The sequence below is a fragment of the Lytechinus pictus genome, chromosome 15, assembly GCF_037042905.1.
Source record: "Lytechinus pictus isolate F3 Inbred chromosome 15, Lp3.0, whole genome shotgun sequence".
NCBI lineage: Eukaryota > Metazoa > Echinodermata > Echinoidea > Temnopleuroida > Toxopneustidae > Lytechinus > Lytechinus pictus.
The window spans coordinates 2,238,469-2,345,391 of record NC_087259.1 but is presented as its reverse complement, the minus strand read 5'-3'; the positions used below and the strand labels follow the sequence as shown (position 1 = coordinate 2,345,391).

General features: G+C 36.8%; 3 protein-coding genes across 3 annotated transcripts; 2 read left to right on the top strand and 1 right to left on the bottom strand.

Moving 5' to 3' along the window:
• Positions 1-9,902: 9,902 nt before the first annotated feature.
• LOC129278152 (pappalysin-1-like) lies at positions 9,903-38,974 on the top strand. Its single transcript, XM_064110100.1, has 19 exons — positions 9,903-10,702; positions 18,960-19,842; positions 20,861-21,037; positions 22,282-22,427; positions 22,977-23,282; positions 23,870-24,163; positions 24,827-25,021; positions 25,503-25,770; positions 26,693-26,821; positions 27,390-27,487; positions 28,140-28,339; positions 29,178-29,261; positions 29,753-30,250; positions 31,740-31,905; positions 32,537-32,738; positions 33,774-33,945; positions 34,487-34,622; positions 35,290-35,462; positions 36,128-38,974. Exons 1-19 carry the CDS (start codon positions 10,240-10,242, stop codon positions 36,341-36,343), a joined length of 4,806 nt encoding a protein of 1,601 aa, XP_063966170.1. The 5' UTR covers positions 9,903-10,239; the 3' UTR covers positions 36,344-38,974.
• Positions 38,975-39,968: 994 nt separating this feature from the next.
• On the bottom strand, positions 39,969-58,238 carry LOC129278151 (anaphase-promoting complex subunit 2-like). Its single transcript, XM_064110101.1, has 13 exons — positions 58,150-58,238; positions 53,533-54,116; positions 52,857-52,989; positions 51,889-52,044; positions 51,371-51,512; positions 50,470-50,587; positions 49,925-50,100; positions 48,423-48,660; positions 47,113-47,383; positions 44,248-44,364; positions 43,283-43,421; positions 42,428-42,666; positions 39,969-41,887 (listed from the first exon to the last, which is right to left on the bottom strand). The coding sequence occupies exons 1-13, from the start codon at positions 58,222-58,224 to the stop codon at positions 41,678-41,680; spliced, it is 2,598 nt and encodes an 865-aa protein (XP_063966171.1). The 5' UTR covers positions 58,225-58,238; the 3' UTR covers positions 39,969-41,677.
• Positions 58,239-58,392: 154 nt separating this feature from the next.
• LOC135156827 (endoplasmic reticulum transmembrane helix translocase-like) lies at positions 58,393-92,966 on the top strand. The gene is made up of 27 exons (XM_064110437.1): positions 58,393-58,692; positions 63,145-63,234; positions 64,081-64,274; positions 64,596-64,715; positions 65,498-65,606; positions 66,229-66,405; positions 67,495-67,624; positions 68,385-68,440; positions 68,989-69,115; positions 70,875-71,012; positions 73,764-73,884; positions 74,172-74,326; positions 75,020-75,195; positions 75,801-75,911; positions 76,878-77,003; positions 77,619-77,727; positions 78,420-78,532; positions 79,288-79,380; positions 79,593-79,689; positions 80,169-80,233; positions 81,221-81,382; positions 81,949-82,066; positions 83,295-83,491; positions 84,923-85,065; positions 86,024-86,135; positions 87,157-87,300; positions 92,193-92,966. Exons 1-27 carry the CDS (start codon positions 58,438-58,440, stop codon positions 92,301-92,303), a joined length of 3,549 nt encoding a protein of 1,182 aa, XP_063966507.1. The 5' UTR covers positions 58,393-58,437; the 3' UTR covers positions 92,304-92,966.
• The last annotated feature ends 13,957 nt before the right edge of the window (positions 92,967-106,923 follow it).

The following is a 106,923-nucleotide window of genomic DNA, read 5'->3' as shown; positions in this document are numbered from 1 at the left end:
ACACTTTTGGTTTGAAATTTCAAATTAAAAAGATACACAGTCATGGAGCTGGCAATCATGACAAGAGAATGATGGCAAAAAAAACTTTTTGAAAGTTCAATTATATCATAACTAAGGGGGATCCCCGGTAAGATCATCGATAGATGATAGAAAAAATAAGAAACCTCATCTATTTCCCACCTGTCTATATGATAATCCTGACTATAGATTTTTGTACGTTTATCTAGAAATACATTTATAGATTATACCATGCAAGATGTACAAAACAAATTGTAAAATTTGGAAATGGAAATAAACGAAACGAAACGAAATGAAATAAACAGCCTGAATGGCATGAATTTGTTTTAGAGTGAAATTTCATTATACATGATTTAAGTAGATTAAACAATATATAAGAGAAGAGTACAGCACACACAACTCAAGACCGTGAGCATGGTAAGTGCATGGGGCGTGAACCGAAAAGCAACATTGCTGCACGTTTGCCAAGGGATCAAAATAGGAATCGACCATTCATTAACAAACATTTAAAATATGTAAATTGGTCACATAACCTTTGAGAAGCCTAAATTTCCCCCTGCGATTTCCACATGAATAATCACAAGCTATTGTGCTTAATTCAGCCAACTTGGAAAGAAAGAAAGATACTTTCAAACGTCAGAGAACACTCCCCTAGAAAACAAAGAAAGATAAATATAACAACAAATTAAACTTTGGAAATGAGTTATAGTGAGTGGCAACGATTTTGATACAGGCGACTAAACTGAAACCCCTGCAGGGAATATTTGCGAAGAGTATCGTTTTGTTACCAATACTTGTTAAGGGTAGGGTTTCACACGCCAATACTTGTTAAGGGGCGCATTTTCAGAATATGGAAATTACGTGTTTAGGGTGCTTTTCGAGACCCCATGGTCGCGCATGGTATCCACTCGTGAATGGAAGTGGCCCCCCCGGGAGGAGTGGAGATTGTCAAGGTCGCGCATATTTTTTCAGATGACACTAACTTATTTTTTTCACACAGAGATCCAAATGTTCTTGTTGATGTCGTCAATGTAGAGTTGCGAAATGTTTTAGAATGGATAAGAACCAATAAACCATAGAGCTATAGCTCCATGAATAAGCTGTCCTTAAATCTTTTGAAGACGAATTACATATTATTTAGTAACTCCTTAGCTTCAAATTATGTTTGCCAATAGGCCTACCCCACTTAAGCAGGTTTCTCATAAAATTTTTAGGTGTTTTGTTTGATAGCAAGCTCTCCTGGAAATTACATATCGAAAATATATGCAAAACAAACTCTCGAAATATTGGTATCATTAACAGACTAAAATCACATCTTCCACAACCATCTTTGCTTATTCTTTATTATTCTCTTGTTTTACCCTACCTAAATTACGGACTTTTGCTTTGGGGAAACACTCATCAAACTCTGTTAGAAAAAATTATCTTGTTACAAAAAAAAAGTAATTCGTATAATCTGCAATGCTCCGTTTCGTGCCCACTCGGATCCACTTTTCCATGAACATAATATTCCCAAAGTAAACGATCTCTACTTGTTTCATCTTGGAGAATTTATGTATAAATTCAATTCTGGTGCCCTTCCCTTAGTGTTTCATGACACGTTTATAAAGAATCAAACTATTCATAAATATCCCACTAGTATTTATGATGGATTTTGTCTACAGTTTTGTTGGAAATGAGAAAAAATAAAAATGAAACTGAAACTAAAGAGATTCCCTCAAATTGTTGGTTATTATTCCAGTTTATCTTCGGCATACAGATAGGGGCGTATAATCATGGACTCCCAGCTTGTAACGACTAAGAAAAAAAGAAGAGTAAAGAAAAAGGAAAGTTATTTAAACATGATTATTGTCTGAATTTTACGTCAAAATAAAATGATTAGATTTTTGCATTAAAAAGGTCAAAAAGGTTTCTCGCTCAATCGCTTCGCTCACTAACAGCGCATTAAACATTTCCCCTCACTTTTTTTCTTTTAGTTATTACTCCACTATATTATGTGAATGTAAATATGCTATGATATGGAATATGCATGCTGAAGTGAAATTACGTTTCATAATAATTATGATATATATGGTGAAAATTCATTTTGGGTGGGATCCCGAACAAAATGTGTTTTAATGCGTTATTTTTTTCCCTTTTAGTATGTACTTGCTCCTCAACCATTAAGTGGGCTGAACTTAAATTCCTAAATAATATCAAAATTTCATTGCAACTTAAAAAAATCAATCTCAAATCCTAATACGCTTTCTGATTGGTTGAACATCAATTCTTGATCCCACATGAGAAAAACAACCATACTTTATACATTTAAATTACGGGGCAGGTCTCTTTCAAGATACCTTTTCGATAATGTCCAGTTGTAACTGTGTTAAATAGATTAGAAAATATGTACTTTGCTATATTGAATAAAGCGCTCCTAAAAAGATGAAAATAATAACTTTTTACGATGTACTATTTGAGAATGGTCTGTCATTCCAATAAGTCATTGCCATTGAATCTTATCCAGGGTACAAGGCTGTATTCAGAGGCCGCGGAACCGGGGGGGGGGGGGTGGGAGGCTCATCCCCCACTATTTTCCAAAGACTGTATAAAAACGTAAAATTTACCGATCTCCTTGTGATTTTTTCATGGTCAGCCCCCCCCCCCCCCCAACTTTCAAAATCGTTCCGCGGTCTCTGGACTATTCCGTCATTAATGAAAAATGAATTGACAGTACTATGGTTTGAAAGGTCACTTCACCAAAGAGGGTCAGTTCCATGGTATTTTGATGGGGGGGGGGGGAACAAGTCGACATTACGGCCCTCTGTGATTTTATTCTCTGTTCAATTATATAGGGGTATTATATAGTTATACATCCTAAAGTTCTCCTTTTTAAAATAATTTCTTCGTTTTTTTATACCCTTTTCTCCCTCTTTTTTTTTCTTCACTGCTTAAAAATAAACCAAAGGGGAAGTCACCCTGTGACGCCTTTTGACTATAAATTTGGTGTCCTATTATAGATTCGTAAGCACTGGCTTACTGATAGGGGGAAATGCTTTGGGGCAATGGAGGCGCAACAATGTTTACGACCCTAAGAAAAAAAAAGGAAAGGAAAGGAAAAGGGAGAAATGTTAAATTATTTCTTAGTATTGTGTTAAAATATGTAGCAAAAGTTTTTGTTTTATAAGTTTTGCATTAAAGTGTTTGAAAAAGTCACAATAGCTTACTCACTTCGCTCGCTCGAGTTTTCCACCTATACGCCATGTCTGGCCCCCTCAAACTTTTTGGCTCACTACGCCACTGGTCCAGGGCCCTGGGAACGATCTTTTTTTACTGGGGGTGCTGATGTAAATTTGACAAGCAAAAAAAAAAAAAAAGAGGGGGGTTCACTACAAAACAGGTCATTTTCGTTACATTTCTCCATTTTTAACACCTACCAGAATTCCAGGGGGTGCTGCCTATATTGAGGATAATACATGCAGCATCCCAAAGGAAGATCTTGGGGGGGGGGGTTGTTGCAGGCGCGTAGCCAGGGGGGGGGCGGTGGGGGCGGTCGCCCCCCAAAAACGTCCCCAAAAAAGAAAAAAAAGAAGGGAAAAAAAGAGAGGAGAAAAGGAAAAGCGAAGGGAAGAAAGGGAAGAAAGGTAGCTTTGTGGGTTTTTCCTTTTATTCTTTTTTTTTTTTTTTCAAAAAGAGAAACTCCTTCACTCTTGCTCTAAATTTATATATATGAATTTTGCTTCCGCGCTGCGCGCGGATAAATGACAATATTGCAGTTCTCCTCTGTTTCCCCCACCCTTTCTCTAACCCTGTTTTTCCACCTCAGCTATACGTGTTTCTTGCCAGTTCAAGTTCAAATGTATACATGAGGGCATGGAATTAGAGTAAGGTTAGGCCGAAGTGTATGAAGTCTTTTTTTTTTCAAATTGATCGCGAAACTTCTGGTCGGGTCGACTCCAGGCGGGTCAAATCTTTATATCAATTTCTGCCGTCACCTCCACTAGGGCAACTTCTCCCGCTTTTCAGCTCATTATTTAACAACCATAATTTTGGGGCAAACGGGATTCTAATTTAAAAAAAAGAAGGTATAAAATTCGTGTCGTATCAAATAAAAAAGTACAATATTTTTTAAATCAAATTCTAGTAAATTTCATGTCATTTCCCTGCCCTGTCCTATTTTGCGCCCTCAGTTTGAAATTTTGAATGACACTTAAGTTTCTTTATCGTTCAAAATGAAGCGCTTCAAGATTAGTCAAAGACATTATACATCATCCTTTTTATATAATTTTAATAAATCACAGAAGTTTCAACTTTTTGAGCGGTATTTTCCTTGTAATGAAGTTGAATAATCTTAGAAAATCAATTGAATTAGAGCCGATGGGTATAGAGATATCTGCATGTAATGAAACGTCCGACCTTTAAAATTTCAGAGTTTCATTGCTCTGCGCGGGGAAGAATATCTTCCTCCCGGCATATCTTCTCCTCTGTTTTGCGAGTTAAAGATATGCACTGTGGCTAAATTGTAATCAAATCTGATCTTTCCGAGGGAAGCATTCAATATGACTTAGAGAATACCATTATTTCGGGACCCTTTTCTTTGCCAAAAAATTATAAAATGCATGAGCTTCCGCGCTTCGCGCGGGGTAATTATTATTATAATTTCCTTCATTTTATCCCTTTTTGTGCGTTCACAATCACTTTTGAAAACAAAATTCAAAATCACAATAGAGTCAACTGAATTGGAGCTGATACAGGTACTAGAGACAAGATAGACGGCTCCTTTTCATTTTAATTTATGAAACACCGAAAGCTTCGCGCTTCGCAAGGGAGGGGGAAACTCCCCCTCCCTGCACCCACCCCCTAGGGAGCGCGCTTCGCGCGCTCTGTAAGTGTTGGCACGCTTCGCGTGCATTTACCGCCCCCTCCAAAATGAAATCCTGGCTACGCGGTTGGGTTGTTGCACCCACAAAATAATGTAATAACGCCCACAAATGTAATAACACTTTACCCACAAAATTAATGTAATAACGCCCACAAATGTAATAACACTTTACCCACAAAATTAATGTAATAACGCCCACAAATGTAATAACACTTTACCCACAAAAGTAATAATTTCACCCACAAATGTAATAATGCACTTTACCCACAGATGTAATAATTTTTGATCGTTATTACATTTGTGGGTAAAGTGTTATTACATTTGTGGGCGTTATTACATTTGTGGGCGATTATTACATTTGTGGGTGTAACAGGGGTGTTGAAGCACCCCCAGCACCCCCGCTTCCCTGGGCCATGCACTGTGCGTATAAGCGAGAATATAATAGGTCCACGTCTAACATCGGTGTAAACAAACTTTGAAAGTACAACAGTCGTACTCGGAAATTTGCCATTGATAAAATTTGAGTATTTCCCACGGGTGACATTTATCAAGAGGTGAGTTCGTGCGGATCACATCGTCTCGAGTATCGATAGGGAGTGGGCGTTTTATTTGCGTTTCATTGAAACAGGTGTGAAAAAGTGAATGAAAACTCAGCTGAATAATGACGTGAAGTAGTATCTTCTTTCTTTTCCATGCGTAGCTTGTATTTGCTCTGTCGTACAAAGATTTTGGAGTATTTGGCAAAAGGATTCAGTAGTATTTGTTATGTCCTAACACCACTTCACATGAGTCCAGTTACTGAAAGGTTCTTTTAAAAACAAATAAATGCAAAATCTGTATTTATATATTTTGAATATTATAAGGCGTATCAGAACGTGATTTATATAGTGATAATGGGATGACATCGGATAAATATATTATTTAAAAGAGAAAATGGGAAATTCTTTATTATTTTTTGTGTATGTGTGTTTTTTATAACAGTTATTCATTTGTTAATCTGATACCAAAGACACACCTTTGTATTTCATGGATTCCTCGGTGAAAATAAATGAGGTTACTATAAGAAATAATTGTAATGACCTTTTAATACCATAATTTGCATCGCACTCTTGTTGACGGATCCTTATGAAAATTAAGGGTTTGAAAGGACGGGGCTAGATTTATCGGCAATGAGGAAACTTGATAATAATATTTAATAATATTTTCAAAATACAAAGGGTTCCATTGAATTTGCTCCTGCGACAACTGCCCCGCTATAAACTCCACACAATAATCGAATAACTAACATCAACGTTGGATTTAAGACTTCCCTACCCTATATAAACCAGCTTATTCTAATCCTACATAGACGAAATAAAGCTCGGAGTAATTGTCACAGGAGCAAATGTCGTGTCACCCCCGTCAAAGACTGCCATTCAAGAGAAATTTCATAGACAGTGAGTTGGTAACTTTGTCAAAGATTTTAATAAAAATCATCCTTTCAGTTATTGCTGTAGTCATAATTGCAAACTTTTATGACAGCCAAGAATGACCTAAAACCTTCGCAGACCAAGTGGAAGGTCGTACAAACTTAAAGGGATGGTCCGGGCTAAAAATATTGATACATAGAGTAGAATTCACTGAGCAAAATGCCGAAAATTTCATCAAAATCGGATAACAAATAATAAAGTTATTGAAGTTTAAAGTTTAGCAATATTTTGTGAAAACAGTCGTCATGAATATTCATTAGGTGGGCTGATGATGTCACATCTCTACTTTCCGTTTTTTTTATGTTATTACATAAAATCATAATTTTTTCATTATTCATACTTGTGTGAATAATATGTCTCCCTTATAATGAAATAAGTTGCAGCAGTAAATATCTAATGCACTAAATCAGTTGTCAATCCAATTTTTCTAGTTCTTGGAGGAAAAAATTTGAATAAACCTAATTTCATATAATAAAATACAAAAGAACAAGTGGGGATGTGACATCATCAGCCCACCTAATGAATATTCATGACGACTGTTTCCACAAAATATTGCTAAACTTTAAAATTCAATAACTTTGTTATTTGTTATCCGATTTTGATGAACTTTTCGGCATTTTGCTCAGTGAATTCTACTCGTTTTATTAAGCTATAAATACTTTCAGCCCGGACCATCCCTTTAAGCGTACCATCATACCATTAACAAATTGTCCCATTTACATGCACATGTATGTATATGGCGAGGGAACTCGCGTGCGGGCTAACACCGGCACCTGCTAAGCGCACTGTAACAGCGAACTTAACCCTTACAAAAACTTTATTGTAAAAACAGCAGATAAAAATACTAAAAAATAAAAAAAGAACATTGGTGATAGTTAGAGACAAATCCACCAAAGAATAAAAAAGTTATCGGAACTGTTTTTTTTTTATTTGTTGCGTCGAATGCGAGCAGCTTTCCCATCCTATGGTAAAAAAAATCTATGAACTGTAATTTTCTCATAAAATTGAAAATGTTTTTTATTGTACCTTTAGTACATGTATATAACTGAAAAAATGATTTCACACCAGCTCCTGAAAGAAAAAAGTCATCACAAACCATTAAAAATGTGAAATATATACATTTCATACAATGGGGCATCTGCTCGTATATGACGGCACAAATCAAAAACTTAAGATTCTAATAACTTTCTTCATATTTGATGGATTTTCCTGAAGCCTTCACCAATATTTATTTATTATTTTTTTATGCTATTCTCACAACAAATGTTTTGTCAGATTGAACTTCTCTTTGATGATTTCCATTTTGGCTAAAATTTTCAGATATTGTCGACTTTTAATTAACACTTCTCATTACGATAAGATAAAATCTTTCTTCTTCTGATTGAATACCCAGGCCTTTATACCACGATATATATGTATTTCCCAGTGCATATAGACATTGGCCTACTACCATGATTACTACAAAGAGCTTTTTTTTAAACCAAAACTAGCCATGTTTATTAGTGACTGAGAGTAAAATAATGATAATAATATAGTGATTTATCAAATTTCGTAGTAAATTAATTATAAGTAGGGTAATTTACGATTCTGTATTGATGATTATACCTATACAGGCAAAGTGTAATAGCGATCGTGTAGTGGTTATAAGGGATCTTATATGACCGCCTTCATATTCACCTTCTTAAAACTTTTGTCACATTTGCATTCGAGATTTAAAAAAAAAGCAACGAAAAACAGTAATGTGAAAATCAGGCAACTCAAGTCACATACGTTCATTCGCTCAATTTAGCATCTGCTCGCTGCGCCGAAGGTCGGAAAGTGCGTTCACCTCTTCATAAACAAAAACAAGTTTTAAAGAGAGAGAGAGAGAGAACATTGCAAGACTGGAACTCATGCATGCCCCACCCACTTAACGTTTCTATGAAATATACAATCGCTCTGACTTGTACATTTCTTATCAATCTTTAAATAATTGTTGTGATACTATTTCGTTGATTTATGAGTGCGGCAGTTGGTTAGCAGTTTGTGATTGAATACTTTTGAATATTATTTGGGAATCGTGCCAGAGAATGTATGCAATAACCTTGACGGAGAAGGATGATTGGTTGTGGTTTACGATAATCGTACCCCCCCCATCTTTCTGAATTGATTCACATCCATCATCTCTTTCTTTTTTTCCCCTTTTTTTTTTGTTTCTTTGAATAAAACAAAAGCTTCTGTCTTTATGTATCTCATATCTTCATCCATTATCATACAAAAAAATCATATTAGTTGATATGAAAAATCGGCAGATTTTCATGTTAATCTGAATTCATATATTCCTCAAAATTAAATCTGAAATCATGTATTTGTGCGATGTAACTATACTTGCTCAAGGTATCGTTCGTATGTTTCCATTAAGAAAAGTGTGCTATTTTACTGGTTTCATACAGAAACGGGGAATATTAGATAAGCGCACATAAAAGAATTCTAATAATTTTGTAAATTAGCAAACTATAAAATCGTGGTTTGCTTTTATACAACCCTGCCAATATAGAAGACCTTTAAGATTGTCATTACTTTTGATTGTAAAAGTCACGACAAACGCGAACAGTATTAGTAGATCAAGAACACATGCGTGTTGCGGTTTAGAAGACAACAAAAGAAAAGAAAGCAAACCAAAAACCAATAAAAAATAAAATCAATAACAGCAAAGGTTTCCGACTTGTTTTCGAGTTCTATATATAGTAAGATAAAAATATTCAGCTCGTGTTAATGTATATCTTGAAATCTAAAATATTGAGGCCCCATAGCCAGGGATTTCAATTAGAGGGTTCGTGGGGCGATAATGTGGCTGAAAATTTTGACAAGCACAAAAAAGGTCATCAGTCAAAACTTGTTTTCACATCTTCTCCGAATATGATAAGGGAAAAAAGTAATAAGCAAAATATGGTTATATGCAGCCAATGTAAAATGTTTTTCCCATATTTTTTCTTGTTTTTGAAAATTTAGGGGGGGGGGTGATCGAACGCCCCCTCCCCCCGGCTATGGGCTTGTATTGTCTTTTGAAAATCTGTTAATAAACATTATGATGTGAACTCATGTCTGCGCTTTTCATTTAAGGTTTCAAGAAAACCTCTATAGGTAGGCCTACTCCTATTTCCAAGGTAACCAATGAAATCTAGTGTTTCATTGAGACGATTTAAACGAGACTGATGAATTTGCCAGGGAACTGTCAGTCAATTCCCTGGATGGACAATTAAGTTGTCTCGTCACACTACCTGTAATCTGGACAATTCCACTTTCACCCCTTAAGACCCAGACTGCGCCATCTGAGAGGCTTTTTGGTTTGATAAACAAGTGGATTCAATAGGATACCTCATGGCTCCCTGTGGTTTAGGGGTGCACGATTGTACCCCTCCAAGGTAAGATGCAGGGGTGCGCGATTGCACCCCTCCAATATGTGATGGAGGGGTGCACATTATTGTACCCCTGGAAGGTGTGATGGAGTGTTGACCACGAAGTCTCCCCGCAGGAGGTTGGGCCATGTACTCACTTAAGTGTGAGTCGCATGCGCAGTGGTTTGTGACGCCACTTAAAGCGGTGTTCATCCAGAAAGACATAACGTGAGAGATCGTCTAACGTATTCTTTAGAAACAGTGCAAACAAAACGGAAGTTGGGGTATTAACTCAAATCCAAGAGCTATTGACTGGCCTTTTGTTTCCTAACTAGAGCCTTTGTTACTAATCGTTAGGGTCTTGTAACCGCATGATTTGATACAGCAGTGCGCTGTTGGTGGGTGTAGACGGCGGGGTTGCCGAGAGGGAGACAGGTAGAAAAAGTAGAGAAAGAAAAGGAGAGAGAAAGGTTATAAACAAAGATAACCAGTCGGTCACGAGCAGAGGTGAACCATGGTTGCAGGCAGTCGGGTTACCCCCGTGCATTCCATAGCAATGTTTCATCTATTAATGTTTTCCGCTGTGTTGATTTGCAATGTCAACGCATCTCCGGCGGATAGAGGTGGTCGTCAACCCAACGGGATCTTGACTGATGTTGAGGATGCTGTCAGTTCCTTAGGTGGTGTTTCCAAGAGGAGAGTCAGGGATGTCTTGAATCGATGTCATAGCAGTGAAAAGCTTAAACGAGAGGACCACTCTCGATTCCCGCGCAACACCCGAGGATTGGACACCATCACCTCCACGCAAGAACAAGACGCTGGTGGTTTGGGTAGAGCCCTTTATTTCACCACAGACTCGGACCTGCTCCTCTATAAGAGGATAAGTGATGCGGGCTTCTCGTTTCCAAGGCAACGCTTCACCATGGAGATGTGGGTAAAACCGGAAGGAGGCCAGTCCAGCCCCGCTGTTATAGCAGGTATGTTTTAATCGTCATCCTTTGCTGCTCTACCTGCCTATTCCCCATCCCCCAGTTTGTTTGTTTGTTTGTATTTATTTCCATAAAAAGATAAAATATATACATGCTCAATTTAACATAACATAAAGATCATATGGAGGATGGCCCATTTCAGCGGTATTAATAAAATACCGCTGTTCTTCCATGGGGTCCTTTAAAACATAAATACATGCATATAAAGCAAATATACAAAAATATACAAAAATTGATAGGCCTAATCTTCATCACCATTATCACTTTCCTCATCATCATCACTGACGTCGTCGCTGTCATCAGCAATCTTATCATCACCATATACTATCATATTTATCTGTCATATAATCATCAATATAATCACACCATGGACGGTTTTTGCAAATGAAAATGGCGCCAAATGCAGTATGCTTTGTAGTTTGTACATTCCCCATTCTCTATATACCAAATCATCATTTAACATCCTCCAGGATTTTCTGGGGGGAGGGCCCATTTCTTTCAGAAAAAATATATAAAAAGCCCCCCAAAATCATCATCTGTCCCGATTGATGGTGATTTATGTCAGGAAAAATTAAACAAACAAAACGAAAGAAAGAAAGAATCAAAGAAAGAAAGAACAAGGTCTAAAATGTTTACTCTTGTATGCACGACATTTCCTACTAACAAATAGTTTTTTGGCTCTCAAAAGGGGATGGAGCACGGGCCGGATGTGGATCCGCCTCTGTTCAATCTTGAAACTGAAGAGTTGATTCATCTATGATATAAGGATAGGTTTTGTTCCAAGTGATACGAAAGGATATGTAATCAGCCATCATTGCATTTTCGATATAGGAAAGAACAAAATTTAAAAAGTCGGTCACTAACCGAACCGTTGATAAGAAAACCAAAGAGAATATAAACATGGTACAGAAATGAAGTGGTTAAATTAAACAAAGCCAGGGATTCAAATGTGGCAAAATAAAATGAATAATTGTAGTCTAATTCAGATTCGTTTATTATCATTATGCCGTTTGTTTGATGTATTGTAATATATTTTTTTTGAATGAGTTGCTTTATTTTCTTCAACGCGATCGTCTCTTCACTTGAATTTTTTTTTGAAGAAAGTGTCAATAAAGGACAAGTCCACCCCAAGAAATTGGGTTTGAAAAAAAAGAGAAAAATAATACTAGCATAACACTGAATTTCATCAAAATCGATTGGAAAATAAGAAAGTTATGACATTTTTTGGTTTCGCTTACTTTCAAAAACAGTTATATTCACATCCTGGTCAGTATGCAAATGAGGAGACGATGACATCATCCACTTACTATTCATTTTGTATTTCATTACATGAAATATGAATTATTCTAATTTTCTCCTCGTTGTCATGTGAAACAACGATTAATTCCTCCCTGAACATGTAGAACTACCAATGTTTTAAAATTCTGTTGTTCAAAAAAAGAGGGTCCTTGTTGTCAAATCAGTATAAAAATTGATTTATTGTATAATTCAAAAAAAAAAGAAATAGTGAAGGATATCGTCGATTCTCTCATTTGCATATCACTGATTAAACTGTTTTGTGGAAAAAAAAAGCGAAACTTCAAAATGTCATAACTTTCTTATTTTCATCCGATTTTGATGAAATTTTCAGCGTTATGCTTGTTTGATGTTTCTCTATTTATTCAAATCAACTTTCTTCTGGGGTGAACTTGACCTTTAAAAATACAACTCACTCGAGACTATGTAATCACCCCTGCACACCCAGCCTTTTTGCGAAAGATGCATTTGTGAAAAGTGGAAAAACTAAGAAAGGGGCCCCTTCCCCCAATTTTGTTTATTTTGCCTAAGGGCAAAATCATCCATATTTTTAATTGAATAGGCCTATCGTGGAGGGTATTACAGGCTTTTATACTGATTTTACACCTTGTAACTGCCGGCGCACGTAGCTTCATAAAGGCCCGCGGCCCGATGCCAAGAAAAACAAATTGTATGAAATATGCCGCAATATTCTGCCTTGATTTCCTCCCGTGCACCGGCTATGACTCTTTATATAACACCGGAGCGCCGCGGCGAACAAAATGACGCGCTTGTTCGAGGAAAATCGGTGCAAAACTCAAGGTCTATCGGAGGCGACAGCACGCAAAACTGGGTATGAATGGCATTGTACATGGTCAACTCTGGTTCAAGGTACAGTCAAGCTTTATGAAAAACCTACGATATGGAAGAAAACGTTTGTTTATAACCTATATAGGCATATAGACCTGTCTGCGCGATTGAAATGATGCGTAATTAAAAAGTCCGAGTTTCACCCGACTACGTGACCGATTGCATTTACTCCTGGTCGATTTGTTAACCAGAGTGAATTTCTCACTTTTTGTGATGGAAAATGGCGGGGGACTCGCGCACAGAATTCCTCTGCCCCTTTTTCTGAAGCTCAGTATGTGCCCTTCCCGAACTTATACATGTATAGCCACACAACCACGACCACACTCATCTTGGGAACGTTTCGTCAATATTTTTGTCTGACAAGTAGTCGTAGTACCTGACAACTTTTCTTAATTTGTGACTTGCTGAGAAGCACTGTTACTATGGTAACTGTCAGAAAAAAATGCGAATTGACGGATAAAACGTCCTATACAAGTTATTCCCCTTCCCCTCCCCTAACCAAGTCGCATACTAGAGAGAAAGATTGGTGAAAAACCATAGATATGATATTTAAAAATATATATATTTCGTACGCGTTGTGTGCATGCGTACTTTCTCATCAAGAGATTCATTATAATTTTTTTTTATCCATAAGCAATAAGAAACATGACGCGTCCTCGATAATTATGTAACGACAACATTTCACATTTTTCATGCGACACGTATAGCGACCTGGCAGATTTGAGCACCCCTCCCAAAGTTCAGCGATAAATTGCCAATTGGTCTATAACCTCTTCGTATACTTATCATTTGGTCTCATCCCTTATGGTCTAATCCTAGCACGTATACAACCACTTGGTCTAATTGTCATTTACACTTTCGTCTAATTCCAATTAGGCTGTGCACATAAATATCCACTTTGTAAAACACAAACAACTTAGTCTAGATGCTTGAATTAATTGTTTATAAAACAAGTTTTCATTTGACGAACTAAAAAGAAATTGAGAAAAAGACGGAGAAATGAGACAAACTGTGCTAACAGTAAGATTTTAGAGTTAATGTGTTTTCATCAAAGTGGAGTATATAGACAAACTGGGTCTGAGAAATTGAAAACTGCTTGTAGGCCAAGCGTTTAACCCGTTTAGCAGTAATTGGTAATTCCATCATCGTAGAAATTAAGTCACACAAGCCTATAACCACGCTATTTTTATTTTGGGTCATAGAAATTTGCAAACAGTGATAGTCTTTCCTTGTCATGACATGCACACTTGGTATTTCATCTCACTTGTCTGTATGCATCATGATCATGAAATAAAAAAATAGAATGGTAAACAAAGCTGAGGCGCATGCATGCTCTTATTTCAAGACTGATGACAACATTACTGATGACAGGAACATAGAGAATGAGGAAGTGCGTTGACCTTGAGGTCTCAAGAAGATAGAGATTTTGAACTTTCACGAGAGACCTCTGAGGTAAATGCCTTCCGTCACACCAACGATACCGACCCAATTCGATCGTTGGTATGCCATCGGTCTATCGGTCTGGATTCGTTTTCACTGGTGTGACATGCCAGATGGGCGTTTCCTGAATGTTGTCTGCATTGACTAAATGGTCAGCTCGACAGCTCCGACAATTTTCAGTGAAATCCTTGGTTTTGATTGGTTTAAAATTGTCTGACAATTACTATGGTAACTGTCGGAGCAGTCAGTTTATTCAGTGCTTGCATTTTTTTTCATGAGACACCCGAGATAACCAGTGGAGGGGCTACAAAAAATAGGATAATAATAAATGAAGATGAAGTGCGTAAGAGGGTGAAGAAAAAGAACAACAACAATAAGAAAGCAAGAAGATGAAGAAGAACAATTACAACAAAAACAATAAAAAGATGTAAAATAATGAATAAAGAAGCCTTTTCTGTCACATAAAATATGTCACCTCAGTTGATTTCTATAAACAATTTACAATGCGTACTATAGTGACTGGTTCATCTCGTGACATATTTCAGGATCTCGGCACCATCTGCGCTTTTCTATCAACAACATATGCGAGAAAGTCACCTTCATGTTGTTGAGGGGGGGGGGGGTGCTGTTTGGCTTTGCCATTTTTCTTCTTCGGTAAGCAAACTACAAATATAATATATCTGAATGATAAATTACAAGGCTCATTAAGCCTCACTGTGAACCAGCGATTGAACTTTATGGGAACGGGCGGTGAAATGAGGTGGGAAATATTAACCATTTTGTTAAAAAAAGAAACGTTCTACAATTTGTTCTTTTATATATTTTGTATATACGTGTATAATCCTTTTATAAGAGAGTTTTACTTTCGTTGACCAAAAAAATTAATGTAGATCTATAGACCTACATGGCATAGGCTTGTTACAGTAATGGGGAAATTCTCCTTTTTTTGTTTAACTCATTGAAATTTAATGTTTTTTTTAAATTAATATTGTTGGTTGAATCCAACAGACACTGACGTACTTATTGCGACGTTTTAAAAGCGTGGGCCCCCATAAACGTAAAAAGGGGTTTAATTTTTAATCAACTTATTAATCAACTTATTTATATTCACAGAGGATATTGCATATGAATCCATTCATAAAACTGATTTACTTGAAAATATGAATTCCATCAATATATGAAGCTCGATCAAATTCTTTAACTTCCAGTCCCCTAACTAAATTCACCAATGTATGCCTGCCACGAGTCTAATATTCCCGGGCCTCGTCTCATAAAGAGTTACGATTGATCCGATCAACCTCAAGTATATGAAAATCCATCAATGTCATATTTTACTTAAGGAAATTTTCTCATTGTTCTTTGTAAGCGAAGAGAAGCACACTGAATTTTCAGGAAAATATGAACATACATTATATCTAGAAAATATATATTAAACAAGCATGTATTTTAGATGTTCACGTTGCTGGCTTTCATGGTTGTAGTCAATTGGATCAATCGTAACTCTTTGTAAGTCGGGGCCCGGACTGACAAATTACAATTACCCCTGGTCTTGACCATACACAACTCTCCCCCCCCCCCCAAAAAAAAAAAAAAAAAAAAAAAAAAAAAATCACTGAGAATGAAAGCAAAAAAAAAAAGATAAAAGGGAGGAAAAACAAAAATAAAAGGAAATCAAACAGTGTACCATGTAGCATTATTTTTTTTAAAGATATTTTGTTTAAAAAAATAAGATTTCCATTCTAATATTATGAAAAGGGTCCACTCTCTCGCGACAATTTACCCCCTCCTCCGTGCGCTATATGTTCTGCCCCTCATTTTGTCACTCATTACGCTTCTCTTTACACACTGTAACATTTCCTTAAAATTGTATTATTTCATCCAAGTAATCATTGAATCCTAAACTGAATATCCTTCGAAGCCTATTAATCACGCATGACTTTTTCTTTTATAGATTTAACACAGTCTAGTTGGCTCATGCTCAAAGTGCGACAAAGATTGTGGTTTAAGCTTTAATCAGTTCAGCAACAATTAAACCCTTTTCTCTCATTTTTTCACATTCGTCACACTAGAGTAAAATATTTGAAGCCTCAAATTGGTCGTATAAAAAGCTTTAAGGTCCTTGCAAGGCTTGATGATTTTTCCCCCACAAAAAGAGAACTAATCACCTAACAATACACACTTTAACTATCATTGAATATTCGAGATAGAGATTACTTAAGCCAATGATGATGAACAATAAATCAATCAAGCAATTAGAATCGGACAGTCATCCCAGGAAATATATTGGTATGGTCATTTTAAAGTGATTGGTTAACATTGGTTTGACTTTTAAAAAATCTGAGCTAGAAGGTCACACTTGTCACCTGTGTCTGTGATATGTTACAAAAATGAAGCCCAGAAAAAATTGCGTTCGAAAATAATTATTTAGTACTTCAAAAATTGAAATATAAAGTGACCAAAAACACCATCTTAATTTCATCCCATACACTTATGTGTACTATTTAGGCGTCTATAAGACGCCTATTTACAAAATCGGGGTTTGCCTTGTAGTTTTAGCTTTTCATTCTCAATAATGGTTGTTTTCAGGGTTTATTAGTTCTAATACATGCACTTGTACACATGTTTCATCTTGGTTTGAGAATTTTTTAAATCGGCTGCTCACAAAGTTAAACAATACCTTTAAGGTAAGAGGTCGGTTACATGCCTAATCTGTTTGTTTTAGGCTCAATGACGAAGATGGAAAGAAATTAATCATAACAACTAGAAGAAATATTTTTCATTCCAATAGATCTTGAATCCTCATGAGACTTAAAGTTATTAAAAGGGGGCTCTCACAAAAATTAGGCCCTACGTCCTGAGGTCATTTAGCCACGCTAGGAAAAGGAGAAAAATATCTTGCTGAATTTGGCGCGAAAATTCCAATGTATCAGGAATGTCGTGACTGGACAAGGAGGTTGACAAACTTTTTGTTCTACAGGCAGGAGAGTTGCGCCCTTATTCACCCCTGCATTCACATGATGGGAGTAAATGGGAAAATGAAATGAATAGAGGAAAAAAGTCTTTCATTTATGACTACATCGATTTAGACACCGTAAATTTAATAAAACTTTACAGACCAAATTCATAGACCAATTCAAAGTATAGACAAGAGGGACGGGTTCATGATAAACACCTCTATAATGAGGTTCGGAATTGATAGGTTTGTGGTTAATCATGTTCGATATTACAATTTACAAAATAAATGAGAGAGCATGTCGTTATGCTAAAATGAATTTATTAAATGACGCATGCAGTACTTCACAGTCTCAATTTAACAGAAGTTATGTTCAAAGATCATTAGTTTCTTGGCGTTCACTATGTAAAATTAAGCCGGAAAACTGCATGTGGATAACCACCTGTACTCAAGGGGAAAAAATATCTACCCAAACTCCTATTAAAGGCACATAATTTACCCATAGAAATGGGAAGATATAAACGACCTGAAAAAAATACAACCTGAAATACGATTCTATGAAGAATGTAATGTGAATATGGTAGGGGAGTAATTCCACAAGGCATTTTGGGTTCTTCTCTGTTATCTCTCTAAAAAAATGCAATTTACGGGGTATGCCCACACCTTCCGCCCCTGGATTCACGCATGTATTCACATGTGAGTGTTGCACGAGTTGGTTTCACATCAATCTCAGTAGTTGCACGACCAATTGCATAGTCGTGAGATGCGACTTGAGGCAATGCAATCGCTCGTAAGATTGATTGAAACCGGTGCGAGTGTACGTGCTAGTGATATGAGCTATAAAACCCCCTTTAACAATTGACTGATAGATAGTGTCAAGTTTGATATTGTTAAGTCAAGATGCGGAAGAATAAAGGCAAAGAAGAGGGAAATAGGACTCTGAGAATGTTCTGAATAACTCTCACAACTCTCCTATACCTCGAGGAAATGTCGCATAAATGCGCACGCAGTCGAGCAACGGCAGTGCAACGTTGTAAGCCGCGTTGTTATCGGTCGTTCGAACAGTCTCATCGTCTATATCGCACCCAGTCGCAAGACTGGAATCTATAGGTCGCTTGTACAAGTGTAAGTGCCGTTAAAAACGAGTCATCAGCAGTGCTAACTCTCGCATCAAGTCATGAAATGTAACTCGTTCATAATTGCCGTGCATCCTTTACGGACACCACGATTGGCCTTTCGTAACTGATCGCGAGCATTTTTGAACCGTTCAAAATTTATCTACGAGCAATACGATTAACATGACTGATCTGATACGAACTGATGCGATCCTTACGATCACTCCACGATAAAGACTACCGTTTAAATCGTGAAAGTGGAAACTGGGTAAAACACTCGCACGACAATTGCCCGGTACGATCTGCTTCGAGTGAATGGATCGCATTCGATTCGACAGTCACGACTACTTCGGGTTCGTACGATCACCTACAACGGCTGCGAGTGCTCGCAAAACACCAAGCGATCGATCGTGCAACGCCACGAAAGAACTGTTGCAGGCGGCTGCAAACTGATCGGGGATCAATTGTGAAGGGGCTTTAGTAGCGGCATTTTCCATTTAAAAAAAGAGAAAATCTCTGAAAAGTTCTCCTTATTGATGAAAAGAATTCGTTTTTAATTAATCTTTATTCTTTTTTCTTTTCATATCCTTAGAACTTTCGGATAAATGCAAAGCATCCAATATCGTCTGGGGATGGTCTGTATACATTGATGTCCCTTCCCCTTGGAGCATGGGAGGTGCCGAGTTCAAATTTAGCCTTCAGACTGACCGTTCAATCGAGAACACAACCGTCAGATCGCATCAACCATATCAGCCTAACACGTGGTTGCACGTCGCCGTTTCTTACGACGGCTGGATGATGAGGCTATACCTGGACGGCGCTATGGTTGGGGCTGCAATTGGGCAGAGGGGTGACGTGTTTAGCATGGTGTCCCAAAGATGCAAAGAGTTCAGCCTAGGGGGAAGCCGAGTGCACTGGGCACCGTTTCGGGGCGCGATCGGAAATCTTCGGATTTCGGATGAAGTACTATCACACGCAACAATCAAAGCATCTGCATCGGCGCCCGGAAGAGTGTCGGGAACAGAGTTCGTCATCTCTGAAGACTTTGATTCTGAACTCGTCAACTGGAGTCCAAGCGAGATGAGGGAGCCAGAGAAAGTGGTCTTTGATGCACAGAGACACCCATCTTACCCTCATGTGACTACTCCGAAGTGTGGACTAACTGTTTGTGATAACCCTGAAGTGGCTCGGAGCTACATTAACAACCCACACCTTCGAAGTCCAGTTGTCCTCCGATTCCGTCCGATTGTGTTAGCAGAAGACGATGGCTCCAATCCGACAGTCAGTTCGGCTGATCTTCGGATGCAACATCGGTTTTTGTCGGAGGCATATGGCGGGTATAACATTACATGGCGTGACGTCGGGGTTACGGTGGTGAGAAATTCGTCGCTAAGACGACGGTTTGTTATAGCAGGATGTGACCATCAGATTGGTAACAGAAGATGTGACTTGGAATGCAAATATGAGATAACAGGGTAAATACATCATGGCATCTGAGCTTTTGAAGCTCTTAGATTTATATATACTAAAAATAACGAAAATCTAGTACACGCGCCTATCCCTTATTATAGAGTATAAATCCATTGCTCAGCGATGTCTTTCAGACAATGATTACCTTAATGGGAAGGAAATGTCTAGAAAGTGCAGGAGACTAAACCCAACGATTAAAATACCTCCCCCCTGCAAAATATCTTGGTTGATGAAAGGCATTGACTATGGTGCCATACAAAAAAACTGACTCGGTCCAAGAGCAAAATCTAAGAAAGCCCGAAATCAAACAAGTGCAAATTTCAAACATTATACCGACAATCCTTAAGTTTTTCAGAGACAATTTCACTCCCAGTTATATTACGTTGGGGGACTGTGACAAATCGATCGCTGACTACTTTGATAATCATAAAATGATCGAAATTGTAAACACCGGGGTCTCAAATCAACATCAATAATCAGAAGCAATTGGTATCCATATCCAGACTGACTGAATAAATTTCTGTAACCTACCAATGACTAGAAGCACTTTAAAGAAGTGAAAACAGAATCTCCTAGTGATCTTAAAGGGACGTCAAAGTAAACACTAGAGTATTCGATAAGCATCTGCCGTACGGTTTCTAAACACCGAGAGTCTTAACCTTAGGCTACCAAATGTCGTTAAGTCGAGAAACAATTTTTTTTACAAAATAACAATGTTACTTCCAGTTAGGACAGGAGAAAATCTTAAATGGGCGTCATTGTAACACTAATGTAGATAAGCCCATACCAACTGATTTGTCTACACCGAAAGTCCAAAATCATTATCGGCTTTATCCTTGAGGAAGCGGAGCCCCCCGAAAAACTGAGAGATGATAAATTACACAATACAACAATACACTGTAGAGTCAATTTTACCTATTGACTCGTTTCCTACATATGCCAATATGTCCACGGCCCTTTCAAGACCGATTGCTAAATGTTGTTGACACTCACATTTTTACAAAGTAACAATGTTATTTACAGTTATGACGGCGGGGACTGTGATGAAGTGAGAGCAGATTGCCCTGACGATCTTAAAGGTGATGGTGTATGTCAACCTGAATGCAACAAGGCATACCATGATTGGGATGATGGAGATTGCTGTATACCTACAAACACTACCTATCCCATGTCTTGTGCGGATCCATCATCGCTCTCCAGGTAATGGTGATATGTCGGGCAATTCATTAGAATTCTCATAAACCCACCATTGAAAGGACTTTTGGGATGTTTTATCCGATAATAAATCCCAGACGTCTCGGTTTCTCCGCCAATCAGAATCGAGGAAAGTTGTCAGATGGCATGTTGATGAAACACTCTCCATACGGTTACTTTGTGTTTTAAAAAGAGCTAAAAGCCCTCTCACACCTAACCGAATGTGACGAATGGGAAAAATGAACGAAATGCACGCGAATTAAACGAATTCAAATAAAATTTCAGTCAAATCATGCGATCAGTAACTCTTGTCAAATGTTATCAACGAACGGTAAGCGAATGATAAATATTACATGCAAAGGATATCAATTTTTCGGCTCACCTCTTTGAGAAAATTGAGAAGGGTTGATATAACCCAATTAGACGAACGAAAAGTGAGCAATGGTTTGATATGGCGTGCGATTAGAAACGAAGACGAGGGAATAGATCGGGCAATCTTGTTCGTTGTGTCATCGTGTTGCTTCGTTACAGGTTCTTTCGAGATCGGTCCACTTTGGCAAAGCGCGAAGAGGGACTATGCGCGACAAAAAACACACGAACGATAAACTAAACGCAGACTAAATAAGAGATGCGAATTCAAACAGATGACCAACGATTTTTCAATTCGTCGGGAAATTTTAAACATGTTCAAAATTTCCGCGCGAATTTGAATAATCGCAGTTGTTAGTTCAGAAGATGTACGAACCCAAACACGAAGGGTAAATATGATTTACTATCAGTTACCATTGAAAACGATTTTTTTTTTAAATGCCTTTCGCCAGCCATCGCAAGGCATATTTCAGGCAATTCGGTTAGGTGTGAGGGGGCCTTAACTCTGTTGCTTATGATAGACGAAGCTAAAAGTCCACCGACATGTTTGTATTTATGAATTTATGAATTTATCAATATACTGACATCTATAATCTGTCATCGTTCATAAGTCGAGCTCTGTAATTTAACAGTTTCGTTTAATTCTATTATTATTTTTCAGTAATTTGATTAGGTTCCCCATGGATCGATTGCATGAAGGACACAGCAAATCAAAGTATTTGTATCAATGATTTACATGTATTTGTTAAGAGATCAAGCGTTCTGCAATCAGGCACAACTCGAAAAATCAATCACGACTTAAAAAACACTCCCCTGGCAATTTTACCAATAAAAACTTTCAACTTAAAATCCACTTTGTTTCCTTTGCTATCGTGTCTCAGGTCCTATATTTCCGCAGAAGAACTCAAAGCGGCTGTCAATCTCACTAACTCTGACGCGCTGAACGTCTTCTTTGTCGACTTTGTGGACGTCGATATCGAAGGATTTGCGACGATGCCGTGGGAGGTCACCTCTCATTCGGTTCAAGGTGAGAACAGTAGAGGGCATGCTTGTCTCGATTGCAGTCATTAATATGGACTCATTTTGGGGTTGCCTTTGAATATGATGGAACCTAGACGCGTTACGTAAAGATTAACGATTTTTGTAACTTTGCCGGGAATAGTACTACCATGGAAACATTGATAATGATCGGCTGCTGAGACCTGTTACCATGGTAGTTATCAGAATGGTAAAGTTATCATAATCGTTTTTTCTTTGTAAAAGAACTCGTGTTATAAGAGATTATTTCCTTGTGCCATGCAAAAATTTGAGTCAGTAGACAATTAGTAATATTCTTAAAGGCAGACGGTCACAGAAATATCAGTTTGTTTTAATATACATATATGCATTATCATTCTGTGGAGTTTCTAAAATGAAATTGTAAATCATTGAAAATGTGACAATTTGCAAGATTGTTACGTATGTGGCAATGATCAAACTTCTACTAAACAGTTGATGCAACCACCGTTCTGTCAAAAGAACCATTCCCTATCACGAATTCTAAAAGAAGTATCAATCTCTTATCTAATCTCACAAGGAGGGGTAGTTATTCAGGGCGGTGCCCGTCTTACCAACAACTCACTCATTCACGAGATGGGCCACGCCCTAGGCTTGCTTCACGTCCATCACGGCGTCTCCGAGATGAGCTGCACCGACGACTGTTACGAGCACGACGCATCATTGGAGAGCGGCGATCTCGTCGAAGATACCAATCCGACGCCAACTAATCATCATTGTCGAGATCCTACGCCGGCAGAGAGTCGCGACGGGACGATTTGCGGAAGCGAAGAACAGTGGCGGATGTTTATTGACACGCCTTTCAGGAACTTCATGAGCTATTCAGGTTTAAACATATTTATCAAGCCTTAGTTATTTTATGCATTTTATTTTTGTATTGGGAAAAACGATGAGGGGATTTTTTTTAATTTGCTATAGAGGAAATGATTCTATCATTTTGGATAAATACTGATTTCCTTTTGGTCTTTAAGATGATGTGTCCGATATTGTATATATCTTTTCATAACTTGTACATGTTAAATAAAAGAGAAAACACAAGTGACATTAAAAGAAAAAAGTGACAAAACAGTGAAAACCCGGCTCAGTACTGAAGGAAGGCCAATAGAGTCCGGATGTATTGTTTGCAAATTTATTAAATATTAAATCAAATATCACACAAAGTAGATGAAAACACCACTAATCTAATTAACATATTATCCTTGATATTTTTTTCAGAATCTTTCGAACATTATACAATTATCGGCCAAAATACCAAGTTAATACGATAATGCTTAAAGTAACCAGCCTATTCATCTATGAAATTTGAATCTTCTTGAGAGCTTCTACCAGTATTACCCGTTAACATAGGTCTATGTATTCATGGTATCAATCGTTATATTTTTCTTCCTCATATTTTTCTGCTCTCCTTTCCAGATTCCTCGTGCACGAGCCACTTCACCCCTCATCAGGCTGCCCGCATGCACTGTTATATCGTCCTTATGTACCCCTCCTGGGACCCCTCCCCCACCCCTGGGACCATCTCCCTCCCTCCTCGGATCATGGAGGAAAGCCCGGAGGGTGGGTTGACGATTGCCTGGTTGCCGCCTTTGAGCGGAAATCATGACGAAAATGAGTCCCGTTGCGCCGAGTGCACGCCGGAAAACGCGTTCGTTCAGTACGCGTCCGGGGCGACATCTCCAAAAAGGGGAAGGTTGGCGCAAGTAACTGGTAATTAATCATTTTAATACTTCTGGTTTTTCCACTTTTCTTACCGCTGTCATATCAAATAATCCCCTTTTTAGTTTACCTCCCTCGTTTTATTCTGTCGCGTTTTCCTTTCTTTTGTCTTCGGTTGAATTGTATTTATTTAGTTTGCGTTCACAAAATACAAATTAAGTTACGTAACATAACAAAGTCAAATATATATCCCAAAGCATGTCAATCATAATAATTCATAATATCAAATTAAATAAAGGATAAACTAAGTTAGACATAAACGACTTTGTCAAAAACAAGTTTTAAAAACCCACGGATTATGATGCCAAGACTTTTCTTTCAAGTGTTTAATGAGGAGGTATAATGGTCGTTTCAGAAGTATATACATCAGACTATATAACTCCCGCCGCTAAAGTCTCTATCAACCCCTTAAATAAGGGAAACCTAGCGCATTTTGAGGGGGTTCAGGAGGGGGGGGGGGTAAAAAGAGTTTTCTTTTTCCTTAAAAATATAAGATACATGGAAAAAGTGGTGTGATATCATTTCACCTCGGTCCTTTTTCGATACCTCTATTTCTTTTCCCTCCTTTTACCATTCTTATATCTTTTTCCCTATTTTTTTTCTTCATTTGGTCGACCGCCCGTGCCCTCTATCTAAAATCAACCACCACCCTAGGCTCACCGGATGCCAAACAATGTAGTGTCAACCAACAAGGATGGATGGCCTTCGCTTCGGGTAGCGCCACGTGCAACGATTGCCTCCTCAATCTCGAGTTCGAACACTATGTCGTCCCTGCTCGACTCTCCATCTGGGTCAGTTATATTCATCGCTCACGTGACGTAATCCGTGACATCATCCTTTGGTATGACGGTGAGTAAAATATCGATATTGGTAGTAAGAGTACTTGGCAGGGCTTGCATAAGCTCCAGGGGGCTTATCATTTTGGAAATATTCCAAAAGTTCCAAAAGTAACTCTTTTATCATCCAAGGGCCTCTTTACTCATATAATCGAACAGATAATAATATAATTTCCTTTAAAGTAATATTTGAATAGTAATAAGGTTTGAAGCACATACCTATTATAGATATCAACAATATTCCTGAATTTTATACGCATTTGTATCCTAGCTATAAAAAAAAGGTCTAATTACATTCTTAATAAAACCTCGATTTTTTCCATTTGTTAAATATGCCCATTATGTATGTTTCTAAAGTTTTTCATGTTGAAGAATAGATTCCAAACATGACGTGCTTTGATGTTCGTTTTCGAGACCAGGATATGTCCACAGAAGTATACTGTGATTGCTCTACAATGTCAATTTCGATATTTATTTCATTTTCTTATAAAAAGACAACACAAAAGAATCACTTGGTCCTGTATCAGTTGACTGCGACATCCCATTCACCACTCGCCTCTTCACTGACAAACCCCTAGTCAGTATCACACTCGACGTCAGCGGCCTCTACACCATCATCGACGCCGTACAGGTTGTCTCGAGACCTCAAGCACCCGCCTGCCAAGCCTGCACGCCACAACGATATCGCGTGCTTAGGGATCCGCCATTCGAAAGCGACGATGAAGTCGACGATGTTGTGGATAACACTTGGTTCGAAGACAGGTTCGTGTTCGTCTACATGATGTTGTACCTAGCTCCTATTTTATGTGGCAATTTGCGCTGCTGTCGCTCTGTCCTACTTCCATTTATTTTGTGAATACATGTCTAATTAGACTACGGGGAAACATTTTATTAAATGACTTCGCCGACGTTTTATCCGACAAAATCTGACAGTTGCCATAGTAACTGTGCTTTTCAGCCAATCAAAATAAAGGAAAGATGTTAGGTCTGTCAACTTGTCAGCCAATATATATTAATGAAATGTTCTCCAGATGCTGGTATTTATAAAAACAAAATAACACTGATTTTCTTCTGTTTTCTTCCATCAGTAAATGTCTAAAATTGAAAATTTGTAAAATTGTTGATAACCCTATAACAATTCGTTGTCACTTAGTACCAGGTTTCACAAAACTTGTCGTTTATCAGACATGTCAAATTCGTTTTGACTAATATTTCTGTCAGCCAATCAAGAGACGCAATTTCAATAGTTGTAACATATGTCGTAAATGTGTTATTGATAACAAGATACAGACCCATCGTTAATATGTACGATAAAATCTGTACAGTACATAATTTATCTCTTTATATAGATAATCTAATCAAAATATATGTAATATCTTGTTCATACTCCATCGTGAATCGCGTTATTACACACGATATATATTGTGAATCCTCGACGAAACGGAGATCGGTTATCTTGAAATTTTTTAAAGAACATAGTGAACCGTAATTGTGAAATTGTGCGGGTTCCTAATGAAAAAAAATCGTAAGTTTTTGTTTATCATTAGATAATAGTACACTTGTAGCGCTGATATATAAACATGTTTGCTTTATCATAATTCTGTAAAACGAATTGAATTGTTTTCGTATTTCATTTTGCATAAAATCTTTCTGTGAAAGAAGAATTTTCTTTTTCTTTATTCAGATGGATTGAGGAGGAAGTTCAGTATTCATACCGCATTAAAGCGATATCAGGAGAGCTAAGCGGCCTTCCCTCACCAGTGGCTAAGTACCAGAGAGGAGATGCGTTCTGTGGCAATAGAAGGGTAGAGAGGTGAAGAAAGAAAGTCAATACTTATTTATATAAAATATCCTAAAACTAACATTGCGGGATTTAATCTCTACCAGCCATGAGTTCCGCGGGTAGTTCTGAATCGAACTTGCCTCAAGAACGGGACGTGATGTCGTCGGTCCCTAGCGGGGTCATATAAAAACTGTAATGATGGGACCTTCTCTGTCCTTGACACCTCTGTATGTCAAATGGGGGAAGGTATACACTTTGAAAAGAGGTCGAACTTACACCCTTTACATGGAGCAAATCAATACCACATTGGGATCATCTTCATAAGGTGCGACTTTGCTTCTTCTTTTTTTTTTTTGGGGGGGGGGGGGTGGAAGCACCTTTGAAGGTGCAACTTTGAACCTGTAAAATGTGCTTCCAGTGTGCATTGATTAAGGTACTAAGATGAACCTTTTCTAGCGCGGCATAAGGCTATGTGTGTTTCTTGAAGAAAAGAGTGGTCAATATCTTGAAGCATAAGGGGGAGGGGTATGGAAATGTGATAAAGTTAATTAAAAAATATTGAGACAATGATTGCTACATGTATAGTATTCCTTTCCAGATTTGCGGACATGAGCGAAGAGTGTGATGATGGTAATCATATTGATGGTGATGGTTGTGACAAACTCTGTCACCTGGAAAGACATTTCGTCTGTGAAGGTAAAAACGGGTAATATGAATATTTAAATAAACTAATTCCATCAACATCTATCGACCTTTATTCTAATTTGATATTGAAACGTAATCGACGTTATGCTTAGCTCAAATCATTAGAATATGAAATTGCTGGATCCCGTACAATTGCTGCGTGATCATAGTTATATCAGAACCGCATATTGAGATAACTGCAAAATGTCACTGAATAAATTACATGCTCAAAATGTTCATCCTACACAGTCAAACACAATCGTTAGAATAAACAAGAAAGCAAAATAAAATAAAGTAAAACGAAACTAAGATATAGGAATGGTGCAAAGATTGTCAACCCTGATTGAATGGATGATAAAATAACGTTTCTCCAGTCCACTGCTTGAATACACTTGCCATTAACCTGATACACTGACTTTGGAAGCAATATTTTTCGGTCTTGTGATATTTCATGCCCGTTTTATTTTCATTTGTCTAATAACGGTGGCAGCGGTGGGATACCCTCTACTGATGAAATATTGAATGGAGTTAGGTAGTTTTTTTTTCTAAATACGAAAATGCTCTACGGGCCTACACTTCTTCTCATTTTGAGATTGTTTTTTTTAATGAAATTGAGCAAAGACGTTAATGTTGAATCTCATGAGAATCCTCTTTTATTTTCAAGGCGAACCTAGCCGTTGTCGTCGTTTTATCGGTGACGGTGTGTGTGAAGAGTTTGAGCGGACGAACAGTGAACTGGATTGTGGTTTCTATACGCCACCTGGATACACTGATCAGTGGGCTTCTAGTGCCAGCGCGAACCCGATCTACCAGGCTCCTGATTGCCCTGTTACACCAGTTATCGGGAAACCAAGACAAGGCAGGGTTAGTTGAAACAATACGGCCCTCTATCATAAAAGAAACAATCAATAATTGGTAAATCGTGTACAAAAAGTTACACTCAATTACCACAGAGGGTACAATCCATGGTCCTTTGCGAGTTTAGGCCTTGGTGCATTGCTTTATTTAAATCAGATAGCATCTTAACAGTTGACTCGTCACATAGGACCAGGTTTCGCAAAACTTATTATTGATTAGAAGCGCGAGATTGCTTTTTCTAATTTAATATCATCCAATCAAGAGACACAATTTCAGAAACTTAACAGTTATCGATTTTTTTTTATTGATAAGAAGATTTATGAAACAGGGTCCGTTTCCTTTGTGATGAAAATCAGCAGTAGATATGAATACATTTGAAAATAAACTAACATTTCCTAGGTATGGCTGCTGCTATTTTTATGCCTTCTGGTACTACTACTACTACTTCTTCTACTACTACTTCTACTACTTCTACTACTACTACTACTACTACTACTTCTACTACTACTTCTTCTACTACTACTACTACTATTACTACTACTACTTCTACTTCTACTATTAATACTACTACTACTGCTGCTGCTGCTGCTGCTACTACTACTATACCATACTACTACTACTACTACAACTACTACTACTACTTCTACTACCATGCTAGTACTGTTGCTGCTACTATTATACTACTGATGCTACTCCTCCTCAGACTTCTATTCTTATTGTTATTATACTACTTCCTCTATACGAGTAACAACTATACTAATCCTCATTAGGAGTAGCAGCAGTAAATTTTATCATGTAATCTTGATGATTTATTTGATAAAATGGCAAAATCTTCTTTTTTCAGGAATGCATCCAAGAGATAACAGCAGACGATGCTTGGTATCCCTGTGGGGAAGGGCGCGAAAATTCAACAGATTATTGGCTAAAGGTAATGAATGCAGATCATTACCTTATTACGAAGGAATAATTGGAACACAATCGAAGAAGGCGACTGAATCTTTGATTTATCTTCTATAGTTATCCGTCTTTTATGTGAGAGATAGTACACTTAAAATTGCTTAGGTTATTATCATATCATTATTATCATTGTTATAAAGATTATTACGGTAGTACTTGAGATCTCGGCTACACTATTTTAATCTTATACAGCTAATGCCTCGTACAATAATATATTGTAACAAACTTCTTTCTTTTGTAATGACGCAAAAACTGTAGTGCCCAAAAAGTGGAGCGCTTTGTGAAGAATATTGTAGCAAACATACATTTTTAAAATATTTTTTAAAGAAACTCTAGGGATCTTTTTTGGTTATAAACAGATTCCAGAAATTGTTTGAAATTAATAATTTGGGCCTACACCATCGAGAAAGTTCTCTTTACATCGCAACTGCCTTAAACAACATTTTGTCTCCAAACATCTAGCTCGGATTTCAGAAGCCGGTTATTGCAACATCCGTTGTAGTCCACATAGCAGGTATCAGCTTTTTCGATTTTGACGAGTCTCATCCTCGGATATCTATAGAACTTCTCGATCCGACAGGACTATCTCGCATTCATCAAACCGACTTCATCCCGGTTTCATGTGATCCGAACCAGATTTCCTTTGATATAAAACATGACCTGAGCATGCCGTTTGTATATACTCAATTTATCAAAATAAGACTATCCACACCGCAAATTGCCATTTCGGGTATTAGGCTTCGGTCGTATGATTATTTAAAACCTGTCGCATTGTCAATGTGTGGTGGAAACCAAGTTTTCAATCCGAAATTGGGGCAGTGCATGAACTACGAGTGCATCAGACCGGTTGCGGAGAAACCGAGTATTCGAAATGCAAATGTGACTTGTACTGGTCTTGAGGATGGAGACACGTGTGAGGTGCAGTGCATGCCGGGATATAGACCGACTAAACCAATTATGGTAAGATTATATTGCTAACATATATACTGATATATTTTTGAAAATTAAATCACTCAATGGGAATATTTTGTTTAAAAAATCAGGGGTTAAGCCTAGATGAATATATCATATTTTGATAGCAATTTTAATTAAAATTTTATTGATGCTTACATAACTTCAGTGTCCGTGATAACATAAGTTTCTTTAAAGTTTAAGTAACATTCCGAAATAATAATAATAATACTCAACATTTATAACGCGCTTTTCCCACATGGCCCAAAACAAAGCGCTCACAATTTCAGTTAACTTATTTATACAAACAAAAAATTAGAATGACATATTAAATGAAGGCAGTTGCCTAGAACAAAAGGGGCCCGAGTCACCGGAAAACGATCGCAAAAAAGTGGTTATCTTCATGATTGTATATCTCATTGTTCTGTAATCCATCTGCAATACACGCGCGAAAGTGATGATATTTCAGAAAAAGGAACACCGCATGCTGAAGGAATATACATACTGCAAAAGTTATCAAATTTTGCTACAAGGGGTACATTATAAGTTAAAATATTATCATGAACATTTATGTTATAGAAAAGAATGAATAATAACAAGCAGAACTCCATATTCACATTCTAATTGGGTGTTGCAAAAAATAAGTTTCTTGCACCGCCCTATGCGACTAATAGGCCTTGAATAGTAGCCGTCGAAACTGATATTTTTTCACTACATTTAACCAGGAAATCATTCATTATTATATGGGAGATATTTTTAAAGCGTTTGTATGAAAATGAGTGATTATATCGATACTCCTCCTGTTTTAAACTCATTATATTTGCCGTTTAATATCTTCTTGAGTAGCGTACTTTTGAAATCACTACGCAGTCGCTTCCTTTTACAACGCACCAATTCCTTTGAAAATGCAAGTCAAATCACAATTAATGGACAGCTGAGATATTGGTAGACCGGTAGAGCAGATCGTCCGAAGATTCGGACAGGACGAAAAATAGTAAATATGTCGTTTGTCTAGAGTCCAGGACGACACTGCGGTTTGATTCACCGATTTTCTACAAAGGCTGTTTTGACATTGCAAAGCTTTTGACAAAAGATTCCCTGCGTTATAGAAAGCGTTGGCGTAGTAATTGCGAAAGTGTCATCTTAGTACGTTAAAAACCATTAAGTTATTATGAAAAAGAGACCGATAGCTTTTATGTCCTTTCCGATGAAATTCATGGAGATAGATGTGGTATAAAAGACAGGGCGAAAGAGGATGGTATTGTAAGCAGGAGTTACAAGACAACTTAAAGATGACGTCCCTTTTCACTTGGGGCATTACAGAATTACATGGCATCCGGCATGGCATAGATCCCTCTTTTCAGTATTCTACTCGTTTCTGCCCCTTCTCCATGATATAATGACTAATATTTTACTTCTGATATGTCTCGTATTTTAATCATACTATAAGCAAGGTACTAAGTTTTCACATTTTGTCTTGTTCTTTGGCAAAATAAAGTTACAGAATATTGCCGGAAGTTGGGAGGGACCTTCGATAATGTGTAAGGCTGTAGACTGTGGGATGCCTCCACTCGACTCGAGTCTGGCGATAGCTTCCTGTCCGACCGGGACTCGGTTTGGTAGCGAGTGCAGCTTCAAATGCATACCACCAGCAAAATTACAAGGTAATCCCGATATGATCATCCCTCAGTCATAGACTCTCGATTGACCGTACAGTATGAGAAGGGTGCTTGTGATGGTGTGAAATTGGTTGGTGAGGATGAATGGTGCTGGTGTTGATGATGGTGGTTGTAATCATGGTAGTGGTGTTTATGTTGATGATTGTAGGCCTAATCGTGTTGATGGTGGTGTGGTGATGCTGGTAGTGATAGTGATGATCGCCACAGTCGTGTTAGTGGTGGTTGTGTTGGCGGTGTTGATGGTGACAATCGCGTTGTTGTTGGTGGTGGTGATGGTAGTGGTGATGGGTATGATGATCGTAATTGTCATGGTGTTGGGGATGGTGATCATCATGACGGTGGCGGTGATTAGGATAATAGTGATTATGGAAATGATGGTAACCTAATAATAATAGTGATGGTAAAGATATCTTTTATGATGGTAATGACAATTAAAATAGGTATGATATAATCATGATAAGGCGATGTTGATGATAGCGGCGGTGACGGTGGTGTTGTTGATAATGGAGTTGGTATTTATGATAATGATGGTGCTGATGGAATTGACTCTTTTTAAAATCAATCATGGGTTAGTTTTCCCCTGCCACTCATATAATATTGCGATCTTTTGCGACAGGCACGGATAACACCCTTAGATGCGAGGAAGATGGTTTATTCTCGCTCGCCCAGTCGTTTTGTCAGGTGTTGTGTGATGCTCCTCCTACCCCACCCAATTCCATGTTGCAGAGTCAAGACTGCCGAAGTGATGGCCATAATGTCGGCAGTACCTGTAAATTCAGGTGCAAGGCTGGGTTCACGTCCGCCTACAAAAAGGGAAGGTAAGTGCGAGTGGCATACAGTATGTCAGATAATATATTGTTTAAGTCCACGGTCAGATGATGATCACTGGCGTACCTAAGATTTTCCAGAAGGGGGAACAATTTTTGGAGGATATTTCAACCACAAATAAAGGATTTCTTACCACAAAAAAAATTGACAAGCAAGCAAAAAAAAAAAAGGTCTTCAGGTTCAAAAGAGGGGGTACACGTCTGTTTTATTGCATTTTTACATTACAAATTATTAATTTGTTTGGCTTCTCAAAAGGGGAGGGCACGTCCCCTGTATCAGTTGTGACTCATCAGGGGGCAGAGAAACGTCTCCTGCATGAGTTGTGACTCGTCAGGGGGGGCAGGTACGCTAGTGATGATGATGTCATAGGTTGGTCCACGGAAATAGTATTTGTAAAGTAAATTAAATCAATACACCACACCCACTCGTCCTCCATATTTCACATGTACGCATATTGTTTTTTTTTTAATATATGATAGTTTGCTCCTAGAAATGATACACAACATTGAGACTAAAATAATTATGTGGCATAATGATTATTATTATTGAGTAATGGTCGTGTTTTTGTTGATGATGATGGTGATGATGATGATGCTGATGGCAATGATGATGATGGTGGTGGTGGCAATAATTATGATGACGATTGATGATGATTGATGATGATGGTAGTGATGATGATGATGGCAATGATGAGGATGATGATGATGATGGTGATGATGATGATGGCAATGATGATGATGATGAAGATGATGATGATGGATCTTGGTTTTAAGAAGCCTCTGGCTACCTGACACAGACTATTTCAAGTTCAGTAGTTTTAAGATGTCTAGATATATAAATTTTATGCAATATATGATATGCTAACAATTTTCAACTATGCTTGCTTATGATTATAACGCAAGTGACATCCGGAGTGATGTACATAATTATGAAGTGTAATTTCCACTTGTAAATAATAAGAAAGTAAATCTGAAAGTCTCTTCCTGTTTGGTTCTTTAAAAAAAAAATTCCCATTTTCTCCTTAGACCATCTCGAGTGGCTCGCTACCAATGCAGCGAGAATGCTACATGGATAGGGTATGGTTGTGAACAGGTTACTTGTCCAGCTCCTAGTCTGCTTTTCCATGGTCTATATAACTGTTCCAATGCTTTCAACTATAAGAGCCAATGTACACTCTACTGCCCGGGTCAAAATGCGGTAAATAAAACCATTAAAGCTACTATTATGCAAACCTCGAACTAATGTCATCTAGACTGTTGCAATACACTCATAATAGTTGTGAAACCAATATGATTACATAACTTTTGTATGAAGTGCTATATAAATGTCGCATATTATGATTATTGTTATATTAACAAACGCAGCAACATAGACTGACAAAGTGAGATAATGTTTCTGAAAACAGTATAAAGGGAATTTAGACTATGGACCAGCTCTTCCAAGACCAAAAAAATGCAATAACTAAAGAAATGAACAAAATTGTTGTTAGAAATATAGAAATGGCTCTCTAATATTTCACAAATTATTTTCACCATTCCATCTTTTCTGTTTGCTTGATTGATCATTTACGTTATTATCAATGTATCTGTTTTTCACTATGACACTTTCTAAAAGTAATTTATTAACAAAGATATTCAAATACTAACATCATTAATTGGTTAGCAAAATGCAGCAGAAGAGAGCAAAGGAAGAGCTTAATGCATCGATTATATTATTTTTTAAATGCTTGAAAAACCAGGTTCCAAGTACAATTACCTGCACGAAAGACGGTGAGTGGGACCAAGAGTTTACACCATGTGATCCTTCAATCTCCTGTCCCGAACCAGTTCCACCACCGGATGTCATCATAGACTGTCCTCAAGGCCAGCTGGCAGGTACTTGTTGATCCACTTGTCAAGAAATTTCTTCTTTACCTTTATTTCTCGAAGTCTAAATTTGGTTATTAATTACCGTCTACACTGTATGCATGATTTTCCTGCCTAGCTCTGCCTAGCATGATGTTCTCTAATTGTGTTTTCTTAATTTATTCAACTGTCAAAATTCAGGATTTACCACAAACGGAACATCCCTGTTTTATTTTGCATCTCTCCAGTAGATGGGAATCCATCACATGTAAAAATGAAATATTTGCAAAATACATACATGATGTTATCATGAATCACAAGGTCTGGGTTCGAATCGTACCACAGTACTACTCAGGCCTGGCCCTGCAGTCCTTTGGCAAGGGGATACAGCATATATTTTTCCTGTTTTTTGAAGTAATTTTTAAGGAAAATCTCGAACGCCCTACCCTTGAAATTAATTTGGTCATCAAGTTCAGGACTTACTACGAACATACAAACATCCCTGTTTATTCTTGCACCTCTTCATTAGATATGAACTTGTTAAATGAAATATAAAATATCACATTGTAAATACATGCAAACCATGTATAAACTGTGATGCTTATGCTCTGTTTTTTCCAGTCTTTCTTTCTCTTTCTGCACCGGACTCTTCTCCTCATCATTAAATTAATCCCATTGTCTTCTCAAATTTACACAGGTGCAATGTGCAAGGCAAAATGTCGTTTGGGTCGAACCTACCAGATAGCCATGGAGGGCGCCACCTATAGAGAACGGGGCCTGCTGGGAAGACATGACGTTATCCTGTGTACCGCTGGGGGTGTTTGGTACCCTAACCTAGATCTGACAGTTTGTCATGAGAAATGTTTGGAGGTAAGATGACTGTACGTTTATTGTGCTTTCCCCCTCCAAAATCAGTAAATCCACATTGTGTATCAGTGTTCTCTATTAATTTCATAATGGATCTAGAGGTGCAATTATGCAAGTAGTATACCTTGATGGTTGATTTGATGTGACCCTCCTCTCTTGTGGACTGTATACACCCAATAGGTCTGCATAGATATCACTGGGAAAGGTCTTTATCTTAATGGTGGCAGCGGTGGGATAATTAATGTAGTCAATACTGATGCCCGTTTGTACATCTCTTGTAAACTAATTTACTTGAATTAAAGACCACATAAACGTGAAGTAAAAGAAATTAATTCACCCATCTGAAGTGGTGGATCCGTGGACCCTTTTCTTTTTCATTCGGTTGTCTTAAAATTTTGGTGCCTGACCTCACCCTCTCTCCTTTTCAAAAATTATCTTCATTTGCTACTGGTTAACATTCTGTTATCACATGCATTCATTTGAAAGGTCATAATGTGCTTGTGTATGAAATTTTCTAGAATTAATGACACCCCAAGTGTACCTTGCACAGGTAGACTTTGTGTCATCAGCAAATTGATAATCTAACTTTCAGTAAACTTTAACTGAGAGTCTACAATACTTTGATGCTGATGTCGGTAACTTATGTTGCCTTTTCTTAATCTCCCTAGTATTTCATTGGTGATAACGAATGTGAGAGGAGGAACAACAGAGCCTACTGCCTCTGGGACGGAGGGGCTTGCTGCCCCTCTACGGCCCCAACAGGTGAAGTCATTACCTTCCCTGAAAACTGTGGGGAGGGATGTGAATGCCGTGACCCTGATGCCATTGAGAACATCCGCCGTAGCAATGGTTCAGTACGACAGCATAATCGACCGCCAGCCTAGCAGATCCCAATCCAACTCGTCGACTCAGTGGAAGGATGATAAGACAGTCAAAATAACTTTCAATGAGCAGGAATTTTTGTTCATAAAATGTTTTCAAAATGCACAAGAATATTCAGCAATAATTAAAACCATTAATTATAGAATTTAATATTATGATCACCATAACAATAAATAATTAATTAGGGCCTATAATTATTTGAATTAAAATTGAGCTTTTAGATAATAAAAGGGTATCAATTATTTATCAAGATCTTTAATTTGACAACAGGAAGATTATCATTATATGTGAGTGTAATTTTATTTGCATTATACTTTGGTACAATTATTACACAGATGAACTGGTAAACTATGTATTATTAACCCTAAATAGACTGCGATCGTGACAAAAATTGGCAAGCGCGTTACCCATGGCATAATCTATAAAACTATAAGATCAAATTCTGCTAAAAATCTCTTTGCTAATTAATTATGCTAATTTATGCATAAAATTAAAATTTGGCTCTAATTAACTAAATAATGCCCCTAAAATGCTAATTATTGGTTCACAGACTCTTTATAAGAATCTGATCAAATTTATTTCAAAAATTTCAATATCATAATTATTTTCTTGGTGGTCAAAAAAATTTGAACGTTGGATTTATTGCGAAAAATGTCAAGGGGGGGCTGAACCAGACCCCCCCCCCCCCCCCCCGTCTTGTTAAGGTTAAGATTCTTGGAGATAAGTCTACTGTAAACTAGTACTATAATGGTATAAACAGTTGAATAAAATTGGCATCTTGACTCGCAGAAATGATAATTTTTCACTAAATTAAAAAAAATTAAATAAATTGAAATATCAATCTTGCCACAGAATGTTTTAACAATGCATGTCATATAAAACAAAATTCCATTTATTTTTTAAGAACGCTGCTAATGCACAAAAAATACAAGGTCAGTTTTAAGTACACCTATTGCGTACATTTGTATATATTTTTAGAAGATAATTTCATGTATTCTATTTTCTCTGGGAAGTTAATTTTCAACACAAACCCCTAAAACCAACTTGACAGGGGTTTTAACTTGAGATGATTCAAGATAATACTATTAGTATTGTCTCTGAAAAATGAGAGATCACTTGTAAATGTTTATTTCCATATTGAGTTGTTTTATAAGATAGTCCAGAGTTTCTTGAAGTCTTTCATATTCATTTTAATAATATCTTAATTGTAAATACAACTGGAATTATTTTGAGGGCTGTACAAGTTCATTTGGGTGTATAGAGCAGTGGTATGTAGCTAATAGTTGTTATGGGAATGACTTTGAAATATAAACTGTATTTTAATTTTAGTACATGTATTATCATTTTTTATCAAAGAATGTCTTTAGGTTTTACATCACGCTACAGTTTAAAACATAAATATACATTGGATAAGTTTCATAAAATCTTGGTATGTACTAGAATTATTTCACAATGCTCTTGGCTTGCCCAATCGAGATTGTACTCCGTCTCTATGGTACTATTTACCCTATTGAAAATTATTTATAAAAAACTATTCAGTATCTCAGGCTACAGAGGTTCAAAAGCTTTCCATGGGCAATATACTTTCATATTTAAAGATATTTTTTTCTTGGAGATTATTGAGGTAGTTCTATTAACAATTCATTTTCCCCTAATTCATTCTTTCATGCATACTATACATTTATTCATCCATCTATCAAGTCATTCATTCATTCCTTTATTCATCTATCCACAAATCCAACCATTCATATGTTCAACTATTACGTATTCGTTCATTCATTGTTTCATTCATTCATTCATTTGTTCGTTCATTCATTCATTCATTCATCCATCCAACTATCTATTCATTTATCCATTCACACATTCATGAAATACAATACTTTTAGTCCAATCTGCATACTTTACTACATGTATGTCTGAAAAGCCTCAGAAAAATTTCATATCTTTAGAAACAATATGTATCATCAAAAGTAAACCAAAACTTGAACTACTAAAAAAAAAAACAATTCTAATCCATGGTAATTCCATTGAAAAAGAAAATGGTCTTATTGACCATATTTGAGATGTTAGCGAACTTGAGCCTCTTAGGGGATGTCGCAAGAATATATTTGCGATCAATTGCAAATATTCTGTTGCAATGTTACAACAACTGATAGATCAACGTTAGCTGCAGCAAATCAGATGAAACTTCTTGTTTCAAGGTGCAGATTAGCAATCAATTACTAATTTGCAATTAACTACAAGACATGTGATTGATTTAGGGACCAAAAATAAACTTGCAATTGATCGCAAGTTTCTTGCAACAGCCCATTAGTGGCCAGAACCACCAGGAAATAACTAAAGATGCCAGAATATTTTGATTAGACAAAGAGTTGCGGGAGGAGTTATTATACACAAACCATGGTTTGTACCTCTCAACCGTTGCCTATCAGTAAAGAGTTTTTAAATCCAATCATTCATTTGAATAACAACATTCTCGCTCGAGGTAAAATCTACTTTCGTATTGATTTTGTTTTTTATCATTAATATTTTGGAAATTATGTTGAATAGTTATATTTCTAATTCAGTTCATATATCTTCTCAATCTTCTTATTAAACAATAAATTGTGTTCAAAACTGTGGAAGAACTGTTAGCCATGTTTTGTCTTGTGTCACATTTTAGTAGATAATACAGTAGTTGGACATCAGAGTGTGTCTAAAGCCTGTAGTAAAAGTTGAACGCGAATAGATACTAAAATTCAAATCGCATGAATGAATTTTCTCTTTATCAATGACAGCTTATAATTTATTATATTTTTCATAGCTCAGTCATCAAGCCATTGCCTACTGAAACTAGGCGATTTCTGCACAAAGCCTATATACATAATTCAGTAGTCATCATGTCAAATAGTTTTCTTTAAGAATATTTTATCTTGGTGAATTCTAAAGGCAAAAAGAAATCTGCAGTCAATGGCCTGAATTCTTAAGTCTGGTTTAACATATGCCATGGTATATCTCTTTGTTAAAATTATGGGATGCCAAAAATGTCAAATAGCATTTACATTATGTTTCCTATCTTTACCTGGCTCTTTCTTCATGTTTTATGATGAACAGAACTATTTCAGTAATTATTCCCAGTGAGTTATGAATGATTTGAGAGTCAAATGAACTGATAACTTGAAGATGTAGTGTTAGTGATACCTGTCACAATTGGCTATTCATAATAAAACCATGACAATAGACCAGGGGGGCGTTTCATGAAAGGACTTGTCGGACGTTTTATCCGACAAGTCCCATTTTGTCCGACAGTTACCATAGTAACAGTACCTCTCAGCCAATCAACATCAGAGAAAGATGTCAGATCTGACAACTTGTCGGATGAAAATGTTGATGAAACACTCCCCAGGGGAGCATTCCATCAACATTTTTGACCGACAAGTTGTCAAATCTGACAACTTTCCTCAAATTTGATTGGCTGAGAAGCACTGTTACTATGGTAACTGTCAGATAAATTGTAGGATAAAACGTCCAATAACTCCTTTCATGAAACACTCCCCAGAGTTTAAGTTAAACTCGAGTTTGGAATACGGGCCATCATCAAAATGAAGTTTAGTCCACAGAGAAAGAAGAGTTACCAAAGCTAATCTATTAAGTTCATATGCATGATTTTATTCAATATATACAGATTGTTATAACAAAAGCACCACTGGTGCTGCAAAGTGGGTAACAAGTAATGTGACATTCTTTAAATTAGTCATTCAGCTCAAAGAAGCACATTGTATGGCTTGCAGGATAGAATTTACTTCCTACCCTACACTCAAAACTCACAGGGAAAGGTTAATCTGGAATTAGCCAAAAAAGTAATTTTGTCTTTAATAATCAAAATTATAAAAATGAGCTAATCAGAAAGAATACCTCTTTTTCTCCTTAATCAGAAGTCTCTTAGCGCTCTACAGTAATGCAATATAATTACTCTGCTTTAGCAGAGCGGCTATTACGTGCACTGCGTTTCAAGGAATCCTACCAGGTACCCATCCGCCTCACCTGGGTTGAGTGCAGCACAATGTGGAAAACACGCCATGGTGTAGTTGTAAAGATTGACAATAAGTGAGATACAAGGGTTTTTCTGATACCTTTTTTCTTTCTGACTGCTGGAAAATTGCACAATGTGCACATGTCATGCTAGATTAAACCCAAACTTCAAAACATCTTTCTGGATTCTTTAAATCTCTTAACTGAAATTCTTCTTCAGTAAATCAAATAGTTTTACGGGTTACTATCCATTATCTATGAAAATATAAGCCTTAAGCTTAGGATCTGCTTTTTTGATTTTACTCAAACTCTCAAAATTAATTTTGATGACTTATTGTGGGTTTTGGGGTGCAGGTCACATAGAGGTGTATGATCTCCACCAGTGGAAGTAACCGAGAAAAATGACATCTTCAGAAACTAGTTATGCCTTTGTTGTGGAGATCAGTATGTCCAAGGAAGAGAAATAATTTCTGCTACAGTGTACGCTGGTCCTGGGTCACGTAACACAAAGGTTAGTGACTAATTGCTAATCTGAAAGAAAAATTCTGAATGGTTCCCAGTCAGTTTGCTGAGCAAAATGCGCATGCAACGATGATCTTGATAGGCCATTTCATTTTGCGATTTCATAATCATTCTGTTACAGGTCCCTGGTCTCCTTATCTAGAGGCTTTAGAAGCTAATTTCTGTGAACTCTAGATCATAAACATGGTGTAAAACAATTGATTCTACATTTGTTAAAGAAGCCATAAGTCCCATAATTCACTGATAATGGTCTCTACAAGATCTTGGAGAGCTTTTAATAATAATAATAATATGTCCATTTATATAGCGCAGTTATGATGTGCATATACTCAACTGCGCTTAATTACTTGGTATCATATTATTACCACGGCTGTAGCTAAGCCGCCATATTAATAGGCGCTAAAGCGTTCAAGGAATAAATCCTACCGGTACACATTCACCTCACCTGGGTCGAGTGCAGCACAATGTGGATAAATTTCTTGCCGAAGGAAATTACGCCATGGTTGGGATTCGAACCCACGACCCTCTGTTTCAAAGTCAGCAGACTAATCCACTGGACCACAACGCTCCAGTGATCACTGTTGTCATGGAAAGGAACCTGGATGTGCAAAATATCTTCAAAATCATGAAGAAACTAGTTCTAGATTTGCTGAGGGAGGTAACAGGTCCTTAAAGAGCAAACATGATGCGGTTCCAAGACCTTGGAGTCAAGCAGTTGCCAGTGCTTGTTTTTTGTGAACTCCAATGCCACTGCAAAAGGTCTCTGGATTGCAAACATATTAAAAGTCTTTCAGAAGTTAGTACTATCTTTGTTGAGGAAGTCGATAGGTCCCTGCAGAATAAACAAGCTGTTGTTCTCTGACCTTGGTCTCTAGGAGATGTCGAAGCTCGTTTTCTGTGAATTCAGCCGCAGAAGGTCCCTGGATTGCAAACATCTTCAGCATGGAATGGATTCGCTCCAACGGTAAGCTCTCCAGATTCATCAACATACCAGTAATGAAAGACCAGTACATCTGCAATAGGAATGAGAATAGCAATAACAGGCATTACAAGCATACCGTCGATTTTCGCTTCACACTTACGAAATTACACTTAAAAGATGAACAGAAAACTATAATTCAATTAATTCAAGCTTTTAGTACCCCAGCAGAGTAATTAGGAATTGCAAACAAATCAAAATCAAATTAGAAACTTCATAAATCCTGCTCAAGTATCTTAATTTCATAATCCAAATTGGTTGACTAAAGGTTTAAAAGTGAAATACCATGTGATGGTTTTAGTATATAATAGATAAGAATTTAGTTCTTTTAAGGATTTTAGTTTTGTTTGGTTAATTTTCAAAGTATTTGGTGATACCAAATTTTTTAAACATGCCCTTAGTCCCCACTGAAAAATCATTAAGGTAAGCACTGGTCAAAATAAAAACACTAATGACTCAAACTAAATCAATAACGTTATCAGTATTATTATCACTACATGCTATTCATCATCATCGTAAGGAGACTTATTGGCATCCATTTTAGGAAAGGATGGAGCAAGGGGAGTACCAATACCTGCAGATTCTCCTCCTTCTGGTCTTCAACTGATGCAGTCGCAGACTCCGCCTCCTCATCGCTATCAATCATCACCATCTCCTGATTGTGGACGGCGCCTTCTTTTTCTTCAACCAAAACAAAGGTGTCATGTGACTCCTCTTTCAGGAGACCTTGGCTCTGCCAATAGGCTATCTTTCGACGAACAGCGCCCCCAGGCACCTGCATTTTCTCACTGAGTTCCTGGATGGTCCATCTCTCTAAAGAAGATAAACAAACATTTCTGCTATTTTTTGAATAATTAACCCTAAGAATCTTTCTCTGGGACTAGTACCTACATACTAAAATGTATGTACCTACTTGTCTATGTAACTACATGTATCTACCTACCTCTCAATCTATTCATCTATCATAATCCATTAATCATCCATTCTCCCATCCTTCCATTCATCCAATCATCCAACCACCAATCGATCTTTCCATCCATTCATCCATCCTTCCATCAATCCATTCATCCACCCATCCATCCCTGTATCTATCCATCTATCTATCTATCCATCCATCCATCCATCCAACCATCCATTCATCCACCCATCCATCCCTGTATCTATCTATCTATATATCCATCTATCTATCTATCTATCTATCTATCTATCTATCTATCTATCTATCTATCTATCTATCTATCTATCTATCTATCTATCTATCTATCTATCTATCTATCTATCTATCTATCTATCTATCTATCTATATATCCATCCATCCATCCATCCATCCATCCATCCATCCATCCATCCATCCATCCATCCATCCATCCATCCATCCATCCATCCATCCATCCATCCATCCATTCACCCATCAATCCACCCTTCTTACCTTTATCTTGAAAGTGCATAATAATAGTGGCCTGTATTGGAGATACAGTCAGGGTCACTGTCCTATCTCTCAGCTCAATGTCAAGGGTTACTTGGCCAAGATTAGTCTTCCAGTTCAATGTTCTCATTCCCTTCAGAACCTGTAATCACAGCACGGTAACTTCAATGGATGACATCAAATACATGTACCTCATGAAAATTACAAGCTATTCTGGAGGGTTGTCAATACTGTGCATACAACAATGTCAAAATGAAATGTATTTTTTTTTAAACTTTAAATATTAGAGATAATTTTTTCTACTTGCTCTCACATTAAGCTCTATTGTTTTTTGTATCAAATACTTTCCTTTATCTTTTCATTATTAACTGTCACAACACACAGTGATCTTTTTTAATTTCATTTTTTTCTCGCTTTTTCACAATACAAAATATAAAAACTACAATATGTGCTGATAATGATTGAAATTCATTATGGAGAAAAAAAAACAATAGTACAAAGATTTGTTGTTGCAATTTTAGCAATGAAAGATCAATTATATTAGTATAAAATCAGTTAGCACTCCTGGGCCCCGTCTTACAAAGAGTTACGATTGATCCAATCAACCTTAACTCTATGGAAATCCATCAGTGTTATAATTTTTTCCTACGAAAAATTTGCACAATGTCCTTTGTATGCAAAGAAGAGCGCAGTAAATTTTTAAGAAAACAATGAATGCATGAATATACATCATAGCTAGCAAATATTTTGAACAAACATGCATAATAGATGTTGACGTTGCTGGCCGTCCATAATTGCGATTGATTGGATCAATCATAACTCTTTATAAGACGGGGCCCTGGTTACAAAAAGCAGATCAGCAATTAATTGTGAAGACACAATTTCGGAGACCCCAAATAGATTTGCAACTGATTACAAGTTTCTTGCAATATCCTGTAAGTCTGTACAGAAAATTATGTTGTTATTACCTCATATGACTTAGTGTATGTTTCCATCCACTGTTTTATTTCTTGAGGAACTTCAAGCTTTTCTTCTTTCAAATTTGGCCAAAATTGAGCAGACAGAATCATGGTGTTGAAATCCATCTAAAAGAGAAAAATTATCACCATATTAGATTGATACTAATAATAACAAAAAATTAATATGGACATTTGTAATGCGCCTCATAGCACAAAAGAAAAGAAAGGAAATGGAAACACATTAAAGAGGGGTAAGAGTTACATTTATAAGGAAGCTTGTGTGAATAACAGGATTTTTAGTGTTGAATTGTGAAGGATTCCTGTATCTTCTTTGATAGAATGGTTAGATCATATTGGTAAGCAGTATATCATTTTGGTCAGCAGTAAGCTGGGTGAGCTAACAACTATTGCACATCCAAGACAACAATGATATCAATGTAAAATATTTTATATACCAATACACATAAAGAACACCCAAAATCATTCTCATACAATACATAAAAATTAGTGCAATATTTTAGGTTGAAAACACTTAACCCTTACAGTAATAGGCCTACACCCTGGGATTACTGGCCTATTTTGAATTTGTGAGGTCATGACCCCTGAACCCATAATCATGATGAAAATTGGCAACTATAACAGGACATGTAAATGTCTGAGGGCTTGATATATACTATCAGTTCATGTAACACGATTCAAAACAAAGCTCTCAATCAATCCACCACAGAAATCATCTTTAAAGAAGAAACAAACGTGTGGAATGAGCTAGCTTTTTTTGAAACACAATAATGAAAGAATAAGAATCTGAGTAAAATTTGACAAAAAAGAAAGCTATGAGCGTTTGAATGCAAGGAACACTAGTGCTATGGAGGTCCTTCCATTGGCAATGAAAACAAGATCTGTGATGTCCTACCACATGTACAACTCTCTCCTACATGTATGTACACTGAAACTATACCCCAAAACATATATTTTTTGCTCATTCTAGAGATAGGACAAACATTTCATCTATGACATAGTGTTGGGAAACCTGTATTACATGTCCTCTTATGAAAATAAAATGTGATCTCGCGATAGACAAGAAAATTTTATTGAAAATGTATGAAAATAATAGTAAAGTTGTTAATGTAAGACATCACAGATCTTGGAAGTTTTTTTTTCCAGGGACGACCTGCATAGCATAGAGATCTCAATATCCAAATGCTTGTAACTTTGATATTATTCTTGAAATCAGTCTTTCTAAAACTTTCATTGATCTGTTTATCTGATTTTTCTCTGGATTTTAGGATCATGTTGATCCAAGGGTTAAACCCTATGATCAACGGTTTTGTGTAACAGGGCTCAGGAGTTCACTTCACTAGCCTTCATAATTCGTACAATCAACATCCAACGCAATGTCTAAATTCACCTTTTCAGAGTAACACTATACATGTACATTTACCCCAAAGTATGTATTTCATTTGAAAATAAAATCCTTTAAAAACGTCAAATATTCCTAGCTGTTTAGTCATTCTTCTGTATAACATTAAACAACAGAAACATCAGAGCTCATCAATTTAGTACCGTAAGTAACGGTGTATTAACCGCACCCGTGTATTAACCGCACCCCCAACTTTGGACTAAAAAAAAAAAAAAAAAAATCCTTCTCACATTTACATGCATATTTGAGGTACGAAGAAACAAAAACTAAGTTAAAGATTTCAAAGTATTCAAAGAGATTACCGGTATGCGGAAATCTGCTGTTCTTGATCAATTCATCTACAAATGTTAGCAAGAAAGAAAGGTCCCGACAATATTGGCCACTTACACACTCACTCACCTCACAGTGTACACACACACAGCACTGCCGTTCTTGGACATGTACATTGCAAACTTCGATACGGTACCACTACCACGGGCACTACCAGTACATCTTATCAAATTGTGAACTGTGTCTTTCACATTTCTTGCATCACAACCTCACAATCACTTTCAGAATTTGTCTAGCATTCGATGGCTTAGCATGAATTTTGGATATGGGATTACAGGAAGGTTCAAGAATCAAAGAAATTGGCATTTTTTCCACTTGTTTTACGGCTTCGTGCCGTCTCTCTCATACGTGGTGCACGGTGTACATAGTATCTTATGAAAAGCAAACAGGAAAGAAAAAAATAAGCTGGCGCGAAACGGGACTTTGAGGGGTAAAAATGAATAGCGCCAGCTTAAGTCGCACTAAAACCACAATACAACGCAAGCTAGCTCTCGGCTCTTGCTCAGCTGTGACAAATTATTACCGAGAATGCTTGGCGTCTCTTTGAACTTAGCCAGGGAACTTCGCTGCTTTGAATCGAGAATAAAGTCGAAATTAGTGTCATGAAGGTGGGTGCATTTGTTATGGACACTATTTGATTAAGATCGTAATAATCGCTTCCCATTACCCGCGGCTCATACCCCTCTAAACGACATTGCCCTGGGCGGCTACGCCCGGCCACTCGATGTGTTGTGAACTGGCAGACTTCTTACATGTTCGGGAGGGGTTACGCGGGCGGGCTCAGACCCGTCACCGTGGATAAACCGCACCCCCGACTTTTGCTTATATCCCGCCGAGAAAAAGGTGCGGTTAATACACCGTTACTTACGGTACATAGGGCCTCTCTAAAGCTACTGGATCCTTTTAATGTACACATGCAATGGCCAGCCTCATGAAAATAAAATATAATTAAGACTTCTTTTCATGAACTCAGAGCATTTCACGAAACAAACTGTCAGTGATTTTCACAGACAGTTTGGTTCTGAGCCAATCAGATGCAAGGATTTCAGTAGCTTATAACATATAGTCAGTGAAAACCACCAACTATTTGTTTCATGAAATGCTTCCTACATGTAGATCCTTACCTCGTCAGGACTAGGCAGAGTTGGAGCACTAACTTCTTCGTTCTCCTTATCCTCTCCTCCATCGACCGCATCCTCTGATTGTTCTCCACCGTTCTCCTCCTTCTCTTTATCTCTCTCAACCGCACCTCCTGCAACAGCTCCTAACCTAACGGCTCCTCCTTCTTCATCCACTTCGGCTCCTTCTTCTGCTGCTCTCTTCTCCTCCTGCTCCTTCCTTTTCTCCTCCTCTTTCCTTCTCTTCTCCTTCTCGCTCAAAACATGGGCATTGCACCTATAGAAATGGATACAGATCAAGTTTAATCCATAGGCGAAATTGAGAAATGATGGCCCTATCATGAAATTTGCCACCTCCTTTCCTGCGTGAGTGCTTGCTTTGTGTACAAAGTCTATGTGGAACTGTCAAGCTGTCACCAGCAATGACTAAATAAATGACATGGAATGGAAAGGTGACAAATTTCATGTCAGAAATGGCTTCCACTATTAAGTCTAGTCTTTGCATAACATATCATCGGTGACACAACATTTGCACCAGTGAAAATTGCTACAGGCTTTATTTCATCTGAGATGTATGGTTAGGGTTAGCACTGTGATAGGGTGTAGGTTAAGGTAGGGTATAGTGTTAAAATCCTGGCTTGAAGTTTGTCGTTCGATTAGTGAGAGGAATTTATAGCTGATTAACTTGCTGGAGGAAATGTAATGGAACAGAATTACCTGTAGTTTTATGGGATAATATGAATAATTTTCTTTCTGGTGTTGACAATGTGTTTCCTTGCATTTTCCTTCATAACTACAGTTTTGATACTGGTAAATCTATCCATATTTAGAATGCGTATTGAAGAAATACCCAATATGGCGTGTTGCAGGAAAGTAGTCCTTTGATTTGACACAAATTTGCAGTTGATTTGTGTTCAATTGCAACTCCGCTTTGTTGCAACGCCCCATTATGCTTTATTTTGGGACATACCCATGACTTGTAATTGAACATTAAAGTTTCTTGTAATGCCTAGAAGTAATAAACTGAACGTTACCTTACAAACTGAAGGCAACCTTAGCATTTTGAATTTCATTACATTTTTATTTTTATGTAATGAAAGTACTGAAAATAAAGGGTTATATGACTGATTGAATCCGATGACTGTTGTCATATTAATCTGAAAAAAATTATACACTGTGTACGTCTTAAGTGCCTCATAACTAACTGATTATCATTATTATGGAATGAAGTTACTGAAAATAACATTTGTAATATCATAAATGGCAACATGGTGCAAGATTCAACGCTAAAAAACTACCTTCTTGAAAATATTCACCTCTTAGAGTCGGCCACATCTTTCAGCATAACCTCACACTGGTGGAGCTGTGACTCGCCAAATCGGAGCTTTAAAAGCTCCAGGTTACGTAGCTCCCTCGCCGTATCGTAGCTGAAGCTCGAGAGGATACGATCAGCGAGCAGGTTGCGATACTCATTGACAAATAGCTCACGGCTCCCATAGATGTTGACCAACGTGCTGATTATGTCCGACGTTCTTCTGCTTTTGGATGTTTGACCTTGATAGAAATATTAAAACCACATTTATTACACTACATAATATCTATAAATCGCAAATTTCCATATTTATTTCTGGGGAGCGTTTCATGAAAGGACTTGTCAGACATTTTATCCGACAAGTCCTATTCTATCCCAAATTTACTATGGTAACAGTGCCTCTCTGCCTCTCGGCCAATCATAATCAAGGAAAGTTGTCAGACCTGATAACTTGTCGGACAAAAATGTTGATGAAATGCCCCCCCCCCCCAGACACTATGTCTCAATCTGCCCCTCAAATCCATCAGAATGGGCAAAATGTCTAAGTTGCCAACAATGGAGTTGAAGCCTATCTTTATCATTGGTAAATCCTCACAAAAGTGCATGTCACCATTCCATTTCATACCAGATTATAAGCATGTTCCCAAACACGGTTGTGGAGGATATAATCTAAATATTTCTTTTATCGGATAAATTTACCAAGTTTACACCAGATTTTAATTCAATCACATGCCATATCAAAATAGAATATCTGTGTAACAAGGTTCCCACTGAAATTTGCAAACAGAATTCCATGACTAAATTGCTGCTTTCCATGACTTCCTTTCTGGCACGGTTTCCAAAATCAGACACGTTAGGATAGCCTCCACCCTATCTCCCCTCATGACCATCAATTATAATAGCAGAGTATAAGAGTTGCGAGACATGACAAACTAGAAAGCTGCCATAGCCAAAAGGTAAATGCAATTCCATGACTTTTCCATGTAATGACCAAAATCCCCTTCCCATGACTTTTCACAAATTTTCTAAATTCCCTGATTTTCCCCTGACTTTCCATGACCACAAATTTTTCCAGGATTTTCCATGACTGTGGGAATCCTGGTGTAATTTTGTGTTGCTTATTTTCTCAAGCATAGAATGGGCTGAAAATTTCAGGATATAATCTTTGTTCAGAAGCTTTCTAACATCCAATTACTAAATATGTAAAATATGTGCTCAAATTTATAACATTACCAAGAGAGTGTGTTAGATTAAAGTTTAAATCCCAATGGCCGGATAAAAATGCCTTATTTAATGGGTAAAAAATGCATTCAATGACTACTACGCTTCTGTAATATTGTAATGTTTAATGATACTTGAATACAGTTCACATTACTGACACTTTACCAAAACTAAAGACATGCTTTACCAAGCCACCATTAAAATCTATTTCCCATTTTTTTTTGCATTTTTCGTGATTCGATATGACATCAAGATGGAATGTAAAGGAATGTCAAACATACTTACTTGGGTCAGCATCAATGGGATCTGGTTGCCAGTCATAAGGATTAGCTTCCTCTGTCCCTGTTGAAGCTCCATCTTCTACATTGACCGGCTGAGCTTTAACCAGTTCGTCTGCCAACTCATTAGAGCTATCATCCGTCAGACTGGACACGATACATCTCACTGTGTCCTCTCGTGTCCTGTCATTTTTTAGAGAGTAAAAAAATTATGATCTATTCCGTTGCAAATCACTCTGGATGTAATTTCAATGTGTTGGACATGATTTATAATTTTTAGAGAAGAATTATTTTTAAAAAGATCAATGGGTATATAACACAAGTCAGATACACTGGAAGAAAATGGATAAATCAACTAGCAAACAAGATATATACATGTATGCCAAACACATCACCATATTACCAACACCACAATAAATATACATCCAATCCTAATGACAATGTCATCTTTATGGTTGCTAAATTATCCCTCTTTATCTAAATTAACTCTTTGTTTGGGTGGAATTTCCTTTTCAAAAGGTAACAATGAAACTTGAGCAATGTATGTCATACCTGAGGTACTTGCGTATGGGTTCACACACAAGTTCCAGAACGATGCCGGAGGGATCAAGCACTCGCAATGCTCTTATGGATGATATGTACTGGGTTAAGATATCAGTTGTGTTCACACCTACATGAAAATGAGTGAAAGAAACAGTAAAAAAATATATCTTATAATTTTGTTTGGCACCAACTGTTCCTGAGAGGCAAAGGCAAATGTATCACTGCGACCTGTGGGTCTCTCCTCCTGATGTAATTGAGGTTGTGGATGTGCAGAAGAATCCCTGGTGTAGTGGGGTTTGTTCTGCACACCCACAACTTAATATAAGCTCATGAATGAGATCATTCAAAGCAATCCTTGATTCAGGAATTCTTTAGTAAGGCAGAGCTTAAATCAATCTAAGTCCATGGACTGCCCATGATATCCCTCTTATTGACCTTGGAGATTTGTTGAGCCCTCTTAAAATAGATAGCGCCATCTCGAGTCCTCAACTACACATACCTGGCCAGTTTCCTGACCCATAATGCTAGTGTAGTCTAGTAATATAGACCCACTTGAATGATAACATGCTAGTTTACTACTCAATACATTTATACTGCAATAATTATGTTATCAAGTACATGTAGCAAAACAATTACTTTTCCTCTCAAAACATTTTAGTTTCTCTATACAAATACAATTATAGGTCAGTTTATTCTCTGTAGTATTTAGATATCTGTTTTTATAATACACAGTCAATGAGAGACCACACACAGTTCATTCCCCCTTTAAAATGTTATTTTGTTTTACATTTGCCTTGTTATAAAGAAATATGCCAAATATTAAATGATCTCACCCTAAAAATATCACAAAATAAGGCCTAAAAGGGATTTCTTACTGCAGAACATTTTTGTTACATGGGAGCTTTCTTACCCGGATGTAGAAGCCTGTTCTCGAAGGCACTTCTTAGAGACTGGACCAGTTTTTTTCTCAAGTCGGTCTTCTCTAGACAACTCTTCAGGTCATTCAAAGCACTCATTGAATCCGGGAATTCCACAATAATATTAAAGAGCTCCTGCAAATGTCAATTTAAAAAAATCAAATTCAGCACATATGTTTTTTTTTTTAATGACCTGTTACACTGCATAAAGTGATCTTTAAAGATATTGCTTAGAAGTGGAAGAGGTGGCACTTTGGAAATTTAACTACTTATCAGCTAAGGTGAAAATGATATTGATGATAAATTAACGGTATACATTCAAATTAGTGGTGGGTGAAAATATCTATAACATAACTAGAGCTGTAAGGATTGCATTTGTTACTTGTATATTTATGTCACCTCAGTAAATAATACAAAAAGAAGTGAAATGTTGGTTGAGTGATGAACCATTTCGCAAGTACAATGTATTTTACCCCAACTCTGTAGAATTAATCAGAGAAGAATCTAATACCTGAATTCTCAGTTCAGCTAACGTCTGATACAAGTAGTACTGTAGCCTCTCCTTCCATTGTTGAAGGGACTGTGACAATACAGGGCTTTGGGGGCGCTCTGCATTCTTTCCAAAGAAAACGAGATGTAACCATCCCATCACTTTGTTGTCTAACCACTGAAAGCAAGATATTAAAGGAAGATTATTGATTCTGATACAAGATTTTTACAACTAAGTTTATTCAATTGATGATGAGGTTACTACTGCTGCTAACTGATATTGATATTGATGATGATGATAATGATGATGATGATTATAATGATGATGATGAAATTTATGATGATGGTGGTGATGATGATAATAATGATTATGATGATGATGATGAATGATGATGATTATCAGTATGATGATGAATGATGATGGTGATGACGACGATGATGATGATGGTGATGATGACGACGATAATTACGACGATGATGGTGGTGATGATGATGATATTCTGAGTTTACATACAAGAGAAGAGCACTTAAAGTACACAAGCAATGTTGAAGTTTCTTAATTAAGAATTTGAGAAGAGTTTAAGAAGTAGACTCATAATCAGTTATTAATTTGTTTTACTACATGTACTTGTACATGTAAGAAAACATTTATACCTTAGTCAGCAACTAAACAAACCAATGGATTTACATCCTCTCTGCGATACACAATGACAATGATCACTACCTTAATACCAAAGGGCCCCAGTGCATCAATTTGGTTTTAGACCTGGGTAACCTAGGTTGTTTAATACAAAGCTTAGCAATGATTACTGATTTTGTGATCAATTGTATCAATCATGACAGTGTGTGAAATTAATCCATCAATTGCGATCAACTGCTCAGCTTTGTGTTAGGTTTACAAAGCCACTACTTGACCAACGCAATACAACATGTCCTTGAACAGATTATGGATTTGCAAGTGAAATGTAAAGTAGCTGAAGGACCACTCACACTTTCTAGCAAAGAAATGAAAGATGTCTCAAACTCTCCGGCACATTGCTGGTCCACATGATGTGTGATCTTCTGATGAATGATAGAGGTGACAGGTTCACCGCAAACTCTCTCAAGCAACCCTAAGGAATACCTAAGAGAGGAGTCATAACTTGAGGATTATTCAAACATACAAATCACTGGTTAAAATTATAAAATTTGATGTCAAATTGACATCTTCGGGGGGGGGGGGGGGGGATCGGCCCCATTGAGTGTTCTATCATTATGGGGGAACTGTAAGAAACTTACGTTCAATTGCAAATCAAATGAAAGATCCAAATACAAACTTAATGCAAGAAAGTTGAGTTGCTATGCTATTAAACTCAAATCAATTACAAAACAAAGGATTGTGATTTACACTTGATTAGGTACTGAATGTTAATTTCATGCAACACCCCGTTAGCTAATATTGAACCATTAAAATATTTTCTTTTTGCTTATTTACCAAATATACATGAATTTTTGTATAAATTTGAAATGTATGCATACAACCTCTTACATAAGACTAACTAAACAGTTCACACACAACTAGCTCTCAATCATCAAGATGTCAGGTCATGGAAAGGGGGAAAGAATCTCAGAAACCATAATCAGTTTCTACAAGACAACATCCAACATATCATCAAGAAATACTTACAACTGTGCATTTATTTGATGAAAAGCTGATAGGGTATCAGAGTGAGAAGGTGCTGTTGTGTGTTCTGAGTCTCTTCCCTCCTCCTGCTCCTCCTCCTCATCATCCTTCTCAATGTCTGTACTCTCATCCATATCCATCTCACTATCATCGCTCGTTCTGATTCGCTCATTCTTGCCATCACTGTCACTAAACGCCTTGAAGACGGATGAGTATACAGTTTTCACGACTTCAGAAAAGTGCATTGGAGTGCGATAGAAGAGAAGTGCCTTCACAAGAACATCAAAGCGCTCTTTAAGATCCTGACCCTCAACGGAAAGGTAGCCAGTAAGCAGATTGAGACTGTTGGTGTATGGAATGAGAGAGGAGTGGAGAATGTTTATTCCACGGGTGAGGCAATCCAAGCAGAGCGTTGTGGACGAAGTGTCGTCAATCTTGAAGGTTGACCAGTAGTTTGGCGCAATCCTGCTCTGTAGATCTTGCTGGAAGGTCTCCATGAACCATTCCGTAACAAGGGTCCCTAATCCTTGGTCCTGCAGGAACTCCATCGCCGGCTTGATCCTTGCATCCCTCCCATCATCATCATCCTGTAAATGGAAAAAAAAAGTCATTAGCACTCCTCAGGAAGTATTTATTTTTAATTCTCTCTATGAGCAGCACTTGCCATTTAGTTCATTGTTTGTTTTCTTAAAGGGAATTTTCTTCTTTTTATATACAAGGTCTAGATCTATCATCTACAGACCATCAACAGAGATGCGTGGCCAATATGGGAAACAATCTCCCATATTTGCTTTACAAAAGAAAACAAGATACTGCATCATTACCAAGGCAATTTTCTCCCAAACATAATTTTGTCTAAGATTGAGGTCATATTAGAATAACTGTCTTCGGGGGATTTTTTTTTAAAATTTCATGTCTGTTTCAGTCTACAGTCACGTCAGAAACCCATTCGCATTTCACTTGAAGTCTGCAACCACCTTGTCTATTTGCAACACAACACTTAAAAAAAAGTATTTTGACAATAATATGGATCTATTCAATAACAGAAATACTTTTCTTTCATTATAATCTTGGTGAATATTTTTGTGTTGTTGTTCAACGGTGAGCTCCAGTGCCGGCCTCACAGAAACGTTGTTAGCCTTACATAGCGCTAACAGTAAGCCCAGTCACATCTTTCAGATTGTGAAGTCAAAATATTTATTTGTGTTTACAAGTAATGTATTGTTGTAACATTTGCCATCGCTACCACATAACCAGTTGAAACAGGGCCTCTGTTAGCGCATTGTTAGTGCTAACAAGACGCACATCCTCTGATATGCATCTTGTAGCTTGGCGAAGGACAAAAGAGAACAAGATGGCGACGTAAACATTGGCAAGGTTTTCCCCAGTCTTCTCGCGATATTTCTCTCGTTTTTTTTAATGAATTTTTTGTTCAACAAGTTGAATGCCTCTGGCGGTCTCACCTGCATCACGCGATTCAATATAGCAGCAGTGCTGACTTTGAAAAACAACCTTTTAATAATTATTCACAAAAAGAACCCATTCATATGATACAATACTACGTTCATTGACATTTGACCTTGATGTGACCTAAAACTTGTCAGTGATACTTGATTACCCCTATATCCACATTTTATACAGTTATATAAACTTTGAAAGTTATGACAGCAATCTAATAATTACCTCTAAAATGGCCAAAGTTCAATGACCTTAAATGACCTTTGAGTTTGGTCATGTGAACTCTTATGTCTACGTTTTATGAACTAGACCAATAAAATTACAGAGTTATGATGGTAATTTGACAACAAATACCCCCAACATGGCCAATATCCATTGACCTTTGACCTTGGTCATGTGACCTGAAACTCGCACAAGATGTTCAGTGATACTTGGTTACTCTCATGTCCACGTTTTATGATCTAGACCAATACACTTACAGAGATATGGTAATTCAACAAAAAAAAAAAACATGGCCAAAGTTCATTGACCCTAAATGACCTTTGAATTTGGTCATGTGACCTGAAACTCACTGAGATGTTCACTGATACTTGACGACTCTTATGTCCAAGATTCATGAGTCAGATCCATAAACTTTCAAAGTTATGATGGTAATTCAACAGATACCCCCATTATGGCCAAAGTTCATTGACCTTTGACCTTGGTCATGTGACCTGAAAGGCGCACAGGATGTTCAGTGATACTTGATTACTCTTATGTCCAAGTTTTATGAACTAGACCAATATACTTTCAAAGTTATGATGGTAATTCAACAAATACCCCTAATTTGGCCAAAGTTCATTGACCCTAAATGAGCTTTGACCTTAATCATGTGACCTGAAACTTGCACAGGATGTTCAGTGATACTTGATTACTATTATGTCCAAGTTTCATGAATCAGATCCATAAACTTTCAAAGTTATGATGGTAATTCAACAGATACCCCCAACTTGGCCAAAGTTCATTGGCCCTAAATGACCTTTGACCTTGGTCATGTGATGTGAAACTCATGCAGGATGTTCAGTAATACTTGATTAACCTTATGGCCAAGTTTGATGAACTAGGTCCATATATTTTCTAAGTTATGTTGACATTTCAAAAACTTAACCTTAGGTTAAGATTTTGATGTTGATTCCCCCGACATGGTCTAAGTTCATTGACCCTAAATGACCTTTGACCTTAGTCATGTGACATGAAACTCAGGCAGGATGTTCAGTAATACTTGATTAACCTTATGGCCAAGTTTCATGAACTAGGTCCATATACTTTCTAAGTTATGCTGTCATTTCAAAAACTTAACCTTTGGTTAAGATTTGGGGTTGACGTCTCCGCCGTCGGAAAAGCGGCGCCTATAGTCTCACTCTGCTATGCAGGTGAGACAAAAATGGAATCAATATCGTATAAATGTCGGAAATGAAGTTGTATCCCATTTACATGATTTAAGGCTAGATCTTAGAAGGAAAGTAGGAATTCTGGGGGCGAAAATTTCAATTTTTTTTGTGGTACAAGCACATGAATGGGACGCAATCCCCGACTCCGTGGAGAGCACACGTTAGTGAATGATTTTTACTCTCTAGGAGCCTCCTGGCTATGTCCACCCTCCACACACGTTAATCAGTTGTTTTTAAAAACCAGTAAAAGTAATCTCAAAGGAATGATCGGAAGCACTAATACAGGATTACCTACTTCTTCTGTACAATGATGATGATGATTTAATTATCTTTGCCACGGCATCACATCAGTCTTTGTCCTTGTTTAAAGTTAAGCGGCCTTGCCCAGCCCTTGCCAAGGATATTAATTAAGTCTACGTCTACGCATCTGGGGCAGAGTTGGGCTCAATAACTTTCTTCAATTACAATTACCAATTACTTTTATCAATTACAATTTCAATTACTTTTAATAAAGTCATAAATGAAATCAATTCATATTTTAAATGTAGTGCCACCCATTTCAACATAATTATAAGTTAGAGAGAAACTGACATGAAGGTTTTATTAGTTTAGAGAGCATTGATCCTGCCTATTGCTCTGTTTCAATTGAAATTCTCAATAAAATGTAGATCTGCATGCTTTCTTCATATGTAGAAATCATAATGTACAACATGTAAACTTGACTTTGAGTCGTGCAAAGGGCGGATCCAGCTTTCACCTATAGGGGAGGGGGCAGTAAAAAAAGTATTTTTCATCCACATTTTTCGCAATCACCCACTTAAAGCTGATTTTTTTTTTTTTTGAGGGGGGTAGGCTATTCCAAATTTAAGTATACAGATTTAACATCTAACATTTATTGTTACAAACAAATGAGGCCACTGCATGAAATTATAATATAAGAAATGTAGCTTTGCTAATATGAAAAATTACATAGTTTGATTTCTCAATTCTTGTTGGAACCTATGAGTATGACCTTTTGCAAAATTTCTCAAATATTTCAAATGGTCAAGTGTCTCCTCTTTCCTCTACATATTAATGGGAAAGGATAGGCCTACAGTTGCATGCAAAAGATATTACTTTTATAGCTATGGGAAAAGAGAAATAAGCAATCCAGAGTAAATTAAATAATAAAGTAAGTAGATCTAGGCCTAATAAAGACAATGTAATTGAAAGTAGATCTAATCATAAGCCCGGATTAAAAGTAATCGACAGTAATTGAAGTCAAACAATTTTTCAATTACTAACTTATTACTTTCCCTAGTTTGGCTTTAGATCTAGATCTAATTCATGAATTGCTTTGCTTTGTAAAAATTGTAATTGAGCCCAACCCTGATCTGGGGCCTAGCTATAGTAGATCATAGTTGTTTTTAAATCATTCATCATAAATATGGAACTCGGGGCTCTTGACTCAAGTTTAGAAGTTGAGTCTTGGCTGGCAGAGTACGCAGCCGGCAGAAGATAAGCTCGTCCGCACAGCCACAGCTCAGCCCGGTCGCTCCCCCATACAGCCCGACCCCGAAGATGAGCCCGAGCTCTTCCATGTCTAAGTTCTGGCAGGATTTTATCAAGTGACATTTAAGCCATTGTTTGATCACAATTTATATCTTTCTACAACAATTCAATCAAATAATCTCACACAATTACTAGATATCATGTAATTATCTACGATAAAATACGATTTCATTGGTCTCACCGTATGGAAAGTGATGTTTGAGAGACATTTTGTGACTTCATCCCAAGCTAAATTGACTGAAGTATATGCAGCCATATTCAAACCAATCAGAAATTGGCGCTCAGTCTATATTATGAAGCAATCAAAATTTCAAGTAAATAATTCATAAACTATATTTTCAGATTGAAAATAATATATATATTCTTTAGTATTTTTTGAGAATGACAAATTGATCAATATATTGGTATTAAAAAAATAAAATCTAATCATATTAACAAGTGAATTGTAATCATTGTACCTTTTTCCAATATGGCACCTTCCATGGAAGAAAAAATTGAGAGTGTCACCTCATATAATTTGCGGCCCTTAGTCCTCCATGGATATATTTTCCCATTTATATTTATATACATTGCATGGCTATATCTTTTGGTGGTTGCCTATGGGGTCAGTGAATATTTGGAAGCTGGATTGATCGTTTTAGCAGCCATAGGATGTGTCCAAATTTTGGTCTGCTTGTTCTGCCATTGGTCAATACACGTGAGGTGTTCGCTCACATGCAGGAAGGTACGTAAATCAACGAGCTCTGCCTCGCCGCCGGAGGAGCCCGGCGCCGGTTGGGGCCGCGGCGCGGCAGGGCTTTCAATCTGCGACGGCCGACGGGAGAAATCTTGGGGCCGATTGCACGAAAGGGTCTTTCCAAGGACCGTCTTTCGTGTCGCCCATCTTTTATGATACGCCATGTGAAACGCATTTCAAATAAATTATCTGCAAATAGGCCTATATTTTATTTGTCCGTTAAAATAAACAAAATATTTGTTTATAAAATGATCTGATATCTCATGAAATTTTATAAAATTTGATTTAAAAGCAAGCTTACGAATTTTATTTGTTCATCATAAATTTCAGAAACACCACCCTGCTTATAGCGCATCATAAAAGATGGGCGACACGAAAGACGGTCCTTGGAAAGACCCTTTCGTGCAATCGGCCCCTGGACGGTAACTGAAAACTATCTGCGCATGTGCGACCGACCTAATTATCACTAACCAGCAAGCGCAAGCTGTACTTTGTAGTGGATTGTATTATCGAACACTTTTCTATGAATTCAATCATATCAAACACATTATTGTCATAAAATTCATCAATCTTTCACCATACTCATAAAAAAATATATAGATACACAATTACCGTACCTACAAAATATAAATATGTAAAAATTTTGCTAAAATCTTTTTTCTTTTTTACGATATTAGCTTCCAATCAGTACAGGTGCACGGCCAATATGGGAGACTCTCTCCAATGTGGAAGATAATCTCCCATATTAGAGACTTGCTTTGCAAAAGAACAAAAGAAACGACACCAACAAAATTAAAAGCATAATTTTTTCCACCCAAAATTTTGTCCCGCTGAGGTCAGAAGCCCATTTGTTTTGTGTGTGGATGACAACAAAAATCCTTATCAAAACAAAAGTAGACGGTGAATTTTTAAAGTAGACGGTGAAAAGGGGTACCGTAAGTAACGGTGTATTAACCGCACCCGTGTATAAACCGCACCCCCAACTTTGGACTAAAAAAAAAAAAAAAAAAAAAAAAAAAAAAAAAAAAAAAACCTCACATTTACATGCATATTTGAGGTACGAAGAAACAAAAACTAAGTTAAAGATTTCAAAGTATTCAAAGAGATTACCAGTGTGCAGAAATCTGCTGTTCTTGATCAATTCATCTACAAATGTTAGCAAGAAAGAAAGGTCCCGCCAATATTGGCAATTTACACACTCACTCACCTCACAGTCACAGCACAGTGTACACACACACAGCACTGCCTTTCTTGTACATGTACATTTCAAACTTCGATACGGTACCACTACCAGTACATCTTATCAAATTGTGATCTGTGTCTTTCACATTTCTTGCATCACAACCTCACAATCACTTTCAGAATTTGTCTAGCATTCGATGTCTTAGCATGAATTTTGGATACGGGATTACAGGAAGGTTCAAGAAACAAAGAAATTTGTATTTTTTCCAGTTGTTTGACGGCTTTGTGCCGTCTCTATCGTGCGTGGTGCACGGTGTACATGGTATCTTATGAAAAGCAAACGGGAAAGAAAAAAATAAGCTGGCGCGAAACGGGACTTTGAGGGGTTAAATTAAATGAATAGCGCCAGCTTAAGTCGCACTAAAACCAAAATACAACGCAAGCTAGCGCTAGCTCTTGGCTCTCGCTCAGCTGTGACAAATTATCACCGAGAATGCTTGGCGTCTCTATGAACTTAGCCAGGGAACTTTGCTGCTTTGAATCGAGAATAAAGTCGAAATTAGTGTCATGAAGGTGGGTGCATTTGTTACGACAGTATTTGATCATAAGATCATAATAATCGCTACCCATTACCCGCGGCTCATACCCCTCTAAACGACATTGCACTGGGCGGCTACGGCCGGCCACTCGATGTGTTGTGAACTGGCAGACTTCTTACATGTTCGGGAGGGGCTACGCGGGCGGGCTCAGACCCGTCACCGTGTATAAACCGCACCCCCGACTTTTGCTTATATCCCGCCGAGAAAAAGGTGCGGTTAATACACCGTTACTTACGGTAATTTTTTATGAGGAATCTGCTTATCACATTTTTATTTGCCGCCAAGGTAATCCTTTTGAAGCAAATGTAAACAAAGGAATTTGGCCTCCCAAACTGGAGACTGTCTCTGAAATTGGATACCCAAATTCTTTACAAAAGTCTCCGATATTGGAGATAATCTCTCTCATGGGAGACAGTCTCCAATATTGGCCGTGCGCCTCTGCTGCCAATCTGACCCCTCTTCGCATGTGAAATATTTTGGTCACTTGAAAAAGGTATCGTATTACCGAATGTGTGTTTTCTATAATTGAGAAAACAACAAAATCACTGATGAGCTATTTTGACCATATTTTATTATTTTTAGAATATTAAGACTTTTGAAAATGTGATTTTGACAATTTTTCATCATCTTTCTATTCAAGTTCTGTTTGGAAGGATGTTGCAAAGTTTTGAGTGGATGAAATGATATACTGACGCGTATGATGCGCGCGTTTGGTAATACAAGCCGGTCGGTAATACAATCACTCACTCTATAGCACTTACCAGTGGTCGTGCGTCCGGACAGGTTGTGTGTCCAGTCAAGCGGCAAGCCCTGAAAAAGTAGCTTCTTTTATCTAGGTGATATTCATGACTAGAGGGTTTTTGCATTGTTAATGAGCTTGGTGCCTCTTTTTATCTTTCAAAAAAAAAATCTTAAAATCCATATTTTATACATGTAGTTCAAAATAGACACCAGAAATGAATTACTCCGAAAATTTGTTTTGCCCAATTGATCGTGGGCCCGGCAGCCACTGTGCAGCGCCAGATCGACGAGGCTCTATCCCTTTAATTGTTGAACGCCAAACAGGGTAGCAGCAACTCCCATCTTTTAACGTCTTTTGGTCTGACGCGGCCGGGGTTTGAACCCCCGACCTCCCGGTTGTGAGACGGACGCTCTACCAACTGAGCCAACACACCGGTTATTGGTGCTCTAAATATTGACAAAATTTCATGTTTTTGGTATCTTTGTAAAGAAGAAGAATCATTCTTTCAGGTCATGTGTTTGGATTTTTAAAAAGATTGTGTAATATAGGTGAAACTTTTGATCTAAAACACAATAGAAAGTAATTATTTTCATGCAACAAAAGTTGTTATTTTTCCACATAATTTCTGTTTGAGCCCAAATGATTTTTAGATTATGATAAAGCTGAAGATCTAAGCTTTAATATGATATAATTTTTAAAAGAAGAGGTATTTTAGATGGGTCAGCAGCCAGCTTTTCATAGGCCAAGTACATTTACCAGCTCAAAAACAAGAATACTGCGCTCTGATTGGTCATAGAGACCACACACCCACGCAAATTCCAATGTTCCCCAGGCCTTATCTCTTCAAATAATACCTTCGCCTGTTTTGAAAACATTATTCAGCCAATCAGAACTCTGGATTTTATGCTACTCAAAAAATTCAGAAATCTCGTCTTGCATCTTGATGGAAAAAGCTGGCTGCTGACCCATCTAAAAGATGCCACATATCAAGAGTGACATTGTAAGAAAGTATAGAATTTGAGCTTTCTGATGATATAAATAATGTTTGTGCCGAAAACACAAAATTTTGCACAATTCGCAAGTGAAAATAGAGGAAGAAAATTCTGTTTGAGGCATCTTTTCAGGTCAAATATTCACTTATTTATCAAAATATTTTATTCAAAAGAAATAACCAATGTAAAAGAGTAACATTAACTCTTTCCTATGGTACAAAAATAATCAATATTACTCAAGGAAAAAGTGGTTAAATTATTTGAGAGAGAAAGTCTCACAATTCACGAGATTTTGCAAGGACATGAATTCAGCCAGAGAGGACTTGGATAAATCTTGCTCATTTGCTCATTAACATGGGGACTTGCAGAATGACTGTGTCTGGACAATCAATTTTAGAAAGTCATTTGGGAAAAAAAAAAGCGGAGTTTCATCAATGTCAAGTACAAAATGTATATAGAGAACAAAATAGTAGATGATTACAACTATTGAATTCACATTTTTAGTGTAATCCAAAGACAAAAAAGAAGGCTTCAAGTTAAAAAATATAAAGTGTCCGGACACCCGACCCCCCCATCATCCAGGCACGTCACTGTAACTGGTCCAAAAAATGGGATTTTCCAAGAAAATTATGTTTTTCTTCTCTTTTAGTTCATTTTACATTGTAATTAAATGTTCATGAAATTGTGTTTTGACATTTTTATGTTTTGATTTTTTTTAAACTTATGATTTGTGTTTGTATGTTGATCTTTTACGTCAATAAATTTACTGTTTCCATATTTATATTTGTGCGCTAGAAGTAGAAACGGCTTTTGCTGAATAGGACTTGCTGTATTGAAATGAAGGAAAAGATGTGGAAACTAAGTTGTCTATTTTTCTGATGTAGTCATACAACCAGTGATGAATAACCCTTTTTTTTTCCTCCAGGAATCTAACCCCTTTGATGCTGATTGGGTGAAGGTTGTCCCTACAGCCAACAATGGATATCCAGAACTGGTCCAGCTTCACACAGATATTGTAAGCATTCATGTAGCCAGTAGTCAATCCCTTCTTAATGATCCCTCACCAGGGGAAAAAATAAACAATTCCTGGGCTATGTTTTGAGCTTACCAATAGCCAAAGTTACCCATTGGAAATTTCCTGGACCCTTTAGCATATTAGGGGTGAATTCTGCCTGCATCTCTGTGAAATATTTTCCCAGGCCCATAACCCCCAGACCGAATGCACTTTATATTGAATACTAGTTGTGTGAAGTCCTGCAATGTATTCACTATGAACTTGCATTCTATTGTGTGGTGTCTTTGAGAGGCTAAAAGAGGTATACTTGAAATTGAAACGGTAGTAAACCCCAAGCTCTCTGTATTATTTATATCTTGTATCGGCTGTTAATGATCCTAAGACCTTGATCCATTTCCATACAGACTATAACGTGTGATGTGATGTGATGTAATGATCCTAAGACCTTGATCCATTTCCGTACAGAATATAACATATGTGAACATATACATGTAGCAGAGAAAAAAAATTGTGGAGTGTTATACATTTATGTTTTAATCTTGAATTTCAGGTTAGGAGAAAAGATTTAGTTCTTATGCAGTCAAATTATCCTATTACGGTAACTTGTCGAAACTCTGTGTCACTTAATAGCAGGAATCTCGCAAAACTGTGGCTATGCATGTTTTTCATGGCGAATTCACTGCATTCCTCATTGTTTTCTTTTATAATGATGTGTGAATTCATAACGAAATGCGTCACAGTCTTGTGGGTTCCCTGCAAGAAGATGAGGCGTCGACTTCTGACAAGGTATCCAAGCATTTTTATTTGATTTGTTAAAATTTCCATCCCTAATTGGTCTGGCCACAGCATCCAGGCACAGGGAAGCGAGATCTGTGGTTCACATTCCAGAAGGCGAAGTACATTTACGATGCGGAGGAGAAGAAGCGATTCCAGGCCGTGGAGTTCCCTGTCAGTCACGCCATCAAGGTTTACCAATCCTGGAAGGGTTATCAGGATGACGCAGAGGTTGCGGCCACCAAGAAGAAGTTTGGAGACAATCAGTGAGTAGTTCGTCATTTTAGTGTGAGTGTGTGTGTGATAATTGATACATTTCATGGCGAAAATGTAGGAGAGGAAAAATCTGGAATCTGTATGGATGAAATAAACTCTGAAGGCTTCCATTGATAATGAATCAATGTAGAGGCTTCAGGGTGTACTATGCATCTTTTTGGGCATATGTTTGGTAGAGGGAGCGCTTCATGAAAGGACTTGTTTGATGTTTTATCTGACCATATATCGTGTTTTTCTGTCATTCAAAATCAAGGGAAGGGGTCAGGTGTTTCATAGATCTGTTTGTAAGTTGATTTATTTTCCATACACAGTTTGACAATGGAGCCTCCAGAGTTCAAAGAACTTTTCAAGGAGAGGGCAACAGCACCTTTCTTTGTATTTCAAGTGTTCTGTGTGGCTTTATGGTGCCTTGATGAATATTGGTATTACAGGTTAGTTTTCAATTTAGTTCATTTCAATTCAGCTCAATCCAATTCAGTTCAGTTCGATTCAATTTGATTCGTTCATGTACATGTAATCAAAAGGACAAACCAAATTTTAAAAAATTGCTTATTCATTTAAAATGTTTTCATCTCTTCTGCATCTTGTCCTCCATCTTTCACTCTCTGTCTCTCCTTTCTTTTTTTCTTTTTCCTTCTTTTTATTATATATTATGGAGTATTCAGGGGTCCTATGATGGCCATTTTGAATATAACGAAAAAACAAAAATTCTCCAAAATCTTGTTTTCAGAAATTATTTTATTCCCGCTTCAAAATTTCAGACATTTTATAGTCAATGTGTTGGCAATTTGGTGATTTCCATTGGTAATTTGCATATTTTGGTGGCCATATTGGATTTTGCCAATTTGCGGAAAATGCTCAAGGTTACACCAGTGGCATCATTCAGATTTGGCATCAGCACCTTTGAATTGACAAACCATCAAAACACATTGTATATTTAAACAAGCAAGGTCATGTTACCTCAGGCAAAAAAAAAAAAAAAATTAAGGGGGCCATTTTTTTACAATTTACTGTCTAAATCTGCAACATTGGACAAGCTCTAACACTGTGATGAATGAATTTGTCTGTGCCTGTGGATTAGATTCCTGGGGCATTTTTCATAAATGACTTACAATCATGGTACATGTAACTTTGCCATCATAGCAGCTACATGTACCATGGTTTATGAAACAGGCCCCTGATTAATATTTCTCTTGTCTTGATTTCTTACCAGTGTCTTCACGTTGTTCATGCTGGTGACGTTTGAGGCGACACTGGTTCATCAACAGCTCCGAAACCTGACAGAGATTCGGAAGATGGGCAATAAACCTTATATGATACAGGTAGGGAATAAACCTTATATGATACAGGTAGGGAATAAACCTTATATGATACAGGTAGGGAATAAACCTTATATGATACAGGTAGGGAATAAACCTTATATGATACAGGTAGGGAATAAACCTTATATGATACAGGTAGGGAATAAACCTTATATGATACAGGTAGGGAATAAACCTTATATGAATACAGGTAGGCAATAAACCTTATATGATACATACAGAAAGGCAGGTGCTTTCGAAAGTATCTCCAGGGTTTGTTAAGACTTATGAGTCATGAATTTTATAACATTTTGATTTTGGACCTAACATACAAGCAGCTGCCCTATACATGTATGTCAAAGTCCATGAATTCTCATTTAAGATGTTGAGTGCATATATTTCATGTATATTGATACTATGCATTCATCAGATGAATTAGTTCATATACTCTGAAGCATATTCAGATATTGATCTATGCTTACCACTCTCCACCCAGGTTTAAATTGGTTTTAACAAGAAAGAAATCCTTGTTTGTTGTGATCTGTCATATTGGAGCCTCTTGATGATATCTTGTTGATAAATGTACTGAATAATGACTAATATGATTTTTCATTGTACAATCTTGTGTTTGTCCTTATGCCAGGTATATCGCAACCGTAAGTGGCGCCCCATCCTCAGCAGTGACCTTGTCCCTGGTGACATCTGCTCCATCACTAGATCTCAGAATGACAATCCTGTCCCTTGTGACCTTCTACTTCTCAGGGGTCCATGTATTGTGGATGAGTCTATGTTAACAGGAGAATCCGTTCCTCAGATGAAGGTGAATCAATTTAATAATGATAATAATAATGTGACTTATAAAGTTCCAAATCCACTCTGTAGAGTGCTCAAGGCGCATAAAGAGCTAAGAGTTAAATAAAAAAGTTTTTAGAAAATTTTTTAAAGTTCGACAGAGGTACAATTTTAAAGTTTTCAGGAAGTCTATTCCACAAAGTGGGGCATGCAAAAGCAAATGATCTTTCCCCCCAAGTTTTTGAAATTTTTAGAATAACAAGGTAGCCAGAAGTGGATGAGTGCAAAGACCTACTTGGTCTGTAGTAAAAGACTGTATTGTGCTGATCCAAGAATACTATGAAAAGCAAGCAACAAAATCTTAAAGATAATCCAATTTAAAACATTAAACACAGTACACACAGTTTGAAAGAATACCATTATATTAGGTCCAAGCAAAATAAACAAACATAACTGGAACTCACTTTATAGTTAAACTTGTCCTTTTTGATGAACAGTGAATTACCAAAAAGGTGTTCACTGAGTGACCTGTCTTTGAAAGCAATCTTTTGCCCATGTTTTGATTGGAATTGTGAAAAAATGGAAGATATCATTTTTCCATAACAATAAATCAGTCAAATGAATAAGTATTGAAAGCAATTAAACATACATAAATACAAAATGAAATTTGGGAGACTGCAAAAGACCGAAAGGTCTTGACGAGGCAGACCCCGAATGCCATAATGGCAATACATACATTGGCATAGGTTAGAATGATGACATGAAGAAAAAAAAATGAAATGAAATTAATGAAATAACAAATTGAAAAAATCTAAAGATTAAATCAGTAAAAACTAGAATTAGGAAATAAAAATGAAAATACCAACATGCAATGTCCCCCTAAATTTTCCTTTGATATCCCCACCTAAATAATCTCCCTGCATTTTCTTTCCTTGCTACCTGAAAAGTGATATTACAATTTTTCAATTCTGAAAGGAAAAATAAGTAAGGATTTTGATAGTGGGCTTATATTTAGTTTAGGCTTATAGAGTTATTCAGGATTTCTACATGTATGGATGGAAGGTGATGCAATGTATTACAAAATATATTCATTTATTTCACCCATTTCATCATTTAGGAGCCAGTAGAAGGACTAGAACCAGATCGAATCTTGGATCTCCAGTTTGATAGCAAACTTCATGTCCTTTCTGGAGGTACTAAAGTGGTCCAGCATACCCCTCCTAACAAGTCAGCCCCAGGACTCAAAGGTACAATGGCTGTCACTACGAACAGGGGGGGGGGGGGTGTTTTTAGAAAGTTTTGATAAGTTGTCATTATCTGACAGTTATAGTAACATTTAGAGTAAAATGGAAATCATTTCTTTAAGCATTTTGTCAGTAATTAATCGCTCTCAGCCAATCAGCTACAAGAATTTCTGTAGCTTATAACAGTTGTCAGAAAAATTTGCAACAAATCTTTCCATGGAATACCACCCTCCCCCTTATCCCCCTGTGCTTCTCAGCCAATCAAACCCAAAGAAATGTCATCGCCTTCCCGCACAAAGACCGTTAGCGTCGCCTTCCGGCACAAGGGCCGTTAACGCGGACTGCGTGTCGCCTTCTTGCACAAGGGCCGTTAGCCCGCACTGTTCACTGCACGATAATGGCCTTTGACGTGCAGTGCACGCTAATGGCCCTTGTGCGGGAAGGCGGCGCTAACGGCCTTTGTGCGGGAAGGTGACAATTTGTCTGTACTGACAACTTCTCAGATGCCAAATCTTCTGCCACCCACTGTTGTTTTTCCTCTCTTCTTTTTTGAGTTCATTACAATAATTTCATTTCAATCCCTTTCAATCAATTGACCAAATAGTCCAAGGAGAAAATAGAAGGATGATATTCTATTTTACCTATGAATTCTGTTTTGAAATTTCATTCCCACTCAGTCTGAACCTATTAGACTAGTTTTTGAAGAAATTGGTCTCTCATTTAATAACCAATATAATTTTGTATTTCTTTTTTTCACTTACAGCTACCGATAATGGCTGCATTGCTTACGTATTAAGAACTGGATTTAACACTTCCCAGGTTAGTAAAATTTTTAGATGTTTGTGTGACTTGAAAGAGAATTTAGCCAAAATCACATTGATAAATCACATTCTGCATATATTTTTTAAAAGATTTGTTTGCATATGAATTGAGTTTAGTCACAGTTGGCAGAAAATTTTGTAGCCTGATCCTTATCAATATGTTGTTTGATTTCATAACCTGTTAGATAAAATAAATTGTAATACCCTTTAGAACCCTAGATCACTGAACCAGATTATATTTCTGTCATTGATTAAAGTTGCGATAAGTAATGACTTATTATTTTTTTGTGATTATAATGATTACATGTGTCATTGAGTACTACTACTACATGTACCACTACTACTACTGCAATTAATACGTCAACGTCAGCAACTACTACTATTACTACGTCAACGTCAGCAACTACTACTACCTCAACGTCAGCAAATACTATTATTTCTATGACAACTACCTCTTCTATCACTGCTAGTACTACTACTGCTACTGCTACATGAACTTTATAATGAATGTCAAAAATGTTAATTATTAACTTGGTTTCTCCCCAGGGTAAATTACTGAGCACAATCCTTTATGGAGTAAAGCGAGTGACAGCCAACAATCTAGAAACATTCCTCTTTATTCTCTTCCTACTCATCTTTGCCATTGCTGCTGCTTCATATGTCTGGATAGAAGGTGAGAACATGCTTTTATATCTCAGAAAAGCTCTCATACCTCTCAGAAAACAAGGTATGTTCCCGGGGGTCAAGATGGTGCCGTAGGACCATTTCATCATTACAAAAATCATCAACTTGAATTGCATACAGCTGTTAATCATCAGCCAGTCGTGAAGCACATGCACAGTACATGTACGCGGTGCTTCTGGTAACTTCGACCCTGGCCCAAACATCATCTGTCATCAATTTACACAGCAGAAGGCAGAGAGCTAAGCTGCCAAGATCTTCGAACAGCAGCCAAAGCATATATGAACTGAGAATCAGAGTTCGGGTATTCAGAACATGGCTTATGTGTAAGCGTCACATAATGTTGTCATTGGTCTGTTGGCGCCATCCGCAACCTGTACCTATGTCCAACAGCACCGTCTTGAATCCTGAGAACATACATGTATACCTTTAAATCTATGATTAACCCACAATCTTGTATAAATTTATTTTTAAAGCTAATTAGATAGTGATGCAAACATAAGATATGACGCCCGTGTCCAAAGTAAGAAAATGATAGCAGTTTGGATACGCTTATTCAGAGTTTGTCTCAGTCAGTGAATTTTAAAACAATTACAAGTTTGGGAAAATCTTTTTCAAAAAGCAAAATATCACTAGATCAGGAATTTCAAATAATTCTACAATCAGTTGGTTTACCTCCCAGATAGTCTAATACCATATGGACTAAACACATTTGGTCTATTCTCATTGCTGTGTGATCTAAACTTCTTTATCCAATACCCATTTAGAGTAATTCATTTACCTTAACGCCTAGTCTATTTTCCACTTAGTCTCTTGATTATTTCATAAACAGTTCAACTAACTATATAGACTAAATGGTGTTAAACCAAGTGGATATTAGACAAAATGGGGATAGCCTAACTGTAAATAAGACAAGATGTTGCATGGGCTAAATAGCAATTAGATCAAGTTGTTTGACAAACTGTACTGACCGCACCGAAACGTTGGTAGCGCTAACAGTGTGCTAACAGAGTCCCTGTTACAATCGGTAATGCAGACCTGCCAACCAGTACGTTTTAGCCGTATTTAGTACGTTTTTGCAACCAAAATACGGCAGTACGTTTTTTCTTTGAAAAATACGTTTTTTTGTTTTAAAATTTTTTTTTTTTTTTTAAATAGTTTTTTTTTTTTTTTAACTAAATCGTAATTTATTGAGAAAAATAATCTCTATATGTCTCTATTTCATAAAACGTGCACAAATATGGTTATTAGATCAATGTAATTTCAGGTAACTTGTTTTTTTTTCAATCATTTTGTTCAAACCAGGGTGAAGATATACACATGTTTTAATGTTTTTTTTTTCAGCTGCAAGAGCAGTGCGCATTTTAGCTTGCATGCAGTTTGAGCGCCGCGATGAGCGAGTGCGCCAAGCATTTTATTATGAAATACACTTTTTTGGGGAAAAATACAGTTTTTTTTATCACAGAATACAGTTTTTCATTCCCAGAGGTTGGCAGGTCTGGTAATGTGGAAGCGATTCCTAATGTTACAACAATGCATTACTTACACATTGAAATAATTGTTTTGACTGAACAATCCGAAAGGTGTGAGTGAGCTTACTGTTGGCGCTCTGTTAGGCTAATAACGTTACTGTGCGGCCGGCACTGGTTGTTGACGAACTAGGATAATACCCTGTGGGACTGGACCAAATGGAAAGTAGACAGTCTGTGTAGATGAAAAATTAAACCTCTCCTCGTTCGTGAATCCTGTAGGAACGAAGGATCCAAGTCGGAATAAGTACAAGCTTTTCTTGGAGTGCACCCTCATCCTCACCTCAGTCGTCCCCCCAGAGCTCCCCATTGAGTTATCTCTTGCTGTCAACTCATCGCTGCTTGCACTCACCAGACTAGGTAAGATCCTTTGTAGAAGTGGTAGTGGTGGTGGTTGTGTTAGTGATGGTGGTGGTGGTGGTGTTGTCTTACCTCAGTGGTACCCCCAGAGCTCCCCATTGAGTTATCCCTTGCTGTCAACTCATCGCTGCTTGCACTCACCAGACTAGGTAAGATCCTTTGTAGAAGTGGTAGTGGTGGTGGTTGTGTTAGTGATGGTGGTGGTGGTGGTGTTGTCTTACCTCAGTGGTACCCCCAGAGCTCCCCATTGAGTTATCCCTTGCTGTCAACTCATCGCTGCTTGCACTCACCAGACTAGGTAAGATCCTTTGTAGAAGTGGTATTGGGGGTGGTTGTGTTAGTGATGGTGGTGGTGGTGGTGTTGTCTTACCTCAGTGGTACCCCCAGAGCTCCCATTGAGTTATCCCTCGCTGTCAACTCATCGCTGCTTGCACTCACCAGACTAGGTAAGATCGCTAGTAGAAGTGGTAGTGGTGGTGGTTGTGTTAGTGATGGTGTTGTCTTACCTCAGTGGTACCCCCAGAGCTTGCTATTGAGTTATCCCTCGCTGTCAACTCATTGCTGCTTGCACTCACCAGACTAGGTAAGATCGTTAGTAGAAGTGGTGGTGGTGGTGGTGGTGGTGGTGGTGTTGTCTTACCTCAGTGGTACCCCCAGAGCTTGCTATTGAGTTACCCCTCGCTGTCAACTCATTGCTGCTTGCACTCACCAGACTAGGTAAGATCGCTAGTAGAAGTGGTATTGGTGGTGGTGGTGTTGCTGGTGGTGTTGTGTTACCGCAGAGCTCCCCATTGAGTTATCCCTTGCAGTCAACTCATCATTGCTTGCACTCACCAGACTAGGTAAGATCGCTAGTAGAAGTGGTATTGGTGGTGGTGGTGTTGCTGGTGGTGTTGTGTTACCGCAGAGCTCCCCATTGAGTTATCCCTCGCTGTCAACTCATCATTGCTTGCACTCACCAGACTAGGTAAGATCGCTAGTAGAAGTGGTATTGGTGGTGGTGGTGTTGCTGGTGGTGTTGTGTTACCGCAGAGCTCCCCATTGAGTTATCCCTCGCTGTCAACTCATCGCTGCTTGCACTCACCAGACTAGGTAAGATCGCTAGTAGAAGTGGTATTGGTGGTGGTGGTGTTGCTGGTGCTGTTGTGTTACCCCAGAGCTCCCCATTGAGTTATCCCTCGCTGTCAACTCATCGCTGCTTGCACTCACCAGACTAGGTAAGATCGCTAGTAGAAGTGGTATTGGTGGTGGTGGTGTTGCTGGTGCTGTTGTGTTACCCCAGAGCTCCCCATTGAGTTATCCCTCGCTGTCAACTCATCGCTGCTTGCACTCACCAGACTAGGTAAGATCGCTAGTAGAAGTGGTAGTGGTGGTAGTTGTGTTAGTGATGGTGGTGGTGGTGGTGTTGTGTTACCTCAGTGGTACCCCCAGAGCTCCCGATTGAGTTATCCCTGGCTGTCAACTCATCGCTGCTTGCACTCACCAGACTAGGTAAGATCCTTTGTAGAAATGGTTATGTTAGTGGTGGTGGTGTTGCTGGTGCTGTTGTGTTACCTCAGTGGTCCCCCCCCCCCCCAGAGCTCCCCATTGAGTTATCCCTCGCTGTCAACTCATCGCTGCTTGCACTCACCAGACTAGGTAAGATCCTTTGTAGAAGTGGTAGTGGTGGTGGTTGTGTTAGTGATGGTGGTGGTGGTGGTGTTGTCTTACCTCAGTGGTCCCCCCCCCCCCAGAGCTCCCCATTGAGTTATCCCTCGCTTTCAACTCATCGTTGCTTGCACTCACCAGACTAGGTAAGATTGCTAGTAGAAGTGGCAGTGGTGGTGGTTGTGTTAGTGATGGTGGTGCTGGTGGTGTTGTCTTACCTCAGTGGTCCCCCCCCCCCCAGAGCTCCCCATTGAGTTATCCCTCGCTTTCAACTCATCGTTGCTTGCACTCACCAGACTAGGTAAGATTGCTAGTTGAAGTGGCAGTGGTGGTGGTTGTGTTAGTGATGGTGGTGGTGGTGGTGTTGTCTTACCTCAGTGGTCCCCCCCCCCCCAGAGCTCCCCATTGAGTTATCCCTCGCTTTCAACTCATCGTTGCTTGCACTCACAAGACTAGGTAAGATCCTTTGTAGAAGTGGTAGTGGTGGTGGTTGTGTTAGTGATGGTGGTGGTGGTGGTGTTGTCTTACCTCAGTGGTCCCCCCCAGAGCTCCCCATTGAGTTATCCCTTGCTGTCAACTCATCGCTGCTTGCACTCACCAGACTAGGTAAGATCCTTTGTAGAAGTGGTAGTGGTGGTGGTTGTGTTAGTGATGGTGGTGGTGGTGGTGTTGTCTTACCTCAGTGGTCCCCCCCCCCCCCAGAGCTCCCCATTGAGTTATCCCTCGCTTTCAACTCATCGTTGCTTGCACTCACAAGACTAGGTAAAATCGCTAGTAGAAGTGGAGGTGCTGTTGTACCCGGCTCTGTGCCTGCCACAGAACTTGTGATTGAGCTCTCTCTCTAGCTGTTGACTTATGGTGGTAGTGATTGTAATGATGATGAGGATTATGATGATGATGATGATGGGGGTAGTTCACAGATGCTGAAATTGTCTGAAGGTGCATTATTCTACGAGTTACAAGTGTACATTCAAGTCAGACATTCTGAAACTATGTTACATTAGTTTCTAATCAATATTCACTCCCTACCAATGATTACTGTAAGTGCACGTTTTAACCAGTGCTTTTTTTGTTTTGCATATTTTCTTACTTTATTTTGACCAGGTGTATACTGCACAGAGCCATTCCGTATCCCGTTTGCTGGTAAGGTTGACATCTGTTGCTTTGATAAGACTGGAACACTCACAAGTGATAACCTAGTGGTGGAGGGAGTAGCGGGTTTACCGTAAGTACTTTATCTTTTTCTCCGTTGATCTCAAGACCCTGTTTCATAAATGTATTCATTGATTGCAATATGAAATAACTGTTACAAGGTACTGAAATCCTGCTATCTGATTGATAGAGAAACCCCTGGCCCTGGTTTCATAAAGCTTATCAGTGGCAGGCTTCAAAATGATTTATGTCATTTGTATAATCATCGCACCAAATTGAATGGAATTGAATTGCATTGAATCATCACCATCATTATCACTGTCATCTCTGACTATTGTTTTACCTTCTCTCACCTTGCAGGGGTAAAGACAAGCTTTGCACCATCACCGAGGTGCCCTTAGACACTGTGCAGGTGCTTGCTACCTGTCACTCCCTGGCCCAGCTGGACGATACCCTGGTAGGTGATCCTTTGGAGAAGGCCACACTGACCGCTGTGGACTGGACACTCACCAAGGGTAACACTTTAGAATTTATCAGTTTACTGAAAAAATATTTCTGAATAGTTTTAATATATATAGTTAACTTAAGGTAACATACACCTGGAATTCGTTTGGCAAGTAGTGTATATTGGGTGAATATTTGACTTACATAATGGAGGTCAACTAATGCCAGTTTACCTGTAGTGTACAGTATTCTTTGTACCAAGAATGACACTTCATTGTAACCACCAGACACAGTACACTCCTCACCAAGGACAGCTTTTTGGGGAGCACTTCTTTAACCCTAAAAGAGCCGGGTTATTTGGACCACTCTCACAGCCGGGAGGGGGGGCGGAACCCCGGCCTCGGTCTTCGATAGTGCGAGCGCCGCAAAAATTTGCACAGTGGTAGTGTGCGGTAAAATCTACAAGGCTGTATGGTTAATTTTTTTATAATAAAAAGATTTTTCATTTAATGAATTAATTATGCTCAGTTATGCATGAAATAAAACATTTCCTCTAATCAACGATCATACGGCCCCAAAACTGCTAATTGGAATCTTGGTTGTGAATTCATATGTACCAATCAGAATTCCTTTCAGCCAAAGAAATTTTGGGAAATACTGAGGGATTGCGTTCTTTCTTCAATAGGTCAGGGTCAACTTCCCTGGCATAGGTCAATGACAATGATACTCTTCAATACATGGAAACATCTTTCCTATTACTGCAGGTGATGTTGTGATCCCCCATCGAATCCGCAGTCAGCCCCTGAAGATCGTCCAACGCTTTCACTTCTCTAGCGCCCTCAAGAGGATGGCAGTGATTGCTTCTCTCCAGGAACATGGCTCCGTAGACTGCACATATCTGGCTTCCGTCAAGGGTGCCCCAGAAACGCTAAGATCAATGGTAGGAAACAGTCAGTAATCTAGCCTTCAGTCATTGCATTTACACACAGAGAAACCTGTACATAAAGACTACACAAGGGACTCTAGAAAATTGATCTTCATGAGCATGTGGTCTTCATGATCGGAGAGCATTTCATCAACATTTTTGGTCCGACAAGTTGTCAGATCTGACAAAGTCTTTGAATGTGGTTGGCTTAGAAGCACTGTTACTATGGTAACTCTCAGATAAGACATGTCGGATAGCGTCTGATAAGTTCTTTCATGAACCACCCCCCCCCCCCCCCCCCCCCCCCCCGGTTTCTGAAATTCATGTTTCAAGGGGAACCAAACTCGTGGTCCTTATAGACAGGTGGCCATTCTAATACAGGTAGAAGCTTTAACAGGTTTGGCTGTATTACATGAATAAAGCATTAAATACAGTTGTTTTAAAGTACTCACATAGGCCTGTCTCACTCTTCATAATGGAAGGTTTCCATGGTGGTTACCATAGCTGTTAGTCTTATAAAACAGACCCAATGTGTATGTCTCATATGAAAGTTCAAATATTTTGGCATGAATCATAAACCACTCTAATAAATTTTACATTGTCTTGGTCACATTCCACAGTTCTCAGTTGTTCCTGAAAACTATGATGAAGTTCACTCACAGATGTCTAGGCAAGGTGCCAGGGTGCTAGCCCTCGGACACAGGAAGCTAGGTCACATGTCTTCACAACAGGTGAGACCTTAGAACCTGGATGAAGTAGCTCTTTGTGTTGCGTCTGTCATTGCTGTATATAGATTTAAGACATGAAACTTTATTAATCCAAGTGTAGTTATGCTAATTCCTTGTGCAAAAGATGTTTCATTGAAGAAAAAACTTGTCTCCTTCCATGAATCATATCCAGAATCCAAAGTGCATATACTCCTTAGCTTGTGATGTGTAGGCATCTTGCAGTAACAATTAATGATTGTTATTCTTAATATAATTCTCATTCTTAGAATGCCTTGTGGTGGCATAAACTTCTTAAAGGGGAAGTTCACCCTGAAGAAAACTTTGTTGTAAAAATAGCAGAAAAAATAGTAAAAAAATATTGGTGAAGGTTTGAGGAAAATCCGTTAAAGAGTAAGAAAGTTATTAGAGTTCAAAGTTTTGGATTTGTGACGTCATAAACGAGCAGCTGCCCCATGTGTTATGTAATATAAAATGCATGAATTTCAAATTTTGTATGGTTCCTGATGACTTAATTTTGTTTTCTATTCATGATCGGGTGTGAAATGATTTGTCTATTGATATACAAAAGGTACAATGAAAACCATTTTCAATTTTCTGAGAAAATGACATTTCATAGATTTTTTACCATTCGCTATGTAGGAATGCTGCTCGCATATGACGTCACAAATCAAATAATTGAAATTCTAATAAATTTTTAATTATTTGATGAATTTTTCTCAAACCTTCGGCAATATTTTTTATTATTTTTTCCGCTATTTTTACAATAAACTTTTTGTCAGGGTGAACTTCCCCTTTAACCAAAGTGTATAATTGCCATGTCCGATATCAAACCCTTGACTTTCATATTTCGATTCATGTTCCTTCCTCATTTGGTACCTTGATTTTGTTTTAGAGATACTGGTTTACTTTGGTATACATTTGATTATTAAATACTCTATGATCTCATGGTCATTTCCTTTCCTCTCTTAGCTGCGTGACCTGTCTCGTGATGAGGTTGAAAAAGAGCTGACTTTTGTTGGTTTTGTCATCATTTCTTGTCCTCTGAAATTTGATTCGAAAGCAGCGATCAAGGAGATCCAGCATGCTTCTCACTATGTAAGGATCAAAACACCACTGTAATTCTGATAATGATGGTAACAAATGGTATGATGGTGGTGATGATTATGATTGATTGTGATGGTGATGGTGGTGGTGGTGATGATCATTTGCAGTGATGGTGGTGATAGTGATGATAGTGGTAATAGTGGTGGTGGCGGTGTAGGTGGTGGTAGTGGTGGTGGTGTCATGATGGTGTTGGTGGTGATAGTGATGATAGTGGTAATAGTGGTGATGGCGGTGGTGGTGGTGGTAGTGGTGGTGGTGTTGGTGGTGTTTGTTGCTACTGATAATAGTGCTTTGGTGATGATTATGGTGAAGATTATGATGGTGATATTGTGATTGTGATGTGTGCGTTGATGTTGATGGCAATGTCAAAGAATTCTGTTATGACAAATATAGTCATGATAGTGAAAGGAATTAGGATTATTTGAAAAATGTGGGATGGTATACCTTTATTATGAGTTATGGGGCATTTTTTTACCTTTTACTATGGGAGGTTTTTTTTTGGGGGGGTACGTTGACAGTAACACCATCTTTTATTCATCATGAATACCTCTTTCTATTATCAATTCAACGATTTTTTCATTTTCTTTTTTTGTTTGATACCTGTAGACTACCATGATTACTGGTGATAACCCTCTGACTGCCTGCCACGTCGCCAAGGAACTACGCTTCACCAAGAAACCACACACTCTTATCCTCAAACCACCCACTGAGAATGGTAGGTAATCATCTGAATTAATGGGTTATAGGGATTTATATTTGAGTAGAAATGACAAGTAAAAATATGAATAGGCAAATAGAAGTTGTAATAATATGATATATATTGTAATCTTGTTTGATTTCAATTGCAATAGACAAATGGTATTATGGATGAGAAACCCATATTTCAGAGTTCTTACATTGATGAACAAACATGCAAATCCTTGCAATTTCAATTCAACAAGACAGCCATTTTAAAAAGGAATTGGCATCCTTGCTAAGAAGACCCCCTAAATTATATAACAATCTGATCTAGGAAGAACTTAACATTATGATAAATTCAAAACATTGATGAAATTTATCAGGCCATGAATTAATCAAAACATGAAGCTTATAAATATTTAACCTGTGTACTTCCAACATATTTTGTACTTATAATATGGATCACGAGTGGCATTATTGAGAATAAATTTGCATTTTCTGTTGTAGTGCTATAATGTTTGCATGTGTTTGCATACTCTGTATTCACAAGAGTGATATCTTTTATACCAATTCTAAAAATTTCTTTTCAAGACAAATCATTTGAGATTTATATTTGATATCATTTCATTGAATCACATAAAAGCAAAACAGACAATAGAAAAACATTGAAAATGCTGTGAACGTCTTGTTTTTTTTATGCCTAATTTCTGACTACTTTCATCTCTGCAGAATATGATGAATGGCATTGGCAGTCCATCGATGACACAGTGACGTATCCCATGATACCATCTGCAGAGGAAGTGCGCCTCCTATTGGCCAGTGATCTATGTCTCACCGGAGAGGTAGGATTAACTCAGCATCAGGAGAATGAAACCCTTGAAAGAAGTTAGCTTGTATGAAAACAGACAAATCAAAGAATAAGAACAGTGAAAGTTTGAGAACAGTATGACAGACAATAAGAAAGTTATGAGCATTTGAATGTCGATATTACTATGGCTATGGAGGGTATCCCATTAGCAAAGCGACCAAGCTTTGTGATGTATATGTCTATTTCTATATTCCGACAGGTAATATGTTGATTGATATGTAATCTTTGCTTCACCTGCATAGCAGAGCGAGACTATGGGCGCCACTTTTCTGACAGCGGTGTTGTCAACATGAAATGTCATCTTTATACTCTTTATACTTAAGAAGTATAAAAACTGAAATCATCAGACTTGGACAATTAGGGTAATCCAAGTATCACTGATAACCATGCTTGAGTTTCACATGACCAAGGTTTAGGGTCGATGAACCTACATGTAGTACTTAATTTTCATGTGAATTGTGTTTTGGTATATATTGAGTACACAAAAGTGAAACTTGTTCAGATGTGATATCACAAATCTTGATCACATTGCTAATAGGATAACAAAAATGCAAAATCAATAAAGTTTGTAGAGTTTTGTGTTAAACCTGAAGTTAAGGTCTATGAGCTCTCCAATATGTTGAAATTAAGGATTGTAAAAGTTGCTGCAGTTCTCATTGAAGTTGGAATATTATTTCATAGAGTTAATGAAATTATATAATCAAATGTTCTTTTTTCTCTTATTTTCAGGCTATAACCCACCTACAAACCACCAACATATCTTTCCTGAACAGAATTTTACCAAGAGTTAAAGTGTTTGCACGAGTAGCACCCAAACAAAAGGTGAGGTCTATTCCAGATTTTAAATTCCATTCCACTCTTAAGTTGTAATTCAGCATGTACTTTCATGACGATGCATTAAACAACTTAAGTGTTCTTTTAAAAACGTGTATTTTTGTTATTCTTTTTTTTTTTCATTTTAATTTTCAGGTTACTCCTACTACTAGTAATGCTGCTTATTGTACAAACTCTTATCTATTTATTCTTTTCTTTAGGAGTATGTAATTACCACACTAAAGAGTCTTGGATATACGACCCTTATGTGTGGAGATGGTACCAATGATGTAGGAGCTCTAAAGCATGCACATGTTGGTAAGTTTTGTTGAGTTAGTGGTATAAAGGTGTATAAACCAAAGATAATAATACTTTGATTAGATTAAAGAATGTGTTTCATGAACTTTCAATTTTTTTTTTAAGTCCTTGCTCAATGGCTGATAAGTTTTTGATAACTGATGTATAACTGTGAGAACAAGATTGTAAGATTTATATTTCATTATCAATCAAAATTAATGTTATTAATGCTTGGTCATGGTTTACCATTTGAGTAATCAATAAATTTCTTGATATCAAGAATTTTTTTTCAACAGTGCAAATTATCTCTTGATATTAAGAATGAATTTTTTGAAATATGAAATATCATAATTGATAGAATGGTTTGGCATTCATACTTTGGTAAATCGGTTGTATTTAGGTTTTTTTAAAGCAATCCTCCTTGTATATTTGTACTTGGTCCTAAGCTTCATATCATTTATCCTAAGCCGCTATTTTCATCATTTTCCTATTTCTTTCAGGTGTTGCACTTCTTTCAAATGTTCCAGAAAGGTTTTTACGAGATAGGAAAAAGCCAAAAGAAGAGGTAAAATATATCAATTCATTTTGACAATTTCACTGTAAGGGCCCTTTAACATAAAGCTTAATGATTGATTTTGGAGTTGATATCTAAGATTGATTGACTAATGTGTCTGATTCATTGTAAAAATCGGCCCCACAATTAATTGCTTAGCTTTATGTTTCAGAGCTCAGTTTGGAAATTTGTTTTGTTTGCATGACCTGAGCAGATGCAGACTATTTATTATTTTATTTATCTCAATGATTCAATCTCTGAACATATGTGGCAATTCAATATTACAAATGCAAAATAATTCTTTTAAAATTAATTGAATTAAGTATGGGAAAACAATGATTGAAATACTGAGAACTCTTTAGTTGACTATAACATAAAAACAGAACATTTTAAGCTCTTGGTAGACTTCATTTCTATAGATCATTGTTATCACTATGGTGGTCAGCGCCAGTTGGTACCTTCTATTACTTGTATTCCCACTGGTACTCAATATTCCACCCACCTAACGGGCACTAATTTGCCCGCAGACTAAGAAAATGAATTTAGTTTCTGTCTTTCTGAACACCCTTGGCAAGGATTTGGCCGATGATAGTGTCACCACTAAAGGATCCCAGTTCATAACATGGCTCAAGGAAGAGTCATTTGTACATGTTGCTTCCTTAATGTGACGTCACTCCTTCACTTAAGAGATTGGCTGACCAAAGTTTATCTCTTTAAAGTGATTACAAACCTCAATAAACACTCAGGTTTTCCTTAGATGTCACTGCTTGTCCTGATGACTAATCTATATACTTCTCAGTATTAGGGATTCATTGTCCAGTTAAATATTTCTTTAATTTTTCAATTCTTACAGAGGTGCTATCAACGAAAAAGTTGTCAACCCACAAATGATGGCATATGTATTTGAAATACATGATTAAATGATTGTATTGTGATTTGTAAAAAATCAGATTCATTTATCAATATTGTGCTCATCATTTTTTCTACTTCCAACTCCAGACAGCAGAGACAGGAGGGGAAAATAAACAAGTTAAGAATTCCTCTGGCCCAGAGAGGATACCATCCGCCTCTCATCATGGAGGGGGAAGGCATGGGGGAGGAGGACGAGCAGCTCGGCAGAGGGCTATCGCTAAAGGAGAGGACCTTACTAGGTCACAAAATGTATGTATTGGTTAGCCGTTAGGAAGCTGTTTTTGCCATTTCACAGACTAAGATCTAACAAATCTCATCATGCTTGTAGTGGTGATAAGGATGATGATGATGATGCTGGTGATGATGATGATGATGATGACGACAACGAAGATGGTGGTGGTGGTGGTGGTGGTGGTGGTGATGATGACGATTATGATGATGATAATTATGATGACGATATGCTGGTGATGATGACGATGGTGGTGATGATGATGATAATTATGATGATGATGATGATGACAATGGTGATGATGATGATGATGATAATTATGATGATAATTATGATGATGGTGATGATGATGATGATGATTATGATAATTATGATGATGATGGTGATGATGATGATGATGATGATGATTATGATGATGATGATGACAATTATGATGACGATGATGCTGACGATGATGACGATGATGATGAAGGTAATGATGATGATGATGATGACGATGACAATGATGATGGTGATGATGATGAAAATTACCATAATGATGATGGGGTAAAGTATTACTACATGTTATCTGTTATGTCATCCACAGAAAAAACTAAATAACTTATTGAAAGAAATGGAGGAGCAGGACCAAGCTCAAGTAGTCAAGTTAGGAGATGCAAGTATAGCATCACCCTTCACTTCTAAATTATCATCAGTGCAATGTGGTGAGTCTCTACTTGAGCATACTTCTCAAACTCATTTCAATGTTTTGTGTACAGGTTAACCCTTAAGCTTCCATGCATCTATTGAAACCTATCATTTAATGTGAATTTACTGTATAGGAGCAATCGTCCATGATATTTGTTCCTCTGGTATTGCATACATGATATTGGCATAATTGCTTTCCAAGATAACTCCCTATTAATTATTATTATTTATATGACACCTAGATAGATCCTTGTGATTTGATTGGTTGTGTGATATCGTTCTTTCAGCCCAGTTTGCAATGACGTCATCAACCGTGCAATTTTGGATCCATACGCTTTTGTCCATTGCACTCGCGCACCGAGATTGCAGCTCATGCATGCACCATCAGTGCGCATGTTGTAATGACGTAACAATCAACAGACCGAACTCGGTGAAAAATGAAATAATGATCCATTCAACTCGGCTACGCCTCGTTGAATGGATCATTTCATCTTTCACCTCATGAAGTATTCTGTCCATTGCACTCATAAATATTCATTATTTGTATATTATTGGTATATATGTACATAAAAATTGACCAGCAGCACATGCTGAAAGTCAATTTACAAAATTTCATGAAGTACAATATAACAAAGCAAATGAACAAAAATGTAATTACAGTATTCTTTATCAAAACTTAAATCCAATTAAAGATTTAAGATCAAAATTTAAATCCAATTAATAAATAAATAGTAAATTCATACCCTCTCCAAAAGTAAAACTGGCACTGCTGATTACAATCATCAGGGGTTTTAGATTTATTGACATGAAAATAATCATTCAAAACTTTGATATTTAAAGAATCTTCCCCTATGAGGTCTGAAGCTGTTTTAGCATGTTGTGATCTAGTGAGTGGATAACTGTGATACAACGTACACCCTTCACTACCTGGAAAGCATGCATTGATCCGTTTGATAACAAGTAATTATTCATGTACCTGGGTAAGGAGTGGCAAGAATTATAAAGTGGCCTACTATAGCAAAACAGGGCTACCCCCCCCCCCTTAATGTTCAACTTGGGCCCCAGAATGGGAGCTACATGTATGCAGATACTCCAGTATACATATTCATTTATATGTGTGTAGCTTTTCTTGTATAAAGGGGAAAACAAATATTTTTTATATTAATTCAATTCATCTACCTGATAATACATGTACTATAATTTGCACTAAACTAAGACCGAGTTCCGTTCTCCCTCTCTCCTCAGTGTGTCACATCATTAAACAAGGCCGCTGTACGTTGGTCACCACTCTTCAAATGTTCAAGATTCTAGCACTAAACGCTCTCATCCTAGCCTACAGTCAAAGTGTTCTATATCTAGATGGCATCAAATACAGCGACGCCCAGGCCACGCTACAAGGCCTCTTATTGGCTGGTTGTTTCCTCTTTATATCAAGGTCAAAGGTCAGTTGAGATAAATGATCTTGGGATATTTCTCTGGGTAATGTCTCTCCACTTTCAAGTGGACCTCTTTACTGATCTACAACTGCAGGATTTTAAGGGGAAGTGAACGGGACCAGTACTGTGTGTTATAAATAGCTAGTCTAGAAATGTACTTTTGAGACAATACAGAGAATAAATTAGCCTTTAAAGGACAAGTCCACCCCAACAAAAACTTGATTTGAATAAAAAGAGAAAAATTCAACAAGCATAACACTGAAAATTTCATCAAAATCGGATGTAAAATAAGAAAGTTATGGCATTTTTAAGTTTAGCTTCATTTCACAAAACAGTTATACATGTATGCACATCCCGGTGGGTATGCAAATGAGGAACTGATGAAATCACTCACTCACTATTTCTTTTGTATTTTATTATATGAAATATGAAATATTTTTATTTTCTCGTCATTGTCATGTGAAATGAAGTTGCATTCCTCCCTGAACACGTGGAATTCCATTATTTTAACATTTTGTGCTTCAGGCTATGAGGTCCTAATCGTCAAATTCGTAAAAATTGAAATATTGTATAATTCAAACAATAAAAAACAAAAGAAATAGTGAGTGAGTGACATCATCGACTCTCTCATTTGGATGTAACTGGCTCGTTCATATAAATATTTTGTTAAAAATAAGCGAAACTTTGAAATGTCATAACTTTCTTATTTTACATCCGATTTTGATGAAATTTTCAGCATTGTGCTTGTCTGATTTTTCTCTATTGATTCAAATCAACATTTTTCTGAGGTGGACTTGACCTTTAATATTATTTGTATCGAGAAACAAAGATGTTTTTTTAGTTGTTGTTTTTTTACTTGGTAACATAATTATTGGGGTATAAATTTATTTTGTATTACAATACTACACTGGTCAGAATGTTGCATTATGGGTTAGAAACCTGGTCAGATTTAAGCAATTGAGGTATTGAGGCTGGTTGGTTGTAATTGCTTTAAAGAATGATTGATTGATTGATTGATTGATTGATGGAATTCTCTGAGTAATCTTTAGTCCATCTATGTTCCTTAACAAACTTTACTGAAAGTATCATGTCTTATGGCAAATAATGCAGTTTAAACCCCTTCACGTAGGCAGTTTTAGTCATGGGTTTTAAGAAAATTTGTGACGTGGGATTTATGTTAATTGTAGATACCAGTTATTGAAACGTTACTGTATTGTTCTTGTATGAGTTCAAATTTTAATGCGATTTTTTTTTTGCATGACAAGTAAAATAATAGCAATGCAACTGAAATCTTGGATTATCACGGTTTCATTTACCTTTTTTTCTTTAAGTAACATACTGTCCCATTTAACCCTGCTTATTTAAAAATTGCCTTGATTTCATGATTCTTCTCAAGTAACATCTCATATTCTTTTCCATTTTTCTGATTGCTAACAGCCATTGAAGGTATTATCAAGGAGTCGTCCTCTACCAAATATCTTCAATGTCTACACCATCTTAACAGTCATCTTTCAATTTGCTGTCCATTTTATGAGCCTCATGTACCTTGTACAGGAAGCAAAAGCGAGGTCACCTCCCAGGTCAGTTGAGAGGTCATTTGTCATAGGGATATGACATTGGTGGTCAATGTTCATCATGGTGGGACATGTATGAACATTGACCACCAAGGTCTTACTGGACAACAAGATATGAACATGATGGTGTTGTTAAAAAATGCCTGAAAGGAGGAGAAATGTAGTAAAACCTTCGCTTTGTTTGACATTTAAATCATTCAAAATAAATACAAAAGTAGAAGAAAAAAGGGCATGCTTTAACCCTATCTTAACTGGGCTATTTCGGACCAGTATATACTGGGGGGGTCAATTTGACCCCCCCTCAGATCTCGGCCGCTGATTTCGCGATCGCCGCGAAAATTTGCACACGCGTTGAGCCGGATGTAAACTACAAGACTGTATAGAAAAATTTTCAAAATATTAATTGTTTATATTTTTTTATTAATTAATTATGCAAATAAGCGTATGAAATTTGCAGTAAATTTGGTTTTTTGTGTAAGCTTTTGTCTTTAACTCAATTTATATAGCTTGAAGAATGGGTCTGACATGCACTTACCAAATGTTGCGTAATTTCGGAACCACGTACCCGGGCGTTGCAAATTTGGTCTCAAAAGATGCGCAAGACTTGAAAGTAAAAAGTCAGTGAGCGGTGCGGTAAAAAAAATTGGCGCGACGGCGTAGTGACGAAATTTGTCGAGGGGGTGTCAAAGTGACCCCCCCCCCCCCCCCCCCCAGTTTAATAAGGGTTAAGGCTTAATATGCATTGAGAGGGTATAATATACACAGAACTGTGTTACAATATGAGAATAGAATATCATTTCAATTAATGAAAAATAGGCACATTGAGATGCTTTCAAAAATCTGATCAAAAGAGTTTGAACCCAACCTTGTTTTAATTTGAGCCACATGCCTTTGTTACATTTTTTTTTTTTTTTTTGTATTTGAAATGACTGTTTTCATGCTGTCCATTTATTTTGTTTTGTAGGGAGACTGAATTTCCTGATCTTGAGAAACAGTTTGAACCCAATCTTGTAAACAGCACAGTATATATTCTCTCCATGATGTTACAGATTAGCACATTCGCTGTCAATTACAAGGTAAATACCTGAATTGTCACTTGGTCTTCTACCTTTAATCTACTTTACGATTGGTCTCATCATCCTAAATGGTCTAATCATACTTTGTGAACAACCAGTGCATCTACTCTACATTTGGTCTAATCATTATTTAGCCCTCTTAACATTTTGTATTAAAATCCATTTGGTTGAACACCATTTAGTCTGGTATTGACTTATTGTTCAGATATGTATTATATGTAAATAGTTTCTGTTGTTCTGTTCTGGAGCGCCTTGAGTACTAATCAAGATGGAAAGTGCGCTATATAAATCTCATGTATTATTATTATTATATCAATTCGGTTGAACACCTTTTAGTCTATATGGTTAGATAAACTGTTCATGAATTAAATTTACATTTGACAAAGTAAAACTTAATAAGTAGATGAATGGGAAATTAGACCAACTTGGTGTTGAATGATCACTAGACAAATTGGTTATTAGACCAAGTTTTGTTTAGACCAAATTAGAACAACTAAAAACCCTACTGGCTTAGTCCATGTGGTAATTGACTAGTTTAAGTAGATGTAACTGCTTGTACACCAAGTGAAAATGAACCAGTAATTTTACTTCTACATACACTGTACATACATAGAAAACAAATCATCAGTCATCCTCCCAACTTTTTTTATGAGTCATATTTCTAGTTGAGATATCAAAATTAAGGGTTCAAATCACTTTGATTGAGATGATTGGAAAGCCTATCACAAGCTCAATTTATTGGGATCATAATTGCAATTTTCTTTTCAGCTGTCCTTGATAATGAATTTTTCTCTGATTTGTGTGTGAATTGGAAACCATGACAACAAAAGTCATGTATTTTTTAGAACACATAGAGAGTTGCTAGAAACATAGATGATGATAAACCGTTACATTACAATGTCCATGATGTTGGCACATATTATTGACAGATCTCTGAGATTTGATTTTTTTTAATTGTCGGACTAATGCAAGCTGATCACACTTTTCAATTTAACATTGATTATCTTTATTTCATATTCAGGGTCATCCATTCATGGAGTCGTTGAGAGACAACAAGCCTCTCCTGTACAGTCTTGCATTCTCTACTGTGTCTGTATTTGCTCTCATATCTGGGGTACTGCCCGATATATCCAGCCAGTTTGAAATTGTAGAATTTTCATCAGATGTAAGTGCAAACTTAATATCATGCTCTGTTTTCTTCAGTGTATTTATATTGAAGTCCTCAGATATAGAAGCCAGATATAATAATAATAATAATAATAATAATTAAAGATTTGTATAGCGCACATATCTGTCGATGACACTCAAGGCGCACAATTAACTACTTATATAAAACAGAAATCAATAAATACATAAAAATGAACAAACTGAGAAGAAAAAATACACAATCAGTTAAGTTGGTAGTCAAAAAATAAAAAATGGCCTTATCACACAACAGTTAAGGAAATGCTTCCCTCATGAGGTAAGTCTTCAATTTGCTGTGGAATAGCTCTCTTGACTGGCACGACTTAATGTCCGATGGGATTGAATTCCACAAACGGGGACCAGCAACAGAAAAAGATCTGTCACCCCAGGACCTTTTCACTCTAACTTGTTGGAGCTGGTGAACATTCCCTGAACGAAGACCGGGTCTACACGATCTCTTCAACTCCAGAAGATCTGATAGGTACACTGGTGTCTGGTTGGTTTTCAGTTTAAAGACCAAGGAAAGAACTTTATATGCAAGTCTTTGCCTAACAGGCAGCCAATGTAATTCCTTGAGAACTGGGGTGATATGATCCGACAACTTTAAACGCTTTACAAGTCGTGCGGCAGAATTCTGGACCTTCTGTAGTCGTTTTATTTGAGTATCAGGCAGTCCAACCAAAGTACTGTTGTACATATCCAAACGTGATGTGACAAGAGCATGAACTGCCTGCTTCGTTGCATGGGGATTCAGGTAATCCCGGATCCGACGAATCTGCCTAATGTGATAAAATGATGATCTGATGCAGCTAGAGATTTGTGGTTCCATAGACATAGTACTATCAAGTGTCAAACCTAGCGAGCGAACTTTAGAAACAGGCTCAACATGTACATCACCAATTTTTAGGTTAGGAATGATGACCTTTTTGATCTGTTGGGAAGAGCCAAAGAAAATGAATTCAGACTTCGCCTGGTTGATTTTCAAGTAGTTCTGCCCCATCCATTTGGAGATCTCTGCTACACATGACTCAAATCTAGCAAGTACGTTGTCCACATCAGTTTGATTAGGTAAGCATGGTAAATACAGCTGAATGTCGTCAGTGTATATGTGATACATCAAATCATGCCGATTGATAATGTCATAGATTGGTAGAATGTACATGGAAAACATTTGTGGTCCGAGCACTGAGCCTTGAGGTACGGAGCAATCAAGAGAAACTGGATCAGAGATGTCATCCTCACCAATGCGAACTGATTGAGTACGACCATCAAGGTATGACTGACACCAGCTCAGAGCTGACCCACTGATACCAATTTCCTGTAGTCTGCGAAGTAGAATACAATGATCGACCGTATCAAACGCTGAACTCAAATCCAGTTGAACGAGGCCAGTCAACATGCCTCTATCCATGGCTCGGAGGATGTCATTAGTCACTCGCAAGACAGCTGTCTCTACTGAATGGTTTTTCCTGTAGGCCGACTGGAAAGGATCCTGCAGAGATTGGTCAACTACACATCTGAGGATACGAGCAGTAGCCGCTCTTTCAATTACTTTTCCAAGGAATTTCAAGTTAGCTACTGGTCTGTAGTTTTCCAGTCTCTCCTTATCCAAGTTTGACTTCTTAAGTAGAGGTCTAATCGTAGCATGTTTCAAGTTCTCTGGAAAGACAGCTTTGGTAAAAGACCCATTAACCAACTTTGTAATAAATGGCACAAATGCAGAGAGATGATCCTTGATTAGCCATGTTGGAATGGGGTCTTGGTGACAAGAGCTCGAGGGTGACTGTTTGATGATTCTCTCAATTTCAGCTTCTGATACCAAATCAAAACTACACATATACGGATCTCGATGTGACGAAGCCTCACTGATATCGTGATGCTGCACAAAAGAATCACGAATTGTGTTGATCTTGTTCAAGAAATGCTCCGAGAATCTGTTTGCTAACGACCCATCAGGTGGTAGTTGTGGTAACACAGGATCGCCTTTCTTCTGGAGTAGGTCATCGATGATGGTGAACAAAGCTTTCTGATCTAATGAACAGCTCTCAATAACAGATGAGTAGAACTGTGTCTTCGCTTCCTTCATGAGCTTCACAACAATCCGGCATTGCTCTTGGTATCTCTTATGATGTAGTTGGCCTTCTCCTTTGGATTTACATTTTCTCCACTTTCTTTCCAACCTCCGTCTCACCTTCTTAGCAGTCCGAATCTCTTCATTATACCATGGACATTTCTCTCTTTGTTTCAGGCGTCTTGTCTTCAAAGGTGCAAGGTCCTCAAGGATATCACACAGAGATCGTTCGTATGTTTCTACGGATGCAGAAATGCCAAGGTTCTCTACGTCAATCTTCGACAGAGCCTCAAAGACACGTTGATGAAATACCTCATGGTCCATTGCCTTGAAACTGCGCATGGTAATTGTCCTCTTTGGATGTATAGGCTTTTTCAATGACAATTTGCAGGTGATGGCAAAATGATCAGACAGTCCTGGATGAACTGATATGTCAGAGACAATATCGTCACCATCACGAGTTATCAGCAGATCCAGTGTATGACCAAGACAATGAGTTTGGGTGGATACATGCTGGGTCATACCATATGAAGACAACAACTTCTTAAAAAGAATTGTATTCCCTGCAGTTGTGTCATCCATCCATATGTTAAAATCACCTGTGATCACAAGTTTGGAAGGATGGAGAAGATAATGGTCCATCAGTTTGCCGAAGTCCTCAAGAAACGATGCAAAAGGCACATGTTGACCATTTTCACTGTTCCTTTCAGGGCGGTATATGATGACTAAACGAAATGTACCATGATCATCTGATACTTGTGCATGTAGGGCTTCGAAGGAGTTATACCTCTGGGGTAATTCTGTCTTCAAACATAGATCAGACCTACACAACAAGCCGACACCTCCTCCAGGTCTGTTATCTCGAGGGATATGGACTAATGAGTAGCCTCTTGGGGTGGCTTCCTTGGCCACAAGGTCGTCATCTGGTCTCAGCCATGTCTCCGTCATGGCAATGATATCAAAACCTTGCTCAGTTACAAAGTCAACAAATTGAATAGTTTTATTCCGAATTGACTGTAAATTGATGGTGCAAAGTTTAGCAAGCTCAGAGACAGGCTGAATGTGAATCAAGTTATTGGTATCACAAGATCGGACATTTTTCTTAGCTTGGCGTATAGTATCCTGTATGACAGGAATATATTGCTGGCTCTTTATAAAAGAACGATGTCCTCTCTTTGTTGGCTTGATAGTACTGATACCATAATCCACTATTGTCTGATACACATCCCTTGGCAGGGAAGTTTTAGGGCATTGTCTCTTAATGTCCATAAATCACATAATTCACACAGAACATGAAATTCCATGGAAAATGTAATCTTTCAGGGTAATAAAAAGTAAATTACAAAAAAAATACAGCGAAAAAGTATTGAAAGTAAGATCCAATAAAACAATACTGTGCATTAATGAAATACATGTATCTGCTGATGAAACCTGTTCCTTGTCTATTGTCATGTGTTAACCAAATTTTATTGGCATTCTTGTATTAGAAATGTAAATCTTACATTTATTAACAGTTTTGAAAACAGTTGCTTTGTACCTGCAGTTCTGTACATGTCACCAAAGAGCGCAGAGTTTGATGTTTAGAACCTCAGAAGAACACATAATTTGCATTTCCTTAGAAAAATAGAAACTGAAGACTTTTTTTTAAATTTATATTGCCAATCAGAGACTCTTGTTAAGATGTGGCATAGAAAACTCACTTGTTACCTTTGATATTAACCCTCAGCTAAGCCTCAGGCGTGTTAGAACTGTTTCAATGGTGCCTTGTGCATCATATTGTACAGCACCCACTTAGCTTGTTGTATGCATGCAAATGAGAGGCTGAATGTCAGACATTCGTACCGTTGCACACATACTGTACCATCCAAAATGTACCATTGCACGGTCAGGAACAAGGTGACGTCACAATAAATATTAGGATTCAATGCATTGCGCTTAAAGTCCAATATGCGTAGGGCACACTGGCTAAATGTGCATTGCTGCTGCAGATCAGATGCACGTTTGATGGATTTTGCTTTTTGCTTTCAATAATTCTTTCGTATTTTCATAGATATAGGAAAAAATTGATTGTTTGTATTTTCGCTTACTTCTGAGGCGTTGTACAAAACAAGTAGCGAATATTCTTATCTGTGCCATGGTGCTACATTTCTCATTTGGTTAGAGAAACAGACACTCTATTCAATTCGGCTACGCTTGTTGAATAGAGTGTCTTTCTTTCACCTTATGTGAAATTTTGCACCATCACATTCATGCCTATTTGCTATTTGCAGACCTGCCAACCAGTACGTTTTAGCCGTATTTGGTACGTTTTTGCAACCAAAATACGGCAGTACGTTTTTTTTTTTTTTTTAAACTAAATCGTAATTTATTGAGAAAAATAATCTCTATACATGTATGTCTCTATTTCATAAAACGTGCACAAATATGGTTATTAGATCAATGTAATTTCAGGTAACTTGTTTTTTTTTTTCAATCATTTTGTTCAAACCAGGGTGAGATATACACATGTTTTAATGTTTTTTTTTTCATCTGCAAGAGCAGTGCGCATTTTAGCTTGTATGCAGCTTGTACGCTGCGATGAGCGAGTGCGCCAAGCATTTTATTATGAAATACACTTTTTTTGGGAAAAATACAGTTTTTTTTATCACAGAATACAGTTTTTCATTCCCAGAGGTTGGCAGGTCTGTATTTGTATACTAATGTCCTTGGTAATGTCTGTTATTTGTTTTAGGAAAGAAGGCATGAAGTCATGGATGTGTACTGAGAGTGAATCTTTCTCTTGTTTTATCCCCTCTGCTCAGTTCCGTTTGCTGGTGTTCCAGGTTCTAGTAGGAGACATGGTTTCTGCATTCATCATTGACAGGGTTCTTCAATTCATTCTGGGATCAGCGAAATTAAGAGAAGCAAACTAAACCCTTATTTAATGAACCATCATCAATCATCATGCATGGGACTACAGTTCAGTAATTTAGGTATTTGATGCATTTAAGCAGTGCAAGATGTTCTTACCGTAAGTAACGGACTATAAACCGCACCCGTGGATTAACCGCACCCCCAACTTTGGACTGAAAAAAAAATAATAAAAAATCCTCACATTTACATGCATATTTGAGGTAAGAAGAAACAAAAACTAAGTTAAAGATTTCAAAGTATCCAAAGAGATTACCAGTATGCGGAAATCTGCTGTTCTTGATCAATTCATCTACAAATGTTAGCAAGAAAGAAAGGTCCCGACAATATTGGCCACTTACACACACACTCACTCACCTCACAGTCACAGTATACACACACACAGCACTGCCGTTCTTGTACATTGCAAACTACGATACGGTACCAGTACATCTTATCAAATTATGATCTGTGTCTTTCCCGGAGTAGGCGGAAGAAACATTCACATTTCTTGCATCACAACCTCACAATCACTTTCAGAATTTGTCTAGCATTCGATGTCTTAGCATGAATTTTGGATACGGGATTACAGGAAGGTTCAAGAAACAAAGAAATTTGCATTTTTTCCAGTTGTTTTTACGGCTTCGTGCCGTCTCTCTCTTGCGTGGTGTAAATGGTATCTTATGAAAAGCAAACAGGAAAGAAAAAATAAGCTGGTGCGAAACGGGACTTTGGAGGGGAGGGGTTAAAATTAATAGCGCCAGCTTAAGTCACACTATAACCACAATACAACGCAAGCTCTCAGCTCACTCAACTCTCGCTCAGCTGTGACAAAATATTACCGAGTATGCATGGCGTCTCTTTGAACTTAGCCAGGTAACTTCGCTGCTTTGAATCGAGAATAAAGTTGAAATTAGTGTCATGAAGGTGGGTGCGCTTGTTATGGACAATATTTGATTAAGATTGTAATAATCGCTTCTCATTACCCGCGGCTCATACCCCTCTAAACGACATTGCCCTGGGCGGCTACGCCCGGCCACTCGATGTGTTGTGAACTGGCAGATGTCTTACGTGTTCGGGAGGGGTTACGACGGGCTGGCTCAGACCGTCACCGTGGATAAACCGCACCCCCGACCTTTGCTTCTATCCCGCCGAGAAAAAGGTGCGGTTAATAGACCGTTACTTACGGTATATGCAGTGAATGAATGTACAAACCCACAGGTATTATTTGTTTTATTGTATGTACAGAGATCTATGGAGTGATTTGATTGCATATTGGACCGCAATTAGGAAAAGAGTTTATTGCTAAACCAAAATCAAGTCCATAAAAGGTATGAGAAATGTGTACTCTTGAGAACATGTTCATGATGACAAGGTTAATAGCCACTTGGTCTACTAACAGTTGGTCCAATTCCCAGTTGGTCTAAGACCATAGGTAAACCAGATGGCCCAAATTCAAAGATTGTTTTAAATCTGTGGTCTGAAACCATGGTTTATGCATATTTTGTGCATTATAACTATGCCCCATTTAGTCCAATGATGACTGAACACTTTTGTCATTGCACTAAATTTCGCAATGATTTGTGCATTTAACGAGCCCACAATTTTGATTAATGAATCCATTTATCTGTATGGATTTTATATTTACTTAAACAGTGAAATTTAATCATACCAATAAGTGAATCGAGTGTCATATGAGAAAAACATGCATTTATTTTTGCAAACATAGCTCCATTATGCATCATTAATGAATGAATTCTGTGTAAATAGACCATTGTATAAGACCATATACTTCAATACTATTAAACTCAATGAATTCATGCAATTTGGTTCACTATCTTCTTGGCATGATTATTGTTTGGTCCAATTATCAATTGGTTTATTAATTTCCACTTGATATATTTGTCTAGATCATGTAATATTATTACTTACAAGCATTCAAATTTTATGCATACATTTAATGTTGTTCCAGACTATCTGAAACCACACCAGAAGCTTGCCAGACATAGCAACAAGTAATGTATGCAAACAGGATTCTAAGTATTTTAGTTTATTTATTACCGACAGGTTGAAGGAATACCTCATCATTACTAAGATCTTTGGGAAAGAAATACCTGTAAATTTGAATCGTTAAAGTTAACAGGCCTGTTGCCATGCTATACATGTTTCACTATTTCGGCTATTAACAATGATGTGTATTAAAGCCAATTTAGATAGACCAAATAGGACAGGCTAAGTAAAGCCTTAATATCAGTGAGACGAAATAGAAGATTGGCTAAGTGGCAATTAGACAAAAAGGTGACCTGCAAACCTGGAAACCAACAATAAGTTTCAAGAGAAGATTCTCTCTACATAGGCAAAGTAATTTGGTCTTTAAAAAGTGAAAATAAGGAACTTAACCTATCTGAAAGAGTTATTCTTCTCCTTCATAATGTCAAAATTTGAAGTTGTAAAGTTGAATAAATAAAAAATTAGATACAAGAGTTTCTTTGACATCAGTCTTTGAAGAGTGCTTGGAATTTGCACATTTAAACTTCTTTTTTTTCCTCCTTATTATTTGAAGCTCTCACTGAATTTCCTCAGCATTCATTCAAGTACTTTTGTGGGTTATTGTTGATGAATTTTGACAAGCTTAGGATGTGCTTTTCCATCTAAATAAAATCTCAAAAATTCATTTTGGGGCGACTTATTGTTGGTTTTGGGGTGGCAACCTGGCAGGATGGTCATATGTACCAGCGAAAGAGACCAAACAGGTTTTAGATAAATTCATTAGATTATATTAAATTGATTTGGCCAAGTAGCAAGTCAGTTTATTAGTAAGGTGTTGATTCAGTAATGGCCAAAATCTTTGAAAACAATTGATCAATGAAACCAAAATTGATTGTATGTCACTTGAAATTAATTGCAGCTGTTATTGAATAGCACCCGACCTTATTTTAATTTGCATGTTATCTGATCGTCATTTTATTGTCATTGCCTTTTTTTGCATTAAAAAAAGATGGATTAAAAAAAGTGATTTCTTGATTTGATTGCTTTAGAACACTCATTATGATGATCATGTCAGCATATTGCATAAAAATGCATGAAAATGTCAGCTTAAGGTCAAAAGGACAACTTCTAGAAAACTGATGATATAATGTAGAATACAATGTCAATTAAAATTTTCTCTATGTAGAACACTCATGCACTCACAGAGATGGCAACTGTCTTTCATTGCAGTAATTTTATATTGTTTTTTAATGAAAATACTTCAGGTTTCTTAGACACACAATTTCCCACAAAATTGATTTATACACACAATGTCTATTACAGAAAATTGAAAAATAGTGATTTTTTTTCTACCTAACATTTTTTTATTTTCATCTCTCAAAATACTGCATAAATTTTATTTAATGAGCTTGGCACCCCTGCCTACATTTCTGTTTTCATCAATCACAGTTATCATTTTTTTTTTTTTTTTTTACATAATGCATACATCTCCTAGATTAAGAAATATAACATTGATCGCTTCTATAGTTAAAGATTGATTGTATTAATAACAATTGTTTGTAAGATGAGTCCCTGAAAATGGAGCTAAGAATGAAATGATGGCTTTATGTTGGTCAGTTTGTTGGTATGGTTTAACGCATTAAAGATTGATTGATCATGCAGGTGGAATTAGCAAAAGTAATTAAACATTTCCTCATTCATTTGAAATCCATATTAAATGCATGTATTTTCCTTGCCAGCTAAAGACAATTTTAAGTAAGATTAATGGCATTTTTTGAAAATATGTTAAGGGAAATATAGTTATGTGTCTTGAAAAGTGGTGTTAAAATTATGTATTGACTTGGTAAATTTAATGGAAATTTTGAAAAGTAAGTTTTGATGAAGTGGAGTGGGCTTCACGTAGAATCAGAATATGAAGAGATATCTGATATTGTAGTAAGCAGTTGAAATTTGTCAAGCAAATTAGTTTGCCAAGTTTTCCAAGGGTTCTATACCATTGTATTTTTTAAGGTTTGTGTTTAAGAGTGTAACTTTACAATTAGGAATATTGTTCATCAAATTACATGTAGCAGATAGCCAATCATAACATGTAATCATTTGATCTGCATGGCACTGTGTAAATGTGAGATGGAGATAGATTGATTATTGGTGAGGCCTGTTCTTAAAACAATGCATTAAAAAATGTTGCCACGTGTTATAATTATTTTTTTGAAAATTCATTTTTTCTGTATTCCCCAAAACAACAATTCACTATTTACTGTAATAGTGTGTTTAGCTACATGCTATTTTTTAAGTATTCTATTTGTTCATCACTTCTCATCTAAAAAGGCAAACCTTGAAAAGATACAATAAAAATTACTTTCGAGAAAGTCGAAATATATCACAACCATGAAATATTGCCTGAAATTTGAATTATATCTTTGAGAGGTACATACATGTACCTTATGATAAGATACCTGTTCCGGCCATTTTACATTGCATTGTCTGTTTTGGTGCTATTATTATTTGCTTGCTCAAAAATGGAACAATACAATTTATTTCCAGGTAGAAGTGTGATGCCTGTTTATTCAAATTTCTTGCTGTTCACCGCATCACCAACTTTTCAACAAATTTTACCAAAGATTGTGAAATGAAATGGAACAATACAAGGGCATATATGTGTGACCCCCTATCCCGAGTGAATGTGAAAAAAAAAATTATTAAAAGTTGTTTTCATGAACACATAACTGATATATATGTCCTGAGAGAGTATTTTCTCCCAAATAATTTGATTTTTTTTTTTTTTTTGGGGTATATTTTATGCCTGGATAATCAGGAGGTATTCTTTGCCACTTTGACAGAAATCAAATTTTACATCACTATGTAAAATTTGATTTCTGTCAAAGTAAGGCATACAGAGTTGCAGTAACCATGGTAAAGTTCATAGCAAAATTTTTAGAATTTATTTTACCAAACCAAAATTTTCATTAATTGATATCTAGCTTGAAGAACATCAGGAGACTAAATTTTTAATAGATACTATGACAGATTTGAAGCAGGTACATACATGTAAATGATGTTTATGTCTGAATTGTATTCTACGGGTTACTTTCTATTGTCAAATTTTACTTTTCTGTGTAATGTCATAGTTTGATTTTCCTCATTTATTTCCTTTTTTAATTCTTCATATTGTGCTATGAAATTGAGTCTTTTCTTTCAAAGGTATAGATGTAATTTTATTATCATTTGCTCTTGATCATATTGATATAATGCATTTTAATGCATTTTAATGTTTAAATCTTATTTATATTAAATCATTCCACACGCATGCATTTATAGAGTATTCCTTAGATATCGTCCTTTGTATGTAGGTTAGTGCTTGTGTGTGATCAGTATTATAAACATTTGTTGCCAATTTATGGTTGCCAATTTGCATACCACTCACTTTAAGCCGAATTCTTGATAAAATTTCACTCTGCATAAATTATTAGTAGATTTTAGTTAACATTACCATGTTGGCAATATGCTAGATTCTTATAAAGAAATATTAGGAATATGATATATACTTGAAAAACTTTGCCAACTGAAATAATGTGAGATATGAATATTGAACAATTCAACTTACCAGGTTACAGAGAGAGATAACATTTATAGGGGAGATAAACACTGTAATGTTTATCGAACTGTATTGATCTTATTCTCACCGATATATTTCTTTGTGCGGATTAAATGTTGCTAAAGCAATTGAAATTGTATCTTTGTTATTTTTGTGTATGCAGATTTTTGTTTGTAGTTTAGTAAGCATCATTTTAAGTTTAGTTCATCATTTGCATATTCTGCTCTTTTGCTTTAATTACTGATATCTTACCTTCAACATCAACTTCTGCATATTTTCCTTTTTGTAATGTACCTTCATGAGTTATCTTTAATTCCATCTCTTTTCAACACATTCTCTCATCAATCTCTTTTCCTTTCTCAATTTTATTTAATTTTTATCCTGTTCTGTCTTCAAACCCTCTTGTTTTCTCTTTTGTAAAGACATCTTTTTCTCGCCTTCTCTCACACACCAGGAAAAAAAACTACTAGGAGGCTATGAGCAAATTCTCCCCCTCCTCAAAGCTCAGGAGAACCGCAGCAAGAGCCCCTGAAAATTTTGTAGCATCAAATCTTAATTGTAATTCAATATTGCAAAGTTTGGCTGGAGAGCTAAAAAAAGATTTGTCATGCACATGCGCCTATCCTCTTGTGTGTAAATGTACCATCAAAGTGGGGATGTGTGTGTGTGATGTTATCCATATTGGATTTAATCCACAAATTACATATACATGTGGCCTTATTCATGGAAACACATTTTGAACAAAATCCAGTATTACAATGGGGATGCTTTCCACACCTATGTACATGTGGCCTACAATAGCAGTATCATTTCCTAAGATGATAGTCTTATTTCTAAGTTACAAAGAGACAAAAATTCATGTGCAAGACTTTCTTCCATGTCCCAAAGTTGAGAGAGCTCCACTGGTTGCCAAAGAATTTCTTTAAAAAATTTTGAGAATTGTATATAAATCATTAATTGGTCAAGCCCCACATTACATTACAGAATTGCTCAAACTTAAAACCCAATCGCTTAGTCGAAGCCTGCGAAGTTCCACAGATAAATCATTGTTCCAGATCCCCTTTCACAAAACGAAAGTCACACTTAGTGATCGTGCATTTGCACTTGCTGCCCCCAAACTATGGAATAGCCTGCCAATTGATATAAGAAGCTCTCCACATCCTTGACTCTGTTCAAATCAAAATTAAAAACATATCTCTTTAGTTAATGAAATTTGCTGTTTATAATTAAGTAAACAGAGATCTAAACAAGTGCAGCTGAATATATTCATACAAAAGCTGTGCTATAAAAATGAATGTTTGTTATGTTTCTACCATGGACATTTTCCTCGAACATAAAAAGTCACAAATTAATGAATGAAGACACCTGAAATATGTGGCTTTTTAACTTATTAATCAAAGCCCCCCAAAAATTAATGCACATTGTACAAAAACTGGTTTAAAACAATTGGCACGATTGTCTGGACCAGGGACATCCTATGTTGTTGGGAGTCCATTGATAGCTGGAAGGGGGGGGGTATTTTATATTGTATATTATCATTATTGTTACATTGTTTGTCCACAAGGTTATAACGATTGTAAATATGTTACACCCTGGTATACCAAGAAGGGGCCTTGTTAACCAGCTGTGCTTCCCTGGGGTCCAAAACTATCACTCTTCAGTTCTTTTATGTTATGCATTAAACCATTGTGATTATGTTTGATCTGGTTTGAATGAACAATACTAGACGAAAAATATTTGGCCCCTATTGTAAAGGTGTTCACGATCCCACACAAACACTCACCGTCATATGCAGTTCTCCCTTTTATTTCATTATCTTGCTCACTCCCATTTCCTTCCCTTTTACATTGAATGCATACAGGGGCTGTAAAAATGGGGAATTGGGGCATCAGCCAACCCCCTCCCCCACACTATTTTCATCACCCATGTGCAAAAAATATGTGAAAATGACCAACAATTCATGATTTTCAACTCCCCCCTTCTGGCTAAGCCTCCCACTAGCAAGTTCTTTTTCCCCCAATTTGATTTTCTCTCTAACCAAACTAGTTCCTTCTCATACTCTTCCTCATCATCATTGCACATGCACTTATTTCACTGTTCCATTACTTCAATAAGAACAAGGACAATTATTTTAAATGAAACAAACTATTTCTCTTTTTCATTATGTAAATACTGATAGCTATGTACATAATCAAATATATCAACAGTGAACAAAAACAAATGGTATTAAGACATTAGAAAACATCATATATCCTCACATCTCAACATTATGAATATGCAATACATCTGAGTCACATTAAAATGAATTGGATTAAACTTCTGAAAATACATTTATGACTAGGGGCATGACACATAATAGATATTATAAATTTTACAATTAATTGTAACTAATTGTCTGGATCTATACTGTAAACCATGCAAGTTACAATTAATTGTAAATACAGATTGTATATATTTTTGTTACATGGCCCATGTCTAGCAAATCACTGATAAGTTGGTGAAAATGAACAGACATCTCATTTAAACCATGCTTTGTACAGTTTCAATTGTCAAATTTTGATAATATCACATATATTAACATTTTTGTGTTGTTAAATCTTTCTAACAGTTACTCATAAGACAACTTGAACCCCAAAGAGGTATGGGGTCCAATTTCAACTTAACGTCCTAAAATTAATCGCAAATAACACAATTTGCAAATTTTCTAGTTATTGCTCATCTGCTCCTTGGATTAAATAGAAAATGCGGCAAAATATATAATTGATTTTTGCTGAAAAAGCAATATTAACTGGAAAGTCTCATATAGTAGGCTTTAATTAATATCAAAGTACATGCAATTAAATGTAACATTATTTTGATCATTAAATTGGCAATGTAAAAGTTTAATTAATATTTACATACATATATTTACATATGTACTTGATTTTATATATTTTAGTTTTTCTTTCAATCCATGACTATTTCTTATGATGTATAGAACCATTTACTGTTGTCGGTTTGTTGCCAATTTCAGACCTTAAAATGAGATTTTTTGTTTGGGGGGGGGGGGTGCTGCAATAGGCTGATTGAAGAAGAAAAAAAATATATAGAAGTAGATCTAGACTAATTTGTAAAAATTGGCACAAAGCATAACATATTCTCAAGCAAATCAACTTGAACAATGAATACATCGAATAAAATTCAAACATGGAATACATTATATTAAGTATAGAATACACTAATTAAAATGGAGCTGGAGCAGAAAATGTTATTAGTAGTACTGATGTAAATATACAAATATATATATAGTTCATCACGTCTTCATCTAATTTACACATAAATGTAAAGGCACAATGTTTTCTATCTACATGTATAAAGGGATAAATAATTGGAAAAGCAATACATTTAGACTTTCACATGCAAGTAGCAAAATGGAATTGTTGCTTGGGAATGATTGGGTTATGTACACAATTGTAAATGTATACATGTAGTTCATATTGAGGGTCAAAAGTTCTGTGTAATTGATTTCTAATTCTAATAATGACCAAAATTTCATTTCACTTTCAAAGGAAATTTCTTTGATCCCACAAGAAATTTTGTTAATAACATTACATATAATGATCATGAAGTTACAAGATTTCATATTTTCAGTATCATGACAATTCTAAGCATACATGTATATTTGGGGTTATTTCACAATTTTACACAAATTCTCACGCCCAACCCACCCTAACCTTTCCAAAGAAAAATTTAGAAAACTAGAAACAAAAAAAGGCTTTAAACATAAAAACATGAAGATCATTTTCACCTGTAATCGTACAAACAATAACTTTTAAACAACAGGTGTAACTTTTATCACATATTGAGTAAAAAGAATGACCTGACAGTGACCAATGTTCATTCAGGATACACATATCATCAAGTTCACATGTTTGTATACATGTACTTTCTTCTTCTATTATAATCTTTTAAATAACAACTAGAATGTACTCTCAAATAACTGCAAAATACCACTCCAAGAAATTGAGGATCAAATTTCCTACCATTTCTCCCAAAATTGATGAACAGCATACCAGAATACAAACAGAACTGCAGACCAATCATTATCAAATTATTGTGTTCTTTCCTTAAAAAAAACCAGATTTCCCTATTTTCCAATAAAGTAACACAATTTGTATTATGGAGATGTCTTTCAAACTAAATGTGTTCCTCATCATACATGTATATCAAACAAAATTTTCAAAAATTTGATACACCAACGGCAAACTTTCACAATTTCTCTCCTGAAAACTTACCCAAAATTTATGTTTATAAGTAAAGTTTATTTTGCATTTTTCCCCAATTCCCTTTAAATTACAATGAAAAAATACATAAATTCATTTTATTGAATGACTATAATATATTTCTTTTAGAAATTCATTTTAAACAGTCTAAAATCCAAATGCCAACTTAATGATACATTAATATTCTTTGTGCGGCTAGATTTAGATTTATTCAAAGTTTAATTTCATTTGGCAAATATATCAAATCAAACTAAACAAGTTCATTTATTAAGAAAAAATATACATGCTATAAGAAGAAATAATTTCAAATGTAATCATTTTGATCTTGTACAAATTAATTTAACAGACATTGTGCAATTTGACAAAAAATAGTCCAAAAATGTGCGTAGCAAGTCATGGCAAGTTAATATATACATACATGTGTAGATTAGAAAATGCTGATGACATTTAAAATGTCGTGGGAAAATAGGGCAGATGACTTCAACAATTTATCAGGACTTTGAAAAGTTTGACATTTCATCTAATAAAGAGTTGTTTGGTTAGTTAGGATCAAAGGTGAAAGTGGTCTCTTTAAACATGTAAATAGGAAGATAAAGTAATTTCTGGGGGGGGGGGGGAAAATTCCTGCTCGCAGAATATAAAATTGAGGTCTTCTTGCTATTCCCATTTGTGGCATAATATAGAGAAATGAAAAACTTACTGCTTCATGTCTCGTGTTTGAAGAATGTTCATTAATTATCAACTTTCAACCCTAATTTCAGAGTTAAACATAATTTAAGTGCTGGATGTAAAAAAGCACCCTAATAAGGCACTAGGAATACATGTAGCTCAATGCAATCAATCATATACATCAGTTCTACAATCGATCACTGATCTTTAAGCAACAGGCCCTTTATTCTTAAAGTTAACTGCTTTACTACACATAAGTATCTTTTTGCGGTCAAGTATAAAAAAAAAAATATTGAGAAAAAATTAATTTTATGTACTTGCATTATCAAGGAAAACTTTTGAGCACTTGCTAGTCTATAATTTTGATACAAAAATTGTCCAAAAATCCAAGTGTGATGAGTTTCATATGAAGGCAAATACAAAAAAAAGAATGTTTTGCAAATTACCTACATGAATATGTTTAATGGGTTATGGTGGTAAATATGATGAAAAAAACTTGGCTGTTTCTAATTATCAATTACATAAAATTTATAATACATCATAAATTAGATGAGACATATACGGTATGCACCAAATTAAATGTACGTCAATAAGTGTTCTACTTAAAATTAATATATCTAGCTTTCCATTTCAATAATAAAACAGTTCATTTTCATATTACCATATATTCATTATTTTTTGTTTGATAAGGTGGGGGAGGATAGCACATTTATGTAATCGTCATTAAAAGGTTTGCATGCACTATCTAATGTCTGTATTATATAATTTAACTTACCATTTTAGCCCCTGCAAAATATACACTTACAAAGCTAACATTTAAGTACACTTTGGCTCAAATAATTCAAATATTTATTAATCAATAAGAATCTGTATACCTAATGAATACAAGATGAATGAAATTCAGAAAAAATAAAAATATTGATATAAAAAAAATCATTTTAAGGATGAATACATTTCATTTAAGTTAAACAGTGCCACAGATTTTGAGTTGTAAAATATCCCAATCTGGAAATTAATGCAGTTCATGTATATGGCAGTAATATAATTTATGGCTGGAAGTTACATTATGTATACAGAAATGTATGAATGAAAGGTTGAAACATGAATTTCATGTGTAATTCAAATTAATTTTGTAAGAGAATCTATGAGGAATTTAATGTAAATATTTGATACTCTGTCATGTGGCTATACTGTATTTTTAGTAATACACATTTTGAAAGAATATGAATAACAATAATTTGGATAGAATTTCCAAAACATACTCTTAAAAAAAAATTATCAGTACTTTGTCTATTTTAGCTGGTCTTGATATATTTCTGGTAGGTACTCTTACTGACCTATTTTGAAAATGAAAATATAAATAAAGAATTGATGTAAAAAGGCTATTAATTTCATAGAGCAAATTATATTAAACACGTACGGTAACTGCAATTTTATTAGCAATAGTTATATAACATATATCAAAACAATACAATACATTTATGTCCAAATAATTTTTTTCCTGCTGACAATAAAAAAAAAACATTCCAGAATATATGTACAAATCTATATGTACATCTTATATTAGGTTAGTACAGATAAGTAGATGATAAATAACATGAAAAATGTACAAATATCAGAATGTTTTAACTCTTTGTCATGAATCTAAAATGTGTATAACCTTTGACACAGCACCAGTACATTTCATAACTACTCAACGTTCATGACTAATGCTTTTGTAAATTCAAAAAAATATTTCATAAGATAAATCAATCATATTCTTCAATCTGAATACAATTTTTCTTTTGTACAAAGGACTATGGAACACATCAACAATATACTAAATGAGATACATGTAAATGGAAATCTACTTTTATCTAAATTCATTTATTATTTCATGCAAAGGACTATGAAATAAATCATGAATTATTCTCTTGCAGCTAAAATCAATTTCAAGAGAAAAAAAAATCAATTTCATGAGATTTGATTTGTCTATAAATGATTTCAGTGGTTTGTGACTCACCCCAGGGCCCCATCTTATAAAGAGTTGCAACTGTTTTATAAAATTAATCTTATCCTAGGAGATTAATGAGTTTGGCATTGATTAAGGGATGGCAGATTTAAATCTCCACTACTTGAATGTCAAAAGTCACTCATTATACCTGACAATGAGTTACTGTGCTGAAATACTCAGGTCTATTATCTGACACTGTATGAAGCAAAACAACAACACAACAGTACATTGTAGGTTGATGGCTATTTCAAGAGTATTAATAATTAACTTCTCAAATTTTAATACATTTCATTTACAGCAAGAATTGTTAAGAGGTTGAATTTATGAAACCAACTATCAATTGCTAAGCTTTAAGTTCTGGAATCCCGGTAGATTTACAACATGCAATATATATTTCTTGACCTTAACTTGTACATAAAAATGTAGCAATTTAATTGCTTCACAAGTTTACAAACTGCATACTATTACATGTCTATATGTAAGCTTTGAGATACAATATCAGGCACATTGCAAGTCGATTTGCTTTGGTGAGATTTGGAAAGTGTTTATGATAGGCCACTGAATTAACACAATGATGTTGATAGATTGTGTTATGTTGTTGGGCTGATTCTTAACACACCGGCCACAACACTGAACTTGAAATTAGGCTGGTGGTAGGATAAAGGGCAAGGTAATAGGGATAGGCAACTGAGTTATGTCACTTGGTGGTGTCAATTTGGTGTTAACAGCTGGTGTTGGACAAATCCTTACACCGGTCACAACACGGAACTTGAAATGAGGCTGGAGCTTGGGATGACAACACTTCTTGTTAAGCTGTAAATAATATTTTATTATCATTTTGTACACTCAAAATCAGTGTTACAGCTTAAGTTAGGCCAGATACATACTCTCAACGTTTTAACACCAACACTTGACACCATACCATACCTGCCAACCTTTGATAATAAAAAATCAGTATCAATACTACGAGGGCACCGAGTGGGTGTCCGGCCCGTTTTAACTGTAGGCCTAGGGGCTCTTTGCATTTTCAGCATGTAAGAGTAGCGCATTTCCCTACACTTTTTAAAGCAAATATACCCTCATAATCTACCTTTATGTAATTTAATATCATTTGTCAATTAAAAGAAGGTCTTTAAATATCACTTTTGTGACAAAAAAACACCCAGTTTCATGCAGGTGTGATTTGTTTTCATTTAAATATTTTTGAGAGCCCTCTATTGGTGGAAAGTGAGATTGATGCAGATCTTCATCTCCACAGATTCTCTTTTTAATTATAAAAAAATAATTTCAATAATTCAATTGAGTTATGGGCCAAGGCATAGGCCTATTTTTATGATGAATTTAGATCTAAGTTGGGCCTAACTTACTGTATGAAAAACTGACGTGCCAAAAAAATCAAACATTTATCCAGCCTATATCAAGAGAAAATAAGCCAAACATTGACAATCATATTCATGTTATTTCACCGCACAGGGGTTACTGACTGAGGACAAAACCTAAATTGGATTAGTGCTTGTTGGTATAAGAGAGCAGATTTTCAGCCATGACAAAAACGGAGCCGAAACTAAACGGCTGCATGCGCCCGACCCGCACTGCGCACTTGCGGTGCGCCGGTGAGCTAAGACTGGGAGGCTGAGGCGCAGCAACTCGGCGGGCGCCGGGAGCTTAGGCAAGCGAAGCAAGTAGATTTGGCGTTCGGCTCCGAAGGCTCAACTTGAGATCGAAATTTGATAATCTCCTTTCTTCCTCAAAAATTTGACAACTATTCAAAAAATAAAGTACAGATCAATGTTAAAATTGCGTTGGGATAGATCTAACTTAGAGTAGCGTCGGTGCGCGGCTGGCCGGGCGGGCGGCGCGGGGGTATGGTGTGCAGCCGTTCGGCAGCTGCAGCATGCAGGCAGCGCGCGCAGCGCAGAAGCTCAGCAATATACCACTGAAATCACCAAACACACTAGACATACACTGCACATTCACTAACTCACTCCCACACTACAAAATCTTCCGGCGACATGGGCAAAACCTCAAATAAAAGGTGAAATTTTCTTACCTAAATCACCATATTTCGCGTCAAATATATCACCACCAGTAATTTTTATCATCGTAGTTAGGAAACAAGGGGTCTAAAAAAGTGC

Bases quoted from the DNA above. Each gene is read 5' to 3' on its own strand.
- LOC135156827 (XM_064110437.1), top strand. From the start codon at position 58,438: ATGGCACCTTCCATGGAAGAAAAAATTGAGAGTGTCACCTCATATAAT. The intron at 74,327-75,019 runs GTAACACTTTAG...CTATTACTGCAG, and splicing joins GGACTGGACACTCACCAAGG to GTGATGTTGTGATCCCCCAT. The intron at 77,728-78,419 runs GTAGGTAATCAT...TCATCTCTGCAG, and splicing joins CAAACCACCCACTGAGAATG to AATATGATGAATGGCATTGG.
- LOC129278152 (XM_064110100.1), top strand. From the start codon at position 10,240: ATGGTTGCAGGCAGTCGGGTTACCCCCGTGCATTCCATAGCAATGTTT. The intron at 21,038-22,281 runs GTAATGGTGATA...ATCGTGTCTCAG, and splicing joins GATCCATCATCGCTCTCCAG to GTCCTATATTTCCGCAGAAG. The intron at 25,022-25,502 runs GTGAGTAAAATA...TCTTATAAAAAG, and splicing joins CATCATCCTTTGGTATGACG to ACAACACAAAAGAATCACTT.
- LOC129278151 (XM_064110101.1), bottom strand. From the start codon at position 58,224: ATGGCTGCATATACTTCAGTCAATTTAGCTTGGGATGAAGTCACAAAA. The intron at 50,588-51,370 runs GTAAGAAAGCTC...ATTTTCATGTAG, and splicing joins GAACAGGCTTCTACATCCGG to GTGTGAACACAACTGATATC. The intron at 50,101-50,469 runs GTATGACATACA...AAAAAATGACAG, and splicing joins CCCATACGCAAGTACCTCAG to GACACGAGAGGACACAGTGA.